The sequence below is a fragment of the Crotalus tigris genome, unplaced genomic scaffold (genome assembly GCF_016545835.1).
Source record: "Crotalus tigris isolate CLP2741 ecotype Arizona unplaced genomic scaffold, ASM1654583v1 scf7180000020245.1906669, whole genome shotgun sequence".
NCBI lineage: Eukaryota > Metazoa > Chordata > Lepidosauria > Squamata > Viperidae > Crotalus > Crotalus tigris.
The window spans coordinates 1-139,348 of record NW_024097926.1 but is presented as its reverse complement, the minus strand read 5'-3'; the positions used below and the strand labels follow the sequence as shown (position 1 = coordinate 139,348).

Here is a 139,348-nt window from a genome sequence, read left to right as displayed (position 1 = left end):
GGCAGGACAAGAAGCAACGGATGGAAACTAACCAAGGAGAGAAGCAACCTGGAATTAAAGAGAAATTTCCTGACAGTGAGAACATTTAACCAGTGGGACAGCTTGCCACCAGAAGTTGCAGCTGCTCCATCACTGGAGGCTTTCAAGAAGAGACTGGATGGCCACTTGTCCGAAATGGTCTAGGGCAAGGGGTAGGCAACCTTGGCTCTTTTATGACTTCTGGACTTCAACTCCCAGAATTCCTGAGCCAGCCATGCTGAGGGGACAGGGAGAGGTTTCCAAGCTGAGCCAGGCTGGCTCAGGAATTCTGGGAGTTGAAGTCCACTAGTCATAAAAGAGCCAAGGTTGCCTACCTCTGCCCTAGGTTTAGGCCGCTTTATGACTCGTGGACTTCAACTCCCAGAATTCCTGAGCCAGCCACGCTGAGGAGAAAGGGAGAAGTTTCCAAGCTGAGCCAGGCTGGCTCAGGAATTCTGGGAGTTGAAGTCCACTAGTCATAAAAGAGCCAAGGTTGCCTACCCCTGGTATAGGCTCTCCTGCCTTAGCCGGGAGTTGGACTAGAAGACCTCCAAGGTCCCTTCCAACTCTGATGATGATGATAAAAGTTGCTTGAGATGGGCAGCAAACAAAGTAGATAGGTAGGTAGGTAGGTAGGTAGGTAGGTAGGTAGGTAGGTAGGTAGGTAGGTAGGTAGATAGATAGATAGATAGATAGATAGATAGATAGATAGATAGATAGATAGATAGATAGATAGATAGATGATATGATAAATGATACAGAGAAAGGGGATAGATAGATACAGAAAGAGAGAGAGATGATTGATAGATGATAGATAGATAGATAGATAGATAGATAGATAGATAGATAGATAGATAGACAGACAGACAGACAGACAGACAGACAGACAGACAGACTAGAAGGATGTTTAATGCGTCAGACTGGAAGGAGGAAAGGGAACATTGAACAGACAATGACGTTCTGCTGTTTTCTAACTGCAAATACAGATTTTTTCCTATTGTGCCAGCCCAGGAAAAAGTGCAGCTTCCTTAAGGGGGGGGCAGCGGGTAAAGTGCTTTCAAAGCAACTTTTCTGCTTTGTGTGTGAAGAACTCCACCTGCTTGCACTTAAACTTGAATTTGCATGACGCATTAAGCCATAAATCTCATGGATTGAGAAAACCAGGTTTATTTAGCCAACGATGGAGGGCTTGGCTGTGCGTTGTTTAACTGTAGGATTGCCGGGGCGACAGGTTTATTTTATTTTGTTCCATGATAGTCCTACTTCCGTCCCTTTGTGACCTTGCCTCCCCCCCCCCCGCCTTCTGTTCAGATCTCTGGATTTGTGAGGATGTTCTTGACACAGCCAAGAGTGACTTCTGGCTTTAGAAAAGAGCTGGGAAATTTCTCCTTTCCAGCCCTTATTTTTCTTCAAATCCCGTGAAGGCCGTATCCACCTGTTTTCACTGTGCCCGAATTGCACAAAGTGTTCCGAAAGGCCATCTCTGCACAGGACCATTGCCTTAACATCTCAAATGCCCTGTCTCAATTAGAATAGAGCTGGAAGGGACCTTGGAGGTCTTCTAGTCCAACCCCCTGCTCAGGCAGGAAACCCTATACCATTTCAGACAAATGGCTGTCCAGTCTCTTCTTAAAAACTTCCAGTGTTGGAGCATTTACTGCTTCTGGAGGCAAGTTGTTCCACTGGTTAATTGTCCTCACTGTCAGGAAGTTTCTCCTTAGTTCCAGGTTGCTTCTCTCCTTGATCAGCTTCCATCCATTGGTCCTTGTCCTGCCTTCTGGTGCTTTGGAGAATAGCTTGACTCCCTCTTCTTTGGGGCAGCCCCTCAAATGTTGGAAGACTGCTATCCAGTCCCTCTTTTCTCTAGACTGGCCAGACCTAATTCCCGCGACCGTTCTTCATAGGTTTTAGTCTCCAGGCCTTTAATCGTCTTAGTTGCTCTTCTCCTAACGGAGCAGGCCCGTATAGGTCTTCCCCAAAATTTTGTTGGGATTTCTTCTAGGTTCAACCCACCAAGGAGCCCCGCTTTCCATACTAGTAGTGTAAAATTACTGACAAAGTGGTCAGCATCACTCCCCGAAAACGCCAAAGTATAGTGCAAAGGCGCTCTGCACGTGCTCCAAGCCACTCTGGCTGGAGCCTTCCTTGTCGTACCGCAGCTTGAAGCAGAGCACTCTGGGGACGTGGATGCAGCTGTCTGCGTTCCTTCCTTCTCTGCCTTGCATTTAAGTGGCATTGTTCAGCCCAAGCAGTGTGGCTCGGATTAAGCGCCGAGGATTACACATCATTGTCGTCCCCCCTCCCCAGTTATCAGGGATAATAGAGGAGCCATTTTCCTCGCCCCCTCCCTGCCCCTTCCCCCCCCCAAATGCTTCCACTGCTTTTTGGGTCTCTGACGCTGATGCAGCTGTTTTGGGGAATTGCATTTCTCCTGGGACTGTTTTGGCACCATCCCGGGCACCAGAGTGTTGTGCGTACGCTCGCTGTGCCCGGCGCACACCCCCTTCTAGCAATCCTTTCCTCCTGCAGCTTGTCTCTCAGATGCATCTCTGTCTCTGGGAGGAAGGGGGGGGGGCTTCCAGCAGCCCAGGCTGAGCAATGAAGCCATGATATAGCCTGACAGGTGGATGGAGCAACATCGCCAAGCCATTGATCCCGTCCTGTTGCCAGGTAACCGAGATCGGTGGGCGAAGTTGTCGGAATAGGTGGAGCAGGCTGCAGACGTCGGCGCCAGACAATAGCCCCGAATGACGGGGCTTCCGTTCTCACGTCTTCCTGCACCCGAGCATGGGGGTGGGGGTGAGCCCTCCGACTCACACGCAGAGAATTCAAACTAGCTCCTTTATTGTTCTCTTCTCGTCGCTGGAAGCTTTCAAGGAGAGACTGAACTGCCACCTGTCAGAAATGTAGTTAGGCCTCCTTCTTGGGCCACCTGGAAGGCTGGACTAGTTTGATGATAATAATAATAATAGTAATAATAATAATAATAATAATAATAACGACGACGATGACGATGATGATGATGATGCAACATAACACCCCAGACTTAACAATTGTCGATAAGAAAGACAAAATAGTAATAGTAATAGTAGTAAAGTTGGAAGGGACCTTGGAGGTCATCTAGTCCAACCCCCTGCTCAGGCAGGAAACCCTACACCATTTCGGACAAATGGTCTTCTTAAAAACTTCCAGTGTTGGAGCATTTACTGCTTCTGGAGGCAAGGAGTTCCATTGGTTAATTGTTCTCACTGTCAGGAAGTTTCTCCTTAGTTCTAGGTTGCTTCTCTCCTTGATTAGTTTTCACCCATTGCTTCTTGTCCTGCCTTCAGGCGCCTTGGAGAATAGCTTGACTCCCTCTTCTTTATGGCAGCCCCTGAGATATTGGAATACTGCTATCATGTCCCCCCTCGTCCTTCTAGATAGTGTCTAGTCTAGTCTAGATAGTGGACGTGGCAGTGCCTGGAGACAGCAGAATAGACGAGAAAGAACTGGAGAAGATAACAAAATACAAAGACCTACAAATAGAAATAGAAAGACTGTGGCAAAAGCAAGCAAGGGTAGTAGTACCAATAGTCATAGGCGCCTTGGGTGCAATCCCAAAACAACTGGAGCACCACTTGAACACCATTGGCATTGACAAATTCGCTATTTGTCAATTGCAAAAGGCGGCCTTACTAGGAACCGCTTCCATCCTGCGACGATACCTGTAATACCATCAAACATCCACATCTGCCTATCCTAGGTCCTGGGTAAGGACTTGATAGGTAGACAAAATGCCAAATCCAGTCTGAACATCTGGCTGACTGTGCGATGATCCTCAATAATAATAATAATAAAGTTGGAGGGGACCTTGGAAGTCATCAGGTCCAGCCCCCTGCTCAGGCAGGTAACCCTATACCATTTCGGACAAATGGCTGTCCAGTCTCTTCTTTAAAATTTCCAGTGTTGGCGCAGTCACCGCTTCTGGAGGCAGGTTGTTCCACTGGTTAATTGTTCTCACTGTCAGGAAGTTTCTCCTTAGTTCTAGGTTGCTTCTCTCCTTGATGAGTTTTCATCCGTTGCTTCTTGTCCTGCCTTCAAGCACTTTGGAGAATAGCTTGACTCCCTCTTCTTTGGGGCAGCCCCTCAAATATTGGAAGACTGCTATCCAGCCCCTCCCCCCAGTCCCTCTTTTCTCTAGACTGGCCAGACCCAATTCCTGCGACCGTTCTTCATAGGTTTTAGTCTCCAGGCCTTTAATCGTCTTAGTTGCTCTTCTCCTAACGGAGCAGGCCCGTATAGGTCTTCCCCAAAATTTTGTTGGGATTCCTTCTAGGTTCAACCCACCAAGGAGCCCCGCTTTCCATACTAGTAGTGTAAAATTACTGACAAAGTGGTCAGCATCACTCCCCGAAAACGCCAAAGTATAGTGCAGAAGTCATAAAAGAGCCAAGGTTGCCTACCCCTTGCCCTAGACCATTTCGGACAAGTGGCCATCCAGTCTCTTCTTGAAAGCCTCCAGTGATGGAGCAGCTGCAACTTCTGGTGGCAAGCTGTCCCACTGGTTAAATGTTCTCACTGTCAGGAAATTTCTCTTTAATTCCAGGTTGCTTCTCTCCTTGGTTAGTTTCCATCCGTTGCTTCTTGTCCTGCCTTCAGGCACTTTGGAGAAGAGCTTGACTCCCTCTTCTTTGGGGCAGCCCCTGAGATACTGGAAGACTGCTATCCTGTCCCCCCTCGTCCTTCTCTTCGTTAAACTAGACATTCCCAATTCCAGCAACCGTTCTTTGTATGTTTTAGCCTCCAGTCCCCTGATCATCTTTGTCGCTCTTCTCTGCACTCTTTTAGAGTCTCAGCATCTTTTTTACATCGTGGTGACCAAAACTGGATGCAGTATTCCAAGTGTGGCCTCACCGAGGCATTGTAAAGTGGTATTAATACTTGATGTGATCTTGATTCTTTCCCTCTGTCAATGCAGCCTAGCACTGTGTTGGCTTTTTTGACAGCTGCAGCACACGGCTGGCTCATATTTAAGGGATTGTCCACTTAAATGACCTACAAGGCTCCTCCTAACTCTGTTACTTCCATGTCTGTATCCCTCTCTGTCTATTTTCTCTTTGAGCCATCTGGGATTGTTGCTTTCCCACAGCTCACCGGCTACCCCCTTCCCCAACGTGCCCCTTCCCCACAGCCTCTTTTGTGCCTGGATCTGCACCAAATCAGTATCAAACCTAGTGGCTGCGTTGGGATGTGTTGGTTAGGTTTAACCTGCGTTAGGTTTTTTTGGGTTGTGTGTGCGCTTAGGACTCATCAAATTTAGCCCATTTTGGTGAATTGGTGGTTGCTGGCACAATCCAGAAGACACCCAGTTCCTCAACCCAGTTAGAATGTTAGGTAAATCCAGGCCTGTGGGGCAAACGAAAGCTGTCATCCCGGTTTGGCTGTTCCATATTCAAGCCTCAGTTTGATTACTTGATTATTTAATGCATCGCGCAAACCCAGAAATCTAGTCCCCCGGCCTTTGTTACCTTCGCTTTGGACTCCGATATTAATTCACATTAATTAATTCGCTCGTTCACATGAAGACACAGTGCTTCTGTCGCCTTTAGGGACGAATCTTAGTGTGATTTCCGACCCTCCCCAATCCATTCCTTTTCTTTCCTTCTTTTTCTACAGTCATTTTGAGCCTGTTGACTATTTATTCTGCTGTTGTTGTTTTTTACAGTTGTTTTACTGGTGAGGATTGGATGTTTTTATGTTGCTTTAATAGTTTTAGAGGGTTAGGAGTCAATCCTGATGCAGCTGCTCTGCAAACAGGAGCAGTAAATAAATGGATTATCTGTTTCTTTGGAGCCAGGAATTTAATATCAAGGGCAGCTCAAAAATAAAGGGGAGGGGCAAAATATACCTTGCCCCAAAGAGTTAAAGGAATCTTACTGCTCTCCAGACTCTCTTCAACTTCATTCACACATTCACAGATTCACACTTAGTTAATAACAGAATTGACTTATTATCTGGGGCTGAACATTGCATCCATCCATAAATGAACATACAATCATTCCTCCAGTGACCATCTGAAGTTACAATGGCACTGAAAAAAATGCCATTTGCTTATGCCCATTTTTCACATTTAACAACCATTGCAGCATCCCCCATGGTCACGTGGTCAAAATTCGGGCCCTTGGCAACTGGTTGATGTTTATGACAGTCGCAGCGTCCTGGGTGTGTGTGTGTGTGTGTCACACAATCCCCTTTTGCAACCTTCTGACAAGCCAAGTCAATGGGGGAGGCTAGATTCACTGAACAACTGTGTTTTAACTTAACAACTGCAGTGATTCACTTAACAACCGTGGGGGGAAAATGTTGTAAAACGGGGCAAAATTCACTGAACAAATGTCTCCCTTAGCAATGGAAATTTTGGGCTCAGTTGTAGTCGTAAGGGTTGGTTGTGCGGAGGAGAAATTAAGAGACACCTCTGGTCTCCAGCTTAGCCAAATAGAGTAGAGTAGAGTAAAGTAGAGTAGAATAGAATGGAATGGAATGGAATGGAATATAGTATGGAATGGAATGGAATATAGTATGGAATGGAATAGAAAGTAGAATAGAATAGAATAGAATAGAATGGAATGGAATGGAATGGAATGGAATGGAATGGAATGGAATAGAATAGAATAGAATATAGAATGGAATGGAATGGAATAGAAAGTAGAATAGAATGGAATAGAATGGAATGGAATGGAATGGAATGGAATAGAAAGTAGAATAGAATAGAATAGAATAGAAGAGAATAAACTAGGAATGGAATGGAATGGAATGGAATAGAATAGAATAGAATATAGAATGGAATGGAATGGAATAGAAAGTAGAATAGAATGGAATAGAATGGAATGGAATGGAATGGAACGGAACGGAATAGAATAAGGAATAGAATAGAATAAGGAATAGAGTAGAATAGAATAGAATAGAATGGAATAGAAAGTAGAGTAGAGTAGAATAGAGTAGAGTAGAGTAGAACTGGAAGGGACCTTGGAGGTCTTCTAGTCCAACCCCCTGCTCATGCAGGAGAACCTATACCTAAAAAAATTGCCTTCAGACGTTGTGGAAGCTTCATGGCTGGAGGCTTTCAAGAAGAGACTGGACTGCCATCTGTCAGAAATAGTGTAGGATCTCCTGCTTGGGTGGGTGGGTGGGGTTGGACTAGATGACCTGCAAGGTCCCTTCCAACTCTTCTATTCTAAATCTCAGCTCTCTTTTCCCCCCTGGCGAGCATCAAAGCAATGAGCCCCTCCTGGAGATCCAAAGTGCTTACGAGGCCTTGAGGAATATAGATCACTGCAGGTTAAATGGCCCCGCAGAAATGGCCGCCATGGCGGCTGGCCGCCCTTTTAAGCAAAGCAAACAAGATCTCTGGATGCAGAAGCCTCTCGGAGTGAGAAAGCGAGTGCCAAGGGGGAAGCAAAAAATAACATAAAATAAAAATAAAGCTATTTATTTTGGGAAAGTTATGAAGAGAGAGCCTTGCCTGGCATCTTGCAGTGGACGTGCCAGAAAGAAATAAAACCTCAGCGGAGCCCATGGAGTTGGGCTTTGACGGGACCGGAGTCATTTTGGGGTTTTTATGGAGCGCAGGTGATGCCCGCCAGGAAACAAAGCCGCCGTATCGTCGAACAGGAAGCGGCCATTTTTTTTCTGACTGTGCTGCTATTAGACATTTCTTGGCACCCTCCGCCACTGTGTTTTCTGGTGTTTTCTTGGCAGCTTTGTCAAAAAAAAAAAAAGGAGCCATTTTTCTGCCTGGCTGCCCTGAGGTGGTGATGGCAGCCATTTTGCGTGCCGCCTTTGAGAGGTTGCATTGGGGCCTCAAATGGCCACGTCGCTTTCTTTTTTTCCCCTCAGAAAAACAAAGGCTGGAAGCAGCTCGGCCGATTAAAAAAAAAACACAAGCCCCCCACATCTTTTCAACTTAAGTTTGGAGGATACAGAAATTAAGCCGGGAAACCACATCTATACAGGGTCCAGATCAGTTTTCAAAGCAAAGACCACAGGGCTATTTTTGCAAATTGAACCGCGTTCAAGGGCATTGGGTGCAAATGGCAAGGCTGAGGCCATCAGCAGCCATCTTGGTTCCTGGGCCGCCATGTTGAGGTGCCTTACGCAATCCGATCGATCAAGAATCTCCAGTTTTAAGACATGGGGATTTCAACTCCCAGCATTCCCTAGCCAACAAGACCATTGCTAAGAATTCTGGGAATTGAAGTCCATACTTCTCAAACTTGCCCTGGCTGGGAACCATTGCATGGAGATGGCAGCAAAAGTATAGAGGAGTGTTTCTCAATCTTGGAGACTTTAAGTCACCAAGGTTGGGAAATACTGGGATAGAGAAATAACATATTTCTTTGAGGATCCCCAATCCCCGGGGAATTTTGCAGCCCAGATATGTAGCCCCCTTGGGTTTCCGTCTTACTCGCTGGCTCATGCCGACATTTGCAAGATTTATGGTGAACGAGAGCTTCCATTCTTCTCCATCGTGGAGTCTGGCTTTGCTTTCAGCCTCATCAATTCATTTTCTCCTCTCCTCCGATTCCCCTTCTATTTCTTCTTCTTCTTCTTCTTTTTTAATGTCCAGACTGTGTAAATGACATAAATCTCTCTCAAATGAACCAGCCAGCCAGACATATTTCTTAGGAAGAGCTATATTGTCATTGCTCTCTAAAGAGCACGGCTGTAAAGAGACAGAGGGCTCTGAATTTTAGATAGGGCACCCTTCCAGCTGATAGGGGAGACTACATCTCCCATCATCCCCATTGTCCCCCATTGCGGGAAAGCTCTTGTTGGATTCACACAGCAGTTTGGTTTGGCGGTCTGAGTTGATCCGTTTTCTTGAGTTTGATGCGACTGAGGAAAATTGAGGGGCCAAATTTAACACCGGGCCCAAACTAACCAAACTTTGCATGTCGTGTGAATTCATTTTTGGGTGGTCTTCCCATCCTCTTAAGTAGTATGCACACGTGCACGTATGCCCCCATGATTTCTCTCCAGTCCTGACTTGCTGTCCCTTCCTTAAATGACCTGGAGTTTGGACTCGTGCCAGCAAAATTGATAAAGGGGTTGAAAGAGCTGTGTGGTTACAGGTAGTCCTCGGCTTACAACAGTCGTTTAATGACTGTTCGAAGTTACGACGGCACTGGAAAAAGTGACTTGTAAACCTTGCTCACACTTTTGCAGCATCCCCGGGGTCATGTGATCAAAATTTGTACACTTGGCAACGGACTCATATTTATAACGGTTGCAGTGTCCCTAGTGTCACGTGATCAAAATTCATATGCTTGGCCACTGACTTGTACTTATAACGGTTGCAGTGTCCCTGGGTCACGGGATCCCCTTGTGCGACCTTTTAAGCAGCAAAGTCAACGCCGAAGCCTGAGTCACTCAACAACCCTGTTAATTTACTTAACAACTGCAGTGATTCACCTAACGAGTGTGGCAAGGACGGTCGTAAAATGGGGCAAGATTTGCTTAACAAATGTCTTGCTTAGACACAGAAATGTGGGGCTCAATTGTAGCCGTAAGTCAAAGACTACTTATATTAAAAGGTACATAGAGTCATCACAACTGGCAATCTCACCCAGTCTTCTCAACCCAAAATTGGAAAACAATTAACTGTTCAGACAGAGCCTTGCATCACATTTTTTTAAACTCCCCTTAGCTTAGAAGCAATTTTTCTTTTCGGAAAAAGAGTTAATATAGCTAATAAACCGTAACCCCTTTTTGACTAAGAGCTTAATTTGGTTAGGGTTTTTCATTTTATTTTTGAAGCTCTTTGTTACTGCGTCAGCTTTGCAGCCCGAGCAATTTCCTACCCTTTAAAATAAAAATTAAATATTAAAAAGTATTTTAATTTTCCTTTTTTCCCCTTGCCAGAGCAAGTTTGGCAGGTCAAAACAGCAATTGAATCCATTTCTCGTCTCTCGTTGATTTATGCCCTTTCGGAAATGTGGACAATAGACCAACCGCAAGGTTTGCGGTAAAAGAGTGTTGGATATTTTCCCCACTTCTTTCAGAGCTTTTCCACTGTAAGGTAAAAGCCTACTTGGTCACTGCCATTAAAGACGGGAACACCTAGAAAGCCTATCTGGAAACGTTGCAAAATATATAAGAGAATAACAGAGTTGGAAGACAACCGTGGAGATCTTCTCGTCCAGAGGACCCCAATCTTTTGGGCACCAGGGACCAGTTCCGTGGAGAGAGATTTTCCTGCGGACTGGAGGGTGCGTGGTCTTGTGTGCTGCCTGCATCCCGTGGATGGGGCTTTGCTTGTTTGTGCGGCCCGGTTGCTGGCATGCTGTGGCCCGGTACTGGTCCATGGACCAGTGGTTGGGACCCCTGATCTCACATCTCAGGGGTCCTCAACCTTCCTGGCACCAGGGACCAAGGATGGGGGAAGATGCTTTCATGCACAACCTAGATCCTGTGCTTGCACTCACTGGCCTGCTGCTTGGGCGACCCAGTTCCTAACAGGCCACAAACCGGTACCAGTCCGTGGCCCAGGGATTGGGGGCCCCTGTTCTAGTCCAACCCCCTGCTCAAGCACTTTTAGACAAGATTGACAATCTCTTCTTAAAAACGTCCAATGTTGGAGCACCCACAATTTCTGGAGGCAAATTGTTCCGCTGATTAATTGTTCTCACTGTCAGGAAATTTCTCCTTAGTTCTAGGTTGGTTCTCTCTTTAATTACAGAATAACAGAGCTGGAAGGGAGCTTGGAGGTCTTCTAGTCCAACCCCCTGCTCAAGCAGGAGACCCCATACCATTTCAGACAAGTGGGTGCCCAGTCTCTTCTCTCACTGCAACTGCAAACTTGGGGTTCTCCGGCATTGGGTCCACATGTCAATTGCAGGGCTGGCATTGACTGCCTGTGTGTCACCTCTGCAGCCTGCAGGGGGCAGCGTTAATAAAACACATATGTCCCAGGGCTGAAATAATCCAGGTTTAATGCAATAATTACATGCATAGCTCTAATAAAGAACATGAGCACACAGCAAGCCAGCTGTTCCCACCTTGTGGTATTAATCCCTGCTTAGCATAATAATCCTTTAATAATGCCCTGCATACACGCATAGACACACACAATCATAGAAACAGACACACACATAGCCCTTTCCCTGTCCCCTAGATGCCGTTGCATAGACATTCGGCTTTGCTTTGTAGGATTTGCAGCTGACAGCAATTCCTGGGCCAAAGCTAAAGGCCCGATATTAAACGAGCATCTTTTACCGGGCCAATCAAGATTACTCCAGCAGTTTTAAATGCCACAAAAAATGCTTGTTGCTGACCAAGCATCCTGTGAAGCACAAAACATTGTGCATTTCTTTACCAACTCCCAGTGACCTAGTAAGAACCTTTAGCCCCTTTTAGTATTCAATGGGAAACAGGCTGTCATTCCTTGTTAAAGAAATTCAATTCAATGAGAATAGAGCTGGAAGGGACCTTGGAGGTATTCCAGCTCAAGCAGGAGACCCCATACTATTCCAGACAGGTGGCTGTCCAGTCTCTTCTTAAAAGCCTTCAGTGATGGAGCACCCACAACTTCTGGTGGCAAGCTGTTCCACTGGTTAATTGTTGTCACTGTTAGGAAGTTTCTCCTTAATTCTCCTTGAAATATGTCAGACTGGCACCCAGCATACATAGGCAGCAATAGGCAGTGATTTGCATATTTATTTTTTAAAGAAACACATAAATAGATTTATTTGTAGTATTACAGTCCCTGGGTATTTGCACCGTTTTATTAATTGACTCATCATAGAATGGAATAGAATAGAATGGAGTGGAGTGGAGTGGAGTAGAGTAGAGTAGAGTAGAGTAGAGTAGAGTAGAGTAGAGTAGAGTAGAGTAGAGTAGACTAGAGTAGACTAGAGTAGAGTAGAGTAGAGTAGAGTATAGAGTAGAATAGAGTAGAGTAGAGTAGAGTAGAATAAAATACAGTAGAATAGAATAGAATAGAATAGAATAGAATAGAATAGAATAGAATAGAATAGAATAGAATAGAATAGCAATATAATTAGAATGGAATGGAATGGAATAGAATAGAATAGAATAGAATAGAATAGCAATATAATTAGAATGGAATGGAATGGAATGGAATGGAATAGAATAGAATAGAATAGAATAGAATAGAATAGAATAGAATAGAATAGAATAGAATAGAGAATGGAACTAGACTAGAACAGAACAGAATAGAATAGAATAGAATTCTTTATTGGCCGAGTGTGGTTAGACACACAAGGAATTTGTTTCCGGTCTAATCTAATAAATCTAATCTGATTAAATGTAATCTGAACGAGAATTTCCTGCCATGGAATGTAAGCGAGAGGCAGAATCTCAACTCCAGGAGTGAGGAAGATGACCAGATTTGAATTACTGGGGTGGGAAAAGCACTCTGCACGTGTTCTGCATCCTTCCTGCTTACTTGGCACACAGCTGCAGCTTAGAAAAACCCAATGTGGGTTCAAATTGCAGAACGGTTAAGCACGGATTTGCATCTGCACCGGAAAGTTCAAAATGTCTTCTGCTCTCAGGCCCAGGTTAAAAGCAAGGCGTGCACAGAAAGGGGGGGGGTTGTCTGCAGTCGGAAGCCCCCACCCCACCGCTGATCTGAGGGCTTGGCTGGCTACTTAGCCCCTCTGCCATGTGCTGGTGATTACTTTAGGGTGACAGCTTGCTGAATTGTGACCCCGGGTGCTGCAAGTCCCATAACTCATCTCGGTGCGCTATACAACCACCTAAGCACCACTGCTCACAAGGAACAACTGGCCTTGAGTTATGGACTGATTTAACAAAATGGGTTCAAGCTCTGGAGGATGCAGGGCAGGGAAAGAAACGCACTGGAATATTAGATGCAGGAAGGAGACTCTGGTCGTGATTCGAACGAGGGCCAGGTTCCCAGGCAAGGAGAGGAGAGGAGTTTGCATTCAAAAAGAGCCGTCTTTGGGCTGTTCTGCAGTTGGATTCTTGCTTTTCCTGGAGTGGCAAACAAACCTTTAAAAGGATTTGCTCCTCTCCTTTTCTGGGATGGCTTCGCCTAATTTGGGGGGGGGGGGCTCCTGGAGCCCCACCAGCTTCAGCCTCTAAAATTGGGAGCAGAGGAAGCCAAAATCCAATTTCCCAGATTTGGGGAAAGGACACCTCCTCGTTTCCCACATTCTTTATAGGCTATCGGGTAGAAGCTTCCCACAGCATCTTGGAATGGAATGGAATGGAGTAGAAAATAGAATGGAATGGAATGGAGTGGAGTAGAATAGAATAGAAATAGAGAATAGAATAGAATAGAATAGAATAGAATAGAATAGAATAGAATAGAATAGAATAGAATAGAATAGAATAGAATAGAATAGAAAATATGGAATGGAATGGAATGGTATGGTATGGTATGGAATAGGATAGGATAGAATAGAATAGAATAGAATAGAATAGAATAGAATAGAATAGAATAGAATAGAATAGAATAAGAAAAAGAATAGAATTAGAATACAGAACAGAACAGAATAGAATAGAATGTAAAATATAGAATAGAATAGAAATACAGAATAAAATAGAAATACAGAATAGAATAGAATAGAATAGAATAGAATAGAATAGAATAAGAAATAGACTAGAATTAGAATACAGAACAGAATAGAATAGAATGTAAAATATAGAATAGAATAGAAATTAGAATAGAATAGAAATTAGAATAGAATAGAATAGAATAGAATAGAATAGAATAGAATAGAATATCTTTAGTGTCATTGGATAACTCACAACGAAATTGAGGCAGACCCACAGCCGACCCAGGTCCAGTGAAGACTAGCCGGCACGTTCACACGATATGCTGTGCTTGGCTTGTGCTAACCTCAGTATTCTTATGGCTTGGGAGGGTGTGTGTGTGTGTGTGTGTGTGTGTGTGTGTGTGTGTGTGTGTGCAAACAGCCCATCAGAGTCGGGGAATTTGGCTAGCTAGAGCAGGGGTGCCCAATCTTGGCAACTTTAAGATGTGTAGACTTCGACTCCCAGAATTCCCCAGCCAGCAACGCATCTTAAAATTGCCAAGATTGGGAATCCCTGATCTAGACATTGGATGAATTTGATATTACAGTTAAATACAGGTAGTCCTCGACTTTCGACCACAATTCAGCCTAACATTTCTGTTGTTAAGTGAGACATTTGTTAAGTGAGTTTTACCCCATTTTACGACCTTTCTCGTCACAGTTGTTAAGTGAATCGCTGCAGTTGTTAAATTAGTAATCCGGTTGCTAAGTGAATCTGGCTTCCCCCATTGACTTGGCTTGTCAGAAGGTCGCAAAAGGGAATCACGTGACCCCAGGACGCTGCGACCGTCATAAGTATGAACCGGTTGCCAGGCCTGTGAACCTTGATCACGTGACCCTGGGGATGCTGCACGGGTTGTAACTGTGAAAAACGGTCCTAAGTCACTTTTTGTCAGTGTAACGTTGTAACTTTGAACGGTCACTAAATGAACTGTTGTAAATCGAGGACTTACCTGTACTGTACACTGGGCAAATGCTGAAGCTAAACTCAGATTTAGCTAACTGAAGGCAATCTGGTGCAGCGGATATTGTTCCCCCCCCCCAGTTATGTACCTCATGCAGAGGAGCGACGGCAAACACACACACACACACACACACACACACACACACACACACACACACACGGATACATCCAGCCTGGCGCACTCAGCTGCCTGCCGTCATCTGCCCTCCAGCAAAAGGCATCTGCCTCCCAGGTGCCCCCCCCTCCTTCCCAGCCAGCCAGCTGCAAGGCGGGATTAATTACCATTTTGCTGCAAATGAAATTAAGTTGGCGCAGTGTCGGTCAGCAGCTGCACCGGGATGTGGATTAAGCTGAGCCGCTGCTGCAAATGGTGGAGCCACACAACACCCCCCCCCAGCCGCCCTCCCCTGAGGACTGGGCAGGAACAGGAATCCTGTCCTGGATCTTGCCAGCTTCGTCAGTCGGATCTCGTTGGCATTCTGGTCCACCTCCAGCGTGAGACAGCCTTTCTTAAAGAATCCCATTCTTCTTTAAGAATTCCCATTCCAGCTTTAAAGAGGGTTCTAGATCAGAGGCCCCCAGCCTTTGGGGCAGCAGGGACCGGTTCTATGCAGAGGGGAGGGTGTGGTTTTGTGTGCTGCCTGCATCCCACGGATGGGGCTTCGCTTGTTTGCACAGCCCGGTTGCTGGCATGCTGCGGCCCGGTACTGATCCATGGACTGGGGGCTGGGGACCCCTGTTCTAGATGCTTCAGGAACAGGAAGAGGGCAGGGAACCCCATATTGGCAGAGAAAGGGGGAATGTGGGCTTTTGGGTGGGAGAAACGTGCTGTCAACATCCAGCTCAAAAATCCAAATAAAACTCCCGGTTCGTTCCGATTTCTGAAAACCTTACTGTTTATTGAATACGCTGCATAGTTTTGGTCGAAGCGAAACTAACTCTGAGGTTCCAACACCAACTCATAGACTTCAGCAACGGTTTCCCCAGCCAAACTCCCAATGTCTTCCTGTCAGTGATGGCGAGCCTTTTAGAGACCGAGTGCCCAAACCGCAACCCCAAACCCACTTATTTATCACAAAGTGCCAGGGCCACATCAGCATTGTGGTGCCCTCGGGGAGGAGAGGGTGTGCGTGTGTGTGTGGCCCACTGGGTGGGCACATGGCTGCGGCGGTCATGGCAGACTGGGTGGGCGTGGCCATCTTGATGTTGCTCGTGGGGAGGGGGATGCCTGTGGGTGCCGGGCAGGGTTGGGGGAGATCCAGGGGGTGTCTAGTGGGTGGGGCGGTGGACAGGAGGCTCGTCCTGCGGGGTGAGGCAGGGGGCAGGGGCCGGGGCGGCTGCTGCCTGACACCATCAGCCCCTGCACAGAGGCCAGCGAGCGCATGGGGGCCAACGGTGTCCATCAGCAACCACAGCCTGCCAACCCCACAACTGGCGCACTAGGGCTCCACAACCTGCTGCCAATACCGGGTCGCCCTCCAGCAGTAGGCAGAGTAGGGGAAGGGGGAGGCACATGATGCAGATCGCCGAACGCGCCTACTCTGTCCCATCTGTTCTTGCTTGTGGTTGGAGAGCAGGGCGCTGCTGGTCATCTTGGCCCCCTTGCAGATCTTGCCCTCAGCCCGCACGTGGAGCCTGTTCCCCTCACACACCTGATGCACCTTGGCCCCGCCTCGGGCCGCCATGGCCTAACAGACCTGTGTGAGCTGATGGCGGCGGTGGCAGCACGTGTGCCCATGGAGAGGGCTCTGAGTGCCGCCTCTAGCCCGCGTGCCATAGGTTCGCTGCCACTGTCTTGTGTAATCCACATCAACAAGTTCACTTGGTAATGGGAACCGCCTGACTTCAAATCCACACCTGTTCTGACACGGCAACCGTCATAAGTATGAACCGACTGCCAAGCCTGTGAATTTTGATCACGTGATGCTGGGGATGCGGCATAAGGTCGTACGCGTGAAAAATGGTCCTAAGTCACTTTTTTTCAGTGCTGTTGTAGCTTTGAACGGTCACTAAACGAACTGTTGTAAGCCGAGGTGTACCTGTATGGTGTCAGTGTTACCCAGATCCCCAAATATAATTGCTGTCTGATGGTTTTCCTTAACCGTCTTGACCTATTCTGCTTTCCGTTCATGATGAGCCGGGGAAGGGACATTTAAGCCTGTGCTTCTTGCAGTATTAAGTAATAATTTTCCCAGCATGAGAGGCTGGGAGGGCCAGCCTTGCCCTCTGTTGCCAGGCATGGGAGAGCGGCTGAGAAGAAGATGCCCTCTGCACGTGCCAAGGGACACTCTTTGTCTCCTTCCTTCACATTCAGGAATTAAGGATTTTGAGCCAGGGAATTTGGGCTCCTGCAGATTTCATATTTGTCTCCATATTTGTCTCCATAGGCAGCAGTACTCTTGTCATATTACAGATTGTTTGCCTTTGCTTCCCCAGGTAGCCTGCCAACCTGCTGGTCTCCCATCCAAATAATAACCACCTCAAATCCTTCTGAGCCCAAACAAAGCAAGCCTTGATGGGCCCATAAATAAATAGCCCTCGGTGTATGCACAGACACAAACACTGGAGCTTTACCAGAAACAATCCACTCCGTCCCAGTGTATCACAGAAATGAAGTTGTTTTTTTTCCTAAGGGCATTTTGGGGTGTGTGTGGGGGGGGGAGGGTGGTGCAGCTAAGCAAAGCAGAAAATTCCACTCCCAGTTAAAAAAAAAAAATGCAGGATTCTGGAACAAATATTTTCCTTTTTAATTGAGACTTTGGAGGGCCAAGTGTTCCTTAGGTGTCAGAGATTGCATTCATAGAACCTGACATCGGAGTAAATCTATTTTTGGATTGCATGCAATGCCCGAACCCCTAAAATTTATCCCAGCAAGCTAAGTTTATGCAACATGACAAGCCTCTCCCCGGAAAGCTAACCCAGATTGGCCACCAGGCTAGCAACTGGCTTGGTTAAGGATGCTGGGCCCGCTCAGCCAGAGCACCAGGGTTCAGCTAGCCAGCTAGGGAGGGCAGTGGTGGACATAAACCAGATCCTCCTTTTGAAAAAATAATGTAAATATTAGCCATAAATGGCATAGAAGCTGCAGCTTTCTGAAAGCACGCTCCCGGTTCTTTGAGCCTGTCCTTTTAGTGGTTTGAAATTAATGTCACTTAATTTAATTTTACTTTTAATGTTTTCGAGGGGTTTTTTTGTTGTTGCATCTTTGGTTATTTGTGTGGTCAACTCTGCAGGCTGCTCAGAGCTACGTGTGGAGATGCCTGGCTATAACAAATCAAGCGAATAATTAAGCAAAAGGAAGAGGAAAACCACCACAGCTGTAAAAAAATCAGTTTATACTGATTTATCTCTTTTGTTCTATTAGGGCAGGGGTCTTCAAACTTGGCCCTTTTATGACTTGTGGACTTCAACTCCCAGAATTCCTCAGCCAGGCACACCTTGCCTCCTGACAAGCAAAGTATAGGTTCTCCTGCTTGAGCGGGGGGGGGGGGGCTGGACTAGAAGACCTCCAAGGACCCTTTCAGCTCTATTCTATTCTATTCTATTCTATTCTATTCTATTCTATTCTATTCTATTCTATTCTATTCTACTTTCCATTCCATTCCATTCTATATTCTATTATGTTCTGTTCTGTTCTATTCTATTCTATTCTATTCCTATTCTCTATTCTATTCTATTCTATCCTATCCTATTCTATTCTATTCTATTCTATTCCCATTCCATTATTCTATTCTGTTCTGTTCTATTCTACTCTATTGCATTATTCTATTCTGTTCTACTCTACTCTACTCTACTCTACTCTACCCTACCCTACTCTACTCTACTCTACTCTACTCCACTCCACTCCACTCTACTCCACTCCACTCCACTCCACTCCACTCAACTGTTCTGTTCTGTTCTATTCTAAAGTCAATAGGGAAGCCAAATTCAGTTTAATGACCGGATTAGTAACTTAGCAACTGCAGTGATCCATTTAACCACTGTGGCAAGGAAGGTCGTAAAACGGGGTGAAACCCACTTAACAAATGTCTCACTTAGCAACAGAATTTTGAGGCTCAATGGTATTTGACTCCTGGATTTTAAAAAAAACACACACAGAGAGACAATAAAAAGTTTTCCAGCATCCTTAGCCGTGCAAAGCTCACGTTGCCTTGCTTGGCTGACGGTCACGTATCTTGGGAGTAGCTCCTGCTGCCCTCCCCATCCCCTTTCCTTCAGACCGTGGAGGAACCCCCAAGGATTTGGGGCCCCGTGTGGAAAGGCGAGAAGCTGCCTCTCTTGGTTTCCAACTCGGAGTCCCCAACTTTGGCTGCCTGGTGTAGCTCTGGCACCGTCCGAATACCTTGGAAGTCTTTCCGAACAGGAAGTTTTGTCCCTGTCAAAGAGAGAAAAGGAGCCTGTTAAGAACAAGGCTGTAATCCTTTGAAATACGCCCCACCCAGGGGAGACTCAGCCTCCCTCTTTTAATGGCCTCTGCTGCTTATGGATGAGATCACGGGCTGGGCTTATCAGCCCTGTGCAGATTTCCACTTGTGGTGTTGTGCTGGAGGCGCCTTGCAGGGGTGGATGGGGGGAATATTGGTTGCTCTAGGTTCACATCCTCTACATTTGGGAGGGGGGTGGCTTTGGGGAAACACGATCCTTCGTTGGCTTCGTTTCGGTGCTATCCGCTGCCCCCTTGCCAAAGAATCCAGAGCTGGTCTCTTTTTTTAAATCCTCTTAAACTGGGCTTAGATTGCATCCCCGTGATTCCCAGTGCAGCAGGATGATTCAGACCAGTTCCCTCCACTTCCAGGTGGCAAAGAAATTCTAAGCATGGGCATTTCCATCTCCAGGGGAGGACCCCAGTCTTACGTCCGCCCCCCAGCTATGAAATCCACAAATCTGGGCCACTGTCCGTTCCACAGGGCTGTCGTGTCAAGAAAAGGAGGGGATATCTAGCTAATATCTAGAGAAAAGAGAAGATAGACATTTAAATTTAAATTTAAAAACTTCTTCGGTGTCATGCAGAAGGAAAGTCCGACTGATTAACAGCACAATATGTGCAAAGGTTCATTTAAAAAAAAAACATTTTGTCAGAATCCAATTATACTTCATCTCCAGTTATTAATTATAGAAAACCCCATTTCTGCCCTCTCTGGATTCTGCCATAAAGAAAGAGAGGGGGGTGAACAAAGGGGCTTTATGGCCCTCACTTCCTTTGGTACAACTTCAAAGGGTTTGAATGTGGTTAGCACCAAAAGGTCTTATCATAACAAAGGAGGCTATTTACCTTTCATGTAGTTTATCTGAAGTCTCCATCCAGACGGAAGAAAGGAAAAAAGGGGTGGGATTGTGATGCCTGAAACTGTCACTGGAAGAGGGGGGTGATTGGGTGGGACTACTGGGAACCCCTTAAAACCTCGAATGGTAGAGCTTGAACCCCAAGTCCTGTCTAGCACGCCTGCAACCACTTTTTCTTAATAAAGGATGCCTGTTGGAAGAATTATTCCAAGAGTTCTGTCTTCTTAAGATGTAAAGTGGGGTGGGTCCTTACACATTTCCTCCTATAAATTAGTATTTTTTTTGTTTTTACTTTTAATTTAAAACTTTGCTTTTTTTTCCCTTTAAGAATAAAAAGAAAAGAAATGAAGAGACTTTTTAAAAAATAAACACAGGGGCTGCTCGAGTCGAACCATTCATTTAGTGACCGTTGAAAGTTATGACGACACTGATGAACGGTTTTCACACTTAACAACCATGACAACATCCCCGTGGTCACGTGATCAACTGGTATGCATGTATGACGCCTGTCGCAGTGTCCCGAGGTGATGCGATCCCCGTTTGTGGCCTTCCTAGCAGGCTTCCGACAAGCAAATGGGGGAAGCCAGATTTGCTTAATGACCGCACGTTTCACTTAACAACTGCAGTGATTTGCTTAACAACTGTGGTATGAACTGCGGTTGCAAAAGGGGGGAGGGAACTCACTTAATGACTGCCTTGCTCAGCCATGGAAATTTGGGGGCTCAATTGCAGTCGTAAGTCGAGGACTCCCTGTGAAGGTTTAAAAAGCTGGTCAGAGAGTTGGAGAAATCCTGGTTCGACCCTGTTTGTGCCGTGAGAATTCACGAAATGACTTTGGGCCAATTCCGTCCTCTTTCTTAGCCCTATGTACCTTTATAGGGTGGCGGTTGTGGAGCAGGTGAGGGATACAGTGCTGTAACGCAAACACACATACACACATATTAAAAAGGCACAACGAAGAGCTCGGAAGGCGCAGACCGCCCCAGGGGCTGCTGATCCAGCTCCACAGAGGAATTACTCTCATTTGTACCCCAATCACGGTGTGGTTTGGCACCGCAATCAAACAGGACAGGTGCAGACTCCAACAGATAGTTAGGACTGCAGGAAGAACAATCGCAACCAGCCTGCTTTCCATTGAGGACTAGTATACTGCGCAGGTCAGAAAGGCTGAGAAAATAACTTAACAGACCCCTCACATCCTGGACATAAACTGTTTCGACGCCTCTCCTCGGGATGGCGCTAGAGGGCATTGCCATCACTCTGTTGAACTCTTAATTCCCACAGCATTGTCTTACTTCTCATCTTTTCTCACCCTCTCATTTTTCCTGCAACCTCCTCCTATTGGTTTCTTATGATTTATCAGTTGTTGTTTGTAACTTATGTCTAATGATTGTAACTATGATTTATGACCCATTACTTCTGTTTATATATACACTGAGAGCTTATGCATCGGAGACAAATTTCTTGTGTGTACAATCACACTTGGCCAATAAAGAATATTCTGTTCTGTTCTATTCTATTCTATTCTATTCTATTCTATTCTATTCTATTCTATTCTATTCTATTCCTCTCCATTCCACTCTACTCCATTCCATTCCATTCCATTCCATTTCTTTATTCTATTCTACTCTACTCTTCTATTCTTTATTCTATTCTACTTTACTCTACTCTACTCTATATACTCTTCTCTTCTCTTCTATTCTATTCTCTTCTATTCTATTCTCTTCTCTTCTATTCTATTCTATTCTATTCTATTCTATTCCAATCCAATATTCTATTCTATTCTATTCTATTCTATTCTATTCTATTCTATTCTATTCTATTCTATTCTATTCTATTCTACTCTATTCTACTCCACTCCATTCCGTTCTGTTCTATTCTATTCTAATTTCATTCCATTCCAATATTCTATTCTCTTCTCTTCTATTCTATTCTACTGTATTTTATTCTACTCTATTCTTATTCTACTCTACTCTATTCTATTCCACTCCACTTCACTCCACTCCACTCTACTCCATTCCATGTTCTATTCTATTCTATTCTATTCTATTCTTATTCTACTCTACTCTACTCTACTCTACTCTACTCTACTCTACTCTACTCTACTCTACTCTATATACATCCTTGAGCTCCTGGAGAAGAAGTAGCTGCTAAAATTTAATCAATTGATATTCCGATGATGACTGCTGGAGACCCTACAAAGCTAGTTGTAATGTTACAGGAGTCCTTTATTTTGTGGGCAAATAGCAGAATTTGTGTAATCCGGCTGCAGATTTTCCTGTTTTTCCAGCCCCCCCCCTCGCCCTTCTGAAGCCCGCACTGACCCAATTTCCTTTCTTCCTCCTCTCTCTGCCCCTTCTTCCTCCCCCCCCCCCGCTCTCCAGGACCAGGGGACTGTGGGAGTCATTTTCAATGTGGGCACGGACGACATCACGATCGAGGAGAGCAACGCCATGGTGAACGACGGCAAGTACCACGTGGTCCGTTTCACCCGGAGCGGCGGCAACGCAACGCTGCAGGTGGACAACTGGCCCATCAACGAACGATACCCGGCAGGTAGGGATCACAAAGCATCATCTGCCATCGTCCCCTACTCTCTTTCCCCCGACGGCGGAGGTCGGAACCACCGGGCCCTCTTTTTCTTTCTGCCAGAGTCGGTGGGGGGGGGGAAGACAACTGTCCTGGCCTCTGGGTGGCATCTCCTGTCCTTTCCAGAACCTCTGGGGCTTCTTCCCACGCTCACACATTGCAAGCCGAGGAAGGAGGGGGGAGAAGCGAAAGGAGGAATCGGGAGAAGAGTCTCAGGAAGTGGGGCTTAGGAAAGTGTCTTTAGGGCTGAGGTCCTGTTCCAGCCTTACCCCTTCTGAAGCATCTCCGACAAGGAAGGCCCTCCTGTAAATGGTCCCACTTCTCTGGAGGTGCTGGAAATTGCAAGGCTTTGAAATAATAGATAATAATACTTGTAGCTCCGGGGTTTTAGATTCTGGCCGTGGTTGGTTCTCCGAGCTTGTTTTAAGAGAATTCCTGAATGTCTCGTTACCAAGCTAGGTAACTTCCATCAGCAGGATTTCCTCGTCCTGTTCTCCCCTTAGCTCAGGGGTAGGCAACCTTGGCTCTTTTATGACTCGTGGACTTCAACTCCCAGAATTCCTGAGCCAGCATGAGGGAAACTTTGGCTCCCTCATGACTCGTGGACTTCAACTCCCAGAATTCCTGAGCCAGCGTGGGGAAAACTGCCCCCTCCATGACTTGTGGACTTCAACTCCCAGAATTCCTGAGCCAGCGTGGTTCAGCTTGGAAACCTCTCCCTGTCCCCTCAGCATGGCTGGCTCAGGAATTCTGGGAGTTGAAGTCCACGAGTCATAAAAGAGCCAAGGTTGCCTACCCCTGCCTTAGCTCATCAACCTCTTGTGTTCCTGTGTGGTCAGTCGGTCGTGCGATTGGCTGGTGGTTTGGAGCTATATTTGAATTTCGAGCAGCTGATTGGTTCTCTTGTCGATTGGCACTCCGAATGGACTGGTTTCTTACATATTGATAGGTTGTTTGGATTATCATATCGCTATGTAGGAAACCAGACCGCTCCAAGTGCCAGTCAACAAGAGAACCAATTAGCTGCTCTGGAATTCAAATCCAGCTCCAAACAAACAACCAGCTGACCACACAGGCACACAAGACGTTGATGAGTCAAGGAGAATCGGTCGAGAAAATCCTGCTGATGGCGTTACCTAGTTTGGTAATGAGACGTTCAAGGAATTGCATTAAAACAGACTTAGAGAACAAACCACAGCCAAAATTGCAAATCTTCTCTGGTCCCCCTCCCCATTAGATCTTTTTTTTTTAAATTCCCCCCTCCCCCTTGCCATCAGTTCAACTAATAATATCACTCAGGATTCAGAGTCTTGGGCCTGAACGGGGATGATGGTAGTAGAACGGGAGGCTCTGTTTTCCTTCCGAAAAGCTTAGCATGGCCCATGGAGATGGACGCAGGGTTAAAAAGGTGAAACCCCCCCCCTCCCAAAAAAACCTACCTATCTCAGTTGAGCTTCTCTCTTGAGGTCACAGAACAAAGACTTGTATTTATGACGGTTGTATTGTCCCGAGGTTGTGCGATCCCCTTTTGTGGATTTTCTGACAAGCAAAGTCAGTGGGGAAGCCAGATTTGCTTAACGACCGTGTTGCTAACTTAACAACTGGCTGTTTTATATAGTGGGTTTTCCCTTCCAAGTCCATCTCACTGGCCATCTGCAGCATTATATCTCACCCTTGTCAACTTTAAGATGGGTGGACTTCAACTCCCAGAATACCGCTGAGCTGGCTGCAGAATTCTGGGTGTTGAAGTCCCCCATCTTACAGTTGACAAGGTTGAAAAACAATGCTCTACGCTACAGGTTTCTCCACTAGGAAAGGCCATCTTCTCTAGCTGAAATGAAAAGGCCCAGATTCCCTTTTTATCATCTTCCCTTTTCTTTTTCTTTATCTTCCCTGATTGATGATGGGAGTACTTGACATCCTTTCCGCCATGACATTTTTTGCCGCTCAAGTAATTTTTGCATCTCTTTTCAGCAGCAGCCAGGGGTGGGTGCAGATAATCCTGCATATCGCGATTTCATCTAGCTTCTTCCTTGAAAAGGCTGGCTGTGATTAAAGTTCATGGCCTGCATTGGAGATGCATAGAGCTGGAGGGAGATAAGCGAGGGCAAGGAGCGGGGTCTGCAAGAAGAGAGATGTTCCTCCAGGGCCAACTGGACAGGGAGAACTTCGTGGAGTCAAGAATGCCGGGAGGGGGAAGATCTTTAGCAGGGACGGACCTCCAGCTTCACTAAGCAGGCAGTTGCCCCTCCCCAATGCTGAGTATTTCTACCCCGTAGATCTTGGACAAACCGCATCGCAGCGTCCCTCTTCCCATCCTTCCGTTCAATTAAGCGTACCTTGGGGATCCTCTTTGGGCAGTGGGCCGGTTCCAACCTCCGCTGAATCAGACCAGGTGACTCGGGAAGCTGGAAGGTGCCGGCACGAAATTGGAGGGTTGCCTTCGGCCCTGGCAAGGCACCCTGGCTGGAACTCCCTTCTCCCAAATCCATTTCAAGGTTGAATCACACACCGTTCCACTGGCTTCTCCCTCCCCATCTCCAGAAACGTCAAAGCGGAGGGAACAAATCTAACTGAGGTCAAGGCACGGAGGGCTTCTTGGTAGCAAGGATTTGCCAGCATTTCTCATACACGCACGCACAAACACAAACACACACACACACACACACACATATGTGATGCCTCCGGCTCACCTCGCTGTGAATCAGTTTGATGCAGCCTTGTCTAATGCAGCTGCAGTGGTTTCAAGATGGGTGGCTGTATAAAATGTTTTAAATAAATAGCCAGGTGTTGCCATCTCTTACCCTGGCACTCTGGAAATCCTACTCAGTTGGACATCCCAAAGGTGATTTCTTTCAAAAGCCAAGTGGACTTTCTTGTTTTGTTTGATGACATTTGCCTTCTCATCCAAGAAGTTTCTTCAGTTCTGACTAAATGGTGGGGAACGGAAGGATTGATCATCATTGCCGTCATCTGGTCGTTAGTACTCCCTCTGAGAGTCGTTGAGGTCATTTGGAGGTTTATCTGTGCCCTCAGGGTCAACTGAATAGTTCAAATGTGAGTGGAACCTTCTTGGAGCTGCTGAAAAGACTGTGTTGTAAACACACTGAAACTCCTTTCAGCAGTTCCAGCAGTTCCACACCCATTTGCACCACTGAGGTGACCCTGAGGACACAGATAAACCTCCATGTGGCCGCAACGACTCTGAGAGAGAATACTAATAACCAGAAGACTGCAAGGGATATAAATCTTTCCATTCCCCTGTTCGGTCAGAACTGAAGAAGCTTCTTGGGTGATCAGCGAAACGTCTTCAGGGAAAAAGCATCTTTAGGACAACCACGACCTGGATGACTGAGAATCTCCATAGACCAGTGTTTCCCAATCTTGACAATTTTAAGGCATGTGGACTTCAATTCCCAGAATTCCACAGCCAGCTGGCTGTGGAATTCTGGGAATTGAAGTCCACAGGCCTTAAAATTGTCAAGGTTGAGAAGCACTGCCATAGACATTTAGCCAGCTGGACAGATCCTCTGTCTGTCATCCCAGAACTGTCCAAGGTGCTGAACCACACCGGAGTCTTGCAAGCCTTTTTCTGTCTCCAGCTTCTCTGGGAGTTGTGCAAGATTTAAGACTGGTGGACTTTAACTCGCAGAATTCTGGGAGTTGAAGTCCACAGGTCTTAAAGTTGCCAAGTTTGGAGACCCTTCCCCCCCCCCCCGACACAAATGTTTTAAATCAATAACTGGAAGTTGCCATCTTCACCCTGGCACGCTGGAAATCCTACTCAGCTGGACAGAGCGTCTATCTGTCATCCCAGAGCTGTCCAAGGTGCTGAACCACACAGGAGCCTTTCTGCGTCCTGGGAGTTGCACAGATGTGACCACTGTAATGGGGACCCCTCTGGCTTTGGGTTGGGTGCATCCTGGAACGTTTATTTATGTGGATCATCTTCTGCCTTGAAAGGAAATCCTCTCTGCTGCCGCTGGCTAAGCTGCAGTTGTGTCAGGAGTTGACAGCCACGCTTCTTCTCAAAGTCTTGGTGCAGAATCAATCAATCAATCAATCAGAATAGAGCTAGAAGGGACCTTGGAGGTCTTCTAGTCCAGCCCCCTGCTCAAGCTGGAGACCCTATACCATTTCAGACAGGTGGCTGTCCAGTCTTTTCTTAGAAACCTCCAGCGATGAAGCAACCACGACTTCTGAAGGCAAGTTGTGCATTATTTTGAACTTGAGCATTATTTCCCCCCCATCATGGAAGAAACTCTCTTTTTTACCTAGCCCGGGGCGGGCTGGAAAGCAGGTTTACTCAGCTGCCGTTCCTGCCGTTTACTTCGCCAGCCCTTTACATTTTTTTGCCAAAAAAGTTGGCGCTTCAGACATCATCCCCGGCCTGGTGTTCAGAATCACACCTTGAGGGTCGGTGTCATGTCAGCCAACAGACGGGCCCTGAGGTATCTAGCCAGGAGAGATTCTAGCCAGCTCCTCCAAACCCTTTCTTTGTGAGCCACGTGGATGTTTCCAAATACAGGTGAAATAAAAGTGGATGAAATTCTTCAAGGGCAGGTCGGCTGGTCATTCAAGCACCTTTCGTGCAGAGCTAAACCCTGCACACAATCCCGGCACACACCCGGGACCATGCTAGACTAGACTCTTCGACTTGGAAGGGTTCCATGAGGCCATCAAGTCCAGCCCCTGGTTCCGTGCAAACTGAAGCATCCCTGGCAGACGCTGTACAGACCCTGCTTGATCCCGTCACCCAAAGCGGACCTTGCCGGTGGCCTAAATACGGAGCCCGGAAAGCAGCCCAGAATTTTGCTTCTTTTATTCGAAAAATACAAAGGGCCGGACAGAAAGCCTCCCCCCCCCGTGCTCAGCCCGATGGCGACAACGCTATTTTTTGAAATCAGTAAATTAACACCCAAGTGACATTATTCCCAGGCGTTTTTATGACACCTTTCTCCCCCCCCCCTCGATCTCCCAAGTTTTCTGTTGCTGTTACATTAAGCCGGGAAGAACAGCCCACTTTATTAAAGCCAATCTGGGTTTGTGTTTTTTTTTTTAAGGCAAGCATCTCGGCAGAAAGCCATTTATTTATCCGCCTTTAAAAATAAGCATAAATCTGTTTCAGCCTACGTAAGGAGGGGGGGGGAATTGGCAGTGACATCTTTAAGATACTCTAAAGAGAAAAGCGGTGGTGGGGAGGAATGTGGGAAAATGAGAAATGTTTAATAAGAAATACTGCAGGGCCCAGAGGTGGCGCAGAGGATGGAGAGAGGGAGGGAGACGATCTGGGAGATTCAGAATCCTAAATGAGATTATATGCCCTGCGTTCTGGGGGGAAAAAGTCAAGAAATAATCAGTGACTCCCCAAACTATGAATTACTACTTTCGATACACCGACTGGGAATCACTTGGCTGATCTGCAACCCCTTTCTGTTTTGGGAAGAATATTTCTCCTTAAGAAAATAGCTAAAGGATTTGGGGGGAGGGAAGTAGGATAGAAAAGGAACATTTCTTCAGCTTATGTTCCTTTCATGGTGTGGGGGATATATGTGTGGGTGTGTCTCCTGATTTAATTCAGATTTTGTCAATCTGGGGTCCTCTAGATAAACTGACACAATCGGAAGAGAATGGCCTTAATCTGTCTCAGCTAAAAATCAACCAGACTCCCAAGCAATTTTATGTCATCTTTCCCTATCTCTCTCCTTCCTTCCTTCCTTCCTTCCTTCCTTCCTTCCTTCCTTCCTTCCTTCCTTCCTTTATTTCTCTCCTTCCTTCCTCCATCCTCCCTCCTTTCTTTATTTCTCTCCTTCCTTCCTTCCTTCCTCCTTTCTTTATTTCTCTCCTTCCTTCCTTCCTTCCTTCCTCCTTTCTTTATTTCTCTCCTTCCTTCCTCCATCCCTCCCTCCTTTCTTTATTTCTCTCCTTCCTTCCTTCCTTCCTCCTTTCTTTATTTCTCTCCTTCCTTCCTTCCTCCATCCCTCCCTCCCTTCTTTATTTCCTTCCTTCCTTCCTTCCTTCCTTCCTTCCTTCCTTCCTTCCTTCCTTTCTGTGGGCAGTGCCAACAACAGAGATTAATTGCTGTGCCCCTCAGTGATTGGCTAATTAACCAATTAAAATAAATACAACTGGTCTCCGAACCCCATCAGAGATTCTTCCCTCTGAAAAGTGAATAGGCCTCTTGTCCAAATTCCACTGATTTACAGATCCCAGCACAATGTTTTTAGGAAGAGCCTCAGCAGAACGTAGTATCCTGCCCCTAAACCTGGAAGTTTCTGTGCCCCCCCCCCTTTTTTTTCAGAGGTAGGGAGATTTTCCCTTGTTTTGCATTTCCTACAAACACAGGTTTCTGCAGAAACCATGATTTGTGGGAGCGCACTGAATACGCCTAACCCGAACCATGCGACGCTTTGTGCACGCTGCAAGTGCAGCAAGCAGGCTTTTGACCAATTGTGCATGCTGCAAGTGCAGCAAGCAGGCTTTTGACCAATTGTGCATGCTGCAAGTGCAGCAAGCAGGCTTTTGACCAATTGATGGTGCAGCCACTCCATCTTCCAAATGGGAGGTGACGTGTCTAATTCTTTCCAATCCCCCCCCCCCAGGAAAGCACTAAAGAAGACCGAAAGATCCTTCAAAAGTCAAAGAGGGTGCAGGCTAAGAGGTAGCCTCGGAGAGTTCTGAGCGGTGAGACTCCTGAGGATGTGCAGAGTGCATTTCCCTCCCCTCTGAGAAATGCTACTGCTCACCAGAACTTAGATAGTTTTGAGGACCCAGCTTGCAAGGGTCAGCTCAAAATATGTTTATCTTTAATTGCAGGAAAAGGTAAGAGACGGCCAAATCTCCTTCCGGCTGCACTCAAGAAGCAACGGATGGAGACTAATCAAGGAGAGAACCAATCTAGAAATAGGGAGAAATTTCCTGACAGAGAGAACGACTTTCCCTGACTCTATTTATGACTCCCCATCGCTGCCTTTCCTTTTCTTGTTTCATTGCCTCCCCCCCCCCTCTGGCCTTGAGCCTAGGGTGTTCCTAGTGATCTCCAGTCCAAGATTTCAACTAATCACTGTTTGTGATCGTTAAAGTGAGCTACAGGCTGCCAGTTTCAGAATAGCAGGCTTGGAAGGGACCTTGGAGGTCTTCTAGTCCACCCCCTGCTCGAGTAGGAGACCCTTTACCCCTCTGGACAAATGGCTGTCCAATCTCTTCTTAAAAGCCTCCAAGTGATGGAGCACCCACAGCTTCTGGTGGCAAGCGGTTCCACGGGTTAGTTGTTCTCACCGTTAGGAAGGGTCTCCTTCGTTCCAGGTTGCTTCTCTCCTTGATTAGGTTCCATCCCTTGCTTCTTGTCTTGCCTTCGGGCGCTTTGGAAAATAAACTCACCCCTTCCTCTTCTCTGTGGCAACCCCTCAAATATCGGAATGCTGCTCTCATGTTCCCCCCTGGTCCTTCTTTTCTCCTGACTAGCCGAACCCAATTCCTGCCACCGTTCTTTGTACGTTTTCGTTTCCAGGCCTTTAATCATCATCTTCGTTGCTCTTCTCTGCGCTCCAGTCCACCAAAACCTCCTTTTTTTCTCAATCATTGGGTTGATTGACAGCCACCCGCCCCCGCCCCCCTTGCACAAGAGGCACTGCTGAGGCTCACCCACCGAAGCATGGATGGTTGCCTGCCGCAGCGCTTCCATCTCCGACCAATGTCTTCTTTTGTTGATTGGTTTAGCTGATTTTGTTGGGCTGCCGTTGTGCAAGTGGAGGGCGGGGCCGGCCGGTCTCCCAGTCCAGGCAGACAAGACTCCAGCTGTGAAATTGAGTGTAGAGCCGGATCCTAATTACAGACTCCTGGTCACTTTCGGAGGATGGCGTGTTTTTAATTAAAAGATGCTAATCGGCTAGTTAATAGAGAAGCTAATGAGAGCACGAAAAATCCCCGACTTCTCTCTAATTAGGGGACGGAATCGCGGCGCACCGGAATGAGAAGCAGAGACGGGGGTTTGGAAAAAAGGGAGTACCCCTCAGCCCCTCAATTCCTCTCCTCGCCCCCCCCCCCAGGAAAGGGTCTCTGAGCTTCTCTGGGCAGCTCTATCCTGGCTCAGCTGCCGAGAAGTCCCCCCCCCCTCTTGGAAAATCGAAAGGGGGAAGGGAAACCTCCCAACTGCAGTGCAGAAAATGGCATGTGTTACCAAACAATCCTCCCCCGCTACTTTTCCCCAAATAGAGATGTGGCTTGGACTAGGAAAGAGTTCCATAGGTGTGGGGCAGTGCAGTGTGAGGGGGGGGAGGAGGAGGAGGAGGAGGAGGAGGAGGACGACGACGACCGTGGAGTCCGAGGTGCTCTCTGAGCTTGGTTGTTTTCTTGCAGACATTTCTTTACCCAACTAGCTAACATCATCAGTGCTAGAAGACAGTGGGGTGTGCAGGGAGGAGAAGGACAAGGACAGATCTGAACATCTTGGGCAAGAGTGGGCCTTGTCTACCACAGCCAAGAGATTGGTTGCCAGATATTCCCTAAACACATTCCCCCTGCTGCCTGGAGACAGGGAGGGAGGGAGGGAAGGAAGGAAGGAAGGAAGGAAGGAAGGAAGGAAGGAAGGAAGGAAGGAAGGAAGGAAGGAAGGAAGAAGGAAGGAAGGAGGCAGGGAAGGAAGGAGGCAGGGAAGGAAGGAAGGAAAGAAGGAAGGAAGGAAGGAAGGAAGGAAGGAAGGAAGGAAGAAGGCAGGGAAGGAAGGAAGAAAGGTAGGAAGGAAGGGAAGGAAGGAAAGAAGGAAGGAAGGAAGGGAAAGAAGGAAGGAAGGAAGGAAGGAGAGACGGAAGGAAAGAAGGAAGTCAGTCAGTCAGTCTCTGATTTCCCAGCTTAGTAACTCCTGTACAGCATGCACCACATTCCTAGAGTTCCAGAAGACTTGTCTTTTATGTCCAGCCCCAATGGAAGATCTATACGTCTTTAGGGAAACATCAACCATTCCAGCAAGGTCTTTTGCCTGCTAGCGGGATTCTTGCCAGCTTCTCCGTCCATCCCTCAAGCCGTTCCTGATCTCAGAAGCGTGGCGACATCCCAAAGCCTCCCATCTGCTGCTTTCAAAAATGGCTTCCTCGCTGGCACTCACTGAAGAGACCCTTATCTCGCGCTGCCTTCCCGGAGCCAGGGAAACGCGAACCCTCGGGTTTCCTTTTGCAACAAATATTTCACTCCGTCGAGAAGCAGCAGTTGCTCGCCCGCCTTTCTTGGGACTTGGGACTTGATAGAACCGACAACGTCCAGGAGTGCCGATGACACGTTGTTTGGGAGGAACCTGTTTCCTCCATTTTTGAGGCGTTCCCTCTTCTCTGCGGTTTGCTTCAGAGCAGTTTGGAGATCAGGAGTCCTGCGTTATCTCCAGCCAGGAATCTTTCGGCCATATTTTGGCGGACCTCAGGGTGGGTGTAGCTGGCTCCGTTTCTGCCTCTAGACCAGCCGAACGGTGAACTGTGAAGCTGCTTGTCCATGCCTGGGGGAAGACCCGGCCCAGACAGATCAAGAGAACATTAACAAGCTCTTCCACATAACACTCAGGCCTTAACAAGGGTTGATAAGAAAACCAGAAAAAGTCTGAATAGTGGATGTTGCAGGAACTGGAGAAAACCACAAAGTGTTGTTGTTGTTGTTAATTGCGAAGTCGTGTCCGACCCATCGCGACCCCATGGACAACGTTCTTCCAGGTCTTCCTGTCCTCTACCATCTTCTGGAGTCCATTTAAGTTCACACCTACTGCTTCAGGGACTCCATCCAGCCACCTCCTTCTCTGTCGTCCCCTTCTTCTCTTGCCCTCCATCTTTCCCAGCATTAGGCCCTTCTCCAGGGAGTCCTTCCTTCTCATTAGGTGGCCAAAGTATTTGAATTTCAGCTTCAGGATCTGGCCTTCTAAAGAGCAGTTGGGGTTGATCTCTTTTAGGACTGACCGGTTTGAACGCCTTGCAGTCCAAGGGACTCGCAGGAGTCTTCTCCAGCACACAAAGTATTAAGACCTGTAAATAGAAGCAACACAACTGGGGCAAAAGAAAGCAAAGGTAGTACCAATAGTAATAGGTGTCTTAGGTACAATTCCAAACATCTGGAGCACCACTGGGCACTGACAAAATTACCAAGTTAATTGTAAAAAGCAGCCTTACTTGGAACAGCTTCATCCTTCAACAGGTGACCTTGGGAAGAACTTGATAGGTGGACAAAAATGCCAAATCTAGTCTAAATATCTGGCAAACTGTGAGGTTAATCACCTAATAATAAATACTGTGGGATTTCCAAGTACAAACTGGTAAAGCCTTGGTGCATAACATACCAGATATAACTGTGCTTGAAAAAAAGGAGATGTTGCTGATTGGTGTGGCAGTCAAAACCAGGGGATGGTAGACTAGAAGAAAAGGAATTGTGTCAAGATCTAAAAATTAGACTTGAGAGATTATGGCATAAACTGGCCATGGTGGAGCCAGTGGTTATCAGCACATTGGATTTATTGTATTCTGAAGTCTCACCTGGAAAGCCTTTGGAAGGTGCCCTGTGTGCACCTGGCTCCAACCTTCCACGTCTTCTCTAAATTCCCAGCATTGTTTTCTCCTTTGGGGATGCACAACAGGTAAGCAGGTACGGTTGGCTGAAATTGTGGGAGATCAGATCAGAGTGAAATGTCCCCAGCAGACGACGTAGAGCATGGTGTTCCTTCTGAAAACATTTTTTCTCCTCTTGAAACAACTTCGCCTTCAAACAGCAGAGGACAAAACCTGGAAGACAAGGGCGATTCTCTGTCCTCCAGGTTGTCCCAAAGATGCTTTTTCAGGAGGCCACTGGACTTCCTTGTTTTTCTTTGAAGACGTTTCGCTTCTCATCCAGGAAGCTTCTTCAGTTCTGACTGGGTGGTGGGGGAATGGAAGGATTTATGCTCCTTGCAGACTACAGAAACCATTTGCACTTCGGTTGGAGATGCAGACCACATGGACCTCCCCAACAGCCTTCAACGGTGAAGGGACCCAGGGCAGGAAACATCCTGCAGCCATGAAGGCTCCACACACCCATTTGCACCACTCAGGTGACCTTGAGGACACAGGTAAACCTTCAAGTGGCCTCAACAACTCTCTAAAAGGAGGCAAATGACCAGCTGTCTGCAAGGAGTATAAATCCTTCCATTCCGCACCATTCAGTCAGAGCTGAAGAAGCTTCTTTTATGAGAAGCAAAACGTCTTCAAAGAAAACTGGTCATTTGCCTTCTTTTAGAGAGCCGTTGAGGCCACTTGGAGGTTTATCTGTGTCCTCAGGGTCACCTGAGTGGTGCAAATGGATGGGGAGCCTTCTTGGAATTGCTGAAAGGACAGTGTTCCACTCCCATTTTTTCACCTGTGAGGACACAGGTAAACCTCCAAGTGGCCTCAACGCCTCTCTAAAAGGATGCAAATGACCAGCTGTCTGGAAGGAGTATAAATCCTTCCACTCCCCACCATCCAGTCAGAGCGGAAGAAGCTGCTTGGATGAGAAGCGAAACGTCTTCGAAGAAAAACAAGAAAGTCCAGTGTCCTCGTGAAAAAGCATCTTTGGGATAACTATGGCCTGGATGACTGAGACTTGGGGACAAGATCTCCCAAAAGTGGGAAGAAACTTTTCAAGGTTGCTCGGACTGAGCTTTGAACCCTCCAGACCGCCCATCCCATCTCAAGCTCCTAGTTTGCGCAATTCTCCAAGATCACGGATGTGGGCAACGACGGTCCACGGTGTGTGATTCTAACTCTCTTTTAAAACGTGACAGTTGGGGACAACATTTGGAAGAGGGCGGGGGGGGGAAGCTTCAAAAGATTGTCCCGTCTCTTGAAGCCCAACCTTTGTGTGTTCAATTTTAAAAGATATCAAATTTGGCTCTGCTCGTCACCCACCATCACCTTCTCAAGACGCCTGGTTCACCCTCAGCCTTTGGACCCCCTCGGTCGTTATTTTGGTAACTAGACGGCTCAATTCCTTTGCCCCTTTTCAGATGCCAAAGCGGGAGAAATCCGAGGGGGGGGGTCTCTCTCTTTTTTGGGGTGGGTGGGTTACAGAATGGTGGGGGGGTGGGACAGGGGAAGGAAAAAATGCTTTTTGGTGGAGTTGGCAGGCAGGGAACCAACCGGGACATGGAATCTTAAATTAAACCAAAAAGCGGTGGGGGAGACCAAAACGACAGTCCTACGGGTTTGGGGAAGGAAACTTTTGGGAGAGAGTTTGACAGCGTAATGTTGCTTTTTCCGCCATTTTGTGATGTAGAACATAAAGTCGGCTAATAAAGTGAATTTAATTTTTTGCTTAAAAAACAACAACAAAAGGAAAGAAACAAACAACAACAAAAAAAAAAGGCCCTGGGGAGAATTGGTCCCTTTCCCTGGGGCTACATAAAGCCTTCTAACTTCCATCTACTCATCCTAACCCTTAAACTAAACCGTATAACTAGTGCTTTATTCATTGTGGCTAAAATCGCTAAACTCCCCCCCCCCCAAACAGACTGCCTTTCCCTTCCTCCCCCCTCCCAAAAAAAAAAAAGAATTAATGGAAAACTTAACTGCTAATTTTTGATCCAACTGCTTAAACTGCTGTTTGGAGTGTAGTCTGACCTCTCTAAATTTGCTAACCTCTGACCTTTGACCTTCCAGATGGCGTATATGTCTCTTTTTTTATCTCTCTCTCTCTCTTCTTCTTAATTATTATTATTATTATTACTATTATTATTATTATTATTTCTTTTAACTTTTTTTGGTGTTCTTTTTTTTTCTCTCACTTTTTTAACCGTCTGCAAATCTCTCTCTAAACTTTTTGAAGGGAACACTGATAATGAACGGCTGGCGATTGCTAGACAAAGAATACCGTATCGACTCGGTCGAGTAGTAGATGAATGGCTACTCGACAAAGGTAACTAACGATAATTAATAATTCCGGTTAACTCACAAGCAAGTAAAAAAAAAAGAGGTTTTAAAGGTGCAGCTCTTGTCTCTTAGCTTCCTCGCCCCTTTCCGCCTTCTTCCCTTTTTGCTTGCAGAGAGATGGCTCAGCCAGTTAAGCCAGGGGTCTTCAAACTTGGCCCTTTGATGATTTGTGGACTTCAACTCCCAGAATTCCTCAGCCAGCCTCCATTTTGTTTGTTAGATTTAAGACAGAGGTCTTCAAACGTGGCCCTTGGATGACTTGTGGACTTCAACTCCCAGAATTCCTCAGCCAGCCTCCATTTTGTTTGTTAGATTTAAGACAGGGGTCTTCAAACGTGGCCCTTGGATGACTTGTGGACTTCAACTCCCAGAATTCCTCAGCCAGCCTCCATTTTGTTTGTTAGATTTAAGACAGGGGTCTTCAAACGTGGCCCTTTGATGACTTGTGGACTTCAACTCCCAGAATTCCTCAGCCAGTGCCTGGCTGAGGAATTCTGGGAGTTGAAGTCCACAAGTCATCAAAGGGCCACGTTTGAAGACCCCTGAGTTAAGCAGAGGCAAAGTTGGGGAGCTGGAGAAGAGTTATTGGCCAGGATTGGTTTGGTTTCTAAAGGTCGAATTGTAGCATCTGGACCAAACCAAACCAAGTTTGGTCCAGTTGCCACGATTCAGTCTTTAAACAGACACTTTTGGGTTGGATGATTGAGTCTTCATTGACACATCGGTTTGATTGTCTCCCTAAATAGGATTGCATTTTCTGTGAAAAGAGGAGAATCTGACGGGCAGGGAGCAGATTTGGGGTGCAGGCCTCTTTCGCAGCACCGACGCCACATGCGTGTGAGCGCTGGTGTCCTCATGAGTGAGACACAAAGAGAGGGGAGGAAGGGAGCAGCTGCTTATAGCATTTCATCTTGAAGACATTTGGCATAGAGCTTCTCTTGCAAAGAAGCAACGCACACACCCACACCCACACACACAAATATACACCCTTAGGAATGAAGAAGTCTAATGGTGAGTCCCAAGAATAGGCCATTTTGGATCAGAAGGCCGAGAGAAGCATCCCTGGAGCATCATTTGCTAGAATTTGTTTAAGATGGGTGGATTTCAACCTCCCCCCCCCCAGAATGCTCCGACCAACATACTAGCCGAGGAATTCTGGGAGTTGAAGTCCATCCGTCTTAAAACTTGCTGAGGTTGAGAATCACAGAGCATCCAGCTCTTCTAGAAAGCATGGACTTCACTTCCCAGAATTCTCTCTGGTGGTCCCGCCAGGTGGAGGCATTAAAGAGTTTAAATTCACACTTCTGGAGATCAGCCAAGTTAGGGGGGCTCTGGGGCATCACCTAAGGGTCAAATTGGGGGGGGAGAGCTGTTTTGGAGGTAAGGTCTAGTCCGGGGTAGGCAACCTTGGCTCTTTTATGACTCGTGGACTTCAACTCCCAGAATTCCTGAGCCAGCCACGCTGAGGGGAAAGGGAGACGTTTCCAAGCTGAGCCATGCTGGCTCAGGAATTCTGGGAGTTGAAATCCACAAGTCATGAAGGGGCCAAAGTTCCTCCATGTTGGCTCAGGAATTCTGGGAGTTGAAGTCCACAAGTCATAAAGCAGCCTAGGCCTAGGCCAGAGGTAGGCAACATTGGCTCTTTTATGACTCCTGGACTTCAACTCCCAGAATTCCTGAGCCAGCATGGGGGAAACTATGGCCCCTTCATGACTTGTGGACTTCAACTCCCAGAATTCCTGAGCCAACACGACGGCTCAGCTTGGAAACCTCTCTCTTTCCCCTCAGCATGGCTGGCTCAGGAATTCTGGGAGTTGAAGTCCACCCGTCATAAAAGAGCCAAGATTGCCTGCTCCTGGTCTAGTTGGTAAAGTTACAGGCCTGTAACAGGACAAGAGACTCTGTTGGAAACCTTGTTCTAAAGCAGTATTTCTTTAACCTCAGCAACTTTTGGACTGGTGGACCAACTCCCAGAATTCCCCAGCCAGGCTTTTTGTCCCATTTGCTGCTGACAAACCCACCTCCCATTTTATACCCCTGGTTCGTTTAGTTTTTGTTTTATTTATGGGAGTTGAAGTTCAGCCGTCTTAAAGCCTGCTGGCTGGGAAATTCTGGGAGTTGACGTCCACCCGTCTGAAAGTTACCGAAGTTGAGAAATGCTTGTTTGCAAGGCTTCACAAGACCCCCAAATGTTCCTTCTTCTCAGGCCTTCCTCTCCCAGCCTTGCTGAGATCACAAGCTGGGTTGCCTTTAGCTCTGATGGACCGTTTTCCCCTCTTGTGACTTGGGCGACTTGCAGCGAGAGATGTTTACCCCTGGACTGACCGCCTCTCCTTCAGCATCAATCACCTGCCCAGACATCAGGTGGTCAGCTGAGCAGGAAAAGAGGAAAAAGGGACACAGGGACTTGTAAGCAGGTGGGGGAAGGTGTGGGATGAAGCAGGAATTCCTCTTAGAGGGGATTCCCTGAATTTTTCCCCACCGAGAGGTCAGCATATTGGTCTGCTTCCCTAAGTCACGTGGCCACCATCATCTTCCTCTTTATCTCTTCTCACCAGTTTTGAAGCTTAACAAAATCTCTCTGTTCATTAAATTTCTTGAACGACGCATCTAACCCATTTGGGGCGAGAGCTGCACCTTTAACACTTTAAACTCAGCGGGGAAGGAATGAGCAAAGCAGAAAAAAAAAACAAAAAAAACCCAAAGAACAGAAAGATCATTTCTAAATTATAACTTAACCATCTAATCACACTTTTAACGTGCTTTTTAACTCAAACCAAAGTACTAAACCGCTTTTTTAACCGCTAAATTCCAAATGGCTTAACAATCATCGGCAAGTGATTATTCTAAAGGGGGGGGCGGCGGGGGAAAAAGGGACCTTTTAAATGTATATTTTTTTAATGTTGATGCCTTGATGGTTTAAACAGGCTGTAGTTACCAAACCAACAAAAATATAATTAAAGGGACTTCTAAAGCATCCGAGTAACCAAAAAAAAAAAAAAAAAACCAACCAAACAAAAAATAAATGAGAGAAGGAAAAAAAAAAAAGGAAGAAAAAGCAGCAGAAATTCAGAGGGTTGTGAAAAGGGGGGGCTGGGGGGGGGTCCTAAAGATGGAGAAGGAATGTGGAGAATAAAAGGAAACGCAGAGGATAAATGTATGTGAGTAACTCTTTATTGTTATTAAAACAGCACTTTCTTCCGTGTACTTTTTTTTCTTTCTGTCACGAGGGGGGTATGCAGGATGGGGCCACGTTTTTGGGGTGCAGAGAGCCAGGGTCAGCCTTTGGGGTGCGTCCATTTCCCAAACCATTCCCACATCCCTTTCCAAACACATCCCTTTTCTACCCTGGGAAAACTGAGCCAATTTGGACAGCAATGATTTCTGCTTGTTTTTCATAGTTCTAGGAACGTTGCAAGGCCTCAAGCTTCTGTCCCACCTGTGTTGTGCACACACACACACTCCAAAAATGGGGGAAATGGTTATATCTTATTTATTTTTTTAAAAAAATGGGCCATTGTGTCCTGCTAAAATCTTGGGGAGAGATTTTCCCTCTGGCTTTAGAGGGAAGTGCTTTAATGGAATTGAGGCTTCTTGCTCGCATGTTTAAAATTTCCCAGCTCAAATGTGCGAGAATTCATACCACTTGATCACAGTTAAAAAAATAAAATAAAATTGCAGGACAGGAAAAACATCTGGGCATTTACATATTATCCCCAACTGGAAGGACGATGTAAAAAAGATGTTGAGACTCTAGAACAGTGGTTCTCAACCTGTGGGTCGGGACCCCATTTGGGGTCGAACGACCATTTCACGGGGGTCACCAAACAAGGCTGTCCGCCATTTTTCCCCCTTTTCTTTGGCCATGCCCCTGGCACTCGGTGATGTATAACTGGTTGGGGGTCACCACAACATGGGGAACTGTATTATGGGGTCGCGGCATTAGAAAGGTTGAGAACCATTGCTCTAGAAAGAGCACAGAGAAGAGCAACAAAGATGATTAGGGGACTGGAGGCTAAAACATATAAGGGACGGCTGCTGGAATTGGGGATGTCTAGTTTAACGAAGAGAAGGACGAGGGGGGACAGGATAGCAGTCTTCCAGTATCTCAGGGGCTACCCCAAAGAAGAGGGAGTCAAGCTATTCTCCAAAGCACCTGAAGGCAGGACAAGAAGCAACGGATGGAAACTCATCAAGGAGAGAAGCAACCTGGAATTAAGGAGAAATTTTCTGACAGTTAGAACAACGAACCAGTGGAACAACCTGCCTCCAGAAGTGGTGAATGATCCAACACTGGAAGTTTTTAAGAAGAGACTTTGTCCGAAATGGTATAGGGTTTCCTGACTGAGCAGGGGGTTGGACTAGATGACCTCTAAGGTCCCTTCCAACTTTGTTGTTGTTGTTGTTGTTGTTGTTGTTATTATTATTATTATTAACACAGCAAATGCCAAAGTTTGGTAGGATTTGCAAACAGGAGCACCGAGTTTCTGCCGATCGTTGGACACGGGTTTCCCATTTATTTCTGCAAACTGCCTCTGAAATTTTAAAAGTCATGGAGTAACAGAAGGGACCTTAGAGGTCTTCTAGTCCAATCCCATGCTCAAGAAGGAGACCCCTATACCTTTTTCACGAGGCAACTGGACTTTCTTGTTTTCCTTTGAAGACCTTTCACTTCTCAAGCAAGAAGCTTCTTCAGCTTAGAGCTGGAGAACCTTCTTGGAGGGGAAGCGAAACATCTTCAAAGAAAAACAAGAAAGTCCAGTTGCCTTGTGAAAAAGCATCATTGGGACAACCAAAACCTGGAGGACTAAGAATCTCCATAGAGACCCTATACCAGGGGTAGGCAACCTCGGCTCTTTTATGACTCATGGACTTCAACTCCCAGAATTCCATCAATCAATTCCAACTTTGCAAGATCTTTTTTTTCCCCGCGAGAAGTTGAAATTGACGGATTGATTGAACCTTTTTTTTTTTTGCACACAGCGGCGGAGGGCCTAACGCAAAAAGGTTTTCTAAAACCCAGCTGAAGGCCTAGGACTGGGGCGACGGCGCACGTGCCCACAGAGAGGGCTCTGAGTGCCGCCTCTGGCACCCGTGCCATAGGTTCGCCACCACGGATCTAGTCTTTGCTTTATTACCTGAAGAAATTTTTGAGTCCTCCTAACTTTTTGCCCAGTAGGAAATATGGCAAGACCTTCCCTCTTACCTGCCTTTGCAGGGATTTTTTTTCCTACTAACAAAGGGAAGGGAGGGAGGGGGGATAGAGGGAAGGGGGAAGAAGTGAGGGAAGAGAGGAAGGAAGACAGGAAGATGGGGAGGGAGGGGGAAGAAAAGGAGGGGGAGGGAGGTGAGGGAGGAAGAAGGAAAGAAGAGAAGGAAGGAAGGAAGGAAGGAAGGAAGGAAGGAAGGAAGGACAGACTGTGGGGTCCAAAGGACAGACTGTGGGGTCCCAGGTGCTCTCTGAGCTGAGCAATTTTCTTGCAGACGTTTCATGACTCAACTAGGGAACGTCATCAGTGCTGGGAGGAGGAGGAGGAGAAGGAAGGAAGGAAGGAAGGTAGGAAGGAAGGTAGGAAGGAAGGAAGGAAGGAAGGAAGGAAGGAAGGAAGGAAGGAAGGAAGGACAGACAGTGGGGTCCCAGGTGCTCTCTGAGCTGGGCAATTTTCTTGCAGACATTTCATGACCCAACTAAGGAACATCATCAGTGCTGGGAGGAGGAGGAAGAAAGAAGGAAGGAAGGGCATAAAAACCCACAACTGGACTATATGGGTTAGAACAGCTGAGATTTAACATTTGAGGAACGTATCTTTAACTTATGAAATTTATTACAGCTTGGAGTAGTACTCAAAGGTGCTCGGTTGAAAACTGGGAGGCCTGAATTCCAGTCTTGCCTTTGGTCAGTCCCTCTCAGCCCCAGGAAGAAGGGAGACAGGGCAATCCACTCCAAAATGCATGTCAAGAGCCCTGCAGGAGGGCTCATGTAGTCACCAAGAGAGGATAGGCAAACTCAGAATTGTTTATCATCATTCAGGGGTTGGAAATAAGCTCACTCCTTTAAGTGCACCAAGCCAAACCAGCCAGGATGGCAATTGCACCCCTGGAGGGCTTCAAGAGATCCCGGAGATTTATTATTATTATTTACAACTCCCTGGATGGACACAGGCTAAGAACGCATCCTGTTCCCAGAACCAGGAATCCCAGTAAATGGTTTTCTTTGAACCTCGGGACGCCAGGATGGAGCTGCTTTTGAATGGATCTGACGTGTCAGAGAATGGGAGAAACAAACAAACATTAGTGTCAGTCAGAAAAGGGGGTGAAAAGGAAGCAGTAAACGCAGCAGGATTATTAAAAAGCTGCAGGCGTACAGGGTGTTCCGGGAGAAGCGTTAAAATACAGATTTGAGTTTGCTGACGGTTCTGCCATCTAACGCGTCCGAAAGCAACATCTGGGGGGTTTGAAGCCCGGAAGAATTCTTGTTGCTCGGTGTAAAGGGGAACAGCACAAGAATATTTACCCAAAGTCTAGGCTTGGTGAAGCACAGGTACTCCTCGGCGTACGACCACAACTGAGCCCCAGATTTATGTTGCTAAGCGAGACGTCTGTGAAGTGAGCTTTTGGCCCCATTTTATCCCTTTTCTTGCTACAGTTGTTCAATGAATCGCCACAGTTCGATAAGTTAGTGACACAGTTGTCAGAAGGTCACAAGAGGGGAATCATGTGCACACACACACACACACCATCATGTGACCACATTTTGGGTGCTTGACAACTGGCTCAGGTTTACGGACATTTAATAATAATAATAATAATAATAATGATGATGATGATGAATCCCAAAATAACTGGAACACCACTTGAACACCATTGGCATTGACAAATTTGCTATTAGTCAACTGCAAAAGCAGGCTTACTAGGAACTGCTTCCATCCTGCGACGAGATCTGTAATACCATCAAACATCCACATCTGCCTATCCCAGGTCCTGGGTAAGAACTCGATAGGTAGACAAAATGCCAAATCCAGTCTGAACATCTGGCTGACTGTGCGATGATGAATAATAATAGTAAAGTTGGAAGGGACCTTGGAGGTCATCCAGTCCAACCCCCTGCTCAGGCAGGAAACCCTACACCATTTCGGACAAATGGCTGTCCAGTCTCTTCTTAAAAACTTCCAGTGTTGGAGCATTCACCGCTTCTGGAGGCAGGTTGTTCCACTGGTTAATTGTTCTCACTGTCAGGAAGTTTCTCCGTAGTTCTAGGTTGTTTCTCTCCTTGATGAGTTTCCATCCGTTGCTTCTTGTCCTGCCTTCAGGCGCCTTGGAGAACAGCTTGACTCCCTCTTCTTTGGGGCAGCCCCACAATCCCACGACTACAATTTTGGGGCAAAGGCCAGTTGGATAACATGCAAAAACGGTTGTAAGATCGGGTGTGGTCATGTGATGACCTGCTTAAGAACCGCCCAAACGTACGACCAACATTCCATAGTCGCTTCTAGTCGTAAGTCAAGAACTAGCCGTTCTAAGAAGCGGAAGGGAAGAAAAGAAAAAAATCTGTGATGCATAAACTTGAGCAAAGAATCTTTTTTTTTTTGTAACTTGTCCTCCAAAAATCCCCAGTCCAAATTAACTTCTTTGAGGCGAGGAAGGGGAAATTTTTTGCTTGGGAAAGGGGCGGAGCTTAATTTGAACCTGCACTAATGCAGGTAGTCTTTGACTTAGGACCACAGTCGAGCCCAATCATTCCTGTTGTTAAGCGAAACATTTGTTAAGTGCATTTTGACCCCTTTTATGAACTTTCTTGCTAAGTCCTCTTCCAGGGGAGACTCAGCAAAGTGACGGGGGGGGGGGAAGAGGGGAAGCAGGAACCTTTTTTCAGAAAGGGGATGAGGGGAGAGAGAAATAGAAGGGGAGGAAGAAAGGATGGAGAAACAAGAGAGGCTGGACACGGCAGCAGACCCACTTCACCCCATTAATTGGAAAGGGGAGGTGAGCAAAAAGCGATGGCGCTGGGTTCTGTGGGCCGCAGGCTTGGTCAAGGACATTGCCAGACCTCTGGAGAGGGCCCTCCTCACTCCCACAGCAGATGGGCAGCTCCAGGTCTCTGGGGTCACCTGGGGTGGAGGTAGGAGGGAGGGCATCCCATCTGCTTGGCCCAGAGGCTTGGATGGATGGAAGGAAGGAAGGGAGGAAGGAAGGAAGGAAGGAAGGAAGGAAAGGAAGGAAGGAAGGGTAGGAGAGAGTGAGGAGGGAAGAAAGGAAGGCAGGAAGGGAGGGAGGAAGGAAGGAAGGAAGGGAAGGAAGGAAGGAAGGAAGGAAGGAGAAGAAGGGTAGGAGAGTGAGGAGGGAAGAAAGGAAGGAAGGGAAGGAAGGAAGGAAGGAAGGAAGGAAGGAAGGAAGGAAGGAAGAGAAGAAGGGTAGGAGAGAGGGTGAGGAGGGAAGAAAGAAAGGCAGGGAGGGAGGAAGGAGAAGAAGAGTAGGAGAGTGAGGAGGGAAGAAAAGAAAAAAGGGAGGGAGGGAGGAAGGAAAGGAAAGGAAAGGTAGGAGAAGAGTGAGGAGGGATGGCAGGAAGGAAGGAAGGAAGGAAGACCATTCAGGAGATGAATAAGGACACTGGAGATGCAAATGCTACCTGGAGTTAGTAGCACTTGGCAGAAAGGAAGAGCAGGTGGAGGTGGTGGCTGGATTCCCACCCGGTCCCCATCGGAGGGTTCTGCTAGCTGCATTGGAACGACATGCTAAGCCTGGTTAGCGGGACCCTGGCCGGGGCGTTGGGGGCACAGCGTAAATGCTCAGCGTAGGGTTCAGGCTGTCGTATGTGCTCGGGGAAGTGCTCAGGGGAGGGTCCGGGGCCAGGTGTGGAACAAGGTCAGAAGGTCAAAATGTGAGGAAGCCTGGCGCAGACGGGGAGAGCGCTGGGGGGGCCGCCTAGCCTGACCCCCCCCTGCCAGCTCTTGCATTGGGATGCTGTGGCCGAGCGCCCTTTTCACCTCCTCTCCCCCCTCTCTCTCTCTGCTTCTCTCTGGCTCCTCCCGGCAGGTCGCCAGCTGACCATCTTCAACAGCCAGGCCGCCATCAAAATCGGGGGCCGCGACCAGGGCCGCCCCTTCCAGGGCCAGGTCTCGGGGCTGTACTACAACGGGCTCAAGGTCCTCTCCTTGGCCGCCGAGAGCGACCCCAACGTGAAGGTGGAGGGCAACCTGCGGCTGGTGGGCGAGGTGCCGTCCGTCATGACCACCGAGACCACGGCCACCACCTTGCTGGCGGACATGTCCACCACCATCATGGAGACCACCACCACCATGGCCACCACCACCACGCGGCGTGGCCGTTCGCCCACCATGCGGGACAGCATCACTCAGGTTAGTGGGACAAGGGGAGGGGCGGCAGGGGAGGGAGGGAGGGAGGGAGGAGAGAAAGGGGAAGGAAGGAAGGAAGGAAGGAAGGAAGGAAGGAAGGAAGGAAGGAAGGAAGGAAGGAAGGAAGGAAGGAAGGAAGGAAGGAAGGAAATAGAAAGGAAAGAAGGATATAGGAGGGAGGGATGAGAGAAAGGGGAAGGAAGGAAGGAAGGAAGGAAGGAAGGAAGGAAGGAAGGAAGGAAGGAAGCAAATAGAAAGGAAAGAAGGATATAGGAGGGAGGGAGGGAGGAGAGAAAGGGAAAGAAAGGAAGGAAGGAAATAGAAAGGAAAGAAGGAAGGAAGGAGAGAAAGGGAGAGAAAGAAAGAAAGAAAGAAAGAAAGGAAGAAAGGAAAGGATATAGGAAGGAAGGAGAGAAAGGAAGGAAGGATATAGGAAGGAAGAGAAAGGGAGAGGAAGGATGAAGGAAGGAAGGAAACAGGAAGAAAAGAAGGAAGGAAGGAAATAGAAAGAAAAGGAAGGGGAGGAAGGAAGGAAGAAGGAAGAAGGAAATAGAAAGAAAGAAAGGAAGGAAGGAAGGAAATAGAAAGAAAGGGAGGAAGGAGAGAAAGGAAGAAGAGAAAGGAAGGAAGGAAGGAAGGAAGGAAGGAAGGAAGGAAGGAAGGAAGGAAGGATGGATGGATATAGGAAGGAAGGAAGGAAGGAAGGGATCCAGGAGGCCTGGGGCCAGGAAGGAGGACAGGAGGGGGGTCAGGAGCCAAATTCCACCCCCTGCAAATGTTCCCGTAGAGAATTTGGCAGCCAGATCTCCGGGAAGGAAGCCTAAACCCCACAGGAGACACCAGAGGAGAAAAACCACAAAGCTGCAGCAAAACTTCAACCCTGCTGCCCCTGGGGGACCCATCTCAGCCAGCGCTTTCCCCACTTGGCGAACCCCTGGGGGCTCCCCCCTCCCCGTGCCAAGAGGGGCCGGGCAGGACGGGGTGGGGGGAAGAAGAAAGGCAGCATTGCCAACCGACCTTTGCAGTTCAGCCCAGGAAATGGTCATCTGAGAGTCAGCGCAGCGGAGAAACAGATCCAAAAAATCCAGTTTTTTCACTCCTAAATTCCGCTGGCAGCGCATCCCCCACTCTCTGCGCCCCCCCCCCCATTTTTGGATGTATTTATTATTTTTTGCCAGAATCCTTTTCTGACCAAGCTGGAATTTAAATACGGCGATTGATGCTTTTCCATTTAAAGCTTATTTATTTGGGCCCGGGAAGACACCAGTGTGCGGTCTCAGAAAGCCCCCAGCCCAATTGAGCACCCCCCCCACGGGGGTCCTCACAAACCCCACCCCCCCAGCCTTTGGAGAGCAGCGTGGAGAGAAAAAGTCTTTAAAAAAAAAACCAAATATGTAAATAAGATCTCCTTCCTCCAGCTCCAGATGATCCTGCTGGGGTGATCTTTGGGGAATCCTTTGGGGAGGGGGCTGGGGGGTTGCCCCCCCCCGCTTTGCAGCTGTTGCAAACACACACACACACACAACCCCGCCCGGCCTCTCCCAGACATGGTTTCGGCTTTCCTTCTTTTGATAGCAAGATGAGGTTTTTTGGGGGGGGGAGCGAACATCCTCCTCCTGCAGTTGCCACGGCAACTGCATCAGCAGCAATTAGGCTGTCCTGGTTTTTGGGAGAAGAGGACGGGAGGGGGGGAAACTGGGAAGGCTGAGGCTGAGGAGGGAGCTTGCAAGAAAGGGGGGGGCGTGCTGCAGCTGGCGGACAGGGCCGCCCCCCCCCCCGGAAATGCTTCATGGCTTGCAATGGCCTTGCCGTCCCCTGAAACAGCAGTGTTGCCAGATAGCAGCATACACACACACACACACACACACACACACACACACACACACACACCATCCGCACCCATCCTTCATTGGGGGAGTTTTCAGCCTCTCCCCCACCCGCTTCCCAGCCCTGCATGCAAATGGTCCTCCTCTTATGACCGAAACTGGGGGACTGGAATTCCCATGGCTAAGTGAGGTGGCGCTCCAGGGATCCTTATCCCCTTTTCCGCCACGGTTTCTGAAGCAAATCTCTGCAGCTCTTAAGCAAATCCAGAATTCCCACCCACCCCCCACCCCCATTGACTTTGCCGGCTGAGAAGGTCGCAGAGGGCAAGGCCATCCCATGGACCCCGGGATGCTGCAGCCATCGTAAAGAGAGGACGGTTTGCCAGATTTTGATCATGTGACCGTGCGGTTGCAAAAGGGAGAACTGGGCATCAGTCCTTTTTCAGTGCTGTTGCAACTTCGAACGGTCATTAAATAAATGGCCGTAAGTCAAGGACTGGCTGTACTCCAAGGATTAATGGACTGTCCCACTGGGAGATGGCGGGCAGTGTCGTATTCAGCTTTGGAGGGCAATAAGCCTTCCTCTGTATTTTTAAGGAGAGGAGAGACCTGCAGAATCTGTTGCTTCTCTCGTTAACTATTATTTCAGTTATTTCAATATATGAATAGATTCCTCCAATCTCTTAAAACATCTCAGCTGCAACTCAGTCGATCCTCAGTAGTTTTCCTGGCATCCCGGTGTGCGTCCTTGTGTGAACTTGTCTGCAGAGGTTGTGGGGGCTCCATCCCTGGAGGTTTTTAAGAAGAGACTGGGCAGCCATTTGCCTGAAATGGTCTAGGGTCTCCCGCTTGAGCAGGGGGTTGGACTAGATGACCTCAAGGTCACTTCCAACTCTGTTGTTCTGTTATTGCGACTCCTCGCCATCTTAGCCTGTTACTCTGTTTTGCAGGGGGTCCACACAGAGCTGTCATGAGACCGCTGTCGTGCCATTTTTTTTTTAAGGGCTGTATTTATACCCAGACATAGGCAGACACATTAGTGGCATTAGTGTTTCTGGGGGGGGGGGGGTGTCAATCTTGGTTCAAAAGAAGACACAGAGGCATAGAATCAAAATCACGTGAAGTATTTGTACCGCTTTGTAAAGCCTTAGTAAGGCCACACCTGGAATACAGCATCTGGTTTTGGTGAGCATGCTACACAAGAGAGGTTGAGACTTCGAAAAAGTGCAGAGAAGAGCAACTAAGATGATTAAAGGCCTGGAGACCAAAACATATGAAGAACGGTTGCAGGATTTGGGTATGGCCAATGTAGAGAAAAGAAGGGGGACATGATAGCAGTGTTCCAGTATGCCACAAAGAAGAGGGAGTCAAGCTATTCTCCAAAGCACCTGAAGGCAAGACAAGAAACAATGGATGGAAACTATCAAAGAGAGAAGCAACCTGGAATGAAGGAGAAAATTCCTGACAGTGAGAACAATTAACCAGTGGAACAACCTGCCTCCAGAAGTTGTGAGTGCTCCATCACTGGAGGTTTTTAAGAAAAGACTGGACAGCCATGGGATAGGACAGTGATGGCGAACCTTTTAGAGACCGAGTGCCCAAACTGCAACCCCAAACCCACTTATGCATCGTCGGGTGCCGGGCGGGTGTGGCCCATTGGGTGGGCATGGCTGCGGTGGTAGCGGCAGACTGGGTGGGACTAAAAAGTTCAATCAATCGCTTCCAACTTTGCAAGATCTTTTTTTTTCCCACGAGAAGTTGAAATTGACTGACTGATTGAACCTTTTTTTTTTTGTACACGGCGGTGGAGGCCTAAAGCGAAAAGGTTTTACAAAACCCAGCTGAAGGCCTAGGACTGGGGCGATGGCGCTCGTGCCCACACAGAGAGGGCTCTGAGTGCCTCCTCTGGCACCCGTGCCATAGGTTCGCCACCACTGATATATAGGGTCTGCTACTCGAGCAGGGGGCTGGACTAGAGGATCTCCGAGGTCCCTTCCAGCTCTATTCTATTCTTATTCTTTGCAACATTTTTGCAAGCCGTTTTGCAAGACTTGGATGGGCCTCCCCAGGACAGCATTTTCAATACACACACACACACACACACACACACACACACACACACACACACAAACAGCGTGTTGTTTTGACAAGTGCCATTATGGAGCAATCTTCAATCTGTCTGCTTGTCACACCTTCGCCGCTTCCCTTTTCGGCAGGCAGCCCATTTATCACCACTTTCATTTTATTCTTACTCATCTTTGTAATTAGCCCAAACCCCGTTTTTTGCTACTTTTTGAGTACCTTACAATATTTACCCGACGTTGCAGCCACGAACAGGCTCCATAGCCCTCGTCCAAGTGAACGGTGCAGCCAGCCATTGTCATTTTAATCCACGGGAGTTTTTATTTTTAATCTCCTCTATAATGTGCTTTGACATAACCCTCTTTTACATGCCTTTGGGAGTAATCGGGCCGAGGCGCTTAAATAAATAAGTACTTTGGCGCAAAAGTGGGTAATTGGGTTGTTTAAAAAAAACAAACAAATTTTAAATTGGGTTTTAAAAATGGGAGTGTGAATGAGAGCTTCCCCTAGAGCTGCATCCGATTCACTAAAATAGGTGAACAGAACACCTGGCCCTCCCTTCAAATGGATCCAGGGCAAAAACCTTGAGTTTGCAATTCCACCAGGCTGGGTTTTTGCTAGCAGCAGGTGTGTGTGTTGGGGGGGGGGAACCCTCATGAGATCTCCCTCCTTAGAATCGCAACCCTGAAAAGGCTCAGATAGATGGTTGCATTCGATCCCCTGCCTTGCTCCAATATCTAAATTCTCTTTGCAAGATATTTTTCTAGAGAAAAGAAGAAACAGGGGAGACATGATAGCAGTGTTCCAGTATTTGAGGGGCTGCCACAAAGAAGAGGGGGGTCAAACTATTCTCCAAAGCACCAGTGGATGGAAACTAATCAAGGATTTAAGGAGAAACTTCCTAACAATGAGGACAATTAACCAGTGGAAGAACTTGCCTTCAGAGGTTGTGGGTGTGCCATCACTGGAGGTTTTTAAGAAAGGACTAAAACAGTCACTTATCTGAAATGGTATAGGTTCTCCTGCTTGAGCAGGGGGTTGGACTAGAAGACCTCTGAGGTCCCTTCCAGCTCTATTCTATTCAATTCTATTCTATTCCATTCCATTCCATATTCCTATTCTATTCCATTCCATTCCATTCCATTCTATATTCATGTTCTATTCTATTCTATTCTATTCTATTCCATTCCATTGCTTTGCATTCCATTCCATTCTATATTCCTATTCTATTCTATTCTTCATTCCATTATTCTATTCTATTCTATTCTTCATTCCATTATTCTATTCTATTCTGTATTCCTATTCTATTCTGTAATTCTATTCTAATACTAATACTAGTACTAATTCTATACTAATACTAATTCTACACTAATACTAATATTAATACTATATTATATTCCAGTCCTCTGTTGTGGTCGTACGTTGAGAACTACCTGTATCTTGTAGGGTGAACCCAGCTATCTTTGGCCTTTAAATCTTGCTTTGGCTTTCCAAAAAAAACATGTTTTGGAACCAGCCTAGGAGCTCCGCCAGATCTGCTGAGCTGCATTTTTTTCCTCTGTGGTTTCCAATCTATTATTAATTAATTTGATTAGATGTATATGACGGCCGTCACCCTGATCAAGGGTCTCTGGGCATCTTACAAACAGAAGAACAATTTAAAATTTAAAATTACAGGCAGTCCTCAAGTTAAAGCACCACAACTGAGCCCAAAATTTATGTTGCTAAGGGAAACATTTGCAATGCCAGGTCTGGAATACTACTAGCAATAGCAATAGAACTTATATACCACTCCACAGTGTTTTTCAGGCCTTTCTAGGTGGTTTACAGAGTCAGCATCTTCTCCCCCCCCCCAACAATCCGGGTCCTCATTTTACTGACCTCAGAAGGACAGAAGGCTGAGTCAACCTTGAGCTGGTCAGCATCAAACTCCTGACTGTGGGCAGAGTTAGCCTGCAATACTGCATTCTAACCACTATAAAAGAAGGAAGGAAGGAAGGAAGATAGCACTAGCACTTATATACTGTTTCACAGTGTTTTTCAAGCCTTTCTAAGCAGTTTACAGAGTCAGCATCTTCTCTCCCCCCCCCCCCCCAACAATCCGGGTCCACATTTTACTGACCTCAGAAGGACAGAAGGCTGAGTCAACCTTGAGCCGGTCAGGATCAAACTCCTGACTGTGGGCAGAGTTAGCCTGCAATACTGCATTCTAACCACTATAAAGGAAGGAAGGAAGGAAGGAAGGAAGGAAATAAAGATGGAGGGAGGAAGGAGAGAAATGAGGGAGGGAGGGAGGAAGGAAAGAAGGAAGAAGAGAAAGGAGGAAGAAAGGAAGGAAGGAAATAAAGGGAGGGAGGGATGGAGGGAGGAAGGAAGGAGAGAAATGAAGGAAGGGAGGGAGGGAGGGAGGGAGAGAGAGAGATAGGGAAAGATGACATAAAATTGCTCCTGAGTCTGGTTGATTTTTAGCTGAGACAGATTAAGGCCATTCTCTTCCGATTGTGTCAGCTTATCTAGAGGGCTCCAGATTGACAAAATCTGAATTAAATCAGGACATACACCCACACATAGCACTAGCACTTAGACTTATATACTGCTTCACAGTGCTTTACAGGCCTTTCTAAGTGGTCACCTGATCAAAATTTGGACTCTTGACAACTGACATGTACTTACGACGGTTGCAGTGTCCCGGGGGGGGGGTCACGTGATCCCCTCTTGCGACCTTCCGACAAGCAAAGTCAATGGGGGAGCCAGTTTCACTTAACAACCGGGTGACTGATTTTAACAAGCGTACTGAACAACTATGACAAGCAAGGTCATAAAGTGGGGGGGACTCACTTAACCAGTATCTCACTTAGCAACAGAGAGTTCGGGCTCAATTGTGGCCGGATGTCGAGGACTTCCCCGTAAGCCCAAAATAAAGCTGCAGACTGGGAGGTTAGTGTGGTCTTGGTTGGGTCTGATCAGATTCCTGTTTCTTCTTTCCGGAAAATATTCTGTTAGAAGCACCTTCCACGGATTCAGGCCCTCCCAGAATCTCAGCCTCTTTTTTTTTAATCATGTGACCACAATACTGTGTCTAATTCTGGTCAACATTATTAAGAAAAAGGGACCCGAGAAAAAGTGCAGTGAAGAGCAACAAAGATGCTTAGGGGCCTGGAGCCTAAAACATGAATAGTTAAGGGAACTAGGTACGTCTAGATTATCAAAGAGAAAGATTGGGACCCCGGGAGCACATGATAACTGTCTTTGAGTACTTGAGGGTCTACCACAGAGAGCAGGGTCTGCCACAGTCAACCTATTCTAAACTTGAATTGGAATAGAATAGAATAGAATTAGAATTAGAATATAGAACAGAATACAATATAGAATAGAATATAGAACAGAAAGAATAGAATAGAACAGAATAGAATAGAACAGAACAGAATTAGAATAGTAGAAGAGAATAAAACAGAATAGAATAGAAAGAATAGAATAGAATAGAATATAGAATAGAATGAAGTGAATAGAATAAAATAAAATAGAATAGAGAATAGAAAATAGAATAGAATAGAAGAATAGAACAGAATTAGAAGAGTAAAAGAATAAGAACAGAATAGAATAGAAAGAATAGAATATAGAATAGAATAGAATAGAATGAAGTGAATAGAATAAAATAGAATAGAAAATAGAAGAACAGAATAAGAATAGAACAGAATTAGAAGTGTAAAAGAATAAGAACAGAACAGAATAGAATAGAAAGAATAGAATAGAATAGAATGAAGTGAATAGAATAAAATAGAATAGAAAATAGAACAGAATAAGAATAGAACAGAACAGAATAGAACAGAATTAGAAGAGTAAAAGAATAAGAACAGAACAGAATAGAATAGAAAGAATAGAATATAGAATAGAATAGAATGAAGTGAATAGAATAAAATAGAATAGAAAATAGAATAGAACAGAATAAGAATAGAACAGAACAGAATAGAATAGACTATCAGAGTTAAAAGGGATCTTGGAAGTCTTCTAGTCCAGCGGCCCCCAACCTTTTGGGCACCAGGGACCGGTTCCACAAAGAGAGACTTTTCCGCAGACCGGGGAGTGGGGGGGGGGGTTTCGTGTGCTGCCTGCATCCCGCAGATGGGGCTTTGCTTGTTCGCACGGACCAATTTCTGGCTTGCCAGAGACGGGGGCTTGAGGACCCCTGTACTAGTCCAGCCCCCTGCTCAAGCAGGAGACCCTCTACCATTTCAGACAGGTGACTTTCCTGTCTCTTCTGAAGGCCGAACAAGAAGCAACCGGGGGGGGGGGAGGCTGGTCCGAGGGAGATTCAGCCAAGGGGAATTTCCTGGTAGAACAATTAACCAGTGGAACTGCTTGCCTCCAGGAGTTGGGGGTGCTCCCATCAGCAGAGGTTTTTAAGAAGAGACTGGACAGCCATTCATTCTGCGTTAGGCAGGGGGTCCTTTGGGCTAGTGTCTCATAGCCCGGCCTACCTTACCAAGTTGTTGTGTTGCAGAAAAAAAAACGGTAGCCCTGTGGATCGCCACCCCACCCCCCTTGCTGACCGCCCGCCCTTTCTCTCCCTCTCTGCAGAATTCAGACGACCTGCTGGTGGCTTCGGCCGAGTGTCCCAGCGATGACGAGGACCTGGAGGAGTGTGAGCCGAGTACCGGTGGGTCTTTTTCCAACCTCGCTGCCCCGGGACACCCCCAAGTCAGGAGGGGGAGGGACTGCCCCAGCCTTGCCCAAAGCCCAGGGATGAGTTGGTGGGGTCTCTGTGTGCAGAGACTCAAGCAGGGGACTTTTTTGGGCAAAACCGGGACCCCCAGTAGCAGTTGGGCACCACATCTGCCTCCCTGCATTCTCTTCTCTTCTCCTCTCTTCTCCTCTCCTCTCCTCCTCTCCTGTCCTGTCCTCTCCTCTCTTCTTCCCTTCTCTTCTCCCCTCTCCTCTCCTCTTCCCTTCCCTTCCCTTCTCTTCTTCTCCCCTCTCCTCCCCTCTCCTCTTCTCCTCTCTTCTCTTCTCTTCTCCTCTCTTCTCTTCTCTTCTCCTCTCCTCTCCCCTCTCTTCTCCTCTCCTCCTCTCCTGTCCTGTCCTCTCCTCTCTTCTTCCCTTCCCTTCTCTTCTCTTCTTCTCCCCTCTCTTCTCCTCTCTTCTCTTCTCCTCTCTTCTCTTCTCCTCTCCTCTCTTCTCCTCTCTTCTCTTCTCCTCTCCTCTCTTCTCCTCTCTTCTCTTCTCCTCTCTTCTCCTCTCCTCTCTTCTCCTCTCTTCTCTTCTCCTCTCCTCTCTTCTCCTCTCTTCTCTTCTCCTCTCTTCTTCTCTCCTCTCTTCTCCTCTCTTCTCTTCTCCTCTCTTCTCTTTTCCTCTCCTCTCTTCTCCTCTCTTCTCTTCTCCTCTCTTCTCTTCTCCTCTCTTCTCCTCTCTTCTCTTCTCCTCTCTTCTCTTCTCCTCTCCTCTCCTCACTTCTTCCTTTCTCTTTCTCCTCTCCTCTCCTTTTATCCCCTTTCCCTTCCCCTCTCTCCTCCTCCCTTCTCTTTCTCCTCTCCTCTCCTCTCCTTTTATCACCTCTCCTCTCCTCCTATTCCTTTCCCTTCCCCTCTCCTCTCCTTTCCTCTCCTTCTATCCCCTTTCCCTCTCTCCTCTCCTCTCTTCCTTCTCTCCTGTCTTCTTCCCTTCTCTTTCTCCTCTCCTCTCCTTTTATACCCTTTCCCTTCCGCTCTCTCCTCTCCTCCCCTCTCCTCCTCTCCTTCAAACCTCCTGCCCTTCCCCTCTCCTTCTATTCCCTTTCCCTCCCCCCCTCTCCTCTCCTCTCTTCTCCTCTTCCCTCTTTACACACACAAAGATTCACCTATGTGCACAACAAGGTGCTCTTCTGCCTGCTGCAGTTACATCACTGACACACAGAACCCAGGGTCCCGTCCATCGGCGGCGGTCTCTCTTTTTAAAAATCAAACTTCTAGTCCTTAGCCTTCAAGTTCTACTGAAAAGCGGAAAGGCGGGCGAAAGCACCCAGTTCGCGGGACCCGTGTTAATAGTATTCTGCTTTTTAAAAAAATCGTTTTCCCAAGGTTGACAATAAGTACAATAATAATGATGTTGCAACAGTAGCAAAAAAAAAACCAAAAAACTAGATGGCTCCATCAATATTTAAAGATCAAAGAAGGCAGAAAACTTCAAAAGCAAAAGCATTAAAAGACACAATGATATATATATTTTTTTTTTGTAAAAGACGCCGGCCTTACCTTTGAAATATAAAAGATCAAGCAGGAAAGATCTTGTGGAATAAAAGCATCCTCCAACTCCACCTAAAAATAGAGTAGAATGGAAGCTGTTGGACATTTCTACAGTGATAGAAACATAAAATGCAAGGCTTGAAAGGAAACCTGGAGGCCATCCAGTCCACCTCCCACTCCAGTGTCAGGAGTTGAGTCACCGATTTGAGATGGATAGCTGTATAAAGTGAATAAATAAATAAATAACTACTCTCTAACAAGGCTTTCTCATGCTTTAAAAAATGTGAACATGGATACACTTATTATCACCACCATTCTAGCATAGGTCAGGGGTCTTCAAAGCTGGCCCTTTTATGACTCGTGGACTTCAACTCCCAGAATTCCTGAGCCAGCATGGGGGAACTATGGCCCCTTCATGACTTATGGACTTCAACTCCCAGAATTCCTCAGCCAGCCTGGGGGAACTATGGCCCCTTTGTGACTTATGGACTTCAACTCCCAGAATTTCTCAGCCAGCATAGCTCAGCTTGGAAACTTCTCCCTTTCCCCTCAGCGTGGCTGGCTCAGGAATTCTGGGAGTTGAAGTCCACGAGTCATAAAAGAGCCAAGGTGGCCTACCCATGACCTAGTCCTAGACCATCTCAGACAAGAGACTGCCCAGCCTCTTCTTAAAAATCTCCAATGATGGAGCGTCTACGATTTCTGGAGGCAATTAGTCTTTTAAACTGGGCCTCTAATTCACACAACCCATTTTCCAAAATGGAGGGCAGTCACGAGATTTGCATGTCACCGAACCTAGGCCTCCCATTCATCTCTTTCCTGGTTTCACCCAATCCAGGTTGGGTTTGTGACACTCGGTTAAAAAAAAAAAAAAACACCCTCCAAAACAACCCTCTTTTAACCCTACCCCAACAGCTAGGCTTGTTAATTGTCCTCGTAAAATGAGTTGTGAGAACCCAGCTAATCAGAAAAAACAGCTGCAATCAAGTGATAATTCCAGGTGGACTTTCCTTCTAAAGTCTCAGTTCTTGCTTGTTAAACAGCAAATGAGGTTTTCTGCAGCATTCCCCCAGGCACGCGGGAGATTGAGATGGTAGGAATCTGCAAATGGGTGACATTTAATTGGGGTGAAAAGCAGGCTTGTTCATCATAGCAGGCGGACGAGTGAGCCACCGTTCACTTACTCTCCAGCTGCCCTTGTGTGTTGCCACCCAGTCTGACACACCTTTCCCTGCCTGCCATCCGAGCCCAGCCCAGTTTGACTCTGCAGCTGGAGGCTTCCTTAATGAACTCACTGCCTAACCGCGGGGAATAGCTTGCTGGGGGGGGGGTGTGCAAGGCACGCACACGTGTGTGGGGACTGTTTGCCCTGCACCGCCCGGCAAGTAGATAGGGAGAACGCACCTTTCTGGAGCCGATGGGAATTGTTCTCTAACCTATAGGGAAGCGCTGGTGTCACCTGTCTTCCTGCATTTCTCCCCTGGAGAGATCCTGTCAACATCCAGCTCGAGAATCCAAATAAAACTCCAGGCTCATTCCATCTTGGAAAATCTTACAGTTTATTAAATACACTGCATGATGATATTGAAGCAAAAACTAACTCTGAGGTTCCACCAATTCATAGACTTCAACAATAACTTTCCCAGCCAAAGCCCCAACATCTTACGTAGTCTATATAAACGAGTTCACTTTGTTATGGGAACCGTCTGCTTCAAATCCACACCTGTTATGGTGTCCTTGAAAAGCTTTCAGGCTCTCATGGTCTTCAGCAGAATCGTAGGAGTTTCGTTTCTCCATCTAACCCAGAGGAGCCCAACCTATGGGCTGTGTGTGTGGCTGGCCAGTGCGCGCACTCCCCTTGCACTGGCACTGCTGTAGCTGAGCCCTGAGCCATGTGCCAGTGCTAGCAGCCCCATTTGTGGATCATGCATGCTCGCGGCGCACAGCCACATTAGTTTTCTCTGCACATGCACGCATAAAGGTTCCTGCCCCTCCCTTCCCCACCAAGACACCTGATCTAACCCACTCGGAAGCAACACTCCCCCCCCCTTACTCTAAAGGCAAGTTGAAACGCAGAGGCACGGAGCCGCCAAAGTTTCATCCTTGACAAATCCCAGATGATGGGTCCTTGGTGCTCTCCAAGCTTGCTTGTTTTCTTGCAGATATTTCATTAGCCAACTAGGTAACCTCATCAGTGCTAGTAAGGAGTGCAGTTTGCTGTCATTTGTCTCACGGACATCGCAAACCAGTAGAATGTAAACTGACAGCACACTACACTCCTAGCACTGATGATGCTACCTAGTTGGGTCACGAAATGTCTGCAAGAAAACAAGACAGCTCAGAGAGCACCAAGGACCCCTCATGTCAATCCTGAGTTGCAAATATTCTCCTTTATTAGATCCTTGAACCCTAGGGCTGGAAGGGGCCTTGGAGGTCTTCTAGATCAACCCCCTTCTGCCCATGGCAGAAGTCATTATTCTATCCCGGACGAATGAATTCCTGCCCAAATTTTGGGAAGACAGCAATTACATCCTCTTGACCCCAAACCTCTGGCGTCTTTACATATCCTCCCTATTGAAAATGAATCTACAGTATTCTAGTTCACCTTTGAAACTACTTAAAAAGCACAAAAGAGGATTGCTTCACGCCTAAAAGAGTTGTGCAGCATCTTTGGGAAAGTATATCAGTCAGAATATTAACTGTGATTGCTTCCCCGGAGGGGATGGTCCGTTGTTTCTTTAATTAACATCAATTCAGGTTATTGTGGGCAAATAATAATAATAATAATAATAATAATAATAATAATAATAATAATAATAATAATAATAATAATAAAGTTGGAAGGGACTTTGGAGGTCATCTAGTCCAACCCCCTGCTCAGGCAGGAAACCCTACACCATTTCGGACCAATGGCTGTCCAGTCTCTTCTTAAAAACTTCCAGTGTTGGAGCATTTACTGCTTCTGGAGGCAGGCTGTTCCACTGATTAATTGTTCTCACTGTCAGGAAGTTTCTCCTTAGTTCTAGTTGCTTCTCTCCTTGATTAGTTTCCACCCGTTGCTTCTTGTCCTGCCTTCAGGTGCTTTGGAAAATAGCTTAATTCCCTCTTCTTTATGGCAGCCCCTGAGATATTGGAATACTGCTATCATGTCCCCCCTTGTCCTTCTCTTCGTTAAACTAGACATACCCAATTCTAGCAACCGTTCCTTATATGTTTTAGCCTCCAGTCCCCTAATCATCTTTGTTGCTCTAAAACAAGCCATTGCATCAAATATTGTAGGGGGGGAAATCCCTAAAAACCAATTGAAATATGATTTGTGAAACGCATACAAAAACTCTAAAACGCTACCTTAAAAATAGAATCGTAGGAGAGAAAAAAAAAACCAAGCAGCTGAAGAATTAACATTTGGCCCATATCCACTAATATTCAAATTTAGATCAAAGGAAGGTTAGCAAAAACAGAGTTGATGCTTTATCCATGTGAGTTGCATCTTGAGTTATCCTATGTCAGTTTGTTCAGCCTCGTTTCTGTTTGTTCGGAGTGCCACCCATACAAGCATTGTAGCCAGCGCGGTTTTCATCCGCACAACTTCCACAATCTGCTCAGGTTCCTGAAGTTTAATCAATCCAGCCCATTTGATTAGCTTCTGCTTTAAGCTAAAATGGGTTAATTCCATTTAACCTTTTAACTTAATCGACCTAGCAAATGGTGCTGTGCAAACTCAGTGAAGGAATAAAATTATGCATAATTATAATCTGTTTCAAAACCTGTTTAAATGTCCTGCCAGATTTAGGCCAGCTGGCCTTGTCAAAATATGCTGCCGTGGTTTTACCGTTTCGGGGTTAAGATGCAGCCCAAAACGGTGTCATGTTGTGCTGCTCTGAATTTTGTAGCCTGGATTTTAGGAACACAAAAGGGGTTCAGACACAGCCCGTTATTTCCCTTCTTGCTCTCTATGAAAATCCTGTTTTTTTTCCCCCCGCTTGGAAATGCTCGGTGTGTTACATGCAAAGGCTTCCGAGCATTGTGTACCTGTGACACACCCATGATGGAGATAAAAACACAGTTTATTTTAGCACAAAATAAACCGATGTGTGGAAATGCTCTTGCAATAACCAGATTTATCTTGGGTTGGGCACAATTGTGCCGTTCCTAAGAGATCTTCAATCTAGCTTTCTCTCTGCAACGGGGCAGCCAGGGGTCTTCAAACTTGGCCTTTTTATGACTTGTGGACTTCAACTCCCAGAATTCCACAGCTTTCAATTCTGGGACTTCAATTCTGGGAGTTGAAGTCCACAAGTCATAAAAAGGCCAAGTTTGAAGACCCCTGGCTGCCCCGTTGCAGAGAGAAAGCTAGATTGAAGATCTCTTAGGAACGGCACAATTGTGCCCAACCCAAGATAAATCTGGTTATTGCAAGAGCATTTCCACACATCGGTTTATCCACTGATCGATTGTTCTCCCTGTCAGGAAGTTTCTCCTTAGTTCTAGGTTGCTTCTCTCCTTGATTAGTTTCCATCCTTTGTTTCTTGTCCTGCCTTCTGGTGCTTTGGAAAATAGGTTGACCCCCCTCTTCTCTGTGGCAGCCCCTCAAATATTGGAAGACTGGTATCATGTCACCCCTAGTCTTTCTCTTTGTTAGACTAGACATACCCAATTCCTGCAACCGTTCTTTGTATGTTTTAGCCTCCAGCCCCCTGATCAGCTTAGTTGCTCTTCTCTGCACTCTTTCCAGAGTCTCAACATCTTTTTTACAATGGCCAGATAAATCTGGATGCATCCAGTAAAACTTATTTATTGGACTTCCCTTTCTAATGATGTTGAAATATGCTGAATTATCAACAAAGTGACCTTAAATCTCACTCCTGTTTCTTCACAACCTGCCGTTCCATGGCCTAACTTTTTAAGAAGGGTTTCCCCCCGTTTTCATATTAAAAAGGAGGGGCGTTCTTAATAATAATAATAATAATAATAATAATAATAATAATAATAAAAATTAAACTGCTCTGGGACTTCAGAATTCAAACAGACAAGCATCTGCAACATAACACCCCAGACTTAACAATTGTCGATAAGAAAGACAAAAAAGTCTGGATAGTGGACGTGGCAGTGCCTGGAGATAGCAGAATAGAAGAGAAAGAACTGGAGAAGATAACAAAATACAAAGACCTAGAAATAGAAATAGAAAGACTGTGGCAAAAGCAAGCAAGGGTAGTAGTACCAATAGTCATAGGCGCCTTAGGTGCAATCCCAAAACAACTGGAGCACCACTTGAACACCATTGGCATTGACAAATTCGCCATTAATCAATTGCAAAAGGCGGCCTTACTAGGAATTGCTTCCATCCTGCGACGATACCTGTAATACCATCAAACATCCACATCTGCCTATCCCAGGTAAGGACTCGATAGGTAGACAAAATGCCAAATCCAGTCTGAACATCTGGCTGACTGCGATGATCCATAATAAATAATTATAATAATCTGCCTATCCCAGGTCCTGGGTAAGGACTCGATAGGTAGACAAAATGCCAAATCCAGTCTGAACACCTGGCTGACTGTGCGACGATCAACAACAACAACAATAATAATAAGTTGGAAGGGACCTTGAAGGTCATCTAGTCCAACCCCCTGCTGAGGCAGAAATCACTATACCATTTCAGAACAATGGCTGTCCCCCCTCCCTCCCTCCCTCCCCCCCCCTCTCTGTCTCTCTCTCTCTTTTACACACACACATGCACACACACAACACACAGACAAGTTCTTCAAATCCACTTTTCTGCACCTAATTATAGCAACAAGCCTGGATTAAGCCCAGATTCCCTTTTCAAGTTCATTTTGGTTTTGGTTGTTTTTTTTTTTTAACTTGGATTGAGGAGGTGGTTCTTCACTCTGACCTCTTGTCATCTGTTTCCTATCGGGGGGGGGGGGATCCCGTAGGAATGCAGGGAAAACTATGACACCCCTCCTTGGGAGAAAAAAAAAAAAAAAACACCCACACCCCCAATCCCAACCACCCACTTTGAGCTCATTTTGCATCAGGCCAGGAAGGTCAAACCCAGACGGGGAATTTTGGATCCAGGATCAATTTGGAAAAGGGAAAGCTTTGCTGTGCCATCCCAGCCCTGGATGATTCTCTGCAAAGTCCTATTGTTGCCTCAATTTAGAGCTAAAATCCTCAAATTAGCAAAGAGCTAAAAAAAAAAAAGGGGGGGGGTGTTGCACGTCTCTAATGATTTTGGTTTTTGGAACATCAAAGTGGGTGATTGGGATCTGGGGGGCAACAAGGCCTGGGGGGGGGGTCTTTTGGGGGTATGGGAGGAGGGAAGAGGCAAAGGGGGGGTGCCGTTATGAAAAAGCCAAAGCACAGAAATGAATCTCAGAAGAAAGCAAAATTTAAAATAATAATAATAAATAATAACAATAACAAAAAGGCAAGATGCAGAGAGAGAGATGTTGAAAGAAACGAAAAGAAAAAAAAAAGTTGTTTTTTCGTCCAAAAAGCATTCTTACCTAGTTTTCTTTTTTGTAATTTTTTTTCTTCATGCTAATATCACACGGCCTATTTGTTGATGTAAGTTGACTGAATTCCGTGGTTTGCTCTTATTTTTTTTTTAAACAAACAAACAAAAAAAAACAGAAAGGGAAAAAAAAAGAGGAAAAAAAAAAGAGAGAGAGAGAAAGAATATTTTAGTGTTTTAGCCGAAGAGGATGGGAAGAGAAATCAGCCAGAGAGGGTGTGACTTGCTCTTAATCCTGCTGTTTTATCTGTTTTAATCTTTCTTTTTTTCTTTCTTTTTTTTTTTTACGGATTAAATGACTTTTTAAATTATCCTTTGTTTTATTTTTTATTTTTTTCCTTTGATTATGATTTCTCTAGACAAAAAAATAAAAATAAAAAAAATAATAAAAGGGAAGTTGCCAGGGATGGAGTCAGTGGGGTTTGGCTAGCTGTATCTTGTGGTTAGTGCTGTCTTGTATGGAGCTGGGGGGGGGGCCTGGCCACGGGGCTGACCCTCTTCCCCCCCCTCTCTTCTCTCCCCCTTTTCTCTCTGTTCTAGGAGGTGAATTAGTCTTGCCCATAATAACCGAAGACTCGCTAGACACCCCTCCAATCGCCACGCGCTCTCCTTTTATTCCCCTGCCTCCCACCTTTGGCCCCTTCCTAACCGTAATTGAGACCACCAAAGATACAATCTCCCTCCCGGCTCAGCCGAAGCCCCCCTGCCTGGCCGAACAAGACGACAGCGACTGCGAGGAAGGCATCGAGGCCTCGGGGTACGCCTCCGGGGAGGTCTTCGACTCCAGCCTGCCCCCCACCGACGACGAAGACTTTTACACCACCTTCCCCCTGGTCACCGATAGGACCCCGATGGGCCGCCCTGAGGCAGGAGCTGCCAAAAAGCCCCACGGATACCGCCCCAACCTTAGGACAGGATTGCCGGGATCTCCCTCCGGCCCAGACCTCCTCACCTCCTCCTCCACCACCTCTCCCACCCTGCTCCACCGCATCCCCGCCGGCAAAATGAACAACCGGGAGCCCTTCCGGCCCCACCCCGAACACTTCCCCCCTCTGGCCACTTCCTTCGAGCCCGACAAGCTCAACCGGCCCAAGTACCCCGTGATAACCTCTTCCCCCGATTTCCACAATCTGCCCACAGCTAACCCCACCGACCCCGGGGAGAGGGGTCCCCCCGGCGCCGTGGAGGTCATCCGGGAGTCCAGCAGCACCACCGGCATGGTGGTGGGCATCGTGGCGGCCGCCGCCCTTTGCATCCTCATCCTCCTCTACGCCATGTACAAGTACCGCAACCGGGACGAAGGCTCCTACCAGGTGGACCAGAGCCGCAACTACATCAGCAACTCGGCGCAGAGCAACGGCACGGTGGTCAAGGAGAAGCCGGCCGCGGCCCCCAAAACGGCCAGCAAAAGCAAGAAAAACAAAGACAAGGAATATTATGTCTGAGGCCCCCCCCTGTCCTGCCCCCCCCAGATCCCTGCGTGCACCAGAGAGAGACCCACACCCGAAGGCAGCACGCAGTGAGACTATCCAGACATGCATCTCTTTCCCCCCCCCCTCAAAAAAACTTTTCTGGAGAGGAGACCTGCCCCAATTGCCTCTCTGCCTCCTCCTCTTCCAGGGGAGGCAGCCGCTGTTCCAAACGGGCCCCGTGTCGCCCACCCTTTTGGGTTTGCTCATCTTGTTCTCCTTTTGCGCCCTCCCCTCGCAGGAAGACACCCCCCCCAAACAAGCAACAATAGAGAGAAAGACGGTGGAGGCGAGAAGCTTACAGGGCCCCCAATCCCCTCCTTCCACCCTTGACCTCCCAACCCTGTAGGGTCATCGTTGTCGTTCTTCCCCTAGGCAGACTTTAAAGGCAAGTGGAGCCTCCCCCCCCCGTTTGAAGGAGGGGCTGCCACTCGGCCGGAAGAGGGATGGATGGTGCCTGGACCGCACGAGGAGGCTTAAAAAGGGGTGGGGGGCCCAGAAACACATACACACATACACCCAGGTGGGACTACAGCCGGGATGATGCTTAGCCAGCCCCAGGCAGGCAGGCGGGCGGATCGCGGTGCTCCCCCTCGGCAGAGCTTGGGCCCTTGATGGAGGTGGAAGAAATGGGGGTCCCTCCCTCCCTCTGACCACAACCCAACCACCCCCACCTACTCTGAAACAAATCCCCAGCCAGACCCAGGTCCGATGCCCGGACTGGTCAAATGAGAAGGGGGACAGAGACCCCAAATCCACCTCCTTGTCCTCCCTCTTCAAAATGTGCCCTGGTTTAACCCCAGGCCTGGCCTGGCCAGCAGCCCCCCACCCCACCCCACCTTCTTCTCATCCTTTAAGCTTTGATTTCCTGGGAGGGCAGCCGAGAAGTGCCAAGAGAAAGCCAGGCACCAGAGCGATGGCGGCCCAACCTCTCCCTGGGGGACACTCCTGATCCCCCAAAATCAACCGGAGGGTCCCGACTTGTTCCCCAAAAACGGGGCAGTTCCAAATCAGTCTGGTTTTTTTTTTAATATATTAAAAAGGGGGGGGGATTTCTAATAGGTTTGACGCCCATAACTCCATGCCATTGTGAACCACGTCGGGGTGGCGCTGTGTCCCTCGTAGCCGAGCGGGACCGACGTTGCCCCGAGTTTTGTTTTGCGTTCGGAAGGATTTCGACGCCCCGCCGTCATCGGCCATGCCTCCCGCCGTCGTCCTTCCTCCGTCTCCCTTCGGAAACAAGGTGCTATATTGTGTTCCTTTCTTTCCAAACGGTGTTAAAAGAAACGAGAATGTCAGACCCACGAGTCGGTTTTTTTAAAACTTTGTTTTGCTTTTGTGAAAACCGGGGGGGGGAGGAGGGCGGGAAGGGGCAAGGGGCCGGAAGGAGGATGCAAGCGTGCCCGGAGGCCCGGCTTCGAGCCAAGCAGTTCTGCATCGTTGACGCCACGGAGGTTTCCCCAAAGATCGGTGGGGCAGAGGTATGATTTGGGGTAGGGTCCCTCCCCCCCCCCTCGACTGCAGCCAACTTCCTGGTTCTGCCAAAACTAGAGAAACTTGGCAAGGAGCCAGCGCGAAGAGAAAGCCATAGATAACTCTAATCAGAGATCTATCTATAAATACGTCTTTATATATGTACAGAGAGACCTGTGTTTCTGAACTGTAGCCATTTTGAGAGGGGTGGACTTCAACTCCCAGGATTCCCCAGCCAGCGTTGCTGGCTGGGGAATCCTGGGAGTTGAAGTCCACCCCTCTCAAAATGGCTACAGTTCAGAAACATTGATATAGAGTGATAAATAGCTTTATAGAGGTATATGAGATATACAGAGTACAGTATGTATAAGCTATCCAGGGTTTAAACAAAGAGGGGGCTCTTTGGGGAACGGGGGAGCAGAGGAAACGGGATGGGGGGAGAGGACCACAAAGATGGGAAGATGGAAGGAGTCGCCTGGATCTTTGAAAGGGAGGGGGAAGGAGTTGAGTCCTCCCCCCCCCCCGCCAACACTGGTTGGTCTCTCCAGAGGTTAGGATGGGCCAGCTCCACCTTTGGTGCACCGAGCCAAGATTGCTCTGATTTCCCTCCGCCCGACCCAGCTGGCCCTGATCATCAGTGGGCAAACAGTGGGAAAACAAGGCTCGGGTTGTGGGAATCCAACAGGGAAGGAAGAGAGGAGTTTGGGAGGAGGTCCGGGGCTCTTCTTGAGAGGGAACGTGGTCTTGGGGCAAGTAGACGTGGGTCTGTAAAATGCCCTAAAAATTGTAAAATGCCCTAAAAACGGACTAATAGGAAACAGAGATGGGGTGGGGGAATGCAAAATACAAGCCCCCCGCCCCGATTACTATTAGACTCTGCAGACATAAATTGCACCCAGGTGGCATCTGTGTCAAATGGCTCGAAAAATCTCCAAAGTCTTGAATCTCGTTGCCAACAAACATTTTGGGGGATCATGCTTAGTCCACCAACCCCATCTTAAGTCTCGGACTTCTCTAGATTTGGGCAAATGATCCAACAGGACAGCCAATCCTATTTTTTTAGCTCCCCTTTTATGTGAATCAAATCTTTGACAGTTGTCCATCTGGCGATGGATGGATTTCTCGTTGGACTTGCCGTGCGTAAAAAAAAAACCAGCCAGAAACGCAAAAAAAAGAGGTTCACATCCCCCCCCCCCAATGTTATCCCTGCTCCTGTAGCTGCCTGTAGCTATAAGTTGGGCTCAGACAGCGTGTGTGAAGCCGGTAAAGTGAAAAGCAATGTCTCTGTTGTGCTACTTTCACACAACAGTCTTGTCTCGGTCAGATCCAGACCCTGCAGGCTTGATGACTCGCAACCTTGTGCATCTGTTGTTGTTTTTTTGTTTTTGTGGCTTAGCTTGGGCACTGGGTTAGCTTCTAATTCAAGACCAAACCCAGCAAAGGTGTTCATCTAGGATGTTTCTCAATCTTGGCCATTTTGAAGATTACCAGTTAGCCAGTGGAACTACTTGCCTCCAGAAGTTGTGGGTGCTCCATCGCTGGAGATTTTCAAGAAGACATTGGACAGCCGTTTGTCCAAAATGGTATAGGGTCTTCTGGTAAAGCACGAGGTTGGACTAGAAGACCTTCAAGGTCCCTATTTAGTGTTCCGTGTTCTAAGATGTGTCGACTTCAACTCCCAGAATTCCTCAGCCAGCCGTACTGACTGGGGAATTGTGGGAGTTGGAAGTCCACACATTTTCAATTGGCCAAGGTTGAGAAAGCTGATCTAGGAATTAAATTATACTTGTTATTAAAAACACCTCTCCAAAGGTTTGCCGTTTGTCTGTGGTTTCGGTCCTTAGCGTCCCACTGAAAACAACTTTCTGTTTCCCACAAAAATGGAAAGGGTTCTTCAGCAAAGAACATTAAAGCAACAGGATTCACTTTGAACATAATCTGGAAACCGTCTACCCTGCATCATTTTGGGGTGCCTTAAAGTAAGGGATTGAAGACCAGGATAGGCAAAAGGTGTAAAAAAATCCCAGCCTGTGCCAGCCATTTCCCCCCAGCCCTTCTGCCTGCTGAAATGGAAAGCCACCGGGCAATTGCCTCAATTCGTCTGGCGGCGCCAGTTGGAAAAAACTGGATTAAACGGTGAATTGTACTAAAAAGTCCATCTGAGTTAAGATGGAGGTTGGCCATGGCAGTTGATGCGACTTAAAGATGGTTAGTTCAGTTTAAGCTTGTCGGTTTCGCTAAATCAGTGGAAAAAGCAGTTAAATCTGGAGTTCGCCTTACAAGACCGGGGGGGGGGACACCAAAACAGGGAGACAATATTTTGAAATTCTCAGTATTTGCTCCATCTCAGTCTTACTCTGAATTAACATTGCTGAGCGGTTTGAGCTGATGAACATTAAAGCAAGTGTGTTAAAATGGGAGAAACAACTATGGCAACTTTACGGCCTGTGGACTTCGACTCCCAGAATTCCGGAGCTCAGGAATTCTGGGAGTCGAAGTCCACAAGTTGTAAAGTGCCTCAGTTGCGCTCTCTCTCTCTCTCTCTCTCTCTCTCTCACACACACACACACACACACACCCTGTTAAAGCGTGCTCTTGTCAGCGTTTTCTATTTTGAGGGGGAAATGGATAAGTTTAAAAATGGAAGCTGGTTTGAGTTTTTATTTTTTTTTTCCGCCTCTGCCATAAAATCAGATTACAATTGCCTTTTCAGATAGCCAAGGTAATCAAGATCACGAGAAGTATTAGTACCACTTTATAAAGCTTTTAGGAAGAAACTGGACAGCTAATTGTCTAAAATGGCATAGGATCTGTTGTTCGCGCCGGGGGTTGGACTAGAAGATCTCCAAGGTCCCTTCCAGCTCTGATTATTTTACATTCTAAAAATAAATCCAAGCTAGAGGAAATCCTGAGAGGGTGAAACGAGTTATTCCAGGAGGGCAGATAGAGCTCATAGAATAACAGAATTGGAAAGGGCCCTTGGAGGTCCTCTAGTCCAACCCCCTGCTTCATCAGGAGACCCTATACCATTTCAGAAAAGTGGTACTCCAGTCTCCTCTTAAACTCCCGGTGACCTCTTCGCTGAGCTGGAAAAGTCTTTTGTCGTTGCCTTCTAGGGTTGTCTTTTCTCCTTTTCAGTCTAGCTTGGGATTTCCTAGTGGTCTCTCGTCCCAACCCTAGCCAAGTTCTAATGCAGAGAAGGGGGACGTCCTGGAGCAAGTCTAGGCCTTAGCATCGGAGAAGGCCCTTCCTCTCAAGGGGAGATGGTCAGCAGAGAACCCCTTCTCCCCCTCCCCCAAGGCTGCACAGTGTCATCCTTAATGTCCCCTTCCCCACTTTCCAAACTAGCTTAGCCAATGTCCGGGGAACAAAACTGCCTACAACTGGAGATCCCCCCCCACCGCAGAGCCCGAGAAACGAGTGGAGCTGCTAAGAAGGGGAACGTTGGAGGCACGGGGATGTCTCGAACGCTGGAGAAGCGGGGGAAAAAGAGGGGTTTGTCGGACCAGAATTAGAAGCGAGGTCTTGTTCAGGGCATCAAAGATCTGCCATTGAGGAAGAATGCTGTGTAGCCCCCAAAGCTAATTCCGTGCAATGTCAATTGTTGCCCCCATGCAATGAACAAGGGTGTCTGCTTGCCTTCGAGTCAGCACGGAACATACACCTGGGCTGCATCCACACAACCACCTTCAATTAAAGTCCGTGAAAAAGGGGGTTTATGCACACAATGCTAACCTCCTCGGTCTGTTTTAATCCAGCTTCCTTTTTAATCTGACCGCTGGGACTCCACCTGTGTAAACCTAACAAAATCAATTTCCCGAAGCCAGGTAAATATTTTCGGGTTGGCCTTCGGCGGAGAATTTGGGGGAATTGGTGGAAGCGTGCCGTATGAATGCAGCTGATCGGTAGTCCCAGGGCGAGGCGCAGGCCTTTGGCATCGCCCTGATCGGAACAAACCATGGGGCACCCACACCGGGACACTGGGAGGAGGGGAAAAAAAAAACCCATCAGTGCCAACCTCCCTGCCAATGTGTGGCACTACGGCTCCCACGGTCCCCAGCCAGCTTGCGCGAGCATGGGAGTTGCAAGCCGGCACATCCGAAGGCCCAACAGATCAGGGAAGGCCGTTGGGCGACTATCAGCATCCCAACGGTTTTCGATCGGTTTGATGGCTCTCGTAGCTCCCGTTTATGGAAAGAATGATCCAAAGCATCGTTTTTTTACGTTTGTTTCCCCCCCCCTGTCCCCCCCAAAAACAGCCTCAATGATTCATTTTCATCCTTGTGACCTTTCATGTTTCTCCCCCCCCCCCCGCTTTCCAAAAACTTTTATCCGAATTTGTGGCAACAGTCCTCCAGCCCTTTTCTATGTGCACGTAATGAACATTGTTATCAAATGTAAATTGATTTGTACATTATTAATATTTCAGTTTTTTTATCTGGGAAGAAGGTTGAAAAACTCCATGAAAAATAAAAAAAAATAAAATGAAAAAAATAATAATAAAAAAAGAAGATCCTTGAAAACCCTCTTTTCTCTTTTTTAAAGAAAAAGAACAGACTGGGGGGGAAAAAGCTATTAATTTTAACAATGAAAATCCTGTCACTTTTTTTTTCCTCCCCTTCTTTTTTTAAACGACATTCCATTCGGGGTGGAAATCAGATTTAATTTCGTTTCCTTTTTTTTATAACAGATACTTTTTTAAAACGACGACCAGGAAAAAAAACAATATATACCTTTCCCGTTTTAATTTCTTTTTTTCCTGGGGAGGGGTTGGGTGGGAAAAACTGTGATTCTACATATTTACCCTGTAAAATTCCTGTATTCTTCAATGTTATTGTAAAGTGTTACTGATAAAATGATTATGAGCAAAAGAAGCTGTCCAACCCATGTACATTTAGCACAAAGGGGAATACAATTGATTCTATACTTCGTATATGTTGTTTTAGTCTTTATTTTTATTGGGTGGGAACAAGGCGCAGAGTGGAAAACGAGGACTCGGTTTGGTTCTCCCCAATTCTCTTCCCTCGCTGCTTCCGGGGATCCTGTGCCAAAGGCCAGAATGGGACCACTCACAACAGCCAACTCGCCGCCGGACAATTTAACTATTTAAAATAATTAAAAATTTGTTTTCATTTTTGTCCTTCACATTTCATGCTGTCCCTCTTTTGGCATCCTTTCTTTAATGATTCTATTCCAGCATTAATGGAACAGAATAACAGAATAAGCGTAGAGTAGAGTAGAGTAGAATAGAAAATATAGAATAGAATAATAATAGAACAAAATAGAATAATATTTAGAATAGAATAATATTTAGAACAGAATAGAATAATATTTAGAATAGAATAATATTTAGAATAGAATAGAACAGAATATTTAGAATAGAATAGAATAATATTAATAGAAAAGAATAGAAGAATAAAATAGAATAGAATAATATTAATAGAACAGAATAGAATAATATTTAGAATAGAATAGAATAATATTTAGAACAGAATAGAATATTATTTAGAATAGAATAATATTTAGAACAGAATAGAATATTATTTAGAATAGAATAATATTTAGAATAGAATAGAAGAATAAAATAGAATAGAATAATATTAATAGAACAGAATAGAATAATATATAGAATAGAATAATATTTAGAATAGAATAGAATAATATTTAGAATAGAATAGAATAATATTTAGAATAGAATATAATATTAATAGAACAGAATAGAATAATATTTAGAATAGAATAGAATAATATTTAGAATAGAACAGAATAGAATAATATTTAGAATAGAATAATATTAATAGAACAGAATAGAATAATATTTAGAATAGAATAGAATAATATTAATAGAACAGAATAGAATAATGTTTAGAACAGAATAATATTTAGAATAGAATAATATTTAAAATAGAATAGAATAATATTAATAGAGCAGAATAGAATAATATTTAGAATAGAATAATAACTTTATTGTCATTTTGAATGTGCACTAATCGGTATACATTAAAATGAAATTTTGTTGCATTCGGCTCTCAGAGGGTCACCACCTTCAATATACATTACATAAAAATGACAATAAATAAATAAATAAACACAGAATTAGGCATATACCCACATAAATGACACAGAGAAACAACAGTCAAGTTTGGGTTATGTAGAGTGGTGGGATTCAAATATGTGAACAACCAGTTCTCTGTCTGGATGCCGCTTCCGGAAGTCCATTCTGGGCAACAAAAAATTAGCTACCGGTTCTGCCGAAGTGGTGCGAACCGGCTGAATCCCACCACCGGTTATGTATACACGTGCATGGCGAGAAAAACAAATCTTGTAATATCTTCTTCGATATTAGTGTAACTCTTGTCCTGCAGCAAGTTGTCTTGTGGCGAGGTGGCCGTGGCGAATTGTCCTAGACCCCCAAAACCCTGCGGAGTGAAGTTGTAGACTTGAAATTGTCGAAAAAGAATAGATGCCAGGGTTGTATATGGGGGGGGGGTAGCATTGTCTGCCCTCCCCATTCAAATTCCACGATTCTGCAATAAAAACTGGGTTTGGAAGCACCCTGAGCATCCAAGAATTAGATTCACACAATATGCCAGACTAGACTAAGATAACAGGGACTCGTCTGCAGTTTGTCGTATGGATGGAACCCAGCCTTTCTCTTAGGCTGCTGGCAGAATTAAGCCATCCAGGGAAACTAAGTTAAGATGGGGGGGGGGACAGAGACAGGGGAATGGTTTTCACGCCATCTGAACAGCACTAGGGCTTTCTTCAGAAATAACAACAACAACAACAATAATAATAATAATCTTCAATTTGATTCACAGTGTGGGATTGGTAAAAGCTTAACAGTTCAACTCCTAACCAAGGACCTAAGAACTGTTAAGGCAGTGGTTCTCAACCTTTCTAATGCCGCGACCCCATAATACAATTCCCCGTGTTGTGGTGACCCCCAACCACTTATACATCACCAGGTGCCAGGGGCGTGGCCAAAGAAAAAGGGGAAAAAAATGGCGGACAGCCTTGTTTGGTGACCCCCGTGAAATGGTCGTTCGACCCCAAATGGGGTCCTGATCCACAGGTTGAGAACCACTGTGTTAAGGTAACACCTGAATATATTATTATTGTTGTTGATGTTGATCATTGCACAGTCAGCCAGATGTTCAGACTGGATTTGGCATTTTTGTCTACCTATCGAGTCCTTACTAAGGACCTGGGATAGGCAGATGTGGATGTTTGATGGTATTACAGATATCGTTGCAGGATGGAAGCAGTTCCTAGTAAGGCCGCCTTTTGCAATTGACTAAGGGCGAATTTGTCAATGCCGATGGTGTTCAAGTGGTGCTCCAATTTTTTTATTATTATTATTATTATTAGTAGTAGTAGTAATAGTAGTAGTAGTAGTAGTAGTAGTAGTAGTAGTAGTAGTAGTAGTATTGGTAAATCATCAATTTGATTCACAGTTGGGGACTGATAAAAATTTAACAGTTCAAGTCCTAACCAAGGACCTAAGAACTGTTAAGGTAAGGCCTGAATATACATTATTATTGTTATTATTATTATTATGGTTAATCATCAATTCGATTCACAGTCTGAGAATGATAAACTCTTAGAATAGAATGGAGCTGGAAGGGACCTTGGAGGTCTTCTAGTCCAGCCCCCTGCTCAAGCAGGAGAACCTATACCAGTGATGGCGAACCTTTTAGAGACCGAGTGCCCAGACTGCAACCCAAAACCCACTTATGCATCGTCGGATGCCAGGTGAGCGTGGCCCATTGGCTGGATGTGGCCCATTGGCTGGGTGTGGCCAATTGGGTGAGTGTGGCCCATTGGGTGGGCTTGGCTGCGGTGGTAATGGCAAACTGGGTGGGATTAAAAAGTTCAATCAATCAATTCCAACTTTGCAAAAAAAAAAAAATTTCCCACGAGAAGTTGAAATTGATTGATTGAACCTTTTTTTTTTTTTTTGCACACGGCGGTGGAGGGGCAAAAGTCACTCGACAAATGTCTCACTTAGCAACATAAGTTCTGGGCTCAGTTGTGTCCGTAAGTGCAAAATCAGGCTGTGTTGGGAGAGGGGGGGACTTGCGCACCTGGGCGCAGGGTGTGCGCACATCCTTTGTGGTCTCGTGGCCGGCAGGCCAAGGGGAGCCCGTTGCGACTCTCTGGGGATGCTCACGACTCTGGAAAGTTTTGTTATTAAAAAGTTTTTATTTTCCATTTATTCATACAAAATACAATTCAATTAAAATAAATTCCTAACTATTGGCACCGCCTGCCCATTCCCCCCAGGCTGCGTCCACCCTCTTTAATCCTTCCCTACTTCCCTCCTCTTTCTCTCCTCCCCTCCTACTCTCTTCCCCTCCCCTTCTCCTCTAACCATCCTACTTCCTCCCTACTCCTTCCTCCCCTCTCATCCCTCTCACACACATGAACGCAGCATAGGGGAAATGCCCAAGCATTTACTATGACTATATTATCATTACCCACCCACTCACCCACCCACCCACCCTCAACCCTCCCCCCCTTGCTTCCCAGAGCAGAGCACAGGGTTATTAATAAAAAAGTTAACAATAATAAAAAAAGAAAAGAAGAAAGAAAAAAGAAAAAAGAAAGAAAAAAACATCATACTTAACCTTTAACTCCCCTTAAATTAAGTCATATAAACAAATCTCTACAACAGTTACGATAAAACTTATAAAATAAATGAAGCTTTATAGTCCCATATTTTTTCTGAATATAATCTATCCATCTTCTCCATACAATAATATATCTTTCTTGTGTATGATCCTTCAAATATCGACTCTGGAAAGTTTTGGATGTGGGGCTGCGAGAGTTTTTAGACCCAACTTGCGTCTTGTTTTTACGCCCCTAAAAGAGGCAAAACTCCCATCGCAAAAAGGCTCTTTCGGTGTAACTGAAATGCAAGTCAATGAAATGTAAATTGCAGCAGCTTCGTTTTGAGACGTCTCTGCCAAAGACATTTTGGAAATAGCTCTGCCCCTCCCCACCCCGATCCCCGTCAAGTCAAAGGCAAAAAATAATGATTCAGCCCTGCTGCAGATCTTCAGAAAGTTGACATTTAATCAGGGTTTTTTGCCCTTTTATTAGAAACCCAAACTGATGGAGAAAAAAGTCTCACGTTAAAACAGTCTCCCAAAATGGCTCAACTCTATTTTTTTCTTGTTGTAGAAAAAGGACTGGTAGACTAGGTGTAAGGGTTACATAGAGGGGGGGGCATGGTTTGCTCCCCTCCCATTTAAATTCCACGATTCTGCAATAAAAATTGGGTTTGGAAACCCTCTCCCCCCTTAGCCATCCAGGAACTAGATTCACACAACATGCCAGACTAGACTAAGGTAACAGGGACCCATCTGCGGTTTGTCGTATGGATGGAACCCAGCCTTTCTCTTAGGCTGCTGGCAGAATTAGGCTTGTGCGGTGCTGCCCCCAGTTCAGCTCATTCCCCGCTACCACTTTTCTAGGATGGTCGCGTACCACCTGCCAGGTGCCAATGTACCACAGATGGTACCTGTACCACTGGTTGAAAAGCCCTGGTATAGAGTATCCTACTCACGCAGGGGGCTGGACTAGAAGACCTCCAAGGTCCCTTCTGGCTCTATTCTGGTTGAACCCAAAACCTGGTCATTTTTTTCCCCTTGCACTGCATGGCAGAAGGATCTGGGTTCAGTTGGACTCGCGGCTGCCATTTTGACTTCATCGGCCCGGCTCCTCCAGGCAATGCCTCTGCTTGCCAATCGTAAACTAAACTGCCAACGTGGGTGTGTTTGCACAACACATAGTGCCCTTAGGAAAGCCAGGTAGCAAAGTAGAAAGCATTGTGCAAATGTGCTCCCAAATCTCCATGAAGCCCTTCCAAACGTACCCAAAGATTTTTGGCCCCCTCAGGATTTCTTTTACACCGACCAAATCTTGCAGCAAACAAGTTGCAACTCAGCCTGGGAAGATAGGTGACGCTTAAATGAGTTGAATCTGGGAGCGAGCAATTCCGTCTGTGATGGATCCCACCAGGCATTCGGAGACACGAAAATGGGATTTGCTCCCAGCTTTGAAAAACATTCAAAGGCAGGCAGGTTTTAGCTCCGATACAGCATGAAACTAAAGAGTAAGCTGGCTCGCAAGCTAAATTCCTGCTTGCTTAAACTCTGGATTTGCACACTGACCCATCAACTGAAGCCGGTTACACAACACGTCGCATTTAACCCTCTTCTTCTCCAAATGTTAACCACAATCAAGTTGCCCACGTTGGCACCTGGCACTGTTTTGTTTGACGCGGTTAAATGCACAGAGCAAGGAAACGTGGCAAAATTCCCCAGTGCAATTATATTTTTAAAAGATCCATGCCCATTTTGGCCATCAAGGATTTAATAGGACGCTGTTCAGGTGCATTTGTCTAATTGTTATCTTACAGCCCAACGTATTTTGTATTTATTTTAAATCAAGAGCGCTGCCAATGAGCCTTTTTAATGGCTGGTGAGGAAAGCACTTTTTTTTCTGCCCCCGTGGTGATGGATGGAAAGACATTGAAGGTGAGCTTTAAAAATCAATTATTCAATTAGTGCTGTAACATCCTTTTATTCAAGTGCTGCCAAGCAAATGTTTCAGCTGTGTGTGTGTGTGTGTGTGTGTGTGTGTGTGCAGCGTGTCTCTCCTCAGAATTATTTTAGCATGAATTAAAAGGTTGGTTTCTTAAAGGAGAGGTAAAATGCAATTTTGTTAGAAAGCAAAGGCTGGAAGTAATAGGGGTCTCCCAGAGTAAATTACAGTTGTGTTCTTTGCTTTTTTTTTTTTTAAAGAACATTTCTTTTTGATTTTTAAAAAAGAAGAAACGGTTCTGGAGAATGCAGGGCAATTTTTGAAAGAATGATAAAGACACATCTTTTTGAACACGCATTAAACCTGTGACAGAGCCACAGAGGTGCAGAAATATCACTAACAGAGGGTGCCCAGAACACAATTGCTGTGGGTTTACACATGTTTAACTAGTTACAAACTCGTGGTTGCATTCACACCCAGCTAACAGGTTTTGGTTAGTTTTAACCACATGGATTTGGTTGGTTGGCTTTGCGGACCAGTCTGGTACAATATGAGAACCCCCCACATTGGACTTTTGGAAGGGGAAGGGTTGAAAAAGACATTAGGTCATAAATTGTTAAAATGGGTTTGCGCACAAAAGGAAACAAAAATAAGAGACGTAAAAACCAGCCATCTTCGGCCAATGATGGTGTGGGAAGTCAGCCTCCCAGAGAAAGAAATATTAAAAGGGCAGAAAAATATATTTCCTCGAAGGATCTTAAAGAGACGGAAAATCATGCCCAGTTTTTCCTTAATAGCCCCAAGTCTGCTTCCCCCAAGCACAAGATGCAGATGTAGAGATGCAGATGTAAATCCAGGGAGCTAGGAGATTAAGAAGACAAAGACACCTAAAATCGGCATACCCCACCAAACTCTAAGAGTCATTAGCCCCAGTATCAGGGAAGCAGGATATGACCTTTGAGATATAATAGGATTAACTCACAGATGCCAAAGGGACACAGGTCAAAATACATGACACAGGAAATGCAAAGCCTCAAACAGGAAAAAGGAAATAATCTCCAAACAAAAGGCTCCAGAGGGTATAAAAACCCACTTCCTACATGTGCTCTCCTCTCTTTTCTTCCAGAGCCATGTTTCTGTCTGGCTCTCCTCTTCAATAAACTGCAACCGTCTTTCTAAATCAGTCGCCATGTTGTTTATCCCTGGCCTGGACTGAACCATGATGAAGACTTTTCTTTCAACAATGAGATGTGGCCAAGGGGAGTGAAGATGAATGTTTAGATACATTGTGCATTGAAAGAATCATTTTAATTTCTGCCATTCCCATTTTATTTTGTCCATCCTTTGGCATCATTTCTTTAAAGCTTCTATTTCAGTGGTTCTCAACCTGTGGGTCGGGACCCCATTTGGGGTCGAACGACCATTTCACGGGGGTTGCCAAACAACGCAGTCCGCCATTTTTCCCCCCTTTTCCTTAGCTGTGCTACTCCCTTTTATTCTATTGGCTTTTGAAAGCCAATAGAAGAGACTCTCTTGAATAGAGTCTAATTCTATTGGCTTTCCAAAGCCAATAGGAATTGTCCAGGCTGTCTTTGCCCTGCTGAGCCCGCCAAAAGTCCCATTCTGCAAACGGTGCTGCACCAGTTGAGTAGTCTTCGACTTACGACCGGTTGAGTAATCCTCGACTTACGACCGGTTGGGGGTCACGGCATTAAAAAGGTTGAGAACCACTGTTCTATTTGATTATTTCTTGGATATTAGCGTAGTTCTCGTCCCGTGGGGCAAATGGTCGTAGCCCCCTTTGAAAGGGAGCAGAAAAGATAGCCGCAAAGCAGGGGTGGGGTGGCTTTCCAGGAGATTTATGGAGAAGAAAATGCTGGCCTTTTGGGAAGCCTGTGTGAAATGGGCCAGAAGGCACCTGTGTTTGTATGTTTGTGCGATTTTTTTTAACCAGAATATAAAACTAATACCGGTATGAAGTAAAAAAAGAGAAAAGAATGAAACATAAATCAAAGAGAATTGCAAGAAAGCGGGTTGGGGGGAACATAAAAGAAATGTGGAAAAGAAAGAAAAAAAATACACAAAGAAGTAGCTTATGATATTCTTTACATCCATTATAAATACAACTACAGATTTGCCTCTTACTCGATCGTTGCAGCCGAACCCTCTTCGTTCTACAGCCTCTCCTGTCTAATCGTCAAAACTATAAATCATAAGTTCACTTTTTCCCATTTCATGCAAAAATGTCTATCAGGAGTTTCCAGTCAGCAAAAAAAGGGCAAATATTATCTTTTCTCCAATCCGAGCAGCCAATTCAGCCATCGCAGCATTTTCACGAACTTTCCTCCGTTGTGGGCAGTGCTGGATTTTTCCAGCTTTCTGCATCCAATAATCTCACTGCTTAGCAACATCCCACCCACCCCCCAAAAAACCTTCTTCCTTATACAGGTTGTCCTCGACTTACGACTGCAATTGAGCCCAAAATTTCTTATGCTAAGTGAGATGTTTGTTAAGAGAGTTTAACCCCATTTTACCACTTTTCTCGCCACGGTCGTTGAGTGAATCACTGCATTTGATGATTTAGCAACCCGGTCGTTAAGCAAATCCAGCTTCCCCATTGACTTTGCTTGCCCAAAGGTCGCAAAAGGGGATCACGTGATCCCGGGATACTGCAATGGTCATAAATATGAGTCAGTGGTCAAGCGGCCAATAATAAAAATAAAAAATTTTATTCATTTTTTTTCCCATCAACATATGTTAATTTTTCCAATCAACAAGTTGTCTGGAGTTTGCTATGCTAATCCACGTTCAATTCCTAATCCTTCATTCTCTTCTCTAACCAAGAATAAAATAAATTCCAAATTTGATAGCAGTCTGTATCTTCTTTATCTTTCAACCTCATAGTTAATCTGTCCATCTCTGCATGTTCCAATATTTTCCTGATTATTTCTTCCTCTGATGGCAGTCCTTCATTCTTCCAGTACTGTGCAAAAATTATTCTCGCTCAAGCGGTCAATTTTTGATCTCGTGACCACGGAGATACTGCAAAGGTCGTAATGTGAGAAACGGTCATAAATCTCTTTTTTCAGTGCTGTTGTAACTTCAAATGGTCACTAAATAATAATAATAATAATAATAATAATAATAATAATAATAATAATAATAATAATAATAATAATAATGTTGGAAGGGACCTCGGAGGTCATCTAGTCCAACCCCCTGCTCAGGCAGGAAACCCTTGTAAGTCAAGGAATATCTGGACTCAGTTTGGGTTGGACTAAAAGACCTCCCTTCCAGTTCTATTCTGATTGATTGATTGATTGATTGATTGAATGCTACCAGGATGATATGAGCCAACCATGTGCAGCAGCAGCCAAAAAAGCCAATGCAATCCTAAATTGCATTAACAGAGGGATTCAGTCAAGACCGCGTGAGATACTAATACCACTCTACAAAGTCTTAGTAAGGCCACATCGAGAATACCACAACCAATTTTGGTCACCGCACTATAAAAAAGATGCTGAGACTCTAGAAAGAGCGCAGAGAAGAGCAACAAAGGTGATCAGAGGACTGGAGGCTAAAGCATATAAGGAACGGTTGCTGGAATTGGGTATATCTAGTTTGATGAAGAGAAGGACGAGGGGGGACAGGATAGCAGTCTTCCAATATCTCAGGGGCTGCCCCAAAGAAGAGGGAGTCAAGCTATTCTCCAAAGCACCTGAAGGCAGGACAAGAAGCAATGGATGGAAACTCATCAAGGAGAGAAGCAACCTAGAACTAAGGAGAAACTTCCTGACAGTGAGAACAATTAATCAGTGGAACAACCTGCCTCCAGAAGCAGTAAATGCTCCAACACTGGAAGTTGTTAAGAAGAGACTGGACAGCCATTTGTCCGAAATGGTGTAGGGTTTCCTGCCTGAGCAGGGGGTTGGACTGGATGACCTCCAAGGTCCCTTCCAGCTCTATTCTATTCCAAAAATTGGACACTGGAAATATCTATGGGGCTACCATAAAGAGTAACAAAGATGATTAGGGAACTGGAGGCTAAAGCATATAAGGAACGGCTGCTGGAACTGGGGATGTCCAGTTTAATGAACAGAAGGACGAGGGGGGACATGATAGCAGTCTTCCAATATCTCAGAGGCTGCCCCAAAGAAGAGGGAGTCAAGCTATTCTCCAAAGCATCAGAAGGCAGGACAAGAAGCAACGGACGGAAACTAACCAAGGAGAGAAGCAACTTAGAATTAAGGAGAAATTTCCTGACAGTGAGAACAATCAATTAATGGAACACTTTGCATTCAGACGTTGTGGGTGCTCCAACACTGGAAGTTTTCAAGAAGAGATTGAACTGCCATCTGTCAGAAATGGTGTAGGGCCTCGTGCCTGGGCAGGGGGGGTTGGGCTAGATGGCCTACAGAGTCCCTTCCAACTCTGTTATTCTATGTTCTGTGTTCTAATTGCACCAAGTGGCCCACCACTGGACGAAGACAAAGCAGGGAGGCAGAGAGGGCTGGGACGAAGGGCAAAATCTGTAACCTTTTGCACGGCAACTTTAGTTCTAGTCTGCTTTCACTGCAACCAGTAATCCTTAGTAAAAGAAGCTATCACTTCAACCAAATGGAGTCGGGCGTCTTTCTTTCCTAGAGACCCTGCTGGAACAAGCCTTTCTAACATTGAGGATGTTGCCTAGTTGGGTAATAAAATGTCTGCAAGAACACCACCAAGCTCAGCACCAAGTCTCCTCCTCCTCCTCCTCCTCCTCCCACATCAACTCCCTTCTAAAACTGATGATGTTGCTTAGTTGGGTAATGAAACGTCTGCAAGAAAGCCACCAAGTTCAGAGAGCACCAAGGACCCCCTCATTCCTTTTTATTTATTTATTTATTTTTTAAAAAATAACTTGTATTAAGTACAAAGAAAAAAAAAGGATTAAAAAACATTGAACATGGTAAATCGTCTTTGACTGACATCTGTCCATATTGTACGTGAATTACATATAATATACCTCTATACCGCTATACATTTCTAGTCTCTATCTCAGTTTATCTCTTTACCGTGACCTCCATTTTTTCCCCCTCCATCCATAAAATTTATTCCACATTCGATAAAATCCTGTTTCTTCCTGATTTTTTTTAATCTTTGAGTTATCCTTATCTAGTTCTGCGCAATACATAATTTTCTTTATTCGTGCTTCCCCATTCGGTACTTCCATTGCTTTCCACTTTTGAGCAAATAGTATCCTTGCCGCCGTGACCACGTGGATAATTAAATATGTGTCCTCTTTATTTACGTTTTTCTCTAGTATTCCCAATAGTAATGTCTCCGGTTTGTGTTGAATCTTTTGCCTAGTCATTTCTATTGCCCAATCTCAGACCATACGCCAGTACACCTGTGCTTGTTGACATCAGTGTTTCCCAAACTTGACAATTTTAAGGCATGTGGACTTCAACTCCCAGAATTCCACAGCCAGCAATGTGGGAGACCCTCTTATCATTCCAGACAAGTGACTGTCCAGTCTCTTCTTAAAAGCGTCCAGTGATGGAGCACCCACAACTTCTGGTGGCAAGCTGTTCCACTGGCTCATTGTTCTATAAGGAAATTTCTCCTTAATTCCAGATTGCTTCTCTCCTTGGTTAGTTTCCATCCGTTGCTTCTTGTCCTGCCTTCGGGTGCTTTGGAGAAGAGGCTGACACACACACACACACACACCGTCTTCCTTGTGGCAGCCCCTCAAATATCGGGAAGCAGCCAAATATGCAGGATCGATTCTGGAAGGGTTAAAATTTTTCCAATTAAGAGGATGCCGAGGAATCTCTGGCCCTGGAGCAGAAACTCACCTTGGTCGATAATTCCCACCTGAAAGGCACTAAGGATCAGTTGGCTGGCAGAGATGAAGTGCCCGGGCTCAGTTAAGCTCCAGCTTTTCAAATCAGGTGGATGAGGTTGCATGCCTTCGTCTCTCATGCTCTCCTCCCTCCCTCTCTCTCTCTCTCTCTCTCTCTCTCTCTCTCTCTCTCTCTCTCTCTCTCTCCCTCCCTCCTTCCCTCTCTCTCCAGTCCCTGCGTTTTACATTCCTAATGGGAGTAATTTGATTGTTTTGAAATGCATTAATTCTTTTCTTTAAGAAGAACTTGAATTACTGCAAACATCTGACATTGTAATGAAGTGATTATGCTGGGGCTGCTATCTCTGCCTGCTTCCCCAGAGGGGGGAAAAGCATCGCGGCAGCTTCTCTTCAGCCCACTCTTCCTCCTCCTTTTCCTCCTCCCTGCTTTTAATTTATACAAAAGGAAAACCTATAATAGTAACTTTGCTCAAAGGAAAGCACGCAAGGAACGATTTTTTTCCCCCCTCTTAGCCATCGGCAAATCCATGAGTCACGAGTGACAACTGCAGGAGATGGAGCCTCCCCCTCCAGGGGCAGTCTGCCAGTTGCTGGGGGAGAGAAACCGTCGCCCCTTTGCGCCTGTCCTGCGATAGGCCCTGATCCTGGAAAGGAGTCATGCGTGGCAATGGACCTTTGCCGTGAAGTCCGAGCCTGCACTCATGTGATTCTGCATGTTTTAATATTAAAAAGCCGGGAAAATTAGACGGTGCTGCGTTGACGGGCAGTCATGTAGGGGGGCTGCGGGATAATGGTTTGTTCCCGTGTGCTCAGACATGGAAAAAACAAACAAACAAACCAGCCTTTCTTGTCAAAGGATGGGAAACGAGAAGCCATGATTGCATCTCTGCTTTAGGGGAGAGGGTCTGCTAAATGGGGGAACAGGGTTTAATGTTGTTAGGTAAGAATATAGATCAGGGGTGTCAAATCCAATTTCATTGAGGGCCACATCAGCATTGCGGTTGCCCTCGGGGGGAGGGGGGAGGCGTGTGTGGCCAGGGTGGGTGCGGTATTTACGACGGTCGCAGGGTTCCCGGGGTCACGTGATCCTCTTTTGTGACCTTCTGACCAGCCAAGTCAAGGGGGGAAGCCGGATTCACTTAACGACTGTGTGACTAATTTATCCGCTGCAGTGATTCACTTAACAACGCTGTCAAGAAAGGTCGTAAAACGGGGCAAAATTCACTTATCAAATGTCTCGCTTAACAACAGAAGTGTTGGGCTCAGTTGTGGTTGTAAGTCGAGGAATGCCTGTATACTAAACTAAACTAAACTGAACAATAAAAATAAAAAAAATTAATATAAAATAAGAATATAAAATACAAAATATAAAACAAAATGAAATAATAAAATAAAATGAAATTTAAAATGGACTAATAAAATAAATTAATAAAACATAATAAAGTAAAACAAAACAAAACAAAATAGAAAATAGAAAATAATAAAATATAAAAGAAAAGAAAATAATAAAATAAAATAAAATATAAAATAAAATAATAAAATAAAATATAAAATAAAATAATAAAATATAAAATAAAATAATAAAATAAAATAATAAAATATAAAATAAAATAATGAAATATAAAATAAAATATAAAATAAAGTATAACATAAAATAAAATAATAAAATCTAAAATAAATAATAAAATAAAATAAAATAATAAAATCTAAAATAAAATAATAAAATCTAAAATAAAATAATAAAATAAAATATAAAATAATAAAATAATAAAATAAAATATAAAATAAAATAATAAAATATAATATAAAATAAAATAATAAAATCTAAAATAAAATCTAAAATAAAATAATAAAATATAAAATAAAATAATAAAATAAAATAATAAAATATAAAATAAAATAAAATAATAAAATATAAAATAAAATAATAAAATAAAATATAAAATAATAAAATAAAATATAAAATAATAAAATAAAATATAAAATAATATAATAAAATATAAAATAAAATAATAAAATTAAAATAAAAAATAAAATAATAAAAAATAAAATAAAATAATAAAATAAAATAAAATAAATATAAAATAAAATAAAATAAAATAAAATATAAAATAAAATAAAAATACGCTTTGCTTTCAAGGCAGATGTTTTGGGGAGCTGCAGCTAAGGAGAAGCAGCCTGGCTCACTGCTTCGAGTGACGCAGAAGCCTCGGTGTAAAATCTTCCCGAGAATGGCGGCCCTTTTGAGTCCTTGGAGGGGGGGGGGGAGTTTGCACCATCGACTCACCTGTCCCGCTCCTGCCTGATTGTTCTGCATTGCACGAAACCCGCTCGGTTCCTTCGCACAAAACAGGCCCAGAGTGTAAACACGCCTGACTTGGCGATGAACCAGGAGCTATCAATCAAGACCAAGAGTGATGTCGACTGTCAAAATATTGTCGTATTTCCTTGACATCCGGGGGGGGGGGTTGTCATCAATTCCATCTGATCCCCAAAGATGGAAAAGAGGGAGCACGGGAAATCAGGATCAGCTCTCCCCCCCCCACCCCCCATTTCCGGTGGGCCCAGCTGCCTGTGAATCTAAATTCAGGGTCTGGAATTCCAGAGGATTTCCCAAGCCTGCCTTGACATCCCTCCAGTTGTGTCCACACACCACGCACGTAACCGGGACCCCAGTTTAACCCATCTTGCACTGCTCCCAGAAGACATTGAATCTCCATTGAAGGAAACGGGTGGGCTTCTTAGCCACAGAAAGAAGAGAGAAAGAAGGAAATCAAAGGGAAAGGTGGAATATTGAGCGAAGGCCTTACGAATCCTTCACCCAGATGGGGGTTTGGGTGTTGTCTGAAGGCAACTGAATGCACGCAGATCATTGTTAACGGGGTCGGAAGAACAATTTGGGGTTCCAACGTGAGCCGGGGCTGCGCAAGAATAAATAACAATGAGATCCAGACAGCTGTGAGGAAAGAAGAAATATTTATTCCTAAAAGCAAAACAATTTGCCTTTAGGGGCAGGCTGCAGAGAAATGGGTGTTGTGGATGCTCCATCACTGGATGTTTTAAAGAAGAGATTGGACAATCATTTGTCTGAAGTGATATAGAGTTTCCTGCAAACAGCCCAGTAATATTAGTCCTCCAGCGCCATCTGCTGGGCAAGGAGTCAATTCCACGTTCATTTTAAAAAGCAGGTCCTGCTGAGCATTGGTGTGCCCAGGTTGCATTGTTTTCAGCCAGGGTGTGACAAATTGACGGCCTCTGCGTAAATCCTGGACGAAGGGGGGGACATGATAACGGTGTTCCAGTATCTCAGGGACTGCCCCAAAGAAGAGGGAGCCAAGCTATTCTCCAAAGCATCTGAAGACAGGACAAGAAGCAACCGATGGAACCTAATCAAGGAAGGAAGCAACTTAGAACTAAGGAGAAATTTCCTTGACAGTGAGAACAATTAACCAGTGGAACAGCTTGCCACCAGAAGCTGTGAGTGCTCCATCACTGGAGGCTTCTAAGAAAAGATGGGGTAGCCATTTGTCTGGAATGGTTTAGCGTCTCCTGCTCAAACGGGGTTGGACTAGGTGACCTCCAAAGTCCCTTCCAGCTGTATACTCTTACAGACACCTGCTGAGTCATTGCTATCCTTGCATCATCCACCTTACATTACATCAGCTGGTTAGCCTTTAAATCATTATCCTGACAGAAAATAACCATTTCTTAAGCCAGCTTCATTTCCCATCTGTTTATGCACAGGAGACAAACTGCGGAAAAACTGCAGTGCAGAAGAGCCCTCAGAAGAAAGTTAGCGAGGGGAAGGCGGGCTGAACTGCGGGAAATCATGGAAAGATTTTTCTCACTTCTCTCCAGGATCACTCGGAGATCTTCTGAGCCTTGCAGCGTCAGATGGATTCTTTCTTTCTTTCTTTCTTTCTTTCTTTCTTTCTTTCTTTCTTTCTTTCTTTCTTTCTTTCTTTCTTTCTCTCTCTCTCTCTCTCTCTCTCTCTCTCTCTTTCTTTCATATAACTCTCCCTTTCGGCTTGTTCGCTGCTCAGTGTTTCTTGGACCAGATAAATTGGATTAATAAAGAAATAAAATGCAAACAGGGGCATTTCAATTGCCTTGTTGTGGCCCACCGCCTTTGGGGGCTGCGCCCTGCAGAGGGTCCCCAGAAAGAAAGCACAAACTCCAAGAGACCCACAATGCTTGGCTCTTCTTCCCTTTTACTCCAAAAACCACATTAGCAAACATGACACCATTCATGATTCTGGTCTCTGATTGTCCTAGTGGACGATCGCTTAAACGTGAGCCAGCCGTGTGCGGCTGCAGCCCCAAAAGCCAATACAATCCTTGATTGTATAAACAGAGGCATAGAATCAGAATCACGTGAACTATTAGTACCGCTTCATAAAGCCTTAGTAAGGCCACACCTTGAATACCTGCATCCAGTTTTGGTCACCACATTATAAAAAAGAGGTCGAGACTTTGGAAAAAGTGCAGAGAAGAGCAACTCAGATGATTAAAGTCCTGGAGAGTATAAAACATATGAAGAACGGTTGCAGGATCTGGGAATGGCCAGTCTAGAGAAAAGAAGGACCAGGGGGGGATATGATAGCAGGATTCCAGTATTTGAAGGGCTGCCACAAAGAAGAGGATGGTCAATTTACTAGAAGGCAAGACAAGAAACAATGGATGGAAACTAATCAAGGAGAGAAGCAACTTGGAATTAAGGAGAAACTTCCTGACAGTGAGGACATTAACCAGTGGAACAGCTTGCCACCAGAAATCATGGGCCGTCCATCACTGGAGGTTTTTAAGAAGAGACTGGACAGTTGCTTGTCTGAGATGGTATAGGTTCTCCTGCTTCAGCAGGGGGCTGGACTAGAAGACCTCCAAGGTCCCTTCCAGCTCTAATCTGACTGATTGATTGACCTTTGTGCTGAGCTGTGTTTTAGGATCTTGATGATTTTCAGAAGCAATCCTGTATGAGTGCTAACGTGCTTTTCCGGATAGCTCTCTTAAAAAAACAAAAACAAACCTTAAAAATTAAGGAAATTGCCTTTAAACCGAAGAACATTATAGAGCTGGTAACACCAATTTAGCAAAAACAATAGCCTTTCCAATCAAAGCATTCCGACAAAGTGCTTTCTGCCCCAGCTAATTAAACACTTATGAACTACACCCGCCATCCAAAACAAACATTAAATCTTTTTTGTTTAACCTCTCTTAGACAGGAACCAGCCGCTTGCATTTAAATTAATAAGTGTTTGGCACCAGCTAATTAAATAATAGAGTCTTTAAAATGAAGGTGACTTGGTCCTGGATATCTGCTTTGTTCCTTTTAAATTGACAGTCGGGGGAAATTGCATGGATGGCTGCATCCGCTGCAGTCTGGGCTGGAATGCAGGCCTCCCGTGATGGAGCAGCCACAACTTCTGGTGGCAAGCGGTTCCACTGGTCGATTGTTCTCACTGTCAAGAAGCTTCTCCTTATTTCTGGTGGCCAGAATCCAGCCAGCTATTCCAAAGCAGCCACCACTGATCCACACAGCCCAGCAGCTGGAACTGATGCAGGGCTGCAAAGTGCTTTGTCCTTTTCACGATGCCCACATTGTCTTTGGGCTTCCGTGGGGCCCTACTTGTTGGAAACTAACCAAGGAGAGAAGCAACCTAGAACTAAGGAGAAACATCCGGACAGTCAGAAAAATCAACCAGTGGAATGGCTTCCCATTGTGAGTGCTCCATCATGGAGGGCCTCCAAAAAGACATTGGGCAACCATTTGTCTGGAATGGTATAGACTAGGGGTCTTCAAACTTGGCCCTTTGATGACTTGTGGACTTCAACTCCCAGAATTCCTCAGCCAGGCACGCGTGCCTGGCTGAGGAATTCTGGGAGTTGAAGTCCACAAGTCATCAAAGGGCCAAGTTTGAAGAGCCCTGGTATAGACTCTCCTGCTCCAGCAGTGGGTTGGACTAGATGACCTCCAAAGGTACCTTCCAGCTCTGTTATTCCTGTTCTGTCCTTGTATGTGTGCTTGGAGCTGGGAAGGTAGCATCGGAAGACCCCCCCCCCCAAAGCATGTGTGAGTCCCTCTCTCCCCCACCCCAAGAAGCTCTCCAATTAAGATTCTTTTGAAAAAGAACAAAAAGAGCCCAAATCTATCCAGACGTGTCAAATCTCATGAGATTCGGGCAGATTCGGTTGAACCCTGAGCCAGTTGTGGACGAGAACTCCAAGGTCTTGACGGACTTGATCTGTCTTCCAAACTTTAGCCAGCTGGGGACTCGGGATTAAGAACAGAATACAGCGCTTTGGTCTTGAGTTCGAAGCATCCGAATATAAATCACGTGACCACAGGGAGGCTGCAACGGTCGTAAGTGTCAAAATTGGCCCTAAGTTGCTTTTTTTCCGGGCCGTCGTAACTTTGAACGGACACTAAATGAATTGCTGTAAGTCGAGCACTCCCTGTATTAATCTTCAACAGGTTGCCTTTCCCAAACTCTTCCTCAGCTCCTTCGTCTGCACAACAACCTTGTGAGGTTGTTAGACAAGGACACACAAACCATGGCTGGAAACTGAACAAAGAGAGAAGCAACCTAGAATTAAGGAGAAACTTCCTGACGGTGAGGGCAATTAACCCGTGGAACAGCTTGCCACCAGGAATCATGGGCGCTCCATCACTAGAGGTTTTTAAGAAGAGACTGGACATTCACCTGTCTGAGACGGTATAGGTTCTCCTACCTGAGCAGGGGGCTGGACTAGAAGACCTCCAAGGTCCCTTCCAGCTCTATTCTATTATTATTAAGTTGAATGTTTACTTTCCCACGCCGATCTGATCCTCCGAGGGTGCCATAAATCTAACGTATACTGACTAACGCTCACTGACTAACCAACAGCTCTGATCTCCTGGTGGTCCCCCCTCCAGATCCAACCCTGATCCAAACCTGCTTCACTTTTCTCAAGATTGGCTAAGGTCGGCGAAGAGTACTGCAGTGCGCCATCCATCTTTTATAAAACCGCACAGTATTTTCAGGGAGAAATCGGGGGATTAATAAAACATCAAAGATGGGAGATGAAAGAATCTCGAGTCACCTTAATGACTGGCACGTTAATTAGGAAACAGGTTCACAGGAGCTGATGCCTCGGTGCATTTATTAGCCTTTAAAAGTGTCACACGACTCTTCGTTATGTTCGATGCGGCAGACTGGGGGGGAGACTGGGGTCTTTTTCCAAAGATGTGATCCTATGAGATCATGTCTAAAAAAAAAAATCAATGTTCTTTTCTGCCTGGAACACCCAGCCCATGAAATATCACGGGGGAGAGAGGAGGAACACAAGCCCCATAAGCCCCCCCCCCTCTCTCTCTCTCTCTCCCTCCCTCCCTCCCTCTCTCTCTCTCTCTCTCTCTCTCTCTCTCTTTATAAATTTTATTGAATATACAGTTAAAAACAGGGAAAACACAGTGGACATAATACAACTTCCCTGAAAAATGTCTTGACATTATAACAAATTATACACATGAGATCTACCAGTATAAACTTTCTAGTCAGCATTCTTTCAATCATATACATTGTGGATAAATAGCTTTCAATTCTCGCTTATCAAGAGACTACTAATGGAAAAATACCATTTAGCTTTTTTATAACTTGTAATGATTGTTTTTTCCTTCTTTCTTTCTTCCTTTTTTCTTTACGTATTATTACTTATATATATATTTTTTATATATATGTTCTATTTTTCGTCTACTTTTTTCTTTTTTCTTTCTCTCTCTCTTTTCTTTTCCCTTTTTTTTCTTTCTTTTTTAGTATATATTATTCATTTTAAAGCTTATGTTATGCATATTATTATTATATATATTATTATATATATTATTATTATGACCTTTATTATTTTTATTAATTATTTTATAAATTGTAAACGTTATTTTTTAAAATTTGTTAAATAATCCTATATTCAGTTCTGGGAAGTCGGGGGGGGGGAGGGTGGGGTGGTTTGGGAGGGGGGGGATGTTTATTTGTAAAATTTTTGAAAAATTTCAATTAAAAAAAAAAAAAAGAGAGAGACTACTAATATAAAGATTTCTAAACTATCAACTTATCAATCAACATTCGTCCCAGCATTCCTTCTCCTTGACTCTAGTGCAGTGGTTCTCCACCTGTGGGTCAGGACCCCATTTGGGGTCGAACGACCATTTCACGGGGGTCGCCAAACAACGCAGTCCGCCATTTTTTCCCCCTTTTCCTTAGCTGTGCTCCTCCCTTTTATTCTATTGGCTTTTGAAAGCCAATAGAATAGACTCTCTTGAACAGAGTCTCATTCTATTGGCTTTCAAAAGCCCATAGGAATTGTCCAGGCTGTCTTTGCCCTGCTGAGCCTGCCAAAAGCCCCATTCTGCAAACGGTGCTGCACCAGTTGAGTAGTCCTCGACTTACGACGGTTGAGTAGTCCTCGACTTACGACCGATTGGGGGTCGCGGCATTAAAAAGGTTGAGAACCACTGCTCTACCCATTTAAACACTCCATTCCAAATTTCAAAAGAGTCTGTTTCGGTTTTATTTTTAAGCTCTAATGTTAACCTATCCATTTCGGGGCAGGATAGGATTTTATTTATTCCTTCTTCTCCTTTAGAGGCTTCTTTCCTTTCTGAGCATAAGCTAGTCTCGCTGCAGTTAGAATGCGTTGTACTAACTATAAAGACCCTTTGCTGAATTTCTCCTTGGTCATTCCTAATAAAAAAAGTTTCTGGTTTTAATTCGCTCTTTTGTGATAATATCTCTTCTAGCCAATTTTTTATCAGATGCCCAAATTGTTGAGCTTTTGGGCATTCCCACCGCATATGATATTAGGTCTCTGGTATCACGGGGAAGAGGAGGAACGCAGACCCCCCCATAAGCCACTCTCACAAAAGTCTCTGGATGCAGCACACACAAAACAAAGACACCAAGGAAAATGGGGGGGGGGTGTCCTGGGCAAACTGGGTGGACCTGGGGAAGGACCCAGGTGAGAATTATGCAGAGCTGGAACAGAGCGCTTCACCCATGTCCCCTTGCAAATGCTTCACCAAGCAGTTGTGTCATTGTGTGCCAAGCTCACTATTCTGGGGGAGGCAACACGGTGCGTCCTTCGTTTAGGACCACAACTGAGCTCCAAATTCCCGTGGCAAAGCCAGACGCTGGTTAAGTGAGTTTGGCTCCGTTTTACGACTTTTCTTGCCCCCGTTGTTAAGTAAATCACCGCAGGTGTTAAAGAGGGTAACATGATTGTGAAGTGAATTTGGCTTCCCCCACTGACTTTGCTTGTTGGAAGGGCGTAAATCGGGATCACGTGACCCCGGGAGACACTGCAACCATCGTAAATACGGGTCAGTTGCCAAGCGTCTGAATTTTGATCACGTGACCATGTGGGGATGCTGCAACGGTCGTAAGTGTGAAAAACGGTCTAAGATTTTCGTGATTATAATCTGGTCAGGTGGTAGATTTTCATTTTTCCAAAACTGGGCAGATACTATTCTCGCAGCTGTCAATACATGTAATATTAAATATTACACTTGTGATGCCAGGTTTCTAGCTTCCAATGCATCCGGCTATGCAGGAGTAGCGTCTATCCTTGTTTCCCTGTATTTCCACTACATTGCCACTAGAGGGAGCCCTTGGTTTGCAAATTTAAAACTACACACACACACAGACACACACACAGATACACAAACACACAGACAGACAAACAGTATAGGTACTCCTAAATTTCTGTTCTTAAGTGACACATTTTTTAAATGAGTTTTTCCCCCTTAGGACTTTTCTTGCCCCAGTTGTTAAGTGAATCACGGCCGTTGCTAAGTTAGTAATACGGTCATTAAGTGAATCTGGGCTTCCCTTTTGGTCTTGCTTGTCAGAATATCGCATTAACAGGGATTTGGGGCCTGTCTCCGTGGGCGCCCAATGCCAGGTCAAAACCTCTGAGCGGGCGTTCATCCAAGCCTTGTGCAGTTTCCCGATCTCCTCCCTCGCATCAGGGAACAGCAGTCCACTCTGTTCTTTCTGGAAAGATGCTTTCCATGCTTCCTCAGTCATTTATGGTTGCACAAGCTTTTCTTAGTAACTTCCAGAATTTCTAAAAGGCAAGCCGTTCCGTTCGTTGATTGTTCTCACAGTTGACGAAATTTCTCCTTTAGCTCTAGATTGTTTCTCTCCTTCATCCGTTTCCATCGATCGGTCCTTCTCTTGCTTTCTGCTGCTTTGGATAATAAATTGAGCCCCTCTTTCTTGCGGGAGCCCCTCAAATACTGGAATGCTGCTACCCTGTCTCCCCTGGTCCCTCTTTTCACTGGACTGGCCAGACCCCATTCCTGCAGTCGTTCTTCTTACGTCTTAGCCTCCAGCCCCCCAATCATCCCTGTTGCTCTTCTCTTGAGCAGGAACTCCTCAATCCCCCCCCCCCCATGACTTCAGCCTAAGCTCAGCTGGGGGAGGCAGTGAGCACCTGGGCAACAGAGATGGGCCAGCTGGACGGGTGGGGCTTCTGGAGAATGGGCGTGGCCTCTGCACAGGTAAGCTCCCCTGCGCACCTGAAGCTCCTGCAAACCTAAGGCAGGGCGCCGAGGTCGGTCTGGGGCAACTGTTGGCGTTGCTCGCTGTACTTCTGATCCTGCTGTACTTCTCTCGCCAGCCCCATGGTGCACTCCCAGCTACCTGTCCTGTCTCTTCTCTGCCTTCTCTGCTGGGCACTCCTGTTGCTGCCCCCGGAGAGCCAAGGTGTCATCAGCTTCCCTGGGGAATATTCCAAGGTGCACGCCAAAAATCCGGGGTTGAAGAAAGCCCTGGCCTTCGTCGTGCCGCAATACAACCAGGACATGAAAGACGAGGCCAACTATTTTAAGATGCATACTGTGTCGGCGGGGGCGAAGGTATGTCGGTCTGAAGATGGGAGGTTTATTTGGGGGGGGCAGCCTCGTTGAATCCATGGAGTAGCCAAAGGACGTGGAATTCCTTTAGGAACAATAGAAGAGTTTGGGGGGGCTGGAGGGAGCTGAGGGGGTGCTTTATGGGAGGGACTGTTGTCGTGGGCCCAAAGGACATGATTTTCCGCTGTTCGTATCTGGTACAGAAATATTTCCTCTTGAACTGATCTTTCTGCCTTTCTCAAGGCATAACGTGCTTTCCGGGTGGCAAGCGATGAAGCTGATCGTGTTTTCTAAGTAACTAAAACAGCGGTTCTCAACCTGTGGGTCGGGACCCCATTTGGGGTCGAACGACCATTTCACGGGGGTCGCCAAACAACAGCAGTCCGCCATTTCCCCCCCCCCTTTTCCTTAGCTGTGCTACTCCCTTTTATTCTATTGGCTTTTGAAAGCAAATGGAATAGACTCTCTTGAATAGAACCTAATTCTATTGGCTTTCAAAAGCCAATAGGAATGGTCCAGGCTGTCTCTGCCCTGCTGAGCCTGCCAAAAGTCCCATTCTGCAAACGGTGCTGCACCAGTTGAGTAGTCCTCGACTTACGACCGGTTGAGTAGTCCTCGACTTACGACCGGTTGGGGGTCGCGGCATTAAAAAAGTTGAGAACCACTGAACTAAAAGGTCATGTACTTATTTTAAAATCCAGGAGTATAAAGGGCGCTTATACTATATTAAGGCGATCTTCCTGAATACTGCATGTAAAAAGACGGCCGGTAAGACAATGACATTTAAGGAGATCCAGCAATGTAAGCAACGTCCAGGCAAACCGGAGGTGAGTTGAGATGCCACGTTCCAATCATATATTTGCGGTTTCATTGATAAAAGAAACCTGTCTGGTCTGAGCTCAGCAGCCCCCTCTGTAAAGCTGATCTCAATTATTTTCATGGGTGATCTCAATTCAAAAGACTAGAAGTGATCTGATGATCGTGTTTGCTATTTGAGGGGCTGCCCCCAAAGAAGACGGGGGTGGGGGGCTCACCTATTCTCCAGAGCAACTGCAGGCAAGAGAAGAAGCAACGGATGGAAACTCATCAAGGAGAGAAGCAACCTAGAACTAAGGAGAAATTTCCTGTCAGTGAGAACAATTAACCAGTGGAAATGCTTCCCTGCAGAAGATGTGGGTGCTCCATCACTGGTGGTTTTTAAAAAGAGATTGGACAAATGTTTGTCTAAAATGGTTCAGGGTCTCCTGCCTGAGCAGGGGGTTGGAGTAGAAGACCTCTAAAGTCCCTTCCAAATTTGTTTTTCTCTTTCATTCCCTTCCAGAAACAAACCTGCTACCTAAAAGTAATATGTGGTCCTAAGCGCAATGAACAGACCTTGACAATCATATCCTGTAGCTAATCTGGACCTCCGAAGGACCCCTTATGCGCAGGCGAAGGAATCTGAGGGTGTCCAGCAGCCGAGCAAGTTCCGGTGTGCAAGCTGTGTTCACAGCAAGCTTTGCTTCTTCTCACACAAATCGGGAAAGGAATGGTTCGCTTAAGCCCAAATTCACATTTTCTGAGTTTCTGAAATTGTTCCTTGACATACACGGAGGCCTTTTCTGGCGCTTCTGTTTTCTGTAATTCTCATCTTTGAGAAGAATCGACATTTTGCTAGTTCAGTTGATTAGTCCTAATAAAGCGATCATGATGACGTTCCGTCTTGTCTTCCTTTCTTGTCCAAATCCCATCCAGCCTTCCCGTTTTCCCAGCCAGAGCACAAAGACAGCCTGGCTTGTTGAAGGCAGCCTCTGGCTAGGAAGACTTTGCTCTGACCAGCTGGGAGGAACAGGGGTCTGCCCTGGGATTTTCCTTGGCCCTTCAAGGTGGTCCTTTTGACCCCTGACTGTCCCACCTCTGAGGAGGAGGAGGAGGAGAGGCCATCACAGATCCCAAAGCATCCCTGGCTGGAACTTCACCATCCAGATGCCGAATGAGGAAGCAATTTGGGTTATTTTCCAAACTTCTGGAAACTTTCTCTGTGGTTGTTTGATCCGTTTGGCAGTTTTCAAGAACCACAATTAAGCTTTTTAACAGAATTAATACTGCTTCCTTCCCAAACTCCAATTGGCATATTATGCCAGTGAATATGCCTTGCCAGTTGGGATAATATCTAGGGGATATTGGAAATATCTAGGCTGCTTTGGAAAATACATTGAGCCCCTCTTCCTTGGGGCAGCAAATACTGGAAGACTGCTCCCCTGTCTCCCCTGGTCCCTCTTTTCACTGGACTGGCCAGACCCCATTCCTGCAGTCGTTCTTCTTACGTCTTAGCCTCCAGCCCCCCAATCATCCCTGTTGCTCTTCTCTTGAGCAGGAACTCCTCAATCCCCCCCCCCCACAACTTCAGCCTAAGCTCAGCTGGGGGAGGCAGTGAGCACCTGGGCAACGGAGATGGGTCAGCCAGGGGGCGTGGCTTTTAGAGAATGGGCGTAGCTTCTGGAGAATCGGCGTGGCCTCTGCACAGATAAGCTCCCCTGCCACCTGAGGCTCCTGCAGACCTAAGACAGGGCGTCGAGGTCGGTCTGGGGCAACTGTTGGCGTTGCTCGCTGTACTTCTGATCCTGCTGTACTTCTCTCGCCAGCCCCATGGTGCACTCCCAGCTACCTGCCCTGTCTCTTCTCTGCCTCTTCTGCGCACTCCTGTTGCTGCCTCCGGAGCTGACTCTGGGGATGCCTCAGAATTTCACCGAGGTGTCTAAAAAAGATTTGAAGGCTGTCCTGACCTTTGCCGTGCCACAATACAACCAGGAAAAAAAAGACAATGCCAACTACTTCAAGCTGAAGGGTTTGGCGGCGCTTATGAAGGTCTGTGGGTCTGAAGGTGGGAGGTTTATGTGGGAGGCAGGCTCATTGGATCCTTGTAGTAACCAAAGGACACAGAATTGCTCTAGGAGCAATAGAAGGATTTTGGGGGGCTGGAGGGAGCTGAGGGGGTGCTTTATGGGAGGGACTGTTGTCGTGGACTCAAAGGACATGATTTTCCGATGTTCGTATCTGGTACAGAAATATTTCCTCTTGAACTGATCTTTCTGCCATTCTTGAGGCATAACGTGCCTTCCGGGTGGCAAGCGATGAAGCTGATCGTATTTTCTAAGTAACTAAAAGGTTGTGTACTTATTTAAAAATCCAGGTGTTTACTGGGACCGAATACAATATTAAACTGGTCTTGTTGAAAACAGTATGTAAAAAGACGGCCGGTAAGAGAAAGACATTTGACGAGATCCAGGAATGTAAGGAACTTCCAAGGTATCCACAGGTGAGTTGAGATGCCACGTTCCAATCATATATTTGCGGTTTAATTGATGAAACTTGCCTGGTTTGAGCTCAGCAGCCCCCTCTGTAAAGCAGATTTCAATTATTTTCATGGAGGATTTCAATTCAAAAGATTAGAAATGACATGATAAAAATCTTCACTATTTGATGGGGTGCCCCAAAGAAGACGGGGCTCAACCTATTCTCCAAAGAACCTGAAGGCAACGGATGGAAACCAATCAAGGAGACAAGAAACCTGGAATTAAGGAGAAATGTCCTGACAGTGAGAACAATTAACCAGTGGAACTCCTTGCCTCCAGAAGTTATGGAGGCTTTTAAGAAGAGAGTGGCCAAATGTTTGTCTGGAATGGTTCAGGGTGTTTTGAGCAGGGGGTTGGATTAGAAAACCTGTAAGGTCTCATCCAACTTTTCTTTTTCATTCCCTTCCAGAAATTAACGTCCTGCTTTAAAGTCAGACCCAGTCCTGTGCCCAATGAAATGATCTTGAAAACCAGAAAGTGTTTCGTATCTTGATCGACGAAGGACCCCTTATGCGCAGGCGAAGGATTCTGAGGATGTCCAGCAGCCGAGCGAGTTCCGGTGTGCAAGCTGTGTTCACAGCAAGCTTTGCTTCTTCTGACACGAATCGGGAAAGGAATGGTTTGCTTAAGCCCAAAATTCACATTTTCTGAGTTTCTGAAATTGTTCCTTGACATACATGGAGGCTTGTTCTTGCGCTTCTGTTTTCTATAATTTTCATCTTTGAGAAGAATCGACATTTTGCTAATTCAGTTGATTAATCCTAATAAAGCAATCATGATGACGTTCCGTCTTGTCTTCCTTTCTTGTCCAAATCCCATCCAGCCTTCCCGTTTTCCCAGCCGGAGCACAAAGACAGCCTGGCTTGTTCAAGGCAGCCTCTGGCTAGGAAGACTTTGCTCTGACCAGCTGGGGGGAACAGGGGTCTGCCCTGGGATTTTCCTTGGCCCTTCAAGGTGGTCCTTTTGACCCCTGACTGTCCCACCTCTGAGGAGGAGGAGGAGGAGGAGAGGCCATCACAGATCCCAAAGCATCCCTGGCTGGAACTTCACCATCCAGATGCCGAATGGTGAAGCAATTTGGGTTATTTTCCAAACTTCTGGAAACTTTCTCTGTGGTTGTTTGATCCATTGGACAGTTTTCAAGAAGCACAATTAAGCTTTTTAACAGAATTAATACTGCTTCCTTCCCAAACTCCAATTGGCATATTATGCCAGTGAATATGCCTTGCCAGTTGGGATAATATCTAGGGGATATTGGAAATATCTAGGCTGCTTTGGAAAATACATTGAGCCCCTCTTCCTTGGGGCAGCCCCTCAAATACCGGAAGACTGCTCCCCTGTCTCCCCTGGTCCCTCTTTTCACTGGACTGGCCAGACCCCATTCCTGCAGTCGTTCTTCTTACGTCTTAGCCTCCAGCCCCCCAATCATCCCTGTTGCTCTTCTCTTGAGCAGGAACTATTCAATTCCCCCCCCACAACTTCAGCCTAAGCTCAGCTGGGGGAGGCAGTGAGCACCTGGGCAATGGAGATAGGTCAGCCAGGGGGCGTGGTTTCTGGAGAATGGGCATGGCTTCTGGAGAATGGGCGTGGCCTCTGCACAGATAAGCTCCCCTGCCACCTGAGGCTCCTGCAGACCTAAGACAGGGCGCCGAGGTCGGTCTGGGGCAACTGTTGGCGTTGCTCGCTGTACTTCTGATCCTGCTGTACTTCTCTCGCCAGCCCCATGGTGCACTCCCAGCTACCTGTCCTGTCTCTTCTCTGCCTCTGCTGGGCACTCATGTTGCTGCCCCCGGAGCTGACTCTGGGAAGGCCCCAGAAATTCTCCCTGGTGACCCCCAAAGATGCGGGGTTGCAGAAAGCCCTGGCCTTCACCGTGCCGCAATACAACCAGAAGAGAACAAACGATGCCAACTACTTCAGGCTGCAGAGAGTGACGGCGCGGTCAAAGGTGTGTCGGTCTGAGAGGTTTTTAGGGGGGGGCAGCCTCATCGGATCCTTGGAGTAGCCAAAGGACTCAAAATTCCTCTAGGAACAATAGAAGGGTTTTGGGGGGCTGGAGGGAGCTGAGGGGGTGCTTTAGGGGAGGGACTGTTGTCGTGGACCCAAAGGACACGATTTTCCGCTGTTCGTATCTGTTACAGAAATATTTCCTCTTGAACTGATCTTTCTGCCATTCTCGAGGCATGACGTGCTTTCCGGGTAGCAACTGATGAAGCTGATCGTGTTTTATAGTTAATTAAAAGACCATGTACTTATTTTAAAATCCAGGTGTATACTGAACGCCTGATCAAATATCGTCTTAAAATCGAAGTAGTGAAAACTGTATGTGAAAAGACGACCAGTCATACAATGACATATGAGGAGATCCAGCAATGTCCTCTATTTCCAGGCCAACTGCAGGTGAGTTGAGATGCCAAATTCCGATTATATATTTGCAGTTTCATTGATAAAAGAAACCTGCCTGGTCTGAGCTCAGCAGCCCCCTCTGTAAAGCTGATTTCAATTATTTCATGGGCGACCTCAATTCAAAAGACTAGAAGTGATCTGATGATCGTGTTTGCTATATGAGGGGCTGCCCCAAAGAAGACGGGGGTGGGGGGGTCACCTATTCTCCAGAGCAACTGCAGGCAGGAGAAGAAGCGACGGATGGAAATTCATCCAGGAGAGAAGCAACCTGGCATTAAGGAGACATTTCCTGTCAGTGAGAACAATTAACCAGTGGAACTGCTTGCCTCCAGATGTTGTGGGGGCTCCATCACTGGAGGCTATTAAGAAGAAATTGGACAAACGTTTGTCTGGAATAGTTCAGGATCTCCTGAGTAGGGGGTTGGCTTAGAAGACCTCTAAAGTCCCTTCCAACTCTTTTTCTGTTCATTCCCTTCCAGAACCAATCCTGCTACCTAAAAGTCACATCCCGTCCTGTGGAACATAATATGACCATGAAAATCGTATCCTGTATCTAATCTTTACCTCCGAAGGACCCCTTATGTGCAGGCGAAGGAATCTGAGGGTGTCCAGCAGCCGAGCAAGTTCCGGTGTGCAAGCTGTGTTCACAGCAAGCTTTGCTTCTTCTGACAGACAGAAATCGGGAATGGAATGGTTTGCTTAAGCCCAAAATTCACATTTCCTGAGTTTCTGAAATTGTTCCTTGACATACACAGAGGCCTTTTCTGGCGCTTCTGTTTTCTGTAATTTTCATCTTTGAGAAGAATCGACATTTTGCTAAATCAGTGGATTAGTGCTAATAAAGCGATCATCATGACGTTCCGTCTTGTCTTCCTTTCTTGCCCAAATCCCAAAGAGCCGAGGTGGCGCAGCAGTTAGAGTGCAGTACTGCAGGCCACTTTAGCTGACTGTGTTCAGCAGGTTCAAATCTCACCGGCTCAAGGTTGACTCAGCCTTCCATCCTTCCGGGGTAGGTAAAATGAGGACCCAGATTGTTGGGGGCAATGTATAATATATATATATACATTGCTTACTGGTGTACACCGCTTAGAGAGTGCTTGCACTTAAAGCGGTATATAAGTCTCATAAATAAAATAAATAAATAAAATAAAATAAATCCCATCCAGCCTTCCCATTTTCCCAGCCGGAGCACAAAGACAGCCTGGCTTGTTCAAGGCAGCCTCTGGCTAGGAAGACTTTGCTCTGACCAGCTGGGGGGAACAGGGGTCTGCCCTGGGCTTTTCCTTGGCCCTTCAAGGTGGTCCTTTTGACCCCTGACTGTCCCACCTCCGAGGAGGAGGAGGAGGAGGAGAGGACATCAGAGATCCCAAAGCATCCCTGGCTGGAACTTCACCATCCAGATGCCGAATGAGGAAGCAATTTGGGTATTTTCCAAACTTCTGGAAACTTTTGCTGTGGTTGTTTGATCCGTTTGACAGTTTTCAAAAACCACAATTAAGATTTTTAACAGAATTAATACTGCTTCTTTCCCAAACTCTACTCCAATTGCCATATTATGCCAATGAATATGCCTTGTCAATTGGGGATATAGAATACGAGAGGGAGGGAGGGAGGGAGGGAGGGAGGGAGGGAGGAAGGAAGGAAGGAAGGAAGGAAGGAAGGAAGGAAGGAAGGAAGGAAGGAAGGAAGGAAGGAAGGAAGGAAGGAAGGAAGGAAGGAATCTAATCACTAAAACCTAAAAATCTTTCCCATCTCAAGCATAAAGTCCAGAAGTGGTTTCCAAGTAGAAAGAAAAGTAACTTGTATATTTTTCTTTTATCGAAACAGCCAATTTAGCCATCTCTGCTAATTTCATCAGCTTTTGTAGCCATTCGCCCATGATGGGAATCAAAACATCCTTCCATTTTTGTGCATAAAGCAATCTTGCTGCCGTCACCATGTATAAAAATACAGTTCCGATTTTTTCCCTCAGTCTTTTTCCATTCAACCCAAAAGAAAGAATTCTGCTTTAATCTTTATATTCACTTTAAGAATGTTCTGCATTAGAATATGAACCCTATTCCAATATTTTTTTGTTTATCACATGTCCCCCATAAATGATAAAAAGTCCCCTCTTTATATTTACATTTTCATCATTCATTTGAGATACCTTTATACATTCTAGATAACATTTTGTTGTTGTAGTTAATTGCGAAGTCGTGTCCGACCCATCGCGACCCCATGGATAACGTTCCTCCAAGCCTTTCTGTCCTCTACCATCTTCTGGAGTCCATTTAAGTTCACGCCTGCTGCTTCAGTGACTCCATCAAGCTCCCTCCTTCTCTGTTGTCCCCTTCTTCTCTTGCCCTCCATCTTTCCCAGCATCAGGCTCTTCTCCAGTGAGTCCTTCCTTCTCATTAGGTGGCCAAAGTACTTGAGTTTCAACTTCAGGATCTGGTCTTCTAAAGAGCAGTCGGGGTTGATCTCCTCTAGGACCGACCAGTTGGATCGCCTTGCAGTCCAGGGGACTCGCAGGAGTCTTCTCCAGCACCGGAGTTCAAAGGCCTCCATTCTTTGGCGTTCAGCCTTTCTTATGGTCCAACTTTCTAGATAACTTATCTGGTGTTAAATACCAGCGATACGTCATCTTCTAGAAATTTTCTTTTAAATTATCATTTAGTGTGAATTTTGAGCTTTCCATCCACGTCTTCTCCCATTGTTCAAGCATCACATTGTACCCCAAATTCCTTGCCCACTGAATCATACAATGTTTTACATGTTCACTTTCCAAATTCAATTTGAATAACGCTTAATAAACCTTAGCAACAATATGATCATCAGTACCACATAGTAGGATTTCCAATTCATTTGTAACAAAGTCAGACCCATGGCTTTTTAAATCTAATTTAAATCTTTCTTTCATTTGTAGGTATATAAAGCAAAAGGCAGTCGTAACCTTCTGATTCTAATTCTTCCTTGGACTTAAGAGTGGCGTCCCCAAAATTGAAAGATAACATTTTTCCACAGGTCCACTGGTCCGGCTTTATCGGAATCCAACTCACTATTCAAGCCGGAGACCCTATTCCATTCTGAACAAACGGCTGTCCAATCACTTCTTAAAATCCCTTGACAAACTTCTCAAAAATGATTAAAAATAACGAAGATCACTCAAGCCCTCATATCACTGGAATATGAGCCAGCAGGGTGCTGCAGCTGCCAAAAAAGCCAAGGCAATCTGAGGCTGCGTGTCCAGGGCGATTCTCCATCCTCCATCAGATAGAGGGTGGTTGTCCTACAGGTGGACTTTCCTGTTTTTCTAACCAGAGGCTGCATTAACAGGGATTTGTGGGGCTGTCTCAGTGGCTGCCCAATGCCAGCCATGGGGGCGGGGCTTCTGCAGAATGGGCAGGGCCTCCGCACAGGTGAGCTCCCCTGCCACCTGCAGCTCCTGCAGACCTGAGGCAGAGAGTCGAGGTCGGTCCAGGGAGACTGTTGGGGTTGCGCGCCGTACTTCCTCACTGCCAAGCCACCCCCCTCTCTCGTCAGCCCCATGGTGCACGCCAAGCTCCCCATCCTGTCCCTCCTCTGCGCACTCCTCATGCTGCCCCCGGACCTGACCCTGGGTAAGGTGCACCTCACCGATGCGAGGGAGCAGAAAGCCTTGGAATTTGCCATAGAGCAATACAATCAGGACAACCAGAGAAGTTCAGGCTATTTGAAGATGGTGAGCCGTCCGGGAGTACAGGCAGAGGTGTGTATCTGGGGATAGGGGTTTTGGGGGGGGGCAGTCTGGTTGGGTATTTGGAGTAGCCAAAGGACTGGGAACCAAAATCATGGCATCCGGCCCTCTCAATTCCTGGCAAATAGATGGGGAAGAAATGGAGGTAGTGACAGATTTTATTTTTCTGGGCTCCAAGATCACCTCAGATGGGGACTGCAGCCAAGAAATTAAAAGATGCTTGCTCCTGGGGAGGAAAGCTATGGCAAATCTAGACAGCATACTAAAAAGCAGAGACATCACCCTGCCAACAAAAGTACGTGTAGTCCAGGCCATGGTTTTCCCAGTTGCAATGTACGGCTGTGAAAGTTGGACCCTAAGAAAGGCTGAGCGCCAAAGAATGGAGGCCTTTGAACTCTGGTGCTGGAGAAGACTCCTGCGAGTCCCCTGGACTGCAAGGCGATCCAACGGATCAGTCCTAGAGGAGATCAACCCTGATTGCTCTTTAGAAGGCCAGATCCTGAAGCTGAAACTCAAGTCCTTTGGCCGCTTAATGAGAAGGAAGGACTCCCTGGAGAAGAGCCTGATGCTGGGAAAGATGGAGGGCAGAGAATGAGGTGGCTGGATGGAGTCCCTGAAGCAGGAGGCGTGAGCTTCAATGGACTCCAGAAGATGGTAGAGGACAGGAAGGCCTGGAGGAACGTGGTCCATGGGGTCGCAATGGGTCGGACACGACTTCGCAATTAACAACAACAACAACAACAAAGGACTGGGAATTGCTTGACGGCACAACGGAAGGGAATTGTGATATGGAGGCAGTTTAAGGGGGGGGGGGAGTCTTCCCAGGGAGATAGTTTGAATTGTGGACAGAAGGGGCCTGACTATTTATATCTGAACAGTTATTGCAGCGGTGTGTCTGGAGGGAGGTTTTGGGGGGGGCAGCCTTGTTGGGTCCTTGGAGTAGGCAAAGGACTCGGAATTGCTCTGGAAAAGGATTGTGTTTACACAAAATGGGAAAGCCCTGAAAGCCCACCCACCCCCCCACCCCCAGAGGGAGAGGTGATTGGGAAAATATTGGAATGTGCAGAAATGAATAGACTAACAATGACAATTAAAGATAAGACAGAGTCAGACTACTATGAAATCTGGGGAACTTTTTATGACTGGCTGAAAAGAGAATACGGTTAAAAGATAGTTAACATCAATTTAGATGAAAGAAGAAGGAGCAGATAAGAATGGAGACCCAGGCAACACAGTATTGAATAACTGGAGGTTGTATAAATATTTATAGAAGTATATACCGAGAAGGTTAGATAAATAGAAGTATTAACGTAAGAAAAAATTAATCTTATTGTATATAATACAGATAGGGAAATTTGGAGTTGCTCGGATGTTACCCCTGAGTTGTATCTGAAGAAGGATGTGAGGGGAGAAAGGAGAGGAGAGAGAAAAGAGTAAAGGAGGAGAGAAGGAAGTAGCAAGGTTGGAGGAGAAGAGGAGAGGTGGGGAGAAAGGGGAGGAGAGTGTGAAGGAAAGAGAAGAGGAGAGGAAGAAGAGGGAAGTAGGGAAGAGAAGAAAGGGAGAAAGAAGGTAGAGAAGAAGGAGTGTGGATACAGTGAGAGGGGAAATTGGCGAGCAACACCAAAAGTCATGTGTATGTATTTATTTCATTTTATTAAAAGTATCTTATATATAAGAATGTAAAAAGAATGTATGTTAACATCTGATAAATATCACGGTATATGTATAGGGGAGAGTTTGGAAAAATAAAAAATTATTTAAAAAAAAAGAAGAAAAAGAATTGCTCTGGAAACAGTAGAAGGGTTTGGGGGAGCCTGGGGGGGGACTTTGGGGGGGGGGTTCTAGCGAAGGGACTGTGATCGTAGACCCAAAGGAGAGGATCTTCGGCTGTTTGTATTTGTTAGAGAAATATTTCCTCTTGGACTTTTGTCCGTGCTGCTCTTGAGGCATAAAGTCCATCCCAGGTTCCAACCAATGAAGCTGATCAGGTTTTCTAAGTAATTAAAATGTCACGTACTTATTTAAAAATCCAGGTGGTTAATGGGGTCGACTACCATATTACTGTGACGATGGTGAGAACAGGATGTAAAAAGATCGCCGGTGAGAAAAAGACATATATGGAGATCCAGCAATGTCAGCAACCTCTGGGGAATAAACAAGTGAGTTTACATGCCATGTTCCAATTATTTATTTGCGGTTTAAAAAGGGATAAAATCTGCCTTGTCTGACCTCAGCAGTCCCCTCTGTAAAGCAGACTTTAATTATTTTCATGGGTGATTTCAATTCAAAACACTGGAGGTGACCTGACAACGGTGTTTGCTGTTTGAGAGGCTGCCACAAAAAAGACGGGGGTCACTCTATTCTCCAAAGCACAGGAGGGCAGGACAAGAAACAACAGATGGACATTAAACAAGGGGAGAAGCAACCCAGAATTAAGGAGAAATTTCCTAACAGTGAGAACAATTAATCAGTGGAACTGCTTCCCTCCACAAGTTGTGGATGCTCCATCAATGAAGGTTTACAAGAAGAGACTGGGCAAACATTTATCTGGAATGGTTCAGGGTCTCCTGGTTGATAAGGGGGTTGGATTAGGAGACCTCTAAGGCCCCTTCCAACTCTGTTTTTCTCTTTCATTCCCCTCCAGAAAATAACTTGCCACTTTAAAGTCTCATCCCGTACTCCGTCGAATGAAATGAAGTTGGTAGTCACAGACTGTGAGAAATAATATATTCGGAAGAACACCTTCTGCGCAGGCAAAGGAATCTGAGGGTGTCCAGCAGCCGAGCGAGTTCCGGTGTGCAAGCTGCGTTCACGGCAAGCTTGGCTTCTTCTGACACAAATCGGGAAAGGAAGGGTTCGCTTAAGCCCAAAATTCACATTTTCTGAGTTTCTGAAATGTTCCTTGACATACATGGAGGCTTGTTCTTGCGCTTCTGTTTTCTATAATTTTCATCTTTGAGAAGAATCGACATTTTGCTAGTTCAGTTGATTAGTCCTAATAAAGCGATCATCATGACGCTCCGTCTTGTCTTCCTTTCTTGTCCAAATCCCATCCAGCCTTCCTGTTTTCCCAGCCGGAGCACAAAGACAGCCTGGCTTGTTCAAGGCAGCCTCTGGCTGGGAAGACTTTGCTCTGACCAGCTGGGGGGAACAGGGGTCTGCCCTGGGCTTTTCCTTGGCCCTTCAAGGTGGTCCTTTTGACCCCTGACTGTCCCACCTCCGAGGAGGAGGAGGAGGAGAGGCCATCACAGATCCCAAAGCATCCCTGGCTGGAACTTCACCATCCAGATGCTGAATGGTGAAGCAATTTGGGTTATTTTCCAAACTTCTGGAAACTTTTGCTGTGGTTGTTTGATCCGTTTGACAGTTTTCAAAAACCACAATTAAGATTTTTAACAGAATTAATACTGCTTCTTTCCCAAATTCTACTTCAATTGCCATATTATGCCAGTGAATATGCCTTGCCAGTTGGGGATATAGCATATGAGAGGGAGGGAGGGAGGGAGGGAGGAAGGAAGGAAGGAAGGAAGGAAGGAAGGAAGGAAGGAAGGAAGGAAGGAAGGAAGGAAGGAAGGAATCTAATCACTAAAACCTAAAAATCTTTGTATCATTTTTCCCACCTCAAGCACAGAGTCCAGAAGTGGTTTCCAAGTAGAAAGAAAAGTAACTTGTATATTTTTCTTTTATCGAAACAGCCAATTTAGCCATCTCTGCTAATTTCATCAGCTTTTGTAGCCATTCGCCCATGGTGGGAATCGAAACATCCTTCCATGTTTGACTTTATCATCTGCTATATCTTCCTGAAAAGAAATTTTGTATTACATTCATTTTCTCTTCCTGTCTATATTGTCCTGTTCCACTTTCATCTTGTAGTTGATGTATTGTTCTCTTGACTTTTTCTTTTTTTAATTTATAGGCCAACCGATGACCAGTTTTATTCACATTTTCAAAGTAATTTTGTTTCGCCATCCTAATTTTTGTGTTGTCAAGACTTTTTTCTAACCAGAGGCTGCATTAACAGGGATTTGGGGCCTGTCTCCATGGGCACCCAATGCCAGGTCAAAACCTCTGAACGGACGTTCATCCAAGTCTTCTGTAGTTTCCCGATCTCCTCCATCGCATCAGGGAACAGCAGTCCACTCTGTTCTTTCTGGAAAGATGCTTTCCATGCTTCTTAAGTCATTTATGGGGCGTGGGAAGCGCTGACTGGGCGATGCGATCAATGATCCAATCTGATTCCCTTTGGGGGTCAATTAGAATAGAGCCGGAAGGGATCTTGGAGGTCTTCTAGTCCAACCTCCTGCTGAAGCAGGAGATCCTGTACCCTTTCAGATAGGTGGCTGTCCAGTCTTTTCTTTAAAGCCTCCAATGATGGAGCACCCACACCTTCTGGGGACAAGCTGTCCCGCTGGTTAATTGTCCTCACTGTGGGGATGTTTTTCCTTAATTCCAGGTTGCTTTTTTCCTGGATTATTTTCCATTCACTATCTCTCCAAAGAGAACAGGTCGAGCCCCTCTTCTCTGTGGCAGCCCCACAAATATTGAAATACAGCCATCATGTCCCCCCTTTTCCCCTTTTTTTCTCTAGACTAGCCAAACCCAAATCCTGCAACCGGTCTTCATGTTTTTTGTCTGCAGGCCTTTGAGTTGCTCTTCTCTGCACTTTTTCCAAAATTTCAACATTTTTTTTGTAACGTGGTGACCAAAACTGGATGCCACATTCCCCCAAAGCTCCCTAATCATCTTTGCTGCTCTTCACTTGAGCAGGAACTCCTCATTCTGTCGACCCGGAATTAGGAGACAGCATAGGATGTATCAAATGGTGAATATTTGCAGGTAGCCCTGCTGACTTTGGGCCCTTGCAGACTCCTGGATCAGGGTCACGAAAGGACAGCAAGGAAAACACCCAATGTCCTAATCCACCCGGGAACGTACAATGTCTTTAGGAAAACACCCCAAAGGGAACATTTTTAGCTACTTCTGCTTTCTCCCTTTTAAATCTACTGTGTGCCAGACTCCCTGGGTGAAATCTTTATCTTATGTGTGTCAGCTTTGCTGGGTGGATTGCTTATGTAATCAGAAAGAATAAATACAAGGATTTCTTGTCATTCGGGACTTCTCTCTTTCAGAAGAGCCCGTCTTTGTTCAGCTGAATAAAAACGTAAAGCTTAAAGGCAACTTCCGGTTTCCCGTATTTTTTTTATCAAGCAAAACCTCGGAGCCTGCACAGCAGTTCCTCCCATACACACAGTCATGACTTCAGCCTAACCTCAGCTGGGGAGAAGGGGAACCCAGAGGATGGGGAGGCAGTGTGCACCTGGGCAGGGGAGATGGGCCAGCCACAGGGGCGGGACCTCTGGAGAATGGGCGTGGCCTCTGCACAGGTAAGGTCCCCTGCCACCTGATGCTCCAGCAGAGCGTTGAGGTCGGTCCAGGGCAACTGTTGGGATTGCTCGCTTGGCTTCCGTGCCTGCCAGCCTCCCTCTCTCTCTCTTGCCAGCCCCATGATGCACTCCCAGCTGCCAGTCCCCTTCCTTTTCTGCGCCCTCCTGATGCTGCCCCTGGGGATGCCCAAGTGTCTTTCCGACGTGCCCGTCACAGATGCGGGGATGCAGACAGCCCTGGCCTTTGCCGTGGAGCAGTACAACAAGGATCAGGATGACAGTGCCAACTATTTTAAGAAGCTGTGCCTTCTGAAGGCAAAATCACAGGTGTGTGTCTGGGGGTGGCAGGGAGTTTTCATGGGGATGGGGGGGGCAGCCTCGTTGGCTCCCTGGAGTAACCAAACGATTCGGAGGTACTTGAAGGTACAATGGAAGGGAATTGAGGGAGGGGAGGCAGTTTGGGGGGGGAGTCTTCCCAGGAAGGTACTGTGGATCGTGGACAGGAGGGGCCTGAACAGTTATTGCAGAAGTGTGTCTGGGGGGGAGTTGTGGGAGGGGGGGCAGCCTCGTTGTGTCCGTGAAGCAGCCAAAGGACTGGGATTGCTCTGTAAATTATAGGAGGGGTTGGGGGGGGCTGGGGGGAGCTGAGGGGGTGCTCTAAGGGAGGGCTTTTAAACCTTTTCACAGATTGTACCACCTTGAAGACATGACAATATTCAAGTACAACCAGTGCTTAGCAAGGTATCAAAAACTTGATGACTAAAAATAAAGGGGGGGGGGATTTTGGACTTTACTGGTTAGATTCATTTGTTGTTACAGAAATGTCTAGTTTATAATATATGGAAATGTAAAAAGTTGAGGTTCAGTGTTAATGCTTCTTTCTACTGCAACAGAGGAAGTCTGTTCTTTTTCCCTTCTCCCCTCATTTCCCCCCCTTTTTCCTCCCCACTGTGTCCTACTATTTGCTTTTGTCTTTTCGTATGTTATTCCATAATCTAATAAAACGTTACAAAGTGTTTTTAAAAAAGGAAAAAAAGTACCAGTTTTAATTTCTTCGGTGGCAGTTCCTTGGCTGAATCCCTTTCCCTTATGCACTGTACCCCTAAAGACATAGGAATCACGTGCAAAGCAAGAAAGGCTCGCAAAAGCATCCCATAATAAAGAAATACTAACTCCAGTATTTTTTGCTTCAAGCTCTCAAATAATAACCTCAGGTGTTACTTAGCTTAAACAATGTTGAAACCAGAGACTGAAAGGCTCTGGCAATGGCAAAAAGCAATAACCTTAAATGAAACCTGTTTAGCTAAGGAGAAAACTTCCTAAAAGTCATAGACAGACTCAAGACGAGTGGGTAAAGCTAATTACATTTGTTTAAACCAACATTTTGGACTCACTGCTTTGTGAAACAGACTAAAACAGTGGTGGCGAACCTATGGCACGGGGGCCAGAGGTGGCACCCGGAGCCCCCTCTTTGGTCACGCACGCCGTCGCCCCAGCCCCATCTCCCCCCCCACAGCCCCTCCTCACCAGCAGGCCCCCTGGAGGAGAGTCACCCTTGGGTGCAGCCAAGCACATGGCAGCTGGGCAGATGATACTGTGGGGGGCGGGCGGAGGGCGTGGCCACCATGGCACTGCAGGGCTGCCTGGGCAATCTGCAGGGGCCATGGATGGCCCTGAGGGCAGGCATGCTAATGGCGAAGCAGTGTGGGAGACGGGCGGAACAGGGGCAGGCCAGAGGTGGGGCTGTTTTGGGGCACTCGGTCTCTGAAAGGTTTGCCATCACTGGACTAAAATATTCCAAGCCTTTGAATTATGAAATTATAAAAATCCTTAGGGTAACCCAATCAAGCTGTCAGCTGACCCAGAACCCATTGGCTTGCGAAGTAAACCAACATCCTTTCTGACATGCTCGTCTCCCAGCTTTTCATTTCATCAGCACTGACTGCATTCTCCTGACTGGAAAAAAATGAACCAGGGAAACCTTTCTTCCAGCAACAGCTTTTTCTTCCCTGTCTTTTTCCTCCCTGCTTGCTGGGCTCACCTTCCCCAGCTCCTTCTCCATAACCTTCTCCTTTCCTATTGTCTTTTTTCGCTTTCCCACCAAAACCACCTCCTTTTATATCCTCTCCTCTCTCCCCCTCCTTTTCTCTTCGGTTCACTTCCAGCTACAAACTGCTTCCCAAAGCGCCAATCTGTGGAGCCCTGCAGAGATCCTGGGGCTTCTGTCAAGCCGTGACAGTCCTGAAGCTCCAGCTGCCTCTCCCTCAGGCTTGTGTCACTTCAGCTCATTCCACTCCCCCACTACACTTGTCTAGGAGGGTCGCGTACCACCTGCCAAGTGCCAACGTACCACGGGTGTACTACCAGTTGAAAAGCCCTGCTCTAAGGGAGGGACTGTTATCGTGGACGCCAAGGACATGATTTTCTGCTGTTGGTATCTGATACAGAAATATTTCCTCTTGAAATGAGGTTTTTGCTGCTCTCAAGGCATAACATCCTTTCCGCCTTGCAACCGATGAGGCTGATCATGTTTTCTAATTAATTAAAAGGTGATGTACTTATTTTTAAATCCAGACGGATCCTCAGGTCGAATACCATCTTACTGTTCTGTTGATGAAAACTGCATGTGAAAAGAAGACCGGTAGGACAAGGCCGTATAATAAGATCCAGAAATGTAAGAAACTTCCAGGCGATCCGCAGGTGAGTTTAGATGCCACGTTCCAATCATATATTTGCAGTTTAATTAATAAAACTTGCCTGGTCTGAGCTCAGCAGCCCCCTCTGAAAAGCAGATTTCAATTATTTTCATGAATGATTTCAATTCAAAATGATGGTGTTTACTATATGAGGTGCTGCCCCAAAGAAGACGGGGGGGGGGGTAGTGTCACCTATTCTCCAAAGCAACTGCAGGCAGGAGAAGAAACAATGGATGGAAACTCATCAAGGAGGGAAGCAACCTGACATTAAGGAGAAATTTCCTGACAGTGGGGACAATTAACCAGTGGAACTGCTTGCCTCCAGAAGCTGTGGGTGCTCCATCATTGGAGGTTTTTAAGAAGAGATTGGATAATTGATTAACCCATCTCCACATTGTTTCTCAAGCACCTTGTTGTAAAAATTAAAAAAACCAATAAAACCTGATTTTTTTTTTAAAAAAAAAACGAAGAGATTGGACAAACGTTCGTCTAGAACAGGGGTTCTCAACCTTGGCAACTTTAAGACTTGTGGACTTCAACTTCCTGGCTGAGGAATTCTGGGAGTCTTAAAGTTGCCAAGGATGAGAACCCCTGATCTAGAATGGTTCAGGGTCTCCTACTTGAGCAGAGGGTTGCACTAGATGACCTCTAGGGTCATTTCCAACTCTGTTTTTGTTTTCATTCCCTTCCAGCTACTCTGCTACTTTAAAGTCACATCCCGTCAAAATATGAACTTGGACATCACAATCTGTACCTAATTATGCCCAGGCGAAGGATTCTGAGAGTGTCCAGCAGCCGAGCGAGTTCCGGTGTGCAAGCTGTGTTCACGGCAAGCCTGGCTTCTTCTGACACAAATCAGGAATGGAATGGTTTGCTTAAGCCCAAAATTCACATTTTCTGAGTTTCTGAAATTGTTCCTTGACATACACAGAGGCCTTTCCTGGCGCTTCTGTTTTCTCTAATTTTCATCTTTGAGAAGAATCGACATTTTGCTAATTCAGTCGATTAGTCTTAATAAAGCGATCATCATGACGTTCCGACTTGTCTTCCTTTCTTGTCCAAATCCCATCCAGCCTTTCCGTTTTCCCAGCCGGAGCACAAAGACAGCCTGGCTTGTTCAAGGCAGCCTCTGGCTGGGAAGACTTTGCTCTGACCAGCTGGGGGGAACAAGGGTCTGCCCTGGGCTTTTCCTTGGCCCTTCAAGGTGGTCCTTTTGACCCCTGACGGTCCCACCTCCGAGGAGGAGGAGAGGCCAACAGAGATCCCAAAGCATCCCTGGCTGGAACTTCACCATCCAGATGCCGAATGAGGAAGCAATTTGGGTTATTTTCCAAACTTCTGGAAACTTTCTCTGTGGTTGTTTGATCCGTTTGGCAGTTTTCAAGAACCCATATTAAGATTTTTAACAGAATTAATATTGCTTCTTTCTCAAGTTGCAGGCGTTCTAGACAAGCCCTACAGTTCAAGGTTTTAAGGGGTTCCCAGCAACCCCACCCCACCATCCTTCCAGTGACAATCCCAGGCGTTACATTTCCACCCCCTTTTTCCTCACTGCCTGCATAAGGGAGACTTCAGAGGGGAGTAGATGAAAGCTGATGGCCCCATTGTTATGTGTAGTCCTTTTGGTGGTATCCACATGCAGTCCCTTTTGAAGTTGTACCGAAGGAAGTGAGGGCCATAAAGTCCCTTTGCTCACCCCCCTTCCCCTTCATCGTATGACAGAATCCAGACAGGGCAGAAATGGGGTTGTCCATAGTCAATAACTAGAGATGAAATATAATTGGATTCTGACAGGCGGTTTTGGGGCACTCAGTCTCTAAAAGGTTCGCCATCACTGCCTTAGTCCATTCTGAACAAATGGAACAAATGGATGTTCTGCCGTTTGTATCTGTTAGAGAAATATTTCCTCTTGGACTTTTGTTCTTGCAGCTCTCAAGGCATAAAGTCCTTTCCAGGTTGCAACCAATGAAGCTGATCAAGTTTTCTAAGTAATTAAAATGTCGTGTACTTATTTAAAAATCCAGGTGGTTACTGGGGTCGAATACCATCTTACTGTGAGGATGGTGAAAACAGCATGTAAAAAGAGGACCAGTAAGACAATGACATTTAAGGAGATCCAGCAATGTAAGGAACCTCTAGGGCAGTGATTCTCAATCTTTTTAATGCCGCGGCCCCCAACTGGTCGTAAGTCGAGGACTACTCAACCGGTCGTAAGTCGAGGACTACTCAACTGGTGCAGCACCGTTTGCAGAATGGGACTTTTGGCAGGCTCAGCAGGGCAGAGACAGCCTGGACAATTCCTATTGGCTTTTGAAAGCCAATAGAATTAGACTCTATTCAAGAGCGTCTATTCTATTGGCTTTCAAAAGCCAATAGAATAAAAGGGAGGAGCACAGCTAAGGAAAAGGGGGGAAAAATGGTGGACTGCATTGTTTGGTGACCCCCGTGAAATGGTCGTTCGACCCCAAATGGGGTCCCGACCCACAGGTTGAGAACCACTGCTCTAGGGAATACGCAAGTGAGTTTACATGCCACGTTCCGATTATATATTTGCGGTTTAAAAAGGGATAAAATCTGCCTTGTCTGACCGCAGCAGCAGCCTCCTCTGTAAAGCAGACTTTAATTATTTTCATGGTTGATTTCAATTCAAAACACTGGAAGTGACATGATAACGGTGTTTGCTGTTTGAGAGGCTGCCAGAAAAAAGACGGGGGTCACCCTAGGCTCCAAAGCAGCAGAGGGCAGGACAAGAAACAATGGATGGACATTAAAAAGTTCTCAAAAATGATTAAAAAAACACGAAGATCACTCAAGCCCTCATATCACTGGAATATGAGCCAGCAGGGTGCTGCAGCTGCCAAAAAAGCCAAGGCAATCCGAGACTGCGAGTCTAGGGTGATTCTGCGTCCTCCAGAGCGTGATTGTCCCACAGGTGGACTTTCCTGTTTTTCTAACCAGAGGCTGCATTAACAGGGATTTGGGGCCTGTCTCCATGGACGCCGAATGCCAGGTCAAAACCTCGGAGTGGGCATTCATCCAAGCCTTATGCAGTTTCCCGATCTCCTCCATCGCATCAGAGAATAGTAGTCCACTCTGTTCTTTCTGGAAAGATGCTTTCCATGCTTCCTAAGTCATTTATGGAGCGTGGGAAGCGCTGACTGGGCGATGCGATCAATGGTCCGATCTGATTCCCTTTGGGGGTCAATTGGAATAGATCCGGAAGGGACCTTGGAGGTCTTCCAGTCCAACCTCCTACACCAGTGATGGCGAACCTTTTAAAGACTGAGTGCCCAAATTGCAACCCAAAACCCACTTATTTTTCGCAAAGTGCCAGGGCCACATCAGCACTGTGGTGCCCTCAGGGGGGGGGGCAGGGAAGTGCCTCTGAGTGCCGCCTGTGGCACGTAAAACCGGCGGCGCACAAATGGGTCACCGTGCTGCAAGGCGCAAAATCAGCCACTGCCGCACCGTGGGGTGCAGATTCAAGGAGCTGCACCACGCAAGAATGGGGCAGTGAGCATCATGCAGGCCCCAACCCCGCCCCATTTGCAATGCGTGCGTGCTCGCGGCCCTGTGCGTGCATGTGCATGCATGTAAAATGCTTCCCCCTCCCTTTTCTTCCAGTCAACCAATCGACAATGGTTGGTGACCTCTGCTCTACCACCTCTACTCGTGTTTGCTAGTCGGCCCCTTTGCCTCCTCTGTGCTGGGCGGGGCGCTTGCTCCGGGCAGCGGTGGCAGCCTGACGGACCTGCTGTTGGCGGCGGCGGCACGCGGGCCAACAGAGAGGGCTCTGAGTGCCGGCGTGCCATAGGTTCGCCACCACTGCCCTACACCATTCCAGACAGGTGGCTGTCCAGTCTTTTCTTAAAACAGTAATGAAGCACCCGCAACTTCTGGTGGCAGGCTGTTCCTCTGGTTAACTGTCCTCACTGTGAGGAAGTTTCTCATTAATTCCAGGTTGCTTCACTCCTGGATTAGTTTCCATTCCTTGTTTCTTGTCCTGCCTTTGAAAAATAAATTGACACCCCCCACACACACACACCTTCCTTGTGGCAGCTCCTCAAATAATGGAAGACTGCCATCATGTTATCCCTCCACCTTCTTTTGACTAGACTGGAACTTACGACAGATCCAAGTCTCTGAATTAAAGCCAACTTACAAACGCAAACACAGACCATTTTGTGGTGATATAGTCATAGTAATAGCAGTAAAGTTGGAAGGGACCTTGGAGGTCATCTAGTCCAACCCCCTGCTCAGGCAGGAAACCCTACACCATTTCGGACAAATGGCTGTCCAGTCTCTTCTTAAAAACTTCCAGTGTTGGAGCATTCACTGCTTCTGTTGGCGGGTTGTTCCACTGGTTAATTGTTCTCACTGTCAGGAAGTTTCTCCGTAGTTCTAGGTTGCTTCTCTCCTTGATCAGCTTCCACCCGTTGCTTCTTGTCCTGCCTTCAGGTGCTTTGGAAAATAGCTTGACTCCCTCTTCTTTGTGGCAGCCCCTGAGATATTGGAATACTGCTATCATGTCCCCCCTTGTCCAGGCCAAAATGAATACAGAACAACAGAGATGGAAGGGAACTTCTAGGTCATTTAGTCCAACCCCCCAGGCCCAAGCAGGAGACTCTACACCAGTGATGGTGAACCTTTTAGAGACCAAGTGCCCCAAAACCTCCCACCTGCAGGACCACCCACCTCCTCCATGGCTGGCCGCAGCAGATCGTCCAGGTGCCCCAGCTGCCCCATGGTGGCCACGACCTCCGCCTGTGCCCCACAGCATCATCTGTGTGCAACGGGGTACGAGCGCGGAGTCTTGCCCTTGCTGCCCGCTGCCATGTCCTTGGCTGCGCTGCTCCGGGCAGGCCACACCTGGGGGCGATTCTCCTTTGGGGGGGCTGCTGGTGAGGAGGGGGCCACGGGGTGAAGTGGGGCTGGAATGGGAGGGATGGGAGACAATTTATAATAACAGAGTTGGAAGGGGCCTTGGAAGGTCATCTGGTCCAACCCCTCACCCAAGCAGGAGACCCTACACCAGGGCTTTTCAACCTTTTCACCCATGGTACCACTTTTAGGAGATGACAACATCCGAGTGCCACCAGTCGCCTATCAAGGTATCAAAAACTTGATAACCAAAAAAAAAGGGAAAAAAGCTATAAAGTACAGATAGTCCTCGACTTACAACAGTTTGCTTAGTGACTGTTCGAAGTTACAATGGCGCCGAAAAAAGTGCCCCCCAAGCCACAGCCGAGCAAGACACCTGCCCACCTGTCCGAGGTTTTCATTGTTGTGAGCATTTCTGTTGAGGATTGGCAGCGGGGGTGGGGTGGGGGGTGTTTAGTTTTTATTCCCCCCCATCTGCTGGGTGGTTGCAGCAGGTTTTGGTCACTTCACATGACCCTGGGACACTGTGACCGTCATAAATATGAATCGGTGGCCAAGCATCTGAATGTAAATCACAAGACCCTGGAGAGGCTGCAACATTCCAGCTGATCGGTGCTTCTTCGGGGCTCAGCAGAAGCTCCAGGATCAGCGCTGAGCTCCAGCTGGAGCCTGGCGCTGATCCTGGCGCTTCCGCTGAGCCCTGACAGCCCCGAAGAAGCGCCAATCAGCTGGAAAGCGGCACTGATCCTGGACTTCTGCTGAGCCCCGACAGCCCTGCAGCTCCAGCCGTCTCTCGCTCAGGCTTGTGCGGTGCTGCCACCGGTTCAGCTCATTCCCCTCCCTACTACCACTTTCCTAGGATGGTCGCGTACCACCTGCCAGGTGCCAATGTACCACAGGTGGTACCCATACTACTGGTTGAAAAGCCCTGCCCTGCACTATATCCAACAATGGCAGTCCAGACTGTTCTTCAAAGCTTCCAGTTAGGAAACTCCCACAACATCTGAAGGCGACTTCTGTTCCATGGGTTGATTGTTCTCACGGTCAGGAAGTTTCTGCAGGGAGGTATTGTGGACAGAAAAGACCTGTTTATATCTGAACAGTTATTGCATGTAAGTGTCTGGGGGGGGGGAGAGTATTTGGGGGGGGACCACCTATTGGGTCCTTGGAGTAGGCAAAGGACTCAGAATTGCTCTGGAAACAGTAGAAGAGTTTGGGGGGCTGGAGGGACTTTAGGGGGTGTTGTAGGGAAGGGATTGTGATCGTGGACCCAAAGGACATGATGTTCTGCCGTTTCTATCTGTTAGAGAAAAATTTCCTCTTGGTCTTTTGTTCTTGCTGCTCTCAAGGCATAAAGTCCTTTCCTGGTTGCAACCAATGAAGCCGATTGTGTTTTCTAACTAATTAAAATGCCATGTACTTATTTTAAGATCCAGGTGGTTACTGGGGTCGAATACCATCTTACTGTGCGGATGGTGAAAACAGCAGGTAAAAAGAGGACCAGTAAGACAATGACATTTAAGGAGATCCAGCAATGTAAAGAACCTCTAGGACAGTGGTTCTCAACCTGTGGGTCGGGACCCCATTTGGGCTCGAACGACCATTTCAAGGGGGTCGCCAAACAACGCAGTCCGCCATTTTTCCCCCCTTTTCCTTAGCTGTGCTCCTCCCTTTTATTCTATTGGCTTTTGAAAGCCAATAGAATAGACTCTCTTGAATAGAGTCTAATTCTATTGGCTTTCAAAAGCCAATAGGAATTGTCCAGGCTGTCTCTGCCCTGCTGAGCCCGCCAAAAGTCGAAGTCTGCAAACGGTGCTGCACCCGTTGAGTAGTCCTCGACTTATGACCGGTTGAGTAGTCCTCTACTTGCGACCGGTTGGGGGTCGCGGCATTAAAAAGGTTCAGAACCACTGCTCTAGGGTATATGCAAGTGAGTTTACATGCCACATTCCGAGTATATATTTGCGGATTAAAAAGGGATAAAACCTGCCTTGTCTAACCTCAGCAGCCCCCTCTGTAAAGCAGACTTTAATTATTTTCATGGGTGATTTCAATTCAAAACACTGGAGGTGACCTGATAACGGTGTTTGCTGTTTGAGAGGCTGCCACAAAAAAGATGGGGGTCACCTTATGCTCCAAAGCAGCAGAGGGCAGGTCAAGAAACAATGGATGGACATTAAAAAGTTCTCAAAAATGATTAAAAAAACACTAAGATCACTGAAACCCTCATATCACTGGAATATGAGCCAGCAGGGTGCTGCAGCTGCCAAAAAAGCCAAGGCAATCCGAGGCTGCAGGCTGCGTGTCTAGGGCGATTCTCCATCCTCCAGAGCGTGATTGTCCCACAGGTGGACTTTCCTGTTTTTCTAACCAGAGGCTGCATTAACAGGGATTTGGGGCCTGTCTCCGTGGGCGCCCAATGCCAGATCAAAACCTCTGAGCAGGTGTTCATCCAAGCCTTGTGCAGTTTCCCGATCTCCTCCATCGCATCAGGGAACAGCAGTCCACTCTGTTCTTTCTGGAAAAATGCTTTCCATGCTTCCTCAGTCATTTATGGAGCGTGGGAAGCACTGACTGGGCGATGCGATCAATGGTCCAATCTGATTCCCTTTTGGGGTCAATTAGAATAGAGCCGGAAGGGACCTTAGAGGTCTTCTAGTCCAACCTCCTGCTCAAGCAAGAGATCCTGTATCCTTTCAGATAGGTGGCTGTCCAGTCTTTTCTTAAAAGCCTCCAGTGATGGAGCATCCACACCTTCTGGTGACAAGCTGTTCCGCTGGTTAATTGTCCTCACTGTGGGGAAGTTTCTCTTTAATTCCAGGTTGCTTCACTCCTGGATTAGCTTCCATTCACTCCTTCCTGTCCTGCCCTTTGACCCTTTGGAGAACAGGTCGAGCCCTTCTTCTCTGTGGCAGCCCCTCAAATATTGAAATACAGCCATCATGTCCCCCCCTTTCCCCTTTTTTTCTCTAGACTGGCCAAACCCAAATCCTGCAACCGTTCTTCATGTTTTTTGTCTGCAGGCCTTTGAGTTGCTCTTCTCTGCACTTTGCCCAAATTCTTAACAACTTTTTTGTAACATGGTGACCAAAACTGGATGCCACATTCTCCAGAAGCCCCCCAATCACCCTTGTTGCTCTTCGTTGAGCAGTAACTCCTCATTCCCCCCTCCCACGATGTCAGTCTAACCTCCGCAGGTGAGAGGGGGGACCCTGGGGATGGGGAGGTGGTGAGAACCTGGGCAGGGGAGATGGGCCAGCCACAGGGGCGGGGCTTCTGGGGAATGGGCGTGGCCTCTGCACAGGTAAGATCCCCTGCCACCTGAGACTCCAGCAGAGCGTTGCTGTCCAGGCTGACTGTTGGGATTGCTAGCTTTGCGTCCGTGCCTGCCAGATTCCCTCTCTCTCTCTCTCTCTCTCTCTCTCAACAGCCCCATGATGCACTCCCAGATGCCAGTCCGGTCCCTTCTCTGCGCCCTCCTGATGCTGCCTCTGGGGATGCCCCAGGGTCTTGTCGAATTGCGCCTCTCAGATCAGGGGGTGCAGCAAGCCGCAGCCTTTGCCGTGCAGGAATACAACGACGGCCGACAAGACGCTCCCTCCTTTTTTAAAAAGCTGCGAGTTGTGTACGCTCAATCACCGGTGCGTGTCTGGGGCTAGGAGGGAGTTTTTCTGGGGATGGGGGGGGGGCAGCCTTGGAGTAGCCAAACGATTCGGAGTGGAGTTACTCGAAGGTACAGTGGAAGGGAACTGAGGGAGGGGAGGCACTTTGGGGAGGGGTCTTCCCAGGAAGGTACTGTGGACGTGGAAAGGAGGGGCCTGACTGTTCATACTTAAACAGTTATTGCAGAAGTGTGTCGTGGGGGGGGGGAGAATTGCAGGGGGGGGCAGCCTCGTTGTGTCTGTGAAGCAGCCAAAGGACTTGGATTTGCTCTGTAAACAATAGAAGAGTTTGGGGGGGCTGGGGGGAGCTGGGGGGGGGGCTCTAAGGGAGGGACTGTTATCCTGGACGCCAAGGACATGGGTTTTTGCCGTTGGTATCCGATGCAGAAATGTTTCCTCTTGAAATGATGTTTTTGCGGCTCTCGAGGCATAACGTCCCTTTCCGCCTTGCAACCGATGAGGCTGATCATGTTTTCCAGTGAATTAAAAGGTGATGCTACTTATTTTAAAATCCAGGTGAATTTTCCCAACGTATACCATCTTACTATCGCGTTGGTGCAAACTGCATGTATAAAGAGGCCCGGTACCACAATGGCGTACGTGAAGATCCAGCAATGTCCTCTATTTCCAGGCCAACCGCAGGTGAGTTGAGATGCCAAATTCCGATCATATATTCGCGGTTTCATTGATAAAAAAAAAAACCTGCCTGGTCTGAGCTCAGCAGCCCCCTCTGTAAAGCAGATTTCAATTATTTTCATGGGCGATTTCAATTCAAAAGACTAGAAGTGATCTGATGATTGAGTTTGCTATATGAGGGGCTGCCCCAAAGAAGATGGGGGGGTCACCTATTCTCCAAAGCAACTGCAGGCAGGAGGAGAAGCAACGGATGGAAACTCATCAAGGAGAGAAGCAACCTGGCATTAAGGAGAAATTTCCTGTCAGTGAGGACAATTAACCAGTGGAACTGCTTGCCACCAGACGTTGTGGGTGCTCCATCACTGGAGGCTTTTAAGAAGAGATTGGACAAACGCTTGCCTAGAATGGTTCAGGGTCTCCTGCCTGAGCAGGGGGTTGGACTAGAAGACCTCTAGAGTCCCTTCCAAATTTGTTTTTCTCTTTCATTCCCTTCCAGGTAAACTGCTACTTTAAAATCACATCTTATCATGGGGATACTATGAGCTTGGACGTCCAAATGTGCCTTGATTCTATTGACACAAATGTGCAATGGACTCCCGAACATCGCCATCTCTGAGTTTCTGAAATTGTTCCTTGACATACACGGAGGCCTTTCCTGGCGCTTCTGTTTTCTCTAATTTTCATCTTTGAGAAGAATCGACATTTTGCTAAATCAGTTGATTAGTCCTAATAAAGCGATCATCATGACGTTCCGTCTTGTCTTCCTTTCTTGTCCAAATCCCATCCAGCCTTTCCGTTTTCATGGTGACAGCACAATGACACCATGGCTTGTTCAAGAAAGCCTCCAGCCATTTGGGGTACTTTCCAAACTTCTGGAAACTTTGATCCATTTGACAGTTTTCAAGAAGTGCAATTAAGATTTTTAACAGAATTAATTCTGCTTCTTTCCCAAACTCTAGTCCAATTGGCATATTATGCCAGTGAACATGCCTAGCCCCTTGGGGACACAGAATACGAGAGGGAGGGAGGGGGGGAGAGAGGAAAGGATAGGTTGAAAGGAAGTGGGAGGAAGGGAGGGAGGAGGGAAGAAGGAAGGAAGGAAGGAAGGAAGGAAGGAAGGAAGGAAGGAAGGAAGGAAGGAAGGAGGGAAGGACAAAAGAGATATAGGTTGAAAAGGAGGGAGAGAGGGAGAGGGGAGGAGGGAAGGAAGTGAATAGAAGAGGGAGAGAGGCTGGAAGGAAGGAAGGAAGGAAGAAAGGAAGGAAGGAAGGGAGGGAGGGAGGGAGGGAAGGAAGGAAGGAAGGAAGGAAGGAAGGAAGGAAGGAAGGAAGGAAGGAAGGAAGGAAGGAAGGAAGGAAGGAGGTGATATACTAACTACAACACAAAGCTATATCCACCCTTTGTGCCCTGGTAATAATAATAATAATTCTGGAAGATAATTATAATTGTTATTATTGATGATGATGATGATGATGATGATAAAAATAATAATGTTGGAAGGGACCTTGGAGGTCATCTAGTCCAACCCACTATTCAAGCTGGAGAACCTATTCCATTCTGAACAAATGGCTGTACAAACACTTCTTAAAATCCTTTTAAAAATGATCAGAAAAACGAATATCACTCGAACCCTCATATCACTGGAATATGAGCCAGCAGGGTGCTGCAGCTGCCAAAAAAAGCCAAGGCAATCCGAGGCTGCGAGTCTAGGGCGATTCTCCGTCCTCCAGAGAGTGATTGTCCCACAGGTGGACTTTCCTGTTTTTCTAGCCAGAGGCTGCATTAACAGGGATTTGGGGCCTGTCTCCGTGGGCGCCCAATGCCAGGTCAAAACCTCTGAGCAGGTGTTCATCCAAGCCTGCTGCAGTTTCCCGATCTCCTCCATCGCATCAGGGAACAGCAGTCCACTCTGTTCTTTCTGGAAAGATGCTTTCCATGCTTCCTAAGTCATTTATGGAGCGTGGGAAGCGCTGACTGGGCGATGCGATCAATGGTCCAATCTGATTCCCTTTGGGGGTCAATTAGAATAGAGCCGGAAGGGACCTTAGAGGTCTTCTAGTCCAACCTCCTGCTCAAGCAGGAGATCCTATACCCTTTCAGATAGGTGGCTGTCCAGTCTTTTGTTAAAAGCCTCCAGTGATGGAGCACCCACACCTTCTGGTGACAAGCTGTTCCGCTGGTTAATTGTCCTCACTGTGGGGAAGTTTCTCTTTAATTCCAGGTTGCTTCACTCCTGGATTAGCTTCCATTCACTCCTTCTTGTCCTGCCCTCTGACCTTTGGAGAACAGGTCGAGCCCTTCTTCTCTGTGGCAGCCCCTCAAATATTGAAATACAGCCATTATGTCCCCCCTTTTCCCATTCTTTTCTCTAGACTGGCCAAACCCATATCCTGCAACCGTTCTTCACGTTTTTTGTCTGCAGGCCTTTGAGTTGCTCTTCTCTGCAATTTTCCCAAAATCTCAACAACTTTTTTGTAACGTGGTGACCAAAACTGGATGCCACATTCTCCAGAAGCCCCCCAATCACCCTTGTTGCTCTTCGCTTGAGCAGGAACTCCTCATTCCCCCCTCCCACGATGTCAGCCTAACCTCAGCTGGGGAGAGGGGGGACCCAGGGGATGGGGAGGCTCTGAGCACCTGGGCAGGGGAGATGGGCCAGCCACAGGGGCGGGGCTTCTGGGGAATGGGCGTGGCCTCTGCACAGGTAAGATCCCCTGCCACCTGAGGCTCCCGCAGAGCGTTGCGGTCCAGGCTGACTGTTCGGATTGCTCGCTTTGCACCCGTGCCTGCCCTCTATCTCTCTCTCAACAGCCCCATGATGCACTCCCAGATGCCAGTCCAGTCCCTTCTCTGCGCCCTCCTGATGCTGCCTCTGGGGGTGCCCCAGGGTCTTGTCGAATTGCGCCTCTCAGATCAGGGGGTGCAGCAGGCTGCAGCCTTTGCCGTGCAGGAATACAACAACGACCAACAAGACGCTCCCTCCTATTTTAAAAAGCTGCAAGTTGTGTACGCTCAATCACCGGTGTGTGTCTGGGGCTAGGAGGGAGTTTTTGTGGGGATGGGGGGGCAGCCTTGGAGTAGCCAAACGATTCGGAGTTACTAGAAGGTACAGTGGAAGGGAATTGTGGGAGGGGAGGCAGTTTGGGGGGGGGGAGTCTTCCCAGGAAGTACTGTGGACGTGGACAGGAGGGGCCTGACTGTTCATACTTAAACAGTTATTGCAGAAGTGTGTCGGGGGGGGGGAGAATTGCAGGGGGGGGCAGCCTCGTTGTGTCCGTGAAGCAGGCAAAGGACTTGGGATTGCTCTGTAAACAATAGAAGAGTTTGGGGGGGCTGGGGGGAGCTGAGGGGGGGCTCTAAGGGAGGGACTGTTATCCTGGACGCCAAGGACATGGGTTTTTGCCGTTGGTATCCGATGCAGAAATGTTTCCTCTTGAAACGATGTTTTTGCTGCTCTCGAGGCATAACGTCCCTTTCCGCCTTGCAACCGATGAGGCTGATCATGTTTTCCAATGAATTAAAAGGTGATGCTACTTATTTTAAAATCCAGGTGAATTTTCCCAACGTATACCATCTTACTGTCGCGTTGGTGAAAACTGCATGTCTAAAGAGGCCCGGTACCACAATGGCGTACGTGAAGATCCAGCAATGTCCTCTATTTCCAGGCCATCCGCAGGTGAGTTGAGCTGCCAGGTTCCGATCATATATTTGCAGTTTCATTGATTAAAAAACACCTGCCTGGTCTGAGTCGGCGGCCCCCTCTGTAAAGCGGATTTCAATTATTTTCATGGGCGATTTCAATTCAAAAGACTAGAAGTGATCTGATGATCGAGTTTGCTATATGAGGGGCTGCCCCAAAGAAGATGGGGGTGGGGGGTCACCTATTCTCCAGAGCAACTGCAGGCAGGAGAAGAAGCAACGGATGGAAACTCATCAAGGAGAGAAGCAACCTGGCATTAAGGAGACATTTCCTGTCAGTGAGAACAATTAACCAGTGGAACTGCTTGCAACTAGAAGTTGTGGGTGCTCCATCACTGGAGGCTTTTAAGAAGAGATTGGACAAACGCTTGCCTAGAATGGTTCAGGGTCTCCTGCCTGAGCAGGGGGTTGGACTAGAAGACCTCTAGAGTCCCTTCCAAATTTGTTTTTCTCTTTCATTCCCTTCCAGGTAACCTGCTACTTTAAAATCACATCTTATCATGGGGATACTATGAGCTTGGATGTCCAAATGTGCCTTGATTCTCTTGACAGAGAGGTGCAATGGAGTCCCGAACATCGCCATCTCTGAGTTTCTGAAATTGTTCCTTGACATACACAGAGGCCTTTCCTGGCGCTTCTGTTTTCTCTAATTTTCATCTTTGAGAAGAATCGACATTTTGCTCATTCAGTCGATTAGTCTTAATAAAGCGATCATCATGGCGTTCCGTCTTGTCTTCCTTTCTTGTCCAAATCCCATCCAGCCTTTCCGTTTTCACGGCGACAGCACAATGACACCATGGCTTGTTCAAGAAAGCCTCCAGCCATTTGGGGTACTTTCCAAACTTCTGGAAAGTTTGATCCGTTTGACAGTTTTCAAGAAGTGCAATTAAGATTTTTAACAGAATTAATACTGCTTCTTTCCCAAACTCTACTCCAATTGGCATATTATGCCAGTGAACATGCCTAGCTCCTTGGGGACACAGAATAAGAAAGGGAGGGAGGGAGGGAGGAAAGGATAGGTTGAAAGGAAATGGGGAGGGAGGGAGGGAAGGAGGGAAGGAAGTGAATACAAGAGGGAGGGAGGGAGGGAGGGAGGGAGGGAGGAAGGAAGGAAGGAAGGAAGGAAGGAAGGAAGGAAGGAAGGAAGGAAGGAAGGAAGGAAGGAAGGAGGTGATATACTAACAAGAACACATAGCTATATCCACTCTTTGTGCCCTGGTAATAATAATTCTGGGAGATAATTATAATTGTTATTATTGATGATGATGATGATGATGATGATAAAGTTGGAAGGGACCTTAGAGGTCATCTAGTCCAGCGGTTCTTAACCTTTGTGTGACGGCGACCCCGTCACACAAAGGTTATGCGCATGCGCGGCGGCGGCGCGCATGGGGGCGCCCCCCCCCCGCGCGGTGCGCATGCGCGGCGGCACCCCCCGCGCGCGGCGCGCATGGGGGCGGGGGCCCCCGCGCACAGCGCGCATGCGCGGTGGCGCCCCCGCGCACGGCGCGCATGGGGGCGCCCCCCCCGCGCGTGGCGCACATGTGCGGCGGCGTTCCCGGAGGCGCGCCGCCGCCCCCACACGCAGCGCGCATGCACGGCGGCGCCCCCCAGAGGCGTGCCGCCGCCGGCACGCGCAGCGCGCGTGCGCGGCACCGCCCCCCCGGAGGCGCAGCGCGCCCCCGGAGGGGACAAAATGGCGGATCGCCACCTTTGGCGACCCCATAAAAGAGGTCGATCGACCCCAAATGGGGTCGCGACCCATAGGTTGAGAACCGCTGATCTAGTCCAACTCCCTGCTCAGGCCTATACCATTTCGGACAAATGGCTGTCCAGTCTCTTCTTAAAAACTTCCAGCGTTGGAGCATTTATTGCTTCTGGAGGCAGGTTGTTCCACTGGCTAATTGTCCTCACTGTCAGGAAGTTTCTCCTTAGTTCCAGGTTGCTTCTCTCCTTGCTTAGTTTCCATCCGTTCGTTCTTGTCCTGCCTTCCGGCGCCTTGGAGAATATCTTGACTCCCTCCCTCTTCTTTCTGGCAGCCCCTGAGATATTGGAACACTGCTATCCTGCCCCCCCCCTCATTCTCTTCATTAAACTAGACCAGTGGTGGCGAATCTATGGCACGGGTGCCAGAGGCAGCACTCAGAGCCCTCTCTGTGGGCACGCGCGCCATCGCCCCAGTCCTAGGCCTTCAGCTGGGTTTTATAAAATCTTTTTGCTTTAGGCTTCCGCTGCCATGTGCAAAAAAAAAAGGTTCAATCAGTCAGTCAATTTCAACTTCTCGCAGAGAATTGATTGATTGGACTTTTTAGTCCCACCCAGTCTGCCGTTACCACTGCAGCCACACCCACCCAATGGGCCACACCCACCCAATGGGCCACACCCACCCGGCACCCGACGATGCATAAGTGGGTTTTGGGTTGCAGTTTGGGCACTCGGTCTCTAAAAGGTTCGCCATCACTGAACTAGACATACCCAATTCCAGCAGCCGTTCCTTATATGCTTTAGCCTCCAGTCCCCTAATCATCTCTGTTGCTCTTCTCTGCACTCTTTCTAGAGTCTCAACATCTGTTTTACATCATGGTGACCAAAACTGGATGCAGTATTCCAACTGTGGCCTTACCAAGGCATTGTAAAATGGTATTAATACTTCACGTGATCTTGATTCTAGTCCTCTGTTAATGCAGCCTAGCACTGTGTTGGCTTTTTTGGCAGCTGCAGCACACGGCTGGCTCATATTTAGGTGATTGTCCACTAGGACTCCAAGGTCCCTCTCACAGTTACTACTATTGAGCAAGGTACCCCCTAGACCAGGGGTAGGCAACCTTGGCTCTTTTATGACTCGTGGACTTCAACTCCCAGAATTCCTGAGCCAGCCATGCTGGCTCAGGAATTCTGGGAGTTGAAGTCCACGAGTCATAAAAGAGCCAAGGTTGCCTACCCCTGCCCTAGACTATACCTCTGCATTTGGTTTTTCTTGCCTAAATGTAGAACCTTACTTTTTTCACCACTGAATTTCATTTTGTTAGATAGCGCCCAGTGTTCAAGTCTGTCCAAATCCTCCTGTATCTTAAGCCTGTCTTCTGGAGGGTTGGCTATTCCTGCCAGCTTGGTGTCGTCCGCAAATTTGATGAGTTCCCCATCTATCCCCTCGTCCAAATTGTTGATGAAGATGTTGAAGAGCACTGGGCCCAGAACAGAGCCCTGGGGCACCCCACTACACACTTCCCTCCATGTAGATGCGGTTCCATTGAGGACCACACGCTGAGTACGGCCAGTCAGCCAGCTACGGATCCATCTGGTGGTGATGCTGTCTACTCCACATTTTTCAGCGTAGACTTGAGGGCCTCAGGGCAGGACGCAATTAATGTTCTGGGCAAGCTCTGTATAATTTGTACATGTTTTAATCCTTATGACCATTTTTCACCCTTCTGACTGTTGCAGCATCCCCATGCTCACATGATGCTTGACAACCGACTCGTACCTATGACGGTTGCAGAGTCCTGGGGTCATGTGATCCATTTTGTGACCTTCTGACATGCCAAGTCAACGGGGGAAGCCAGATTCGCTTATCAACGGGTTTCTCAACAACTGCAGGGTTACTTAACAACTGCAGTGATTCGCTTAACAACTGTGGTAAGACAGGTTGTAAAATGAGGCAAAACTCACTTAATAGATGTCTCATTTAACAACATAAATTTTGGGCTCAATTGTGGTCATAGGTGGAGTACTATTTGTGTGCACTTACCGAGCCATTATAAAGCGGTATTAACACTTCACGTGTCCTTGATTCTATCCCGCCATTAATGCATTTCAAGAACAGAATAACAGAATTGGAAGGGAACTTGGAGGTCATCTAGTCCAGGGCTTTCCAACCAGTGGTACGGGTACCACCTGTGGTACATTGGCACCTGGCAGGTGGTACGTGACCATCCAAGAAAAGTGGTAGCAGGGGAAGGCAATGAGCTGAACCGGTGGCAGCACCGCACAAGCCTGAGCGAGAGACGGCTGGAGCTGCAGGGCTGTCGGGGCTCAGCGGAAGCGCGAGGATCAGTGCTGCTTTCCAGCTGATCGGCCTTCTTCAGGGCTGTCAGGACTCAGCGGAAGCACCAGGATTAGCACCAGGCTCCAGTTGGAGCTCGGCGCTGATCCTGGCGCGTCTGCTGAGCCCAGAAGAAGCACCGATCAGCTGGAATGTTGCAGCATCACCAGGGTCTTGTGATTTACATTCAGATGCGTGGCAACTGATTCATATTTATGACGGTCACAGTGTCCCAGCGTCATGTCAAGTGACCAATACCTGCTGCAACCACCCAACAGATGGGGGGGAATAAAAACCAAACACTCCCTCACCCCACTCCCGCTGCCAATCCTGAACAGAAATGCTCACAACCATGAGGAAGAGCGCCGCTGGGCGGGCAGGCGTCTTGCTCGGCTGTGGCTTGGGAGGCACTTTTTTCAGTGCCATTGTAACTTCGAACAGTCACTAAGCGCATTGTTGTAAGTCGAGGACTACTTGTACTTTATCACTTTTTCTTTTTTCTTTCTTTCTTATTTTTTTTGGTCATCAAGTTTTTGACACCTTGCGACTGGTGCTACTCGGATGTTGCCATACCCTAAAAGTGGTACAATGGGTGAAAAGGTTGAAAAGTCCAACCCACTATTCAAGCCAGAGACCTTATTCCATTCTGAACAAATGGCTGTCCAAACACTTCTTAAAATCCTTTTAAAAATAATCAGAAACACGAAGATCACTCAAGCCCTCATATCACTGGAATATGAGCCAGCAGGGTGCTGCAGCTGCCAAAAAAGCCAAGGCAATCCGAGGCTGCGTGTCTAGGGCGATTCTCCATCCTCCAGAGGGTGGTTGTCCCACAGGTGGACTTTCCTGTTTTTGTAACCAGAGGCTGCATTAACAGGGATTTGTGGGGCTGTCTCAGTGGCTGCTCAATGCTGGGGGGGGGGGAACAATCAAAACCTCTGAGCGGGCGTTCATCCAAGCCTTCTGCAGTTTCCCGATCTCCTCCATCGCATCAGGGAACAGCAGTCCACTCTGTTCTTTCTGGAAAGATGCTTTCCATGCTTCCTAAGTCATTTATGGGGCGTGATCAGCTGCCAAAAAAGCCAAGGCAATCCGAGGCTGCGTGTCTAGGGCGATTCTCCGTCCTCCAGAGAGTGATTGTCCCACAGGTGGACTTTCCTGTTTTTCTAGCTAGAGGCTGCATTAACAGGGATTTGGGGCCTGTCTCCGTGGGCGCCCAATGCCAGGTCAAAACCTCTGAGCAGGTGTTCATCCAAGCCTGCTGCAGTTTCCCGATCTCCTCCATCGCATCAGGGAACAGCAGTCCACTCTGTTCTTTCTGGAAAGATGCTTTCCATGCTTCCTAAGTCATTTATGGGGCGTGGGAAGCACTGACTGGGCGATGTGATCAATGGTCCAATCTGATTCCCTTTGGGGGTCAATTAGAATAGAGCCGGAAGGGACCTTGGAGGTCTTCTAGTCCAACCTCCTGCTCAAGCAGGAGATCCTGTACCCTTTCAGATAGGTGGCTGTCCAGTCTTTTCTTAAAAGCCTCCAATGATGGAGCACCCACACCTTCTGGTGACAAGCTGTTCCGCTGGTTAATTGTCCTCACTGTGGGGAAGTTTCTCTTTAATTCCAGGTTGCTTCACTCCTGGATTAGCTTCCATTCACTCCTTCTTGTCCTGCCCTCTGACCTTTGGAGAACAGGTCGAGCCCTTCTTCTCTGTGGCAGCCCCTCAAATATTGAAATACAGCCATTATGTCCCCCCTTTTCCCATTCTTTTCTCTAGACTGGCCAAACTCATATCCTGCAACCGTTCTTCACGTTTTTTGTCTGCAGGCCTTTGAGTTGCTCTTCTCTGCACTTTTCTCAAAATCTCAACAACTTTTTTGTAACGTGGTGACCAAAACTGGATGCCACATTCTCCAGAAGCCCCCCAATCACCCTTGTTGCTCTTCGTTTCAGCAGTAACTCCTCATTCCCCCCCCCCCACGATGTCAGTCTAACCTCCGCAGGGGAGAGGGGGGACCCAGGGGATGGGGAGGTGGCGAGAACCTGGGCAGGGGAGACGGGCCAGCCACAGGGGCGGGACATCTGGAGAATGGGCGTGGCCTCTACACAGGTAAGATCCCCTGCCACCTGAGGCTCCGGCAGAGCGTTGTGCTCCAGGCTGACTGTTGGGATTACTCGCTTTGGGTCCGTGCCTGCCAGATTCCTTCTATCTCTCTCTCTCGACAGCCCCATGATGCACTCCCAGATGCCAGTCCCCTCCCTTCTCTGCGCCCTCCTGATGCTGCCTCTGGGGGTGCCCCAGGATCTTGTCGAATTGCGCCCCTCAGATGCGAAGGTGCAGCAGGCTGCGGCTTTTGCCGTGCAGAAATACAACAACCACCGACAAGCCACTCTCACCTATTTTAAAAAGCTGCGAGTTGTGTACGCCGGTTCACCGGTGTGTGTCTGGGGCTAGGAGAGAGTTTTTGCGGGGATGGGGGGGCAGCCTTGGAGTAGCCAAACGATTCGGAGTTACTCGAAGGTACAGTGGAAGGGAATTGAGGGAGGGGAGGCAGTTGGGGGGGGGAGTCTTCCCAGGAAGGTACTGTGGATCGTGGACAGGAGGGGCCTGACTCTTTATACCTGAACAGTTATTGCAGAAGTGTGTCTGGGGGGGGGAGTTGTGGGGGGGCAGCCTCGTTGTGTCCGTGAAGCAACCAAAGGACTTGGGATTGCTCTGTAAACAATAGAAGGGTTTGCGGGGGCTGGGGGGAGCTGGGGGGGGGGGCTCTACGGGTGGGACTGTTATCCTGGACGCCAAGGACATGGTTTTCTGCCGTTGGTATCCGATGCAGAAATATTTCCTCTTGAACTGATGTTTTTGCTGCTCTCGAGGCATAACGTCCCTTTCCGCTTTGCAACCCACGAGGCTGATCATGTTTTCCAATGAATTAAAAGGTGATGCTACTTATTTTAAAATCCAGGTGAATTTTCCCAACGTGTACCTTTTTACTGTCGTGTTGGTGGAAACTGCATGTATAAGGAGGCCCGGTACCACAATGGCATATAGGAATATCCAGCAATGTCCTCAATTTGCAGGCAATCGGCAGGTGAGTTGAGATGCCAAATTCCGATCATATATTTGCAGTTTCATTGATAAAAAAACACCTGCCTGGTCTGAGCTCAGCAGCCCCCTCTGTAAAGCTGATTTCAATTATTTTCATGGGCGATTTCAATTCAAAAGACTAGAAGTGATCTGATGATAGAGTTTGCTATATGAGGGGCTGCCCCAAAGAAGACGGGGTGGGGGGGTCACCTATTCTCCAAAGCACCTGCAGGCAGGAGAAGAAGCAACGGATGGAAACTCATCAAGGAGAGAAGCAACCTGGAATTAAGGAGACATTTCCTGTCAGTGAGAACAATTAACCAGCGGAACAGCTTGCAACTAGAAGTTGTGGGTGCTCCGTCACTGGAGGCTTTTAAGAGATTGGTCAAACGTTTGTCTAAAATGGCTCAGGGTCTCCTGCCTGAGCAGGGGGTTGGACTAGAAGACCTCTAGAGTCCGTTCCAATGCTGTTTTCTTTTCATTCCCTTCCAGGTAATCTGCTACTTTAAAATCACATCCTATCATGGGGATACTATGAGCTTCGACGAGCAAATCTGCAATGAGTCTCACTCAAATCGGTCATAGAGTCTCTAAATTCGCATTTTCTGAGTTTCTGAAATTGTTCCTTGACATACACGGAGGCCTTTCCTGGCGCTTCTGTTTTCTCTAATTTTCATCTTTGAGAAGAATCGACATTTTGCTCATTCAGTCGATTAGTCTTAATAAAGCGATCATCATGGCGTTCCGTCTTGTCTTCCTTTCTTGTCCAAATCCCATCCAGCCTTTCCGTTTTCACGGTGACAGCACAATGACACCATGGCTTGTTCAAGAAAGCCTCCAGCCATTTGGGGTACTTTCCAAACTTCTGGAAACTTTGATCCGTTTGAGTTTTCAAGAAGTGCAATTAAGATTTTTAACAGAATTAATACTGCTTCTTTCCCAAACTCTACTCCAATTGGCATATTATGCCAGTGAATATACCTCGCTCCTTGGGGACATAGAATACGAGGGATGGAGGGAGGGAGGAAAGGATAGGTCGAAAGGAAATAGGGAGGGAGGGAGGGACGGAGGGAAGGAAATGAATATGCCTTGCCCATTGGTGATAATTACCAGAAGACCTTCAGAGGTATAGAATACAAGAGGGAGGGAGGGAGGAGGGGAGGGAGGCAGGAAGGGAGGGAGGGAGGGAGGGAGGGAGGGAGGGAGGAAGGAAGGAAGGAAGGAAGGAAGGAAGGAAGGAAGGAAGGAAGGAAGGAAGGAAGGAAGGAAGGAAGGAGGTGATATACTAACAACAACACATAGCTATATCCACACTTTGTGCCCTGGTAATAATAATAATAATTCTGGGAGATAATTATAATTGTAATTGTTAGTAATAATAATAATAATAATAATAATAATAATAATAATAATAAAGTTGGAAGGGACCTTGGAGGTCATCTAGTCCAACCCCCTGCTCAGGCAGGAAACCCTATACCATTTCGGACAAATGGCTGTCCAGTCTCTTCTTAAAAACATCCAGCGTTGGAGCATTCACCGCTTCTGGAGGCAGGTGGTTCCACTGGTTAATTGTTCTCACTGTCAGGAAGTTTCTCCTTAGTTCCAGGTTGCTTCTCTCCTTGCTTAGTTTCCATCCGTTGCTTCTTGTCCTGCCTTCAGGCGCCTTGGAGAATAGCTTGACTCCCTCTTCTTTGTTGCAGCCCCTGAGAGATTGGGACACTGCTATCATGTCCCCCCCCCCCCTCGTCGTTCTCTTCATTAAACTATACCAGTGGTGGCGAACCTATGGCACGGGTGCCAGAGCCCTCTTTGTGGGCACACGTGCTGTCGCCCCAGTCCTAGCCCTTCAGCTGGGTTTTATAAAAGCTTTTCGCTTTAGGCCTCCACCGCCACGTGCAAAAAATAAAAGGTTCAATCAGTCAGTCAATTTCAACTTCTCGCGGAGAAAAAAAAAGATTTTGCAAAGTTGGAATTGATTGATTGATCTTTTTAATCCCACCCAGTCTGCCGTTACCACCGCAGCCACGCCCACCCAATGGGCCACACCCACCCGGCACCCGATGATGCATAAGTGGGTTTTGGGTTGCAGTTTGGGCACTCGGTCTCTAAAAGGTTCGCCATCACTGAACTAGACATACCCAATTCCAGCAGCCGTTCCTTATATGCTTTAGCCTCCAGTCCCCTAATCATCTCTGTTGCTCTTCTCTGCACTCTTTCTAGAGTCTCAACATCTGTTTTACATTGCGGTGACCAAAACTGGATGCAGTATTCCAAGGGTGGCCTTACCAAGGCATTGAAGAGTGGTATTAACACTTCACATGATCTTGATTCTAGTCCTCTGTTAATACAGCCTAGCACTGTGTTGGCTTTTTTGGCAGCTGCAGCACATGGCTGGCTCATATTTAGGTGATTGTCCACTAGGACTCTGAGGTCCCTCTCACAGTTACTACTATTGAGCAAGGTACCTCCTAGACTATACCTGTGCATTTGGTTTATCTTGCCTAAATGTAGAACCTTACTTTTTTCACCATTGAATTTCATTTTGTTAGATAGCGCCCAGTGTTCACGTCTGTCCAGATCCTCCAGTATCTTTTTTTTTATTAAGAAGTTTTTATTTTCCATTTATTCATACAAAATACAATTCAATTAAAATAAATTCCTAACCATTGGTACCACCTGCCCATTCCCCCCCAGGCTGCGTCCACCCTCTCTAAACCTTCCCTACTTCCCTCCTCTTTCTGTCCTCCCCTCCTACTCTTTTCCCCTCCCCTTCTCCTCTAACCATCCTACTTCCTCCCTACTCCTTCCTCCCCTCTCATCCCTCTCACACACATGAACCCAGCATAGGGGAAATGCCCAAGCATTTACTATGACTATATTACCCACCCACTCACTCACCCACCCACCCTCAACCCTCCCCCCCTCGCTTCCCAGAGCAGAGTACAGGGTTATTAATAAGAAAGTTAACAATAATTAAAAAAAGAAAAAAAAGAAAGAAAAAAGAAAAAAAGGGGGAAAAAAACCATCATACTTAACCTTTAACTCCCCTTAAATTAAGTCATATAAACAAATCTCTACAACGGTTACTAAAAAATTTACTCATAAAATAAATGAAACTTTATAGTCCCATATATTTTCTGAATATAATCTATCCATCTTCTCCATACAATAATATATCTTTCTTGTGTATGATCCTTCAAATAAGCAGAAGTTTTTGCCATTTCTGCAAAGTTAGAAACTTTAAATATCCATTCTTCTAAAGTAGGCAACGAGTCCTTCTTCCAATACGAGCCTGCTAATAACCTTGCTGCAGTTAATAAATTCAACATTAAAGTAGTTTCTTTGTCATTTAAATCCACAGAGATACCCAATAGGAATAATTGAGGGGTGAACTTTATCTTCCTTTTAAAAATCTTTTGAATGTTCCACCAAATCATAATCCAAAAAGCCTTTACCTTTTTACAATTCCACCAAACATGAAAATATGTCGCATCCATATTGCCAGATCTCCAACATTTGGGTTGTAAATGCTGTCTACTCCACATTTTTCAGCGTAGACTTGAGGGCCTCAGTGCAGGACACAATTAATGTTCTGGGCAAGATCTGTATAATTTGTACATATTTTAATCCTTATGACCATTCTTCACCCTTATGGCTGTTGCAGCATCCCCATGCTCACGTGATGACTCGTACCTATGACGGTTGCAGAGTCCTGGGATCATGTGATCCATTTTGTGACCTTCTGACATGCCAAGTCAATGGGGGAAGCCAGATTCACTTAACAACCAGGTTACTCAACAACTGCAGTGATTCGCTTAATAACTGTGGTAAGACAGGTTGTAAAATGAGGCAAAACTCACTTAACAGATGACTCACTTAACAACATATATTTTGGGCTCAATTGTGGTCGTACGTGGAGCACTATTTGTGTGGACTTACCAAGGCATTATAAAGCGGTATTAACACTTCACGTGTCCTTGATTCTATCACGCCATTAATGCATTTCAAGAACAGAATAACAGAATTGGAAGGGAACTTGGAGGTCATCTAGTCCAGGGCTTGCCAACCAGTGGTATAGGTACCACCTGGGGTATGTTGGCACCTGGCAGGTGGTACGCGACCATCCTAGAAAAGTGGTAGCAGGGGAGGGGAATGAGCTGAACCGGTGGCAGCACCGCACAAGCCTGAGCGAGAGACGGCTGGAGCTGCAGGGCTGTCAGGGCTCAGCGGAAGCCCCAGGATCAGTGCTGCTTTCCAGCTGATCGGCGCTTCTTCGGGGCTGTCACGGCTCAGCGGAAGCGCCAGGATCAGCGCCAGGCTCCAGCTGGAGCTCTGCGCTGATCCTGGTGCTTCTGCTGAGCCCAGAAGAAGCGCCGATCAGCTGGAATGTTGCTGCATCTCCAGGGTCTTGTGATTTGCATTCAGATGCGTGGCAACTGATTCATATTTATGACGGTCAGAGTGTCCCAAGGTCAGTTGAAGTGACCAAAACCTGCTGCAACCACCCAGCAGACGGGGGGAATAAAAACCAAGCACCCCCACCCCACCCCTGCTGCCAATCCTCAACAGAAATGCTCACAACCATGAAAACCTCGGACAGGAGGAAGAGCACCGCTGGGCGGGCAGGGAGGTGTCTTGTTCGGCTGTGGCTTGGGGGGCACTTTTTTCAGTGCCATTTTAACTTCAAACAGTCACTAAGCGCATTGTTGTAAGTCGAGGACTACTTGTACTTTATCACTTTTTTCTTTTTCTTTTTCTTGGTCATCAAGTTTTTGACACCTTGCTAGGTGACTAGTGCTACTCAGATGTTGCCATACCCTAAAAGTGGTACAATGGGTGAAAAGGTTGAAAAGTCCAACCCACTATTCAAGCCGGAGACCTTATTCCATTCTGAACAAATGGCTGTCCAAACACTTCTTAAAATCCTTTTAAAAATGATCAGAAAAACGAAGATCCCTCAAGCCCTCATATCACTGGAATATGAGCCAGCAGGGTGCTGCAGCTGCCAAAAAAGCCAAGGCAATCCGAGGCTGCGTGTCTAGGGCGATTCTCCATCCTCCAGAGCGTGATTGTCCCACAGGTGGACTTTCCTGTTTTTCTAACCAGAGGCTGCATTAACAGGGATTTGGGGCCTGTCTCCGTGGGCGCCCAATGCCAGGTCAAAACCTCTGAGCGGGCGTTCATCCAAGCCTTGTGCAGTTTCCCGATCTCCTCCATCGCATCAGGGAACAGCAGTCCACTCTGTTCTTTCTGGAAAGATGCTTTCCATGCTTCCTCAGTCATTTATGGAGCGTGGGAAGCGCTGACTGGGCGATGCGATCATTGGTCCCATCTGATTCCCTTTTGGGGTCAATTAGAATAGAGCTGGAAGGGATCTTGGAGGTCTTCTAGTCCAACCTCCTGCTCAAGCAGGAGATCCTTTCAGATAGGTGGCTGTCCAGTCTTTTCTTAAAAGCCTCCAGTGATGGAGCACGCACAACTTCTGGGGACAAGCTGTCCCGCTGGTTCATTCCCCTCACTGTGGGGAAGTTTCTCCTTAATTCCAGGTTGCTTTTTTCCTGGATTCTTTTCCATTCACTCCTTCTTGTCCCGCCCTCTGACCCTTTGGAGAACAGGTCGAGACCCTCTTCTCTGTGGCAGCCCCTCAAATACTGAAATACAGCCATCATGTCCCCCTTAATCCTTCTTTTCTCTAGACTAGCCAAACCCATATCGTGCAACCGTTCTTCACGTTTTTTGTCTGCAGGCCTTTGAGTTGTTCTTCTCTGCACTTTTTCCAAAATCTCAACAACTTTTTTGTAACGTGGTGACCAAAACTGGATGCCACATTCTCCAGAAGCCCCCCAATCACCCTTGTTGCTCTTCGTTGAGCAGTAACTCCTCATTCCCCCCTCCCACGACGTCAGTCTAACCTCAGCTGGGGAGAGGGGGGACCAAGGGGATGGGGAGGTGGCGAGAACCTGGGCAGGGGAGACAGGCCAGCCACAGGGGCGGGGCTTCTGGGGAATGGGCGTGGCCTCTGCACAGGTAAGATCCCCTGCCACCTGAGGCTCCAGCAGAGCGTTGTGGTCCAGGCTGACTGTTGGGATTACTCGCTTTGCATCCGTGCCTGCCAGATTCCCTCTCTCTCTCTCTCTCTCTCTCTCTCTCTCTCTCTCTCTCTCTCTCTCTCTCTCTCTCTCTCTCTCTCTCTCTCTCTCTCTCTCTCTCTCTCTCGACAGCCCCATGATGCACTCCCAGATGCCAGTCCGGTCCCTTCTCTGCGCCCTCCTGATGCTGCCTCTGGGGGTGCCCAACGATCTTGTCAGCCTGCGCCTCTCAGATGTGAAGGTGCAGCAGGCTGCGGCCTTTGCCGTGGAGCAATACAACAAGGGCCGATCAGACACTCTCACCTATTTTAAAAAGCTGCGAGTTGTGTACGCCGGTTCACCGGTGTGTATCTGGGGCTAGGAGGGAGTTTTTCCGGGGATGGGGGGGGCAGCCTTGGAGTAGCCAAACGATTCGGAGTTACTCGAAGGTACAGTGGAAGGGAATTGAGGGAGGGGAGGCAGTTTGGGGGGGGGAGTCTTCCCAGGAAGGTACTGTGGATCGTAGACAGGAGGGGCCTGACTCTTTATACCTGAACAGTTATTGCAGAAGTGTGTCTGGGGGGGGGGAGTTGGGGGGGGGCAGCCTCGTTGTGTCCGTGAAGCAGGCAAAGGACTTGGGATTGCTCTGTAAACAATAGAAGGGTTTGCGGGGGCTGGGGGGAGCTGAGGGGGTGCTCTATGGGTGGGACTGTTATCCTGGACGCCAAGGACATGGTTTTCTGCCGTTGGTATCCGATGCAGAAATATTTCCTCTTGAACTGATGTTTTTGCTGCTCTCGAGGCATAACGTCCCTTTCCGCTTTGCAACCCCCGAGGCTGATCATGTTTTCCAATGAATTAAAAGGTGATGCTACTTATTTTAAAATCCAGGTGAATTTTCCCAACGTGTACCTTTTTACTGCCGTGTTGGTGGAAACTACATGTATAAGGTTACCCGGTACCACAATGGCATATAGGAAGATCCAGCAATGTCCTCAATTTGCAGGCAATCGGCAGGTGAGTTGAGATGCCAAATTCCGATCATATATTTGCAGTTTCATTGATAAAAAAAACCTGCCTGGTCTGAGCTCAGCAGCCCCCTCTGTAAAGCAGATTTCAATTATTTTCATGGATGATTTCAATTCAAAAGACTAGAAGTGATCTGATGATCGTGTTTGCTATATGAGGGGCTGCCCCAAAGAAGACGGGGTGGGGGGGTCACCTATTCTCCAAAGCACCTGCAGGCAGGAGAAGAAGCAACGGATGGAAACTCATCAAGGAGAGAAGCAACCTGGAATTAAGGAGACATTTCCTGTCAGTGAGAACAATTAACCAGCGGAACAGCTTGCAACTAGAAGTTGTGGGTGCTGCGTCGCTGGAGGCTTTTAAGAGATTGGTCAAACGTTTGTCTAAAATGGCTCAGGGTCTCCTGCCTGAGCAGGGGGTTGGACTAGAAGACCTCTAGAGTCCGTTCCAATGCTGTTTTTCTTTTCATTCCCTTCCAGGTAATCTGCTACTTTAAAATCACATCCTATCATGGGGATACTATGAGCTACGACGAGCAAATCTGCAATGAGTCTCACTCAAATTGGTCATAGAGTCTCTAAATTCGCATTTTCTGAGTTTCTGAAATTGTTCCTTGACATACACGGAGGCCTTTCCTGGCGCTTCTGTTTTCTCTAATTTTCATCTTTGAGAAGAATCGACATTTTGCTCATTCAGTCAATTAGTCTTAATAAAGCGATCATCATGGCATTCCGTCTTGTCTTCCTTTCTTGTCCAAATCCCATCCAGCCTTTCCGTTTTCACGGCGACAGCACAATGACACCATGGCTTGTTCAAGAAAGCCTCCAGCCATTTGGGGTACTTTCCAAACTTCTGGAAACTTTGATCCGTTTGAGAGTTTTCAAGAAGTGCAATTAAGATTTTTAACAGAATTAATACTGCTTCTTTCCCAAACTCTACTCCAATTGGCATATTATGCCAGTGAATATACCTCGCTCCTTGGGGACATAGAATACGAGGGATGGAGGGAGGGAGGAAAGGATAGGTCGAAAGGAAATGGGGAGGGAGGGAGGGACGGAGGGAAGGAAATGAATATGCCTTGCCCATTGGTGATAATTACCAGGAGAACTTCAAAGGTATAGAATACAAGAGGGAGGGAGGGAGGAGGGGAGGGAGGCAGGAAGGAAGGAAGGAAGGAAGGGAGGGAGGGAGGGAGGGAGGAAGGAAGGGAGGGAGGGAGGGAGGGAGGGAGGAAGGAAGGGAGGGAGGGAGGGAAGATGGAGGGGGGAGGGAGGGAGGGAGGGAGGGAGGAAGGAGGAAGAAGGAGGAGGAGGAGGAAGGAAGAAGGAACAAGGAAGGAAGGAAGGAAGGAAGGAAGGAAGGAGTGATCTACTAACACACACCTAGCTATATCCCACACTTTGTCCCTGGTAATAATAATAATATTCTGGAGATAATTATAATTTAATTGTTAGTAATAATATAATACATAATATCATAATAATAAATAATAATAAGCCCGCCAGTGAGGCACTACCTTGACGTGGTTGTGGGGCTTGTGTACTCTGAGGAAGATGAGAGCTATGCCAGAGGTTCAACCATACTGGACAGGTCTCATCAGAGGAGTCAGACAAAGAGTTTCTCTCCCATAAAAAATATGGTGAGACGTAAATTTCAGAATGCCATACCGGCTCGGACGTCGCCCGGGTTAACAAGGTCCGCGCTAGATATCGGAGTTCCTGGATATCTGGTGAAAAATGGGTTACAGGACTCAGGACTGTTGGCTGAGCAACCAGCGCCAGCAGCTGCAGAACTACTGGAAGAAAAGGTGTTTACCAGTCGCAGATACACAGTGATGGAAAACAAAGAAATAATGATCTGTTACTACAGATCAAGTCCAACAAGAAGAGGATATCTAAAACGAATGCACCAGTTCTGGAAAGAACAACATCCATAATCAGAAATAACAGAACAGAGACTAGCAGATCAACGCCGATTTATAACACGAAATAAAGTATTCACAGAAACAGAATTGGACGAACTGCAAAGGTTTACCCAGGGCAAAGAAATCAAGAAAGCAAAGCCTTACCAGAAGTAATTCAGAATGTAGAGGCAAACCAGGGGGAGTTGGCAGTGAAGGAATCCAGCAGAGATATACAACTGTTCTCAGTTGGAAACCAGGCACCTCTTCCTCAGGAAGAACAAAACCCTCTAACTAAAGAAATAAAAGAATTGAAACAAAGAATAACTGAGCATCTAGAACAGCACAAAAACAACAGAATAAGGCTACCTGCATTGAAGCTTGTTCCAAAGAAACAGCTAGCACAAGCATTAAAAGAAGCAAATACTGCAATATCAAGTATAAGCACCAATTCACTGCAAGAAACAAACCAACTAATGTACAGCACAGCTGCAGTTATAACTGAATACCTGGGATGCAAAATCAACAAAGAAGAAAAACAAACAAACAGTGCACCACAAAAATGGAAGGTTAGACTAGAAATAAGATCAGCAAGTTAAGATCACATGCAAGCAAGCTAGAACAGATGAAAGAAAAGAAGCTGAAGAACAAGAAGACCAAAGAATACCTAATCAAGAAATACCACTTAGAAACAAGGAAGATCAAGGAACCACTGGAAATAATAAAGCAACAAATAACAGCTATAGCCAGGAAAAATCAGTAGATATGAAGCTCGAATTGCAAACTATAGGCAGAACCTCCAATTTCAATCCAATCAGAACCGTTTCTACCAATCCATCAATGGAGAAACTGCAAAGAATCAGTCAGTACCTGACAAGGAAGAAACAGTGCAGTTCTGGAAGCAGATATGGGATAACCCAAAGAAATACAACAAGGATGCAGCTTGGTTAAAAGAGATGGATGCAAATAAAACAGAAGTTGAAATGAAAGAACTAGTAATAACAACGAAAATGGTAGAAAAAAGAGCAAAGAAAATCAAAAATTGGTCAGCACCAGCACCACAACTGCATGGGTTTTGGTTGAAACATCTAACTGTTATACACCCACTCATTGCCAAGCAATTCAACAATATACTACAAGGAGGAGAAATTGAAAAGTGGATAACAACTGGGAAAACCTACATAATAATGAAAAATCCAGCAAAAGGGGCAACACCAGGTAACTACAGGCCAATTACCTGCTTACCAACAACTTTCAAATTACTAA

General features: G+C 46.6%; 9 protein-coding genes across 33 annotated transcripts in view; all 9 read left to right on the top strand.

The window, feature by feature from the left end:
* NRXN2 (neurexin 2) overlaps positions 1–64,093 on the top strand; it is a 336,186-nt gene extending 272,093 nt beyond the window's left edge. For 7 of the 25 annotated variants that reach the window (XM_039366158.1, XM_039366159.1, XM_039366156.1 and 4 more), the window contains 5 exons: positions 22,212–22,383; positions 35,224–35,313; positions 44,361–44,683; positions 53,167–53,245; positions 61,867–64,093. In XM_039366158.1, the coding sequence (XP_039222092.1) occupies positions 22,212–22,383; positions 35,224–35,313; positions 44,361–44,683; positions 53,167–53,245; positions 61,867–62,771 (1,569 nt within the window). In that variant the 3' untranslated portion in view covers positions 62,772–64,093. Of the gene's footprint in view, positions 1–22,211; positions 22,384–35,223; positions 35,314–44,360; positions 44,684–53,166; positions 53,246–54,802; positions 55,161–61,866 lie in introns of those variants that run through there. The other 18 variants (XM_039366166.1, XM_039366165.1, XM_039366164.1 and 15 more) reach the window with 7 other exon arrangements.
* Positions 64,094–91,161: 27,068 nt separating this feature from the next.
* LOC120318550 (cystatin-like) lies at positions 91,162–93,363 on the top strand. Its single transcript, XM_039366294.1, has 3 exons — positions 91,162–91,552; positions 92,251–92,376; positions 92,871–93,363. Exons 1-3 carry the CDS (start codon positions 91,319–91,321, stop codon positions 92,946–92,948), a joined length of 438 nt encoding a protein of 145 aa, XP_039222228.1. The 5' UTR covers positions 91,162–91,318; the 3' UTR covers positions 92,949–93,363.
* Positions 93,364–93,950: 587 nt separating this feature from the next.
* Positions 93,951–95,574, top strand: LOC120318552 (cystatin-like). Its single transcript, XM_039366296.1, has 3 exons — positions 93,951–94,396; positions 94,722–94,847; positions 95,294–95,574. Exons 1-3 carry the CDS (start codon positions 94,178–94,180, stop codon positions 95,375–95,377), a joined length of 429 nt encoding a protein of 142 aa, XP_039222230.1. The 5' UTR covers positions 93,951–94,177; the 3' UTR covers positions 95,378–95,574.
* A 776-nt stretch (positions 95,575–96,350) lies between these two features.
* On the top strand, positions 96,351–98,175 carry LOC120318551 (cystatin-like). Its single transcript, XM_039366295.1, has 3 exons — positions 96,351–96,832; positions 97,153–97,284; positions 97,770–98,175. Exons 1-3 carry the CDS (start codon positions 96,608–96,610, stop codon positions 97,845–97,847), a joined length of 435 nt encoding a protein of 144 aa, XP_039222229.1. The 5' UTR covers positions 96,351–96,607; the 3' UTR covers positions 97,848–98,175.
* A 2,371-nt stretch (positions 98,176–100,546) lies between these two features.
* LOC120318536 (cystatin-1-like) lies at positions 100,547–104,473 on the top strand. The gene is made up of 3 exons (XM_039366261.1): positions 100,547–101,020; positions 103,042–103,167; positions 103,653–104,473. Exons 1-3 carry the CDS (start codon positions 100,820–100,822, stop codon positions 103,731–103,733), a joined length of 408 nt encoding a protein of 135 aa, XP_039222195.1. The 5' UTR covers positions 100,547–100,819; the 3' UTR covers positions 103,734–104,473.
* A 1,888-nt stretch (positions 104,474–106,361) lies between these two features.
* On the top strand, positions 106,362–111,235 carry LOC120318471 (cystatin-1-like). Its single transcript, XM_039366122.1, has 2 exons — positions 106,362–106,719; positions 111,113–111,235. Exons 1-2 carry the CDS (start codon positions 106,513–106,515, stop codon positions 111,233–111,235), a joined length of 330 nt encoding a protein of 109 aa, XP_039222056.1. The 5' UTR covers positions 106,362–106,512.
* A 5,822-nt stretch (positions 111,236–117,057) lies between these two features.
* Positions 117,058–119,210, top strand: LOC120318515 (cystatin-like). The gene is made up of 3 exons (XM_039366216.1): positions 117,058–117,610; positions 118,148–118,273; positions 118,764–119,210. Exons 1-3 carry the CDS (start codon positions 117,404–117,406, stop codon positions 118,881–118,883), a joined length of 453 nt encoding a protein of 150 aa, XP_039222150.1. The 5' UTR covers positions 117,058–117,403; the 3' UTR covers positions 118,884–119,210.
* Positions 119,211–120,630: 1,420 nt separating this feature from the next.
* On the top strand, positions 120,631–122,874 carry LOC120318516 (cystatin-like). The gene is made up of 3 exons (XM_039366217.1): positions 120,631–121,289; positions 121,818–121,943; positions 122,436–122,874. Exons 1-3 carry the CDS (start codon positions 121,083–121,085, stop codon positions 122,553–122,555), a joined length of 453 nt encoding a protein of 150 aa, XP_039222151.1. The 5' UTR covers positions 120,631–121,082; the 3' UTR covers positions 122,556–122,874.
* Positions 122,875–135,305: 12,431 nt separating this feature from the next.
* Positions 135,306–137,195, top strand: LOC120318537 (cystatin-like). The gene is made up of 3 exons (XM_039366262.1): positions 135,306–135,520; positions 136,048–136,173; positions 136,662–137,195. The coding sequence occupies exons 1-3, from the start codon at positions 135,314–135,316 to the stop codon at positions 136,752–136,754; spliced, it is 426 nt and encodes a 141-aa protein (XP_039222196.1). The 5' UTR covers positions 135,306–135,313; the 3' UTR covers positions 136,755–137,195.
* The last annotated feature ends 2,153 nt before the right edge of the window (positions 137,196–139,348 follow it).

Excerpts from the sequence above, each read along its gene's own strand:
- LOC120318550 (XM_039366294.1), top strand. The coding sequence starts at position 91,319 with ATGGTGCACTCCCAGCTACCTGTCCTGTCTCTTCTCTGCCTTCTCTGC. Across the intron at positions 91,553-92,250 it reads CTGTGTCGGCGGGGGCGAAG|GAGTATAAAGGGCGCTTATA; the intron begins GTATGTCGGTCT and ends TTTAAAATCCAG. Across the intron at positions 92,377-92,870 it reads AACGTCCAGGCAAACCGGAG|AAACAAACCTGCTACCTAAA; the intron begins GTGAGTTGAGAT and ends ATTCCCTTCCAG.
- LOC120318551 (XM_039366295.1), top strand. The coding sequence starts at position 96,608 with ATGGTGCACTCCCAGCTACCTGTCCTGTCTCTTCTCTGCCTCTGCTGG. Across the intron at positions 96,833-97,152 it reads GAGTGACGGCGCGGTCAAAG|GTGTATACTGAACGCCTGAT; the intron begins GTGTGTCGGTCT and ends TTTAAAATCCAG. Across the intron at positions 97,285-97,769 it reads TATTTCCAGGCCAACTGCAG|AACCAATCCTGCTACCTAAA; the intron begins GTGAGTTGAGAT and ends ATTCCCTTCCAG.
- LOC120318537 (XM_039366262.1), top strand. The coding sequence starts at position 135,314 with ATGATGCACTCCCAGATGCCAGTCCGGTCCCTTCTCTGCGCCCTCCTG. Across the intron at positions 135,521-136,047 it reads TTGTGTACGCCGGTTCACCG|GTGAATTTTCCCAACGTGTA; the intron begins GTGTGTATCTGG and ends TTTAAAATCCAG. Across the intron at positions 136,174-136,661 it reads AATTTGCAGGCAATCGGCAG|GTAATCTGCTACTTTAAAAT; the intron begins GTGAGTTGAGAT and ends ATTCCCTTCCAG.
- LOC120318471 (XM_039366122.1), top strand. The coding sequence starts at position 106,513 with ATGATGCACTCCCAGCTGCCAGTCCCCTTCCTTTTCTGCGCCCTCCTG. Across the intron at positions 106,720-111,112 it reads TTCTGAAGGCAAAATCACAG|GTGGTTACTGGGGTCGAATA; the intron begins GTGTGTGTCTGG and ends TTAAAAATCCAG.
- LOC120318516 (XM_039366217.1), top strand. The coding sequence starts at position 121,083 with ATGATGCACTCCCAGATGCCAGTCCAGTCCCTTCTCTGCGCCCTCCTG. Across the intron at positions 121,290-121,817 it reads TTGTGTACGCTCAATCACCG|GTGAATTTTCCCAACGTATA; the intron begins GTGTGTGTCTGG and ends TTTAAAATCCAG. Across the intron at positions 121,944-122,435 it reads TATTTCCAGGCCATCCGCAG|GTAACCTGCTACTTTAAAAT; the intron begins GTGAGTTGAGCT and ends ATTCCCTTCCAG.
- LOC120318515 (XM_039366216.1), top strand. The coding sequence starts at position 117,404 with ATGATGCACTCCCAGATGCCAGTCCGGTCCCTTCTCTGCGCCCTCCTG. Across the intron at positions 117,611-118,147 it reads TTGTGTACGCTCAATCACCG|GTGAATTTTCCCAACGTATA; the intron begins GTGCGTGTCTGG and ends TTTAAAATCCAG. Across the intron at positions 118,274-118,763 it reads TATTTCCAGGCCAACCGCAG|GTAAACTGCTACTTTAAAAT; the intron begins GTGAGTTGAGAT and ends ATTCCCTTCCAG.
- LOC120318552 (XM_039366296.1), top strand. The coding sequence starts at position 94,178 with ATGGTGCACTCCCAGCTACCTGCCCTGTCTCTTCTCTGCCTCTTCTGC. Across the intron at positions 94,397-94,721 it reads GTTTGGCGGCGCTTATGAAG|GTGTTTACTGGGACCGAATA; the intron begins GTCTGTGGGTCT and ends TTAAAAATCCAG. Across the intron at positions 94,848-95,293 it reads AACTTCCAAGGTATCCACAG|AAATTAACGTCCTGCTTTAA; the intron begins GTGAGTTGAGAT and ends ATTCCCTTCCAG.
- LOC120318536 (XM_039366261.1), top strand. The coding sequence starts at position 100,820 with ATGGTGCACGCCAAGCTCCCCATCCTGTCCCTCCTCTGCGCACTCCTC. Across the intron at positions 101,021-103,041 it reads GTCCGGGAGTACAGGCAGAG|GTGGTTAATGGGGTCGACTA; the intron begins GTGTGTATCTGG and ends TTAAAAATCCAG. Across the intron at positions 103,168-103,652 it reads AACCTCTGGGGAATAAACAA|AAAATAACTTGCCACTTTAA; the intron begins GTGAGTTTACAT and ends ATTCCCCTCCAG.